General features: G+C 47.5%; 3 protein-coding genes across 3 annotated transcripts; 1 reads left to right on the top strand and 2 right to left on the bottom strand.

Moving 5' to 3' along the window:
* The first annotated feature begins 26,657 nt into the window (after positions 1-26,657).
* On the top strand, positions 26,658-39,055 carry LOC129713139 (transcription factor IIIB 50 kDa subunit-like). The gene is made up of 4 exons (XM_055661966.1): positions 26,658-26,920; positions 27,905-27,964; positions 32,719-33,040; positions 36,456-39,055. The coding sequence occupies exons 1-4, from the start codon at positions 26,767-26,769 to the stop codon at positions 37,951-37,953; spliced, it is 2,034 nt and encodes a 677-aa protein (XP_055517941.1). The 5' UTR covers positions 26,658-26,766; the 3' UTR covers positions 37,954-39,055.
* Positions 39,056-39,740: 685 nt separating this feature from the next.
* LOC129713141 (FHF complex subunit HOOK interacting protein 2A-like) lies at positions 39,741-95,907 on the bottom strand. The gene is made up of 18 exons (XM_055661967.1): positions 95,730-95,907; positions 92,272-92,350; positions 89,181-89,350; positions 88,337-88,441; positions 86,695-86,817; positions 80,815-81,039; positions 78,953-79,149; positions 78,451-78,459; positions 73,423-73,516; positions 72,256-72,332; positions 70,938-71,130; positions 69,244-69,407; positions 66,857-66,997; positions 64,711-64,801; positions 62,883-63,026; positions 58,290-58,430; positions 51,514-51,614; positions 39,741-40,373 (listed from the first exon to the last, which is right to left on the bottom strand). The coding sequence occupies exons 1-18, from the start codon at positions 95,772-95,774 to the stop codon at positions 40,271-40,273; spliced, it is 2,202 nt and encodes a 733-aa protein (XP_055517942.1). The 5' UTR covers positions 95,775-95,907; the 3' UTR covers positions 39,741-40,270.
* An 18,293-nt stretch (positions 95,908-114,200) lies between these two features.
* Positions 114,201-142,380, bottom strand: LOC129713138 (actin filament-associated protein 1-like 1). The gene is made up of 8 exons (XM_055661965.1): positions 141,908-142,380; positions 141,427-141,578; positions 139,650-139,788; positions 137,187-137,304; positions 133,903-134,028; positions 131,502-131,689; positions 117,736-117,846; positions 114,201-114,324 (listed from the first exon to the last, which is right to left on the bottom strand). The coding sequence occupies exons 1-8, from the start codon at positions 142,172-142,174 to the stop codon at positions 114,298-114,300; spliced, it is 1,128 nt and encodes a 375-aa protein (XP_055517940.1). The 5' UTR covers positions 142,175-142,380; the 3' UTR covers positions 114,201-114,297.
* Positions 142,381-144,179: the final 1,799 nt, after the last annotated feature.

The raw sequence follows: 144,179 nt of genomic DNA, 5'->3' as shown, positions 1-144,179 counted from the left end.
GTCCAACTAGCAGGGCTGTGTAGGGCCGAGTGCCGAGACACGGTGACATCTGGCTCTGATCGCCACAAAGCCAATCAAATATTGAGCAGCGCCGCAGATCAATGGGCCTTTAGTGCTTGTCCACAGACAAAGGGGAAATTGGATGTTACTCCGGATTTTTGTGTCTATCGGCGGAGAGTGGGCTGGACAACGAGTGACACAGCTGGTCGCGGCTCCCCTGATCTACGCTATTCCCACACACTTATGGGCCTGTCCTTCTCTCCAGTCACTGCCTCAAATAGGCTGGCAGTATCATCAAAGACCCACACCATCCTGGCCACACACTCATCTCCCTGCTACCTTCAGGCCTGAAGACTGCAACAGATTCAGGAATAGCTACTTCCCCACAGCCATCAGGCTATTAAACCTGGCTCGGACAAAACTCTGATTATTAATAACCACTTTCTGTTATTTGCACTTTACCAGTTTATTTATTCATGTGTGTATATATTTATATCATGGCATATGGACACATTTATCTGTTTTGTAGTAAATGCCTACTATTTTCTGTGTGCTTCAGCAAAGCAAGAATTTCATTGTCCTATACCGGGACACATGACAATAAACTCACTTGAACACTTGGATGGGATGTGTAATATTAAAATGACATGCAAGGTGACAGGCTGTCTGTCACAACATACAGCCCCGATAACCCATTATTTCCTTCAGTTAAATATTGGGAAGGTAGCACTATTGTCATTTGCCACTCAACTATTATGTTTGTTTACCTCACTGACTATTTCTAAAGCACCCCCCCCCCCCCAAATATCTTTGACAGGTTGAATAGAAATGTCCCCAATCTCGTTGTTTTATTAATTGAACATGTAGATGAACATCCTCAAGGATTGAAATCAGATGCAAACTTGTTCAGATGCGATGTTTAACAACTTGTTCAAAGAAGGGCATATTTTAAAAGATGGCAGAGATACTTGTAGGGGAATGTGTGTGGAGGTTATTATTTGTCTTTAACTTTAGCTTGAACCAGGACATCTGAAGATTCAAAGTTTAATATACTAATTGTGCTGGTACTGACTCCAACCAACCACGTAATGAATATCATCCATTCCACAGGTTTTATTATTCTGTAACCGACAAAGAGGCAGGCATAGCTAGGGCCTATGCGTGTGCCCATAGCTACGCCTTGTGTTTGGAGGAAATGGGAGGAGTCGAACGTGAAGTTATTGAGGGTAAGGACCAGCTCCGCTAGGCGGAGGAGAGTGTCAGTGGCTGGGTATAGTCTTCTATACTCAATGCTCTGATTTATAAAGGCCAGCACACCAAAAGCTTTCTTTACCACACTATCGACATGAGATTCCACCTTCAGGGAACTATGCACTGTTATTCCTAGATCCCTCTGTTCAACTGCATTCCTCAATTCGCTACCATTTACCATGTACGTCCTATTTTGATTTGTCCTGACAAGATGTAGCACCTCACACTTATCAGCATTAAAGTCCATCCTTCAGCCCACTCTTCCAAATGGCCTAAATCACTCTGTAGACTTTGAAAATCTACTTCATTATCCACAACACCCCCTATCTTAGTATCATCTGCATACTTACTAATCCAATTTACCACACCATCATCCAGATCATTGATGTATATGACAAACAACAGTGGACCCGACACAGATCCCTGAGGCACCCCACTAGTCGCTGGCCTCCAACCTGACAAACAGCCATCCACCATTATTCTCTGGCATCTCCCATTCATCCACTGTTGAATCCATCTTGCTACTCCACCATTAATACCCAACAATTGAACCTTCTTAACCAACTTTCCATGTGGAACCTTGTCAAAGGCCTTACTGAAGTCCATATAGACAAGATCCACCGCTTTACCCTCATCAATTTCCTTAGTAACCTCTTCAAAAAATTCAAGAAGATTAGTCAAACATGACCTTCCAGGCACAAATCCATGTTGACTGTTCCTAATCAGACCCTGTTTATCCAGATGCTTATATATATTAGGAGTGGCGGCACCTAACGATAGCGGCTCGACTACAGTCGTCTGTCTTTTTTAAATTTTTGTCTTGTTAAATGTATGTCTTGAGTTAGTTTTTATTATTTTTTTTAGCTGTGTATATGTGGGGGGTAGTGGTGGGGGGGCGGGGGGGGGGGAGGCTGTGGGGGAAACCGTTTAAATCGCTTCCCTGCGCGGCGACCCGGCTATTCCCTGTCGGGTCTCGGATGTCGTTGGGCCTAACATCGTGGAGCCGGCGGCAACCTCCGGCCGGGACTAACCTGAGGGCTCCAGTTGCAGAGCCTGCGGAACTGACATCATGGAGCTGGCCAACTTCGGAGCGGGAAGAGCTGTGGTGGCGTGCGGCTGCGACCCGACTTTTGGAGTTCGGAGGCACCGGCCGCAGACCCGGCGGACGGGAACATCGGGAGCTCGCAGGTCCCTGGTGGGAGACCGCTTTTCCAAGCTCCGCAATGGCGACTTCTCCCGCTGGAATCGCGGGTTTAAGGACATGGAGCCGGGGCCTAACATCACCCAGCGTGGCTTAAACGGCCTCAGGACTTACCATCGCCTGCCAGGGGCTTTAACATCAGAGCCCCAGTTCGCCTCGACACTGCAGTTGGACTGCTGGACCACGGGAGAAGGGACAAAGGGAAGAGATAAAGACTTTGCCTTCCATCACAGTGAGGAGATATTGGAGACTCACTGTGATGGATGTTTATGTAAACTATGTTAAATGTGGGTCTTGGATTGTTTTGTATGTAAAAAACTGTAGAAATTATATTTTGTTCAAACCTAGGTTTGAATGACAATAAAGCTTTCTATCAAGTCCGTGCCGAACAACTTTTTTTTTCCCCTTAGTCCCACCTGCCTGCACTCATACCATAACCCTCCATTCCCTTCTCATCCATATGCCTATCCAATTTATTTTTAAATGATACCAATGAACCTGCCTCCACCACTTCCACTGGAAGCTCATTCCACACCACTACCACTCTCTGAGTAAAGAAATTCCCCCTCATATTACCCCTAAACTTCTGTTCCTTAATTCTGAAGTCATGTCCTCTTGTTTGAATCTTCCCTATTCTCAAAGGGAAAAGCTTGTCCACATCAACTCTGTCTATCCCTCTCATCATTTTAAAGACCTCTATCAGGTCCCCCCTTAACCTTCTGCGCTCCAGAGAATAAAGACCTAACTTTTTCAACCTATCTCTGTAACTTAGTTGTTGAAACCCAGGCAACATTCTAGTAAATCTCCTCTGTACTCTCTCTATTTTGTTGACATCCTTCATATAATTGGGCGACCAAAATTGTACACCATACTCCAGATTTGGTCTCACCAATGCCTTGTACAATTTTAACATTACATCCCAGCTTCTATACTCAATGCTCGGATTTATAAAGGCTAGCATATCAAAAGCTTTCTTTACCACCCTATCTATATGAGATTCCACCTTCAAGGAACTATGCACGGTTATACCCAGATCCCTCTGTTCAACCGTATTCTTCAATTCCCTACCATTTACCATGTACGTCCTATTTTGATTTGTCCTGCCAAGGTGTAGCACCTCACATTTATCAGCATTAAACTCCATCTGCCATCTTTCAGCCCATTTTTCCAAATGGCCTAAATCACTCTGTAGACTTTGGAAATCCTCTTCATTAACCACAACATCCCCTATCTTGGTATCATCTGCATACTTACTAATCCAATTTACCACACCTTCATCCAGATCATTGATGTACATGACAAACAACAAAGGACCCAACACAGATCCCTGAGGCACCCCACTAGTCACCTGCCTCCAACCCAATAAACAGCCATCCACCATTACCCTCTGGCTTCTCCCATTCAGCCACTGTTGAATTCCTCTTGCTATTCCTGCATTTATACCCAACAGTTGAACCTTCTTAACCAACCTTCCATGAGGAACCTTGTCAAAGACCTTACTAAAGTCCATATAGACAACATCCACTGCTTTACCCTCGTCAATTTCCCTAGTAACCTCTTCAAAAAATTCAAGAAAATTAGTCAAACATGACCTTCCAGGCACAAATCCATGTTGACTGTTCCTAATCAGACCCTGTTTATCTAGATGCTTATATATATTATCTCTAAGTATCTTTTCCATTAATTTGCCCGCCACTGAAGTCAAACTAACAGGTCTATAATTGCTAGGTTTACTCTTAGAACCGTTTTTAAACAATGGAACAACATGCGCAGTACACCAATCCTCGGGGACTATTCCCGTTTCTAATGACTTTTGAAATATTTCTGTCATAGCCCCGGCTATTTCTATACTAACTTCCCTTAATGTCCTAGGGAATATCCTGTCAGGGCCTGGAGACTTATCCACTTTTATATTTTTCAAAAGTGTCAGTACTTCTTTTACTTTGAACCTCATAGTATCCATAGCTACTCTACTAGTTTCACTTACCTCACATAATTCAATATCCTTCTCCTTGGTGAATACCGAAGAAAAAAAATTGTTCAATATCTCCCCCATCTCTTTTGGCTCTGCAGATAGCTGTCCACTCTGTCTCTCCAATGGACCAATTTTATTCCTTGTTATCCTTTTGCTATTAATATAGCTGTAGAAACCCTTTGCATTTACTTTCACCTTACTTGCCAAAGCAACCTCATATCTTCTTTTAGCTTTTCTAATTTCTTTCTTAAGATTCTTTTTACATTCCTTATACTCATGTACTTCATGCTGCCTATAATTATTGTAGATCTCCCTCTTTTTCCGAACAAGATGTCCAATTTCCCTTGAAAACCAGGGCTCTTTCCAATTTTTACTGTTTCCTTTCAACCGAACAGGAACATAAAGATTCTCTACTCTTAAAATTTCCCCTTTAAATGTCCTCCATTTCTCTTCTACATCTTTCCCATAAAACAAAATGTCCCAGTTCACTCCTTTTAAATCATCTCGCATCTCATCAAAGTTAGCCTTTCTCCAATCAAAAATCTCAACCCTAGGTCCAGTTCTGACCCTCTCCATAATTATGTTGAAACTAATGATATTGTGATCACTGGACCCAAAGTGCTCCCCAACGCATACCTCCGCCACCTGGCCCGTCTCATTTCCTAACAGGAGGTCCAGCACTGCCCCTCCTCTAGTAGGTACCTCTATGTATTGCTGCAAAAAACTATCCTGCACACATTTTACAAACTCCAACCCATCCAGCCCATTTACAGAATGTGTTTCCCAGTCTATGTGTGGAAAGTTGAAATCTCCCACAATCACTACCTTGTGCTTACTACTAACATCTGCTATCTCCTTACATATTTGCTCTTCCAATTCTCGTTCCCCGTTTGGCGGTCTATAATACACCCCTATAAGTGTTGCTACACCTTTCCCACTTCTCAGTTCCACCCAAATAGCCTCCCTAGATGAGCCCTCCAATCTATCCTGCCAAAGCACTGCTGTAATATCTTCCCTGACTAGCAATGCAACACCTCCACCTCTTGCCCCTCCAATTCTATCACACCTGAAGCAACGAAATCCTGGAATATTTAGTTTCCAATCACAGCCCTCCTGCAACCACGTTTCACTGATCGCCACAACATCATACTTCCAGGTGTCTATCCTGACTCTAAGCTCATCCACCTTTCTTACAATGCTCCTAGCATTAAAATATGCACATTTAAGAAACCCCCGTCTCTTATTCTCTGTTTATTTCCTTTTTTTTCTTTCTCCTCTTGTGTCCGAGTGCTTCCCATTTCTGCTTCCTGCCTCCCATTCTGTCTACTACCTTTCGCTATTTGAGTCCCTCGCCTCGACCATTCTAGTTTAAAGTCTCCCCAGCAGCCTTTGCAAATTTCCCCGCTAGGATATTGGTCCCCCTCGGGTTCAAGTGCAACCCATCCTTTCTGTACAGGTCCCACCTTCCCCAAAAGAAGTCCCAATGATCCAGGAACTTGAATCCCTGCCCTCTGCACCAGTCTTTCAGCCACGCATTTATCCTCCACCTCGCTCCATTCCTACTCTCACTGTCGCGTGGCACAGGCAGTAATCCTGAGATTGTTACCTTTTTGGTCCTTTTTCTTAACTCTCCTCCCAACTCCCTAAATCCTCCCTTCAGGACCTCTTCCCTTTTTTTTACCTATGTCATTGGTACCTATATGTACCACGACCTCAGGCTCCTCTCCCTCTGATTTAAGGATATCTTGGATGCGTTGAGACACGTCTGAGACCTTGGCACCAGGGAGGCAGACCACCATCCTGGTCTCCCGACTGCGTCCACAGAATCGCCTATGCGACCCCCTAACAATAGAGTCCCCAATTACTATTGCCCTCTTTTTTTCCCTAGCTTTTGGAGCAACAGGGCCGGTCTCTGTGCTGGAGGCCCGTCCGCTGTCACCCCCCGGGTAGGCTGTCACCCCCATCCGTACTCAAACAGGAGTACTTATTTGCGAGGTGTACCGACATTGGAGTACTCACTCGTTCCTGCCTCAGCCCCTTGCCCTTCCTTAACGTGACCCACATGTCTCTCTCCCGTGGTTTTGGAGTGACCACCTCCCTATAACTCCCCTCTATGACCTCCTCACTCTCCCTGATCAGACAGACGTCATCGAGCTGCTGCTCCAGGATCCTAATACGGTCCCTTAGGCACTAGCACTACCTTGTGCTTACTACTAATATCTGCTATCTCCTTACATATTTGCTCTTCCAATTCTCGCTCCCCATTTCTTGGCCAGCGCTTCAATATGGTGGTCCAGCACAAACCTTGGTGATTTTCTTTAGTATAATCCAGCATCAGCAGTTCCTTCTTGCACATGTCCCCAATCACTTGCTAGACTTTGTCCTGCCCCATCTCTGCTGCTATCTCCCCTCCTACAATCAGCTTGAAGAAGGGCAGGGCTGCCCACTTTGGGTGAAAGTTGGGTGTGAGAAATTGCGAGAGACCAAGCCCGAGGATGTGTTGCGTTCGAGGTGGGGGGGGTTTGGGAGGCGGGTAGAGGTCGGGGATGGGGCACTGGTACGTATTGAACAAGGATTGCTCGACGTCGAGCAATCCTTGTTCAATACGTACCAGGGCCCCATCCCCGACCTCTACCTCCACTACATCGACGACTGCTTTGGTGCCACCTCCTGCACCCACACACAACTGACTGACTTCATCCACTTAACCATTAACTTCCATTCGGCACTCAAATACACCTGGACCATTTCCGACACTTCCCTACCATTCCTTGACCTCACTATCTCCATTGCAGGTGATAGACTTCAGACCGACATCCACTATAAACCCACTGACTCCCATGGCTATCTGGACTACACTTCTTCCCACCCTGCTTCCTGTAAGGACTCCATCCCCTACTCCCAATTCCTCCGTCTACGCCGCATCGGCTCCACGGATGAGGCGTTCCACACCAGGACATCTGAAATGTCCTCATTATTCAGGGAACGGGGGTTCCCCTCCTCCACCATAGAAGAAGCTCGCACCAGGGTCTCTTCCATACCCTGCAACAATGCTCTCTCTCCCCATTCCCCCACTCGCAACAAGGGCAGAGTCCCCCTAGTCCTCACCTTTCACCCCACCAGCCGTCACATACAAAAAGTAATCCTCCGTCAGTGTCGCCACCTCCAACGTGACCCCACCACTCGCCACATCTTCCCATCTCCCCCCATATCTGCCTTCCACAAAGACCGCTCCCTCCATAACTCCCTTGTCAATTCTTCCCTTCTCTCGTACCACCCCCTCCCCGGGCACTTTCCCTTGCAACCGCAAGAGATGCAACACTTGTCCCTTTACCTCACTCGTCGACTCCGTTCAAGGACCCAAGCAATCGTTCCAGGTGCGACAGAGGTTTATCTGCATCTCCTCCAACCTCATCTATTGCATCCGCTGCTCTAGATGTCAGCAGATCTATAACGGTGAGACCAAGCGGAGGTTGGGCGATCGTTTCGCCGAACACCTCCGCTCGGTCCGCAATAACCAAGCTGACCTCCCGGTGGCTCAGCGTTTCAACTCCCCCTCCCACTCCGTCTCCGACCTCTCTGTCCTGGGTCTCCTCCATGGCCACAGAGAGCAGCACCGGAAATTGGAGGAACAGCACCTCATATTCCGCTTGGGGAGTCCGCATCCTGGGGGCATGAACATCGAATTCTCCCAATTTTGTTAGTCCTTGCTATCTCCTCCCCTTCCTCAGCCCCCCTGCTGTCTCCTCCCATCCCCCAGCCTTCGGGCTCCACCTCCTTTTTCCTTTCTTGTCCCCGCCCCCCCCCCCCCCCCCCCCCCCCCCCCGATCAGTCTGAAGATGGGTTTTGGGCCGAAATGTTGCCTATTTCCTTCGCTCCATAGATGCTGCTGAGTTTCTCCAGCTTTTTTGTGTACCATTGAGTATAGAAGTTGGGATGTCATGTTAAAATTGTACAAGGCATTGGTGAGGCCAATTCTGGAATATGGTGTACAATTTTACATCGGAGTTACGTGAGTGTCTACGTGAAGAAGGGCCGTCCATCTGCGTGCGTGTCATTACGTCTGAAAGCAATGCGCGCAACGGACTGGAGAGGCACTGTGTCCTCCTAGCCATTGGGATTTTAAAAAGGCGGCAGGTAAAAGAAGTTGAACCACTTACCCTGCGCTTTCTGTTCGGGCTGAGGAAAAATTGTTTGTTTTTTAGAGCCCAAAAAAGTCGAAGAGAGGGTCCGCGGAGAAACCAGCTGCCGAAGACCGCAGCATTCCCGGTAGCAGGCGACGGTCATTTTCGCTGACATTGCCGCCAGCATCAGAACCTGCAGCAGCAGACTTGGTGCAGGAGGAAAACACCGTGGTGGTCCCGGCGGGGCGTAAAGCCACTCATAAGTCTGCAGACCCGTAGACTCGGACGAGTCCGGGGAAGAGGGATACACTGGCGTTCCACCAGCCCGGCGTGAGGGCCTGAACATCGGGCCACCCGGGGCGGCGACTGCGGGTGCTCGGAAGGCCCCGACCACGGATGAACATGGAGGGGAGGCTGGCTGGACTATGGTGCCATCCTCACCTTGGTGCCATTTATGTTATGTTGTGTCGTGGACTTTCTGTGTTTGTGCTTTTTTTTAATTCAATTTCAATTTTATTTTTAATATGTTTTATTATTTATTAATTATCTATTTTTATTATTTTTTTGTGATTTTTTTATGATACTGCCTGTAAGGGAAATTCATTTCGTTGTCACAAATCGAGACAATGACAATAAATTTGAATACAATACAATACAATACAATACAATACAATACACTCCCTCAATGGGAAGCGTCCGAGGACGACTCTCCCAGATGGAGCAACTTGTGGAGAAGTTGCTCCACAATGATAAGCTCCGGAGAAGGGAGTGATATCCGCACGAGTCCCTTCAACAGACCGTGCCAGCAGCCTCATACTCTGGGCAGCACTATGCCTTTCCCATGGAAGGGGGAAGTACATACGGGGATTACCCGGATTCAGAGTTTGGAAGCACTAGGGGGGAACATTCCCAGGGAAGAATGGAGGAAGTACCTCTACAGTCATCTCAGTTTGCGATTACCACATCGCTGGGAGCCCCCTTGGATGAAGACCTAGCAAGTAATATCAACTACTTGGTGTCTCATCAACTTAAAGAAACCATGAACAGGTACCCCCCACCATCTAACTGTGCTTCCCTCAAAGTTCAAGCGGTGAACCATGTAATTTGGGGGCAAATAGGCCCCATCATCAGAACTAAAGTTCCAAAAAGTATTAAACCTGCTGGGGTCTGGAATTACTTCATTTGCAGGAGGTGTGGAAGGAGGCCTCCTCACTGACCGGGAACAGGATACCGTCCACTACTATGTAACGCCCGCTTCGAAATAAACTGCATTCGGAAAGATGCAATAAAACCAGCAATAAATTCGAAGTTTGCAGCTCTTTGCAAAGCTAGCAACATCCAGCCCGCAAACCACCTGTTCGAGACAGGTACGGGACCTGGATGACGAGGCTAAAACCATGCGTTTCATAACAAAAGGTCAGACCACACCCAGGGGTCCATCCACGAGATTCCATCCTTACAGCTCTCGGCGTTTCACACCCAGAGAGCCAGGCACCAGAGGAAGATCCACAGCTGAGTCAAGGTGTTTTTTAGGGGCAGGCCCCAGCAGGCCGACAGCGAGGATGAGGAGAGAGCAACCATCAGCTCAGCTCCCCAAACCTCACGGACGAAAACCAGCGCCATACCGCCAGTAACAACAGAGGTAAGTCAAACCAGTTCCTCAGGGAACATACCAGACGAATCTCATTTACAGGTGGGTGGAAGGTTAAAATACTTCTTAAAAGAATGGTGTTGGGTTACTAAGGATCCATTCATACTGCACAGTATAGAAAGATTCAAAATTGAGTTCAAATTGAATTCATCACCACCCCCAACACATTCCAATATTCGCACATATGTCTTTTCCCAAAAAGATACAATGGATATACAAAAAGAAATTGAAACATTATCTGACAATAATGTTATTGAGAGGTCATATACAGAACCTCACCAATTTATATCCAATATATTCTCAAAAGAGAAAAAAGATGGAGGGGTCCGCATCATTTGGATCTTAGGGAACTCAATACATATAACCATATAACCATATAACAATTACAGCACGGAAACAGGCCATCTCGACCCTTCTAGTCCGTGCCGAACACGTATTCTCCCCTAGTCCCATACACCTGCGTTCAGACCATAACCCTCCATACCTTTCCCGTCCATATATATGTGCAATATAAACACTTTAAAATGGGCAATTTTGGAACAGCAACTCAGCTAATTTCCAAAAATGGTTACATGGCGTGCATCGACCTTAAGGATGCATACCACTCGGTGTCTATTCACAAAGAGTATAGGAGATATTTGAAGTTTAGCTGGATGGGTCAAATATGGCAATACAAGGCTCTGCCAAATGAGTTGACCTCAGCCCCTAGACTGTTTACCAAATTACTGAAACCAATTCTGGGGCTGCTAAGATCTCAAAATCACATAGTCATGGCATATTTGGATGACATTTTCATCTTTGGAATCACCAAACAATTGGCAAAAGCAACAGTCAAGGCAACCAAAACCCTGTTCGAAATACTTGGGTTCCTAATCCATCCAGTTAAATCAAAATTGACTCCTACCAAGGTAATTGATTACCTAGAATTTACTATCAATACAGTGACCATGCTGGTGACTTTGCTTAAAGGCAAACAACAAGACTTAAGGAAAGCCTGCAATGATCTAATAGAAAAATACAAACCAACTATCAGACAAACAGTAAGTATAATTGGCAAATTGATAGCTGCCTTTCCTGCAGTACGCTACGGACCTTTGCATTACCAGCATTTACAGCGGGCAAAGGAACGAGCATTGAAATTACATGCAGGCCAGTTTGGCAAATCTAAGCGGTTACCAGCTGAGGCCATTGTTGAACTACAATGGTGGATGGCAAACATAAGACTCAGCTCAAGAGAAATCTTACTTGAGAGCCCATCAGTGTTTCTCCAAACCGACGCAAGCGGTTTAGGATGGGGAGCCACAAACACAGTCAGGAGCTGTGGAGGCAGATGGAATGAGCAAGAGTCTGCTATACTCCAACAATATGGAATCAATTACCTAGAATTGTTGGGGGCAACACTACTGCGGTGGTATAAAATCTGTATCCTGTGACAGATTATCTAACTCATTTGGCACTGTAACAACATGCAACATGGGTGCAGTATTCTAATTCAGGTTGATAACACGGTACTGCAGATGCAAGGTCACGAATGTATAAAATCTGTATCCTGTGAATCAGATTATTTAATTCAATAACTATACCATTTGGCAGTCCAGGTGCATCGAGAGGGATATTTGATTTACCATCAGTATATCTACCAGGAAGATATAACACGGTGGCAGATGCAAGGTCATGAATGTTTAATGATAACATAGAATGGATGTTGAATCGTACGGTATTTAATTCAATAACTATACAATTTGGCAGTCCAGATTTGGCAAGACAAAGCTGCAGGCATTTTAGTAGTACCAGATTGGCCTACACAAGCCTGGTTCCTGAAAATATTGGGGATCAAGGTCCAGCCATTAATGGTTGTACCTATGAGGAGAGATCTCCTAGTAAACCCAGTTTCAGGGAGCAACCATCCACTTTCTGACCAGATTAATTTGCAGATTCTGAGGAGGCCATTTCAAGACATTGGACTATCCGAACTGTGGATGTCATCACAAAGACATGGAGGAACAGTACCAAAAAACAGTACGCCACTCATATTAAGAAGTGGGAAGCTTTCTGCCATGCCAACGATATAACATACAACACAGTTCGGATAACGGATGTCTTGAAGTTCCTATCAGCCCTGTACTATGACTATAAATTAAGTTATAGCGCAATCAACAGTGCCAGAAGTGCACTATACTCCTATCTGACGCTGCAGGCAGGGCACGGGCCGATAGGAAAGCACCCCTTCGTAATAAAATTCATGAAGGGAATTTACAATTTAATACCCCCAAGGCCCAGGTACACGGACACATGGGATGTGAGCATGGTACTGACCTTACTTTGTCAGTGGGGACCGCCAATGGCCTTATCTTTGTCAAAACTAACATTGAAAGTGGTTATGCTGATGGCGCTAATAACAGCCCAAAGAGTCCAGACACTACAAAAACTACGACTGGACGACATGACCAGCAATACGACTAACATAACATTCGTTATTAAGGACCTGATCAAACAGAACAGGCCAGGTATGGCATATCCAGAAGACCAACGATTGTGTGTGGTAACACATTTACACCACTACCTGAGAGTTACGGAGAACCTCAGAGACTCAGAACAATCGGTCCTCATCAGCCACAAGAAACCACACCGAAAGGTATCAACACAAACTATCTCCAGATGGTTAAAGGGGGTAATGGTGGTAGCGGGAGTAAATACTCATATCTTTAAATCTCACTCCACCAGGGCTACATCTACGTAGGCAGCAAGAACGATGGACGCACCCCTTGATGACATCCCAGCGGCTGCAGGATGGGCGAACGAAAGAACGTTCCAACGGTTCTATAACAAACCTATTATCGGACCAGGGGTATTTGCTCGTGCCATCTTAGGTTCTGTAACCTAGTTTCCCCCCAGGTTCGGAGGGGAAACTATTAAAATGTTTTTCTTTACTTTAAAGCATCAGTGTCTTTACTAACTACGTTATGTCTGAATGCTTTAATAATACTCTCATCCATGGTCAATCCCTTCAGTGTGTGACGCCTGGATTCGGGACTGGCGTGAAATCACAGAGCTTTGAAATCTTCGCGTAGTCACTCACGTGACTCCGAAGTAAAATAGTAAGATTAAACGAGAACTTACCAGTTTGATGTTTGATCTTGATTTTGTGAGGAGTTACGATGAGCGATTACGTGCCCTCCGCTCCCACCCTCCTATTATCAAAGTCATATGGAAGTTCTAGTTTCACAATCTTACTATTCTCAGGTCTTTTTTATCTGTGATTTAACACCGCTGCTTTGAAGATTGACGCGCACGCAGACGAACAGCCCTTCTTCACGTAACTCATTAAATCAAGATCAAACTTCAAACTGGTAAGTTCTCGTTTAATCTTACTATGTTGGTCACCAAATTATAAGAAAGATGTCAACAAAATAGAGAGAGTACAGAGGAGATTTACTAGAATGTTGCCTGGGTTTCAGCAACTAAGTTACAGAGAAAGGTTGAACTAGTTAGGTCTTTATTCTTTGGAGCGCAGAAGGTTAAGGGGGGACTTGATAAAGGTCTTTAAAATGAGGGATAGACAGAGTTGACGTGGATAAGCTTTTCCCATGAGAGTAGGGAAGATTCAAACAAGAGGACATGACTTGAGAATTAAGGGACAGAAGTTTAGGGGTAACATGAGGGGGAACTTCTTTACTCAGAGAATGGTAGCTGTGTGGAATGAACTTCCAGTGGAGGCAGATTCGATTTTATCATTTAAAAATAAATTGGATAGGTATATGGATGGGAAAGGAATGGAGGATTATGGTCTGAGTGCAGGTAGATGGGACTAGGGGAAAATAAGTGTTCGGCACGGACTAGAAGGACCGAGACGGCCTGTTTCCGTGCTGTAATTGTTATGGTTATATGAAAGCACCTAGTCAACACCTAATCAACGCCTCTACTTCTTTAGAAGACTGAAGGGCCTGTCCCACTTTGCGATTTTTTCGGCAACTGCCGGCGTCATTGACTGCTGTACCAGGTCGCCAAAAAACCCTCAAGTTGTACGACGAGCTACGACGCAGTTGCGACAATTTACGTCATCTGGTGTCACCATTTTTCAGGACCTGGGACGACAACAACATCAACAACATACGACAACCCACGACATCATGCAACCACACAGACATCAAACAATGACAGCCGAGGTCAACATACGTCCACCCGCGACTCGATACGGAAAGATATGACAAGCTACGACACAAGCCGCAACATCTGAAGACAACTGAAGACACGTGACGTTATTTTCATCCGTTTCTTGATGCAGGCACTGTCGCCGGTTGACGTAATATGACACAGGTGTTCGCAAAAGGAATTCGCCGTGGTCATGACCTTGTGACATCGTACGGCACCTGGCGTCATTCTGGCGACAACCTACGACAACCTACGCAGCACCTACAACGGGAGACATCAGGCAACGTCAGGCTCACTGTCGCTGCAAGGTCTTGAACATTTCCAGCAGTGACAAGAAAAAAATGCCGACACTTGCGGAGACAGCTCACAACAACACAGTCGTCAACCCGCGTCACGCCGCGACCATGAGGCGACAGCCTATTTTTCGGCTGTCGCAGAAAAAAGATGCCAAGTGGGACAGGGGCTTTAGGAAATCTGTTCACCTTGTTAGGTTGTTGTCCCCAACAACAGTCAACAACCTCTACAGATGTGCCGTAGAAAGCATTTTATCAGTATGCATCATAGCTAGGTTTTGGTAAAGCTCCATCCAAGACCGCAAGAAATTGCAGCGAATTGTGGGCGCAGCCCAGCCCAACATACAAACCAACCTGCGTAGGAAGGAACTGCAGATGCTGGTTTAAAGCGAAGATAGACACAAAATGCTGGAGTACGGTCTCGACCCGAAACGTCACCCATTCCTTCTCTCCAGAGATGCTGCCTGTTATACAATTTTACAAGTTATACTTCTCTCCAGAGATGCTGAGTTATACAATTTTTTTATGTCACTTAAACCAACCTCCCTTCCACTTATACCTCATGCTGCCTCGGCAAGGCCAGCAGCATAATCAAGGAAGAGTCACACCCTGGCCCACTCCCCCTTCTCTCCCATCAGGCAACCGAACCATTACCACAACCAGAGTAGTCCTGAGCTATTATCTACCTCACCGTGGGACCCCCAAAATGTCTTTGATCGGACTTTACTGGCTTTATCTTGCACTAATTGATATTCCCTTATCACGTTCTGTACCTCTGTACAAATGATAGTAAACTACACTGAACTAAGCTGGGGTAACTCAGTGGGTCAAGCAGCATCTCTGGGGTGAAAAGGATTAGGTGGCATTCGGGTTGGAAACCTTCTTCAAGTGAATACAGGTGAGGGGTTACGCAGATGGTTGGACAAAGGCCAAAGATGAAAAGGTAAGAGGCATGGATTGAAGAGTGCGAATTGTGAAGCCAGAGGAAGGAATGTAGGGAGAGGGGAGAAAGTCCAAGTAGGGCACAGGGGAGGTAGGAGGTAGAGGTGATAAAAGGAAAAGGGGGTTGTAGTTAACTAAAATTAGAGACCTCAACCTTGGGTTGTAAGCTATCCAAGAGGAATATGAGGTGCTGTTCCTGCAATTTGCATGTGGCCTCACTCTGGCAATGGAGGAGGCCCAGGACATAAAGGTCAGTGTGGGAATGGGAAGAGAAGTTAAAATGATTGGTAACCAGGTGATCCAACAGGCCGAGGCGGACCGAGCGCAAATGTTCGGCCAATTGATCGCTGAGTCTATACTTGGTCTGGCCAATGTACAGGAGGCCACATCGAGAACACCGGGTGCAGTAGATGATCTTAGAGGAGGTGCACGTGAACCTCTTTCTCAACTGCTGAGGTAGCTGGGGAGGGAGTGGTTTGCAGGGGAAGGTATTAGTGAACCAAGGAGTTATGGAGAGAGCTATCTCTGTGGACATTGGGTAGAGGTGGAGATGGGAAGATGTGATTGGTGATTTGATCACGTTGAAGGTGACGGAAATGTGTGAGAATGATGTGTTAGTTGCTGGTGGGGTGAAAGATGAGGACTAGGAAGGGTGCGGGGGGGGGGGGGGGGGGAAGGAGCAGAACTACGGGACACAGAAGAGATGCAGGCAAGGGATCCATCTATGACTTCAGGGAGGAAAACGTGTGGCCAAGTTTGCAGATGATACAAAGATAGATGGAGGGGCAGGTGGTGTAAAGAAACTAGGGACTCTGCAAAATGGACTTGGACAGGTTGGGAGAGTAGGCAGAGAAGTGGCAGATGGAATACAGTGTTGCATTTTGATAGTAGGAATAAAGGCAAGGACTATTTACTACATACCACATCTCAGATGTCCTGGAATGGAAAGCGTCATCTTGGATCCTTTGCAGACAGTGAAATTGCGATTAACGGATGGCATCGTTGCAAGAGGCAGGATGGGAGGAGGTGTAGTCCAGGTAACTGTGGAAGTTAGTGGGTTTGCAGACATCAGTGAAGGAGGGGATTTTCAGACGTCTGGAAAATTGTAAATATTACCCTGCTGTACAAGAAGGAAGCAAAGCAGAAGAGTGGAAATTATAGGCCAGTTAATCTGGCTTCAGTGGTTGGCAAGATTTTAGATGCGATTTTTCAAGGATCAGGTTACGGAATACTGAGGAATTAACTCCACGTGCAAGGATTCTACACCTTCTGATCTTTTGTCACGCCTTTTAATGGATTGGATTTCATTCCTTACCAACAGAGCTACCCCAACCCCTCTGCCCACCTTAATTGTCTTTTCAATAGGATGTGTATCTGGATATTCAGCTTCCATCCCAATCTTATCCCTCTACTTGTCTCTTACCCCTTTCTAAACTTTCTATCTTACTTCTTATTCTGGAGACTTTGGTAACCTATCGGGGGGGGGGGGGTGGGGGGGGGAGCAGGGGGGAGATTGCAACCTTCACGTGGTCCGTCCGCCCTGTTTCGACGAATGCAATCAACCCGGTGTGCACAATCAAATAAGATCGAATAGAACAAGTTATCATACAACCTTAGGCTGTGCACGCCATATGCAAAAAGAAGAAGAAGGTAACCTATCCTTCCACTATTTACATTAAAGTCATTGTCCACAGCCCTAGTTATGCAGTTCACCGAGACCCTGCCCCAGCAGATGCAGATGATAATAACTCGGATGGAGTCTGTCTAATCTTGGATGTAGGATGGAACGGACAGGACAAGGGGGAATAAGATGGAATCAAAAATACTTGGATATGAGTTCAGTGGGGCAGGAGCTGGCTTAGTTTTAATTTAGTTTAGCGATACAGCACGGAAACACACCCTTCGACCCACCGAGTCCGAGTCCCATACACCATCTTACACACTAGGGACAATTTTCAATCTTTACTAAAGCCAATTAACCGAAGCACTTGGGGAAACCCATGTGGTCATGCAAACTAAGTACACGCAGCTCCCGTAGTCAGGATCTCTGGTGCTGTAAGGATCTCTACTGCTGCACCACCGTGCCATCCGGAAACATAGAAACATAGAAATTAGGTGCAGGAGTAGGCCATTCGGCCCTTCGAGCCTGCACTGCCATTCAATATGATCATGGCTGATCATCCAACTCAGTATCTCGTACCTGCCTTCTCTCCATACCCCCTGATCCCCTTAGCCACAAGGGCCACATCTAACTCCCTCTTAAATATAGCCAATGAACTGGCCTCAACTACCCTCTGTGGCAGAGAGTTCCAGAGATTCACCATTCTCTGTGTGAAAAAAGTTCTTCTCATCTCGGTTTTAAAGGATTTCCCCCTTATCCTTAAGCTGTGACCCCTTGTCCTGGACTTCCCTAACATTGGGAACAATCTTCCTGCATCTAGCCTGTCCAACCCCTTAAGAATTTTGTAAGTTTCTATAAGATCCCCTCTCAATCTCCTAAATTCTAGAGAGTATAAACCAAGTCTATCCAGTCTTTCTTCATAAGACAGTCCTGACATCCCAGGAATCAGTCTGGTGAACCGTTTTCTGCACTCCCTCTATGGCAATAATGTCCTTCCTCAGATTTGGAGACCAAAACTGTACGCAATACTCCAGGTGTGGTCTCACCAAGACCCTGTACAACTGCAGTAGAACCTCCCTGCTCTTATACTCAAATCCTTTTGCAATGAAAGCTAACATACCATTTGCTTTCTTTACTGCCTGCTGCACCTGCATGCCTACCTTCAATGACTGGTGTACCATGACACCCAGGTCTCGCTGCATCTCCCCCTTTCCCAATCGGCCACCATTTAGATAATAGTCTGCTTTCCCGTTTTTGCCACCAAAATGGATAACCTCACATTCATCCACATTATACTGCTGCCGGCTGCCTTTCTTCCTTTGATTCCTTGCCACTCCGAATCCAGTCGCACAATCTCCGAGATCTTTTCCATTTCGGTAGAGATTTCACTTTTCTTTCTAAGTATCCACTCCTCATTACATTTCATCGTGTTTATGCACACTTTTTAAATCAAATCCTTCTCTCCCCCCCCCCCCATATTTCTAAAATAAACTGCCTTCTCACCCATAACAGCAGACCTGATTTTTTCCATTTCGGTAGAGATTTCACTTTTCATTCCAAGTATCCACTCCTCATTACATTTCGTCGTGTTTATGTACACATTTTAAATCTAATCCTTCTCCCCTCCCCATTCACTAATTTTGTCGCCTCCTGCTGGCCAGCGACCATAACGGCTGCTGGCGCCCGCATCTCGCCTCAAAGACGCCATTTAAAAACAGCCGCACTGCTGATTCCTGAGCCGCTTGAGTTGGAGGACCACGTCTCCCGTGGGGGCTACGGGTAGGGAACAGCTGCGTTGGGGGAGCAGACCCAACAGGTCTGGGTCTAGTATATACTATTACTAAGTCTCATCTTGACCACTTCCTGTCTACGTTGTAAATTAATTAAAAAAAAAACGCTATCCTGTATCGCTATGATTTTTTCGCCACTTACTCACCGCCCTCCTCTCCTCCAACCGCCCCAAGGTTTTTTCCGTTCAGTGAAATAATAAAAAAGTTATGAATGTTTAAAAAATCGTGAGATCAGCAGATTGGTCTTCTCGCCTGTCAGTCACCATGATGAAGGTTACGTCCCTTCCAGGGGGGCCAGGAGAATAAAGCCCCGGGGGCCGGACGTGAATCAGTCACCCCGGAAGACCGTGAGTGAGAGTTGAGTCCAGAACTGTGAGTCTATGCCGTGAGTGAACTGAACTGCAAGTCTGCACTGTGCTGCTTGAACTGAATTGTAGGGTTGGCCTGCACTGAGCTGCTTGAACTGAATGTTGCGCTCATTCCGGAAGTTCCGCTCACTGCGGAAGCCCCACTCATGGGAGAGGCCGCGCTCAACTGCGTGAGTAAATTCAAGAGAGTTTTACTGTCATATATATGTTGTGTGTGTGTGTGAGATGGAGGGTGTGTGTGTGTGATGGAGGGTGTGTGTGTGAGTCCACCAGCCATGTGTGAGTCAACTACCAGCCCACCAGTCATGAGTGAGTCAACTACCAGCCCACCAGCCGTGAGTGAGTCAGCTGCCAGCCCACAAGCCGTGAGTCAACAGCCAGCCCATCAGCCGTGTGTCGGCTGCCAGTCCATCAGCCGAGTGACTCGGCTGCCAGCCCACCAGGCCTGAGCTGCCAGCCCACCAGGCCTGAGCTGCCAGCCCACCAAGTCTGAGCTGCCAGCCCACCAGGCCTGAGTGACTGAGCTGCCAGCCCACCAGGCCTGAGCTGCCAGCCCACCAAGTCTGAGCTTCCAGCCCACCAGGCCTGATTGACTGAGCTGCCAGCCCACAGTGACTGAGCTGCCAACCCACCAGGCCCGAGAGACTGAGCTGCCAGCCCAAGAATCCATTCGGCCCACAATGTCCATACTAGCGCTCTTGAAACCAGTCCCTTCGGCGCACAACACCCATACTAGCGCTCCAGAAAGCCCCCCACACTGCCCACCATATTGGAATTGGTGGAGAGGTGGAATATTGCGTTGCGGGACCAGCCCTCCTGTGTGAACATGAGTCCCACTTAGTCTAGTTTGACAAATATTTCCCCCCTCTAATCACTTGGGACTATGGCAGTCTCACTCAATATTGGGAAGGTAAAATCACCAACTATCACAACTCCATTATTCACACAACTACAGTAAACCCTCGCAGTAATGAACCGAGACTCAGACAGCACCTTCCAACCCACCACCTTTCCCAGCTGGAGGTCGACACAGGCAACTGCAGGTGCTGGTTTACAAAAGAAGGCACAAAATGATGGAGTAATTCTGCGGCAATCAATGAGGGCGCCGACTGATAGATGAGGACTGACCACGTGGGAGTGAGGGAGGAGGAGCAAAGGAGTGGGGGGGACCCGCCGTGGGGGGACCACTGTGAGGGGGAGGAGCAATGGAGGACTCGGTGTGGGGGGGCCACTGTGAGGGGGAGGAGCAATGGAGGACTCGGTGTGGGGGGGCCACCACCGTGAGGGGGTGAGAACAAAGAGGGAACCGGCATGGGATATTTTGTAACTTTGTCGGTGCTCTTTATGTGGCGACTATTTGCATACCCTGCGTGTGCAAGCAAAGAGTTTCACTGTGACTTGTCACATGTGACAATAAAGCATTCATTCAGTGGGTCAGGCAGCATCTCTGGAAAAAATAGGTGGCGCTTCGGGTCGGACTGCTTCTTTACTGATTGTGGTGGGAGGGTGAGAATGCTGGGATAGAGGGGAACAGGACAAAGTACAGCGAGTGGAAATGTTAAGAAAAAAGATGCAACATATTGATATGTGTGCATTGTGAAGCCAGAGGTGGAAGGGGAAAGTGAAGGCACAAATCCCCCCCCCCCCCCCCCCCCCCACACATGTATCCACCAACAGGCTTTGTCCTGTCCCCATCTTCCCCTCAGCTAACAATGATCCATTCTACATTTTCATGATTATCGTTAAACTTTGATCAGTATTTTTCATACCTTACCCTTCCAGAAACAGGCGAATTAATCATGGGGAACAAGGACATGGCAGACAAATTGAATAACTACTTTGGTTCTGTCTTCACTAAGGAAGACATAAATAATCTGCCGGAAATAACAGTGGACCAGGGGTCAAATGAGATGGAAACTGAGTGAAATCAAGGTTAGTCGGGAAGTGGTGTCAAGTCAAGTAACGTCAAGTCAAGTTTATTCGTCACATACACATACGAGATGTGCAGTGAAATGAAAAGTGGCAATGCTCGCGGACTTTGTGCAAAAAGACAAACAAACAAACAACCAAACAAACGACAAACAGAATCACATATTATTTTACGTATTAAATATTGTGGGCGGAAGGAAAAATGTGCAGTAAAGTTAGTCCCTGGTGAAATAGGAGTTTACAGTGAGAGTGGGGTGCTCCGGTAGTTGGTTACAGTCCGTAGCCCCTGCCACAGGCGTCTGGTGTTCTGCTGCTCCATCTGTGACTCCATCTTGTCCCTGTACCTCCTTTTTGCGTCCTTCACCGCCCTTCGCAGTCGGTAGAACTCTACCTTGTAGACGTCCATGTTTCCTGATGCCAAGCCCAAGTTGTAGGCAGCGGAGCGAGCATTCAAGGCAACACGAACGGACCTGCCTACCCAGGGTTTTTGGTTCGGAAAGGTGCTTACCCTTACCGTGGGGATGATGTTGTCGTTTATTGTTGCGATGAAGTCCGTGTCTGCTTCCGCAAACTCACTGACATCACTGGAACTTGCTTGGAACATATTCCAGTCGACATCACCCAGTGCAGTGCATCTTGCAGCATGGCCTCTGACTGGTCGGACCACCACTTTACGTCCCTCGCCTCTACCGCTTCCCGAACTATCCTCTGTTTATACTCCAGCAACAGGAAATGGCAGCGTGGTCAGATTTTCCTAGGGGAGGGAGTGAAACGGCCTTGTAGCCCTTCCTGAATTAGGTAAATTGAATGGATTAAAGGCCGATAAATCCTCAGGGCCAGATAGACTGCATCCCAGAGTGCTTAAGGAAGTAGCTCCAGAAATAGTGGATGCATTAGTGATAATTTTTCAAAACTCTGGCGTAGTTCCTGAGGATTGGAGGGTAGCTAATGTAACCCCACTTTTTAAAAAGAGAGGGAGAGAGAAACGGGGAATTACAGACCAGTTAGTCTAACATCGGTGGTGGGGAAAACGGCGCGACTCACGTCGCAGCGGCCTCTTCAGACGGTCTGTCTTTTTATTATTTTCTGTCTCGTTTCAATGTAGTTTTTATTTTATTTGTTTTGACGGGGTATGTGTGTGGGGGGCGAGGAGGGTGGGGGTGGGGGTGGGGAAACTTTAAAATCTTTCCCCTGCACGGGAGACCCGACCTTTTCTTTGTCGGGTCTCCGTTGTCGTTGGGGCTGCAACGTGGAGCGGCCTCCAGCAGGAACGACCTGGGGCTCCAGTCGCGGAGCTGCGGACTTACGTACCATCACGAAGCTGGCCGAGTCCTGAGCGGGTGGAGTGGTGGTGGTGCGCTGCTGTGACCCGGCCCCCGGAGATTCGGAGGCTCCAACCGCAGGTCTGGCGGACAACGGCTTCCGCAACGGCGACTTCACCCGCCCGAGTTGCGGGGTTGAAGATTACCTGGAGCGGGGCCTTACATCATCCTCCGGCGCGGCTTGGAATGGCTGCGGGACTTTGCTAGCACCCGCCGGGGGCTCCAACAACAAGACCCGGAGCGTGGCCTTGCATCACCCGACGTGGCTTTAATGGCCGCGGGACAATTACCATCGCACGCCGGGGGCTTTGACTCTGACATCGGGGGGGGGAAGAGGGGAGTGCAGGGGAGAGATACGTTTTTTGCCTTCCATCACAGCGAGGAGGAGATGCGCTGTGATGGATGTCTGTGTAAATTGTGTTGTGTCTTGGGGCTTCTTCTTTTTGTATGTATGACTGCAGAAACAACATTTCATTTGGACCTCAACGAGGTTCAAATGACAAATAAAATTGTATTGTATTGTATTGCTAGAGTCAGTTATTAAAGATGGGATAGCAGCACATTTGGAAAGTGGTGAAATCATTGGACAAAGTCAGCATGGATTTACGAAAGGTAAATCATGTCTGACGAATCTTATAGATTTTTTCTAGGATGTAACTAGTAGAGTGGATAGGGGAGAACCAGTAGATGTGTTGTATCTGGACGTTCAGAAGGCTTTCAACAAGGTCCCACATAAGAGATTAGTATACAAACTTAAAGCACACGGTATTGGGGTTTCAGTATTGATGGGGATAGAGTACTGGCTGGCAACAGGAAGCAAAGAGTGGGAGTAAACGGTCCTTTTCACAATGGCAGGCAGTGATTAGTGGGGTACCCGCAAGGCTCAGTGCTGGGACCACAGCTATTTACAATATATATTAATGATCTGGATGAGGGAATTGAAGGCAACATCTCCAAATTTGCGGATGACTGTTGTGTCTTCGTGTTTGATATCCTGATAATAAACGACACAATTCAGGTTGTTTCAGTTGCCTTATTGTACTCCTTTATTCAGCTCCTTTGTCTGTGTGGCGTAGTAATACTAAAGTGCTTACATACCTAGTCACAGTGTGTGTGTGTGTGTGTGGTGAGTGTGCCTGATACAAAGTAGTGCAGGAGGTTGGGACTGCTACAATGAATATGTAGCATATGTAACATCCCCCCTTCTCAAAAGAAAGGAACAAAAATTAGTAAAATATCTAAGTTAGTTTGTAACACTAGCGGATTGCCAGAGCGAGGGTGGCAATCCTGTAGCAGATACCGTGGGATTATTCTGCCCACATTCGTGGCATTCTGCTTTCTAATATACTACACAACAAAATATATAATGGAATGCTTTCTAATATACTACACAACAAAATATATAATGGCAGCTTGTTTTCTTTCAGGTAGTGCGTAGCCAGTCAAGAGTCATGTCTTGGCGTGACTTGTCCCTTCCAGTGCTAGCGATAACGCGCTGGGGGTAAGATGTTGCTCCTGCATCTAGTAGATCTGGTTGTTGCCTGCAGTGTTGCACTCGATGTATTGGTAACTTGTTGAGTTGTTTCCTGGCCATTGGTTGGTGCTGGTTGACTATATGACTCACTGGTAGCAGTTTGTGAGAATGTGTTGTCATCAATGGTAGGTGTTGCTGCTGCTGTGGGTGGTGTCCTAGGAGTTGCTGGTGTTGTCTTTGAAGTTGCAGGTGTTGACAACAAAATATATAATGGAATGCTTTCTAATATACTACACAACAAAATATATAATGGCAGCTTGTTTTCTTTCAGGTAGTGCGTAGCCAGTCAAGAGTCATGTCTTGGCGTGACTTGTCCCTTCCAGTTACTAATTTTTGTTCCTTTCTTTTCCACTTTTTTCTGTAGTTGTATTATAGCATATGCTTCATCTCTGTTGCTATGTGGTTTGTTGTTTCCCATTGAGGTTATCTCCTCTTCCTGTTGGACGTGTGCGTGTATTTGTTTCCTTCTCGTATTTCTATCGTTCTTTGACTTTGGCTTGGTGCTGTATGATTTTGTTGACCTACACATTTTCTTCCAGTGGTTAGGCCTCCCACAGGAGTTGCAGGTAGTCCCGTATGCTGGGCACTCCCTGCGATCATCAAATGCATGCTCTGTACCGCAGTTCCAGCAGCTTCTTTGGCTTGCTTGTTTGTTTGCATGCCTAGAAAATTTCTGCTTTGGAGCCTTTAAGGTGGAGCCAGGGTCACGTTTTGAGAGAGCGTCTATATTCACTCTGGTGCTGCTCTGAGATGAGCCAACTTGAAGGGAGAGGGAGGACATTTGTTTCCTTGTGGCTTCGAAAGCTCTGGCAGCATCTACGGCGTCTTTTAGGTTGAGGGTGTCTTTCCCTATTAGGGACTTTTGGACCTCTTGGTGGGCGCACCCCCATATTAGCTGGTCGACAATTCTGTCATCTTCATCACCAAATCTGCATTTCTTGGCCACGTTCCTTAGTCTCGACAGGAAAGTGTCGGTTGTTTCTTGTGGGTCTTGTCTTAGCCCTTGGAACTCATACCGATGGATTCTGTGGTTTGATTTGGGCTCCATATGGTTCGCAAACCTTTCAAGGACTATTCCCGGATTATTGCAGTCGGGCTCTGTTAAGCTCCAACTGTTAAAAATGTCTAGACCCTTTTCCCCGAGCCATAGTAAAATATAACTGACCTTCTCTTCATCTGTAGTTCCTTTCAGGAAGCTTTTGAATGCCAGCTGGCTCTTTTATCCCACCGCTGCCACCATGTTGTGTCTTCGTGTTTGATATCCTGATAATAAACGACACAATTCAGGTTGTTTCAGTTGCCTTATTGTACTCCTTTATTCAGCTCCTTTGTCTGTGTGGCGTAGTAATACTAAAGTGTTTACATACCTAGTCACAGTGTGTGTGTGTGTGTGTGGTGAGTGTGCCTGATACAAAGTAGTGCAGGAGGTTGGGACTGCTACAATGAATATGTAGCATATGTAACAATGACACTAAGCTAGGGGGCAGTGTTAGCTGTGAGGAGGATGCTCGGAGACTGCAAGGTGACTTGGATAGGCTGGGTGAGTGGGCAAATGTTTGGCAGATGCAGTATAATGTGGATAAATGTGAGGTTATCCACTTTGGTGGCAAGAACAGGAAAGTAGACTATTATCTGAATGGCGGCCGATTAGGAAAGGGGGAGATGCAGCGAGACCTGGGTGTCATGGTACACCAGTCATTGAAAGTAGGCATGCAGGTACAGCAGGCAGTGTAGAAAGCGAATGGTATGTTAGCATTCATAGCAAAAGGATTTGAGTATAGGAGCAGGGAGGTTCTACTGCAGTTGTTCAGGGCCTTAGTGAGACCACACCTGGAGTATTGTGTACAGTTTTGGTCTCCTAATCTGAGGAAAGACATTCTTCCCATAGAGGGAGTACAGAGAAGGTTCACCAGACTGATTCCTGGGAAGTCAGGACTTTCATATGAAGAAAGACTGGATAGACTCGGCTTGTACTTGCTGGACTTTAGAAGATTGAGGGGGGAATCTTATAGAAACTTACAAAATTCTTGGGGGGTTGGACAGGCTAGATGCAGGAAGATTGTTCCCGATGTTGGGGAAGTCCAGAACAAGGGGCCACAGTTTAAGGATAAGGGGAAAATCGTTTAGGACTGAGATGAGAATTTTTTTTTCACATAGAGAGTGGTGAATCTCTGGAACTCTCTGCCGCAGAAGTTAGTTGAGGCCAGTTCATTGGCTATATCAGGGGGTATGGAGAGAAGGCAGGTACGGGATACTGAGTTGGATGATCAGCCATGGTCATATTGAATGGCGGTGCAGGCTTGAAAGGCCGAATGGCCTACTCCTGCACCTATATTCTACGTTTCTACATATCTCTAGTGTCCCTCTCCCCTGACTCTCAGTTTGAAGAAGGGTCTCGACCCATTCCTTGTCTCCAGTGATGCTGCGCATGTGGAGACCCGGCTCGGGAGCCGCCGCCATGTTTGATACAGGCGGGCGCCGCTGTGTGAGGGGCGGGAGTGGAGCTGGAGCTCTCCCCGGTCACAGCCGCTGTGTAAGGGGCGGGAGTGGAGCTGGAGTCCGGCCGTTTGCCGGCGACTCTCCCCGGTCACAGCCGCAGCCCCGGGTGGCGGGATGGCGAGCCCGCTGCGCTGCCCCGAATGCGGCTCTGCCGCCGTGGAGGAAGACGCTCACTACAGCCAGAGCCACCTGGTGTGCACCGACTGCGGCTGCCTGTTGTCTGAGGGCCTGCTCACCACCGCCCGCTCCGAGGAGGCTTTCCTGCAGGGTACGCGGGGGGAGTGGGATTGACTCTCGGCCCGGGGACGGCCGGGTTGAGGAACTGCTTCTTCCCAAACAACAACAAGGCCACAAACTAAACTACAGACTGTCCCGAAACTCAGCGGGCGCAGCAGCATCTATGGAGCGAAGGTAGATGCTCCATAGACGCTGCTGCACCCGCTGAGTTTCTCCAGCAATTTTGTGTACCTTCGATCTTCCAGCATCTGCAGTTCCTTCTTGAACACTACAGGCTGTCCCGGTTGACTACTGCACATATAACCATATAACAATTACTGTTTGAGACTAGACTACAAGACTATTGACAGGGCTTTTGTTTTGATTTGCACTAATATTATATATTTTTTAATTTATTGATTTGATTTTGTTTGTTTTATCATGTTATCTCTGAAGTGCTGTATTTACATCTCTGTTGTGCTGCTAAGTAGGAATTTTATTGTTCTGTTTCGGTACATATGACATTGAAACACTCTGGACTCTGGAGTCCAGAGTTCAGTCCAGCGGTCAGCAACACAGAGGGAGGGTGGGGTAAACCTCCTGCCCACACCGGGTGTTAGAGACCGGAGCGTCCACATACTCTCTCTGGTTCTTGACCGGTCATCCCAGGATCGGAACACCGATCGCAGCCGCTCCTTTATGATAGTTGGGGTTGGGGTTGGGGTTGGGGTTTGGGGGGGGGGGGGGGGGGGGGAGAGAACGAGCCAGCCTCTGGTCCCTAACAGCAGACACATACAAAATGCTGGAGTAACTCAGCGGGACAGGCAGCATCTCTGGAGAGAGGGAATGGGTGGCGTTTCGCGTTGAGACCCTTCTTTAGTCCTGAGTACTGCCCAGTGACCACGCTGTGTGCGGCAAAGATCCTATAGGATCTTGCTATAGGATCTTTGGTGTGCAGGAGTCTCTCTCTGCACCCACTGCTCTTCCCCTGTAGCCTCTGTCCCCTCTCACTGAGTTCATTTCTTTGCATCCACAGCTGTGAGATACACGGACAGCACAGCTGAAGCGAAGAAGCCCTGCCGTAATAAGTTGCAAGGTAAGGTATTGAATTAGAAAACGAGGACATCTTCAAATTATCTGCATGGCAAGGCTGGGACATGAAATAAGTATTTTGGCCCCATCGTGTTGGACATTGTTGTTGCGCCCAATGTTGTTCATATCGTCCAATCTTTAACATCTGTGTGAGCAAGTTGAGCCAAAGGGCCTGTTTCCACTTTATCATTCAATTTAATAAACAATGCAAAGGGATTCATCAACAATTAGAAGCCAGTCTGTTCAGGTGCAATCCTGTGTGGACATATCTGTGTGCAATCCTTCAGAGAACACTAGCCTTTAGTCTGGGCTCTGAGCAGAGGTTAATGCAGATGGAGGTGTCTGTTTCTGTGTGTATTCACCCGTGGTGCAGTTGAGATGGCAGATGGGAGAGTATAATGCTCTCCATGTAGGATGTTGGCTGTCAGGGGGGTTTCCAGTGCCCCTGAGGCCTGCACCTGCAGGAGATGTATTTAGCTGCAGCTCTTTCAGGGTCATGTCAGGGAACTGCAGCTCGATGAGCTCAGGATTATCCGGGGGTGTGCGAGTGTCATAGGTAGGAGTTACAGCTAGGTAGTCACATGTGAGGAACAGGCAGAGAGGAGATGAATGACCACCAGGCAGGGGGCAGAATCCCATGTGACCATTCCCCTCAAATAAATGCACCTTCCTGGTTACTGGCACGGAGACACCGGGACTGGCACGGAGGCACCGGGACTGGCACGGAGGCACCGGGACTGGCACGGAGGCACGGCGGGGATGGGTAAACAGAGATAGAGCCACAGTGGTAGAAGATTCATTAGTAAGGAGGGCAGATGGGAGATACTGTGGCAGCAGTCAGGGCTCCAGGATGGTGTGTTGCCTCCCTGATTCCAGGATGTCTCGAAGTGGCTGCATGACATTGTCAAGGGGGCGGGCGAGCAGCTGGAGGTCGTTGTGCGTGTTGGCACAAATGACACCGGAAGAAAAGGGATGAGGTCCTGCAGAGCGAATAGAGGGAGTGAAGCAGAAGATTAAAAAGCTGGACCTCATGGGTAGTAATCTATGGATTACATCCAGTATCACATGCTCGTTAGAATAGGAATAGGAAGATGGAACAGATTAATGCTTAGCATAAGAGTTGGGGTAGGATTTCAGACTTTTGGACCATTGTAATCTCTCTGGGACAGAGGTGACCAGTTCATAAGAATCAGGCCATTTGGCTCATCGAGTCTACTCTGCCATTCAATCATGGCTATTTCGGTATGGTGTGAGGAGGATGCTAGGAGACTGCAAGGTGACTTGGATAGGCTGGGTGAGTGGGCAAATGTTTGGCAGATGCAGTTTAATGTGGATAAATGTGAGGTTATCCATTTTGGTGGCAAAAACGGGAAAGCAGATTATTATCTAAACGGTGGCCGATTGGGAAAGGGGGAGATGCAGCGAGACCTGGGTGTCATGGTACACCAGTCATTGAAGGTAGGCATGCAGGTGCAGCAGGCAGTAAAGAAAGCGAATGGCATGTTGGCTTTCATAGCAAGAGGATTTGAGTATAGGAGCAGGGAGGTTCTACTGCAGTTGTATAGGGTCTTGGTGAGACCACATTGCGTGCAGTTTTGGTCTCCAAATCTGAGGAAGGACATTATTGCCATAGAGGGAGTGCAGAGAAGGTTCACCAGACTGATTCCTGGGATGTCAGGACTGTCTTATGAAGAAAGACTGGATAGACTTGGTTTATACTCTCTAGAGTTTAGGAGATTGAGAGGGGATCTTATAGAAACTTACAAAATTCTTAAGGGGTTGGACAGGCTAGATGCAGGAAGATTGTTCCCGATGTTGGGGAAGTCCAGGACAAGGGGTCACAGCTTAAGGATAAGGGGGAAATCCTTTAAAACCGGGATGAGGAGAACTTTTTTCACACAGAGAGTGGTGAATCTCTGGAACTCTCTGCCACAGAGGGTAGTTGAGGCCAGTTCATTGGCTATATTTAAGAGGGAGTTAGATGTGGCCCTTGTGGCCAAGGGGATCAGAGGGTATGGAGAGAAGGCAGGTACGGGATACTGAGTTGGATGATCAGCCATGATCATATTAAATGGCGGTGCAGGCTCGCAGGGCTGAATGGCCTACTCCTGCACCTAATTTCTATGTTTCTATGTTTCATCTTTCCCTCTTAGCCCCATTCCCCTGCCTTCTCACCATAACCTTTGACACTCTTACTAATCAAGAACCTTTCAATCTCTGGTTTAAAAATACTCACTGACCTGGTCTCCGCAGCCGTCTGTGACAATGAATTCCACTGATTCACCATCCTCTGGCTAAAGAAATTCCTCCTTATCGCCTTTCTAAAGGTACGTCCTTTTATTCTGAGGCTGTGCCCTCTGCTCCTAGACTCGCCCACTAGTGGAAACATCCCCTCCGCATCCACTCAGTCTGGGCCTTTCAGTTGCACCTGAACTGGAGGGACCAGGGGAGTGCACTAGTGCTTCCCGGGAGAGTTTAGACCAGAGGGGTGGGAACCGGAGTAATGGATCAGAAAATGGAAGGAGTGATCGGAAGGTAGAGGTCAGGAACAGTAAATCTCAGTGGAAGGGCAGATGGGATGCGTCAAGGAATATGTTGATGCTGGAGTCTTTATTTCCAAACAAGCAAGGCTATACACAACAATCCTTGATGTTTTGAGGAGCCTGGATGGGTGCTTGGGACAATGATGATGTTGCCATTGTGGAAACGTGGTTGCAGGAGGGACTCCACTGGCAGCTCAATGTTCCAGGGTTTTGTTGTTTCAGATATGGTCGGGAGGGAGGTGGAGGAGGAGGAGGTGCACTGTCAATCGGGGAGACTGTCGCGGCGGCACTCAGAGAGGACGTATTAGAGGGTTTGTTCGCTGAGGCGGTATGGGTGGAGCTGAAAAATAAGATTTGTGCAAGAAATCTAATGAGATTGTATTATAACCCCCCGCCCCCTCCCCAATAGGGACATATATAGACAGATTACCGAAAAATGCACAAGCAAAAAAGGTTGCTGGATGATTTTAACTTCCCCAATATTGACTGGGACTTGCTCAATGCCAAAGGCTTAGACGGGCAGAATTTGTGCGGTGTATCCGTGAGGGGTTCTTGAACCAGTATGTGGATAGTTCAATCCTGGAAGAGAACGTGTTGGGAAATGAGCTTGGCCATGTGACTGGTGTTTCAATGGAAGAGAATTTTGGGGATAGTGATTGCAACTCCATCGGTTTTAATATTGTGTTGAGCAACGTCTGGAGGGAACTAAATTGGGAGTCAGGCTACAACCTTATTAGGCAGGAGCTCGAGTGCAACTGGGAGCAGTTGCTTTGGGTTACTCCATATAATGTGGCACTCGCTCAAAAGCCAGTTGATCAAAGATCAGAACCAGCATGTTCCAGTGGGGAGGAGGGATAAGGACAGCAAAGTAAGGGGACCTTGGAGGACCAAAGAAGTGGCAAAAGTTGGTCAAAAACAAAAAGAGGCATATGCAAGATTAAGAAGATTAAATCAGACAGGTGGAAGATGAATCAAGGAGAAAATAACGAGTGGGTGGTTAGAAGGGCCAAAAGGGACCACAAAATGACTGGTGAGTTGGATTAAAGAATATGTGCAGGGCAAGGTTTCATTTTACACGGGGTGGTGAGTACGTGAGTGTGTGGGACGCACTGCCAGCGGTGGTTGTGGAGGCAGATACGACAGTGGCGTTTAAGAGGAGTGTGGATATGCAAGGATAGGAGGGTTATGCCCCTCACCTTTAAGCCATGCCCTCTAGACTATGACATTTCCACCCATTTCTGCAACTGTATACTTTGACAGCCTTCCTCAGCTTCTGCAACTCCACCAATGTTGGTGTCATCTGCAAGCAATGCTAACCGACCATTCGATATCATCCTACTTTGAAGAAGTTCTCCTCCTCTCTCCGAAGACAGTTTAACAACCTCATCTCTCACTGCCCCCCCTCTATGATTCCCCCTTCCCTCCAACTCTATGCTCCCACAACCCACTCCTCCTTCCTTTCTTCTTCCCGCCCCCACCACCCCCACATCAGCCTGAAGAAGGGTCTCGACCCGAAACGTCACCTATTTCTTCGCTCCATAGATGCTGCCTCACTCGCTAGTTTCTCCAGCATTTTTATCTACTTTTGATATTTCCATCCAAGTCATTTAGATATATCACAACCAACAGGTCATTTATCATTTTATGCATCACAATGACATAGCCTCGTTGTTTGATCGCTGGTACGTGGGGTTTGGACAGGTTGGAGTTGGTAACCCGGGGAGATGCTGCCCATGCACTCTGTTCACTTGGTGTGAGAGTGACGGTCAGTCTCTAGCCACTGGGCTGTCGGAATTATGCAGATCGTGTGGCGATCTCTCGGCCCTCTAGGTGACCGCGTGCGTACGTTTGTGCGTGCACCCTCGGATGGCCCTGCTGGTTTAGTTTAGTGATACAGCATGGAAACAGGCCATTCGGCCCACCGAGTCTGCACCAACTAGCAATCCCCGCACACTAACACTATCCTACACTTACACTACACGTACATTTATACCAAGCCAATTATTCTTTAAACCTGTATGGCTTTGGAGTATAGGGAAAAATGCCACATAGGTTATGTTGAGAACGTGCAAACTCTGTACAGACAGCACCCGTAGACAGGATTGAACCGTGGTCTCTGGCGATGTAAGGCAGCAACTCTACTATTGCGCCACCGTGCCGCCCCTGTTTGTGTGTGTACATCCTCTGGGTGACGGTGCGTGCCCTGTGTCTACAGGTATGAGGCGTGTGCGTGACCTGTGCCAGATCCTGCGTCTGCGGCCCGTGCTACAGGACTCGGCCAGCGAGCTGTACAGCCGTGCCTACGACCACCCCGACTTCCTGCACCTGGGCCTGGACAAGAAGGAGGCCCTAGTGGGTTGCTGCATCCAGGTGTCCTGCCGCCAACACGATTGGCCTCTGACTATGGGCACCCTCTGCTCCCTCCTCCACGTGCCACCCTCCCTCTTCTCCGCTGTCTTCCTGCAGCTCATCAAGGCTCTGCAGCTCGACATTCCCAGCCTCTGCCTGCATGACCTGGTGAAGACACACTGTGATGGGTGAGTGAATTCCCCTCCCCCCTCCTTCCTCCCTGCCCCTCTGTTCCCCCCCCTCTCTCTCTCTCATGCTTGCTGTCCTCCTGCAGCTAGTTCCATTTGTTTTATTTGACCCTAAAGCTTTCTTATCCATGCACATGTCCGAGTGTCTTGTAAACATTGTGATTGTCCCTGCATCTAGCACTTTCTTTGGCAGCTTTTTCCAGACACCTACCACCCATGATGTTTAAAACGTTGCCCCTCAGGTCCCCTTTAAATATTTCACCTCTCACCTTAAATGTGAGCCTTTCTAGTTTTAAACTACCTACCCTGGAGGAAGAAAACGGTGCCCATCCACCTTCGCTCTGCTCCTCGTGATTGTGTTAATCCCCATACGGTCACCCCTCTGCCTCTTTCACTTCAGGACAAACAATCCCTAGCCTGCCCAGCCTCTCCTTATGTCAAACGCTCCAGTCGTGGCAACATCCTGCCCGCAGGTTGCTAACGTTGGCTGTTACTGGGCAGTGCGGTGACCATGATGCTTGTTGGTTAAATGATCATTTGGAATCCCACAGTATCTCAATCCTATCCAGACGTTGCTGGCAGGGGCCCTGGGAATCGAGGTGAAGCCCACACTGGGGACGGGAGAAGTTTCTCTTCACCGCACGATTCCCCATTGCCCAGCTATGGACAGCACTGGGCAAGAATTCCTCACAGGATGCAAAGGGCTTTGGGAGAGTGAAGGAACAAGCATAGGGAACAGATGACATGTAGAGGCCGAGGGCAAAAGTCACTGAGAGGTACAGTCATGAAACAGGCCATTCAGCTCGCCAAATTCATGCTAACCATTTGCTACCAATTCTTCACACCTTATCCTGCCTCAATTTGTGTTGAGGTCTGCAGAAGGTTCTTGACCCGAAACGTCACCAGAGATGCTGCCTGTCCCGCTGAGTTACTCCAGCATTTTGTGTCTACCTTCAATTTGTTTTAGATTTGTTTGGAGATACAATGTGGAAACAGGCTCTTCGGCCGACCGAGTCATTGCCGACCAGCGATCCCCGGACACTAACACTATCCTACACACACACTAGGGACAATTTACAATTTTACCAAGTCAATCAACCTACAAACCTGTACGTCTTTGGAGTGTGGGAGGAAACTGACAATCTCTGAGAAAACCCATGCGATCACGGAGAATGTACAAACTCCGTAAAGGCAGCACTTGTAGTCAGCATTGAAGCTGGGTCTCTGGCTCTCTACCACTGCACCATTGTGCTGCCCATAGTGCACAACCACTACCCATTCTTTACACCTTATCCCACCTCAACTTGTCCCACCGCCCCACATTCCCATCATCTCTCACCTACACCCTTGGGGCAATTTGTAGCAGCCATCTAACCCAACTGAAGGCAGCCCATGCAGTCTCAGGGAGAATGTGTAAAGCCCACACAGACAGCACTGGAGGTCAGGACTGAACCCGGGCCACTAGGCTGAGGCAGCCGCTGCACTAACTGGGTCACTGCTGTCCTGAATATCACATGGTGGTCTGTACAAAAGGGGCAGAGGATGTCAGAGCTGTACAGTGCGCCACTGATTGGGGTAATCTAAACATAGGGGGAAAAAATGGAGTTGGCATTTTTGAAAGCGAACAAATATATTACCAGCACCCGATAAATATCTCTCGGTTGAATGAAGGAAACATGGAGCTGAACTGCAAAGGCTCAATACTTTTGTGGCATTTATTGTGAGCATAAAACCAGTTGTTTGCAGCTGGGTTTAAGGATTGGCAGAGTGATCGACAGGAAGTGCAGCAGAACACAGTAAATGAGAGGATACTGGGCAGAAGTCATAGACCTGTACAGCATGGAAACAGGCTCTTCAGCCCATCATATCCCTGCCAACCAAGTTGGCATAATAGGCTAATGCCATTTGTCTGATTTTTGCCCCAATCCCTCTAATCCCGATCCATATAATATCTATCCAAATACCTTTTAAAAGGCATTACAATTGTATCCGGTTATATACAGCCTTCTGGCAGCTTGTTCCAGTACTGAGTGAAAAAGTTGCCCGAGGTTCCTCTTAAATCTGCACTCTCACCGTAAGCCGATGGCCTCTAGTTTTAGAATCCGCACCCTGGGGAAAAAGATTATGAGCATTAATTTGATGTTGAACACCTTGGTAAGGTCACCCCTCAGCTCCCTATGCTCCAAAGACCTTCATTGAATGCTCTTGTATTGTACACTACGGGCTGTGAAATGAAAGCATACAGGCCGATTCTCCTTGTTGGCCAAAGACAGTATGTAAGAAGGAAGTTGTTGGAATCCCACTCTATTTGGAATCTCTTCTGCTCCCAACTACATTAAAAAGTACAGGGTCTTGGTGAGACCACACCTGGAGTATTGCGTACAGTTTTGGTCTCCAAATCTGAGGAAGGACATTATTGCCATAGAGGGAGTGCAGAGACGGTTCACCAGACTGATTCCTGGGATGTCAGGACTGTCTTATGAAGAAAGACTGGATAGACTTGGTTTATACTCTCTAGAATTTAGGAGATTGAGAGGGGATCTTATAGAAACTTACAAAATTCTTAAGGGGTTGGACAGGCTAGATGCAGGAAGATTGTTCCCTATGTTGGGGAAGTCCAGGACAAGGGGTCACAGCTTAAGGATAAGGGGGAAATCCTTTAAAACCGAGATGAGAAGAACTTTTTTCACACAGAGAGTGGTGAATCTCTGGAACTCTCTGCCGCAGAGGGTAGTCGAGGCCAGTTCATTGGCTATATTTAAGAGGGAGTTAGATGTGGCCCTTGTGGCTAAGGGGATCGGGGGTATGGAGAGAAGGCAGGTATGGGATACTGAGTTGGATGATCAGCCATGATCATATTGAATGGCGGTGCAGGCTCGAAGGGCCGAATGGCCTACTGTTGCACCTAATTTCTATGTTTCTATGTTTCTATACCTTCTCTGCACAGCGTGGCCCAGAGGTTTCCAGCAGATACTAGGAATGTCGCATCTCTGCAGGGAAGCTTCGAGAACATGCTTGAATCATGATTCTCAGAGGCTGAAGGGAGATTTCATATAAAAATGTATTTGGACAGGTTTGGAGGGATATGGACCAAGTGCAGGTAGGTGGGACTAGTGTAGCTGGGACATGTTGGGCCGAAGGGCCTATTTCCATACTGTATCACTCTACGGCTCTTATTCAGTGGCCTGGAAGGAAATGAGGAACATTGTTTCATGCAATGACTGGGCTCTGGCTGAGAGGTTGTCAGGGGGAAAAATCTGCCCCCCTAACCACCTGTGGACCTGAGACTGAGGTGCAGAGGGCTGACAGGGTAGCATGGAGACGATAGGAAGAATGGCCAGGAGTTCACAGCCAAGTGGTTTGCACTGGCGATGGTGTGTGCTGCTCGCTGACTCTGATTCTGATCTGCCACCAGGTTGCAGCTGTTCCAGAATTCGGGTCGGGTGCCTGCTGTGTACGTGGAGGACAAGGACAAGGTGGTGCAGCGGGCACTGCAGCTGGTGGAGTTGGCGGCAGAGACATGGTTGGTGACAGGCAGACACCCGGTGCCCATCCTCACGGCCGCGGCATATCTGTCGTGGCAGTCGCTGCAGCCGGTGCAGCGCCTGAGCTGTAGCCTGGGCCGCTTCTGCCGGATGGCAGGGATCGGCCTGCCACCCCCTGCCCCCCAGCGGGTGCGGGAGATGACCGGTGTGCTGGCCACACTGGCCGCACAGCTGCCCTGGCTGCCAACTCAGACAGTCGACGCCAGGACCGCCGTGAAGTACGCCGGCGATGTTCTCCGCCACCGCGACCTGCTCCTTCACCAGTCACTGGACAAGTGTGGGGAGGGGGGCAGAGAGGGCAACGGTGGCGAGGGCAGCAGCAACATCCAACAGCAACTATGCCAGGCACAGGGAGACAAGAGCGGCAGTGGGCACCAGTCCCAACCTTGCCGGGCACAGGGAGACAAGAGTGGCAGTGGGCACCAGTCCCAACCTTGCCGGGCACAGGGAGATGAGGGCACCAGTGGGCACCAGTCCCAACCTTGCCAGGCACAGGGAGACAAGAGTGGCAGTGGGCACCAGTCCCAACCTTGCCGGGCACAGGGAGACAAGAGTGGCAGTGGGCACCAGTCCCAACCTTGCCGGGCACAGGGAGATGAGGGCATCAGTGGGCACCAGTCCCAACTGTGCCGGGCACAGGGAGATGAGGGCATCAGTGGGCACCAGTCCCAACTGTGCCAGGCACAGGGAGATGAGGGCATGAGTGGGCACCAGTCCCAACTGTGCCAGGCACAGGGAGATGAGGGCATCAGTGGGCACCAGTCCCAAATGTGCCGGGCACAGGGAGATGAGGGCATCAGTGGGCACCAGTCCCAACTGTGCCAGGTACACAGTGAGGGCAACAGTGAGGTTATGCATGTCAGTTATGAACAGGACGGGGGCAACAATAGCCACCAACAGGAGCCGTGCCGGGTACAGGGTGACGATGGCAACAGTGGGGTTAAGCAATGGGTCAGTCAAGCACAGGGCAAGGGCAGCAGCAAGCTCCAACCACAGCCATGCCAGGCACAGGGAGACAAGGGCAACAATGGCCACCAACTGCAGCCGTGCTGGGCACAGGGAGATGAGGGCAGCAGTGAAGTTCAGCAGTGGGTGAACCAGGCAAACCCAGCGTCCAGCAGCGGGCACCAGCAGCAGAGCCAGGCCCGGGAACCAGGCGCCAGCCAGAAACACTCAGCTCCGGTGTTCCTGCCTCCGTGCCTCACACAAACCAAGAGACGGCGTTTCAGGCGGGAATCGGAGGGGAGCTGCAGCGGTCCCATAGTCACGGGAGATGAAGAGATATCGGACAGTGAGATTGAGCAATACCTGCGGACACCGGACGAAGTTGCAGCCTTCCAGGCAGCAAATGCCATCCTTACCCAGTGACCTGCTGCCCGGCCCGACCCGTCCTGGGTCCCTGCGCTGGCACATGCCCACTGCTCCTTCCTGGGCAGGTGGCGCCTCGACTCACGGGGAACAATGTGCTCTGCCTGTGCTTTCACTGACTGGCTAGTTGACACTTTGACTGATATCTCACTGGGACGGGCTGGTGCAGAGGGCATCTGTACCCAGGAGCTGGCTCTCAGTGCCCCGTCCACGGGTCTGTGACTTCCATTGCCCTGTGCTGCAATGTCCACTAGAACTGCATCTCCATCCGTCTCAAGAATGGCCCCGACCCAAAATATTGTGTATTTCCTTCAACAGATGCTGCTGGACCCAGTGAGTTCCTCCAGCAAGTGGTCTCTTGAGCAACACCTCATTGTTCAACAGTTCTGCCCCAGGGTTTACTGCACACCCTGACTGACAACATTAAACCAGACACATTAGTGCTCATTTCGCCTGTGCTTATTCTGTCTGATGCTATTCAGAGATAGACATAAAATGCTGGAGTAACTCAGCAGGACAGGCAGCATCTCAGGAGAGAAGGAATGGGTGAATTTTCGGGCTGCATGTCAGGGTCTCGACCCGAAACATCATCCATTCCTTCTCTCCAGAGATGCTGCCTGTCCTGCTGAGTTACTCCAGTATTTTGTGCTTATCTTTGATTTAAACCAGCATCTGCAGTTCCTTCCATCACATTTTGTCTGGTGCTAAACTCGGAACCACATTGACATTGTAACCAGAAGATTTGTCTGCCCCAGCTTGCTGGAGTGGTGAATGTTGTCTGCAGAGAAAAATCCAATGTGAAGTGGCTGTTGGCTGTTTCACATTCACCAGGTGGACAGATGGGACTGTCAATTATTGTCACTACAAACAGCAGTATTTGCCGGTGTGGCACTCCACACGGGAATACACTGTGTCCCACACTCATCACTGAGTGGGACAGAGAGCTCTGCACTGCCACAAGGCATTCAAGTCAGAATGAGTAGTGATCAAATGTAAATTAAAAAAATTGTCAGCAGCTAATGTTTCATTTCACTGACATAAAATGTTGGGATGGATACTCTGAACAAATCTATTTGTTTAATAAAAATATTTTTTACCAGAGGCTTTAGAATGTGCTCCAGGGTTGATACACAGTCAACACCTTTACACTGGGTATGTGTCTTTGATGAATAAATCCAACTGCTGCTGTTATGAATATGTTGCTGCTCTCTGTCTTGGGAGACGGTGTGACGACAATCCACAAACAATGCGTGCAGTTCCACCTGATGAAACATGTTTCCAACACGCATCCCTCTGGTCCCCTGGGGACATGCTATGGACCCCTGGGACCGGCAGCCTGCCCCAGGGCGCGGCTGTGTACCCCGACTCTCAAACATCGCAACCTGGGTCCACAATGGATATGCATCAGGACCACCCACCAACCTCTAACTCCAAATGAGCAGCTGGAGTTGGAGAAAATTCATTCTCCAACCTGCAGTTTACTGGACTTGCTGAGTAATTCAGTGAGCTGGTGCTCAGCAATGGGGATAGACCTCAGAACACCCAACCCCCACCCCCACAGATCCAAGACCATCTCATTGACTCGAGGCATGTGGGAAGCTCAAACCCTGAGCTAAGGGGAGTGACAATCCCTGGACTGAGAGCTGGGCGGAACGCCAGAGAATGTTGATGGTTTGGAGTTTCACTTTTCCATTGCTGCTGGTCGCAAGACTCTAGATTCTAGTTAAACCGCGCCACCGATCCCTCCCGCCTCCGCTCAACATGTACAAAGTAACACAGACTCTGCATTGAAAGGCTGCTTGCATCTAGAAACAACCTGGCATCCTTATAATTAAATCATCTTTACAGACAAATAAATAAAACATGCATTTACATCCTGACAATTTAGAAATGCTGAAACATTTCACTGAAATTACTTAACATAATCTTACACCTTGTGTACCCAGAGGCAGGGAGAATTGTCAGCGGATAATAGTGCAAGATTGCATTTCAGAAAAGGAGGCTATTGTGGAAAGGACGGAGGATGGATTGCAGGCAGGAGATCAGAGTCCATGGATGGACAAGGAGTCACAAGTCTCCCCAGCGCTGTACACCTTACCCACACACACCCATGACTGCAGATTTATTTCATCATTAAAGTCAGGATGTTAATCTTTCAAGGAAGCAAGAATAGTCTTAAAAACACAATGATGTGAAGTCACTGCTGACTAAGAGCAGGTGGATGGACTGTCAAGGCTCCAGGGAAGTGGGAGCTGATGTACACATTCAGTAGTACAGTTCAGTAGTCTGTCAACGCTCTGATCTCCCAGCCTGGGCATTAGTCAGGCTCTGGCGAGTATTTGACAAATGATATCGCAGCCAGCTCCTTGCAGAACTCCTCTAAGACGATCACTCCTTTCAGCATGGTAGCGTGATCCACCCTGCAAACAGTTACACAATTCAATTACAATCACAATCTTAATATTACTTTATTAGCCAAGTCTGTTTTGCAACATATGAAGAATTTCATTTGCCAAGTCAGTCTAACAAATAAAAAGCAACAGAACACACAAAACACATTTTAACATAAACATCCAGCATAGACTCCTCCACATTCCTCTCTGTGATGGAAGGCGGAGAAAAGTTCAATCTCTTCCCTTAGCTCTCCCGCGGTCGGGGGCCTCCAGCCCTCCGTAGACGGGATGATCTTGACTCTTGATTCCCGTAGCCGCCGGTGGACCCTCCGCGTCGAGGCGATCAGCTCCTGCATCGAGGGGATGTCAGCTCACCCGTGTCGGACGATCCAACCCCTTATCGGGGCTGGTCGAACCTTCCGTGACGTTGGAGCTCCCGACATCCACGGCCTCTCCCGAGATTATGAGCTCTCGATGTAGAGTCCGCAAGCCGAGGTTAGAGTGATCCCATGCAAGGGATCGACTCCGACGTAAGTCCACACCCCGCGGTGGGGCCCAAGGTCAGTCCAAGGTGGCCTCCAGCTCCATCGATGGTTGGCTGCAGAGTGACCGGATAATGCGATCCGAAAATTAATCGCATCTCCGGCAAGGTAAGAAACTGAAAACATTTCCCCCGACTCCCACCCCCACATAAAACAAACCAGAAAACATTTACACAAACTTTAAAACACAAAAAATTGAAAAAAAAGACAAAAAACAGACTGTTGGCGGGGCTGCGGCGCCCCCTGGTGGTCTTTCAACATGGAATTCCAACACAGATATGGAGACAATCTGATCTAGGGTTCATCCAGTTTCAATCCTGCATCTCATTTTACTCCCATTTGTAATGGTATTACTGTCCGACTCATAAATCTGTCTATCAAACTATAATATTACAAAGAAAGCTCCCTTTTCTCCCCCACCCACCCCTCCAGTGCCCTCTCCTGGACGTAGCCATTTCTCCTCTTCCACCTTCATTCCATCCTCTAGCTTCACAATTCACGTCGACAATCCTATTGCCTCACACCTTCTGTCTTTTCATCTCTGCTCCTTGTCTAACTATCTGCCTGTCAAAAATCCTCCTCATCTGTATCCGCCTATCACTCTGACCTGGCCCCTCCTCTCTTCCACTTTCTTCTACCCCTCTATTAGTCCAATCCATCTGAAAAAGGGTCCTGACCTGAAACATTGCCTATCCATGCTGCTTGACCCGCTGAGTTACGCCAGTACTATGTATCTTATTTTGTAAACCAGCACCTGCAGTTCCTGAGTCCACGATCACTTAACTTAAACTAAAGAGCAATGAACTGCAGAAGATGACGGGATGGCCTGATCATTGATTTATAAGGAGATTCCTCAGGTGGAAATGGAGAAGAGGGAAGAAATTAAACCTGGAAGTTTATCCTGGAAGACACAGGAAATACTCAGGCAACAGTTTACCATATATATTAATGATTTGGAAGAAGGAATTAGGAGCAACACTAGCAAGTTTGCGGATGACTCAAAGCTGGGTGAACTGTGAAGAGGATGTTAGAAGGTTGCAGGGTGACCTGGACAGGTTGAGTTAGTGGGCAGATGCGTGGCAGATGCAGTATAATATAGATAAATGAGAGGCTATCCACTTTGGCGGCAAAAACAAGGGGGCAGATTATTATCTCAATGGGGTTAGGTTAGGTAAGGGGGAGGTGCAGCGAGACCTGGGTTTCCTTGTACACCGGTCACTGAAAGTTGGCGTGCAGGTACAGCAGGCAGTGAAGAAAGCTAATGGAATGTTGGCCTTCATAACAAGAGGATATCAGTATAGGAGTAAAGAGGTTCTTCTGCAGTTGTATAGGGCTCTGATAAGACCACATCTGGAGTATTGTGTCCAGTTTTGGTCTCCTAATTTGAGGAAGGACATCCTTGTGATTGAGGCAGTGCAGCGTAGGTTCACGAGATTGATCCCTGGGATGGCGGGACTGTCGTATGAGGAGAGATTGAAAAGACTGGGCTTGTATTCAATGGAGTTTAGAAGGATGAGGGGTTATCTGATAGAAACTCTTAAAATTACAAAAGGACTTTCAAGGTAGGACGTGCATGGTAAATGGTAGGGAATTGAAGAGTGCAGTTGAACAGAGGGATCTGGGTATAACCGTGCATAGTTCCTTGAAGGTGGAATCTCATATAGATAGGGTGGTGAAGAGAGCTTTTGGTGTGCTGGCCTTTATAAATCAGAGCATTGAGTATAGAAGCTGGGATGTAGTGTTGGAATTGTACAGGGCATTGGTGGGACCAAGTCTGGAGTGTGGGGTACAATTTTGGTCGCCAGATTGTAGGAGGGATGTCGGCAGAGTGGAGAGAGTACAGAGGAGATTTACTAGAATGTTGCCTGGGTTTCAACGACTGGGTTGCAGAGATGGGTTGAATAAGTTGGGTCTTTATTCTCTGGAGCGCAGAAGGTTAAGGGGGGACCTGATAGAGGTCTTTAAAATGATGGGAGGGATAGACAGAGTTGATGTGGACAAGCTTTTCCCTTTGAGAATAGGGAAGATTCAAACAAGAGGACATGACTTCAGAATTAAGGGACAGAAGTTTAGGGGTAATATGAGGGGGAACTTCTTTACGCAGAGAGTGGTGGCGGTGTGGAATGAGCTCCCAGTGGAAGTGGTGGAGGCAGGTTCATTGGTATCATTTAAAAATAAATTGGATAGGCATATGGATGAGAAGGGAATGGAGGGTTATGGTACGAGTGCAGGCAGGTGGGACTAAGGGGAAAAAAATTTGTTCGGCATGGACTTGTAGGGCCGAGATGGCCTGTTTCCGTGCTGTAATTGTTATATGGTTATATGGTTATATGACTGAACAAGCTAAATGCAGGAAAACATTTCCCAATGTTGTGCGAGTCCAGTACCAGGGGCCACAGTCTTAGAATAAAGGGGAGGTCATTTAAGGTTGAGGTGAGAAAAAAAACGTTTTCACCCATGTGGAATTCCCTGCCACAGAGGGCAGTGGAGGCCAAATCACTGGATGGATTTAAGAGAGAGTTAGATAGAGATCTAGGGGCTAGTGGTATCAAGGGATATGGCAGGAGAAGGCAGGCACGGGTTATTGATTGGGCACGATTAGCCATGATCACAATGAATGGCGGGTGCTGGCTCGAAGGGCCGAATGGCCTCCTCCTGCACCTATTTTCTATGTCTATGTCATTTTGCATTTAAGTAGGAATTTGGTTCAGCTGTATTTGGAGTATTGCATGCAGTTTTGGCCGCCCCATTACAGAGAGGGTGTGGAAGCTCTTGAAGAGGTGCAGAGGAGGTTCATCAGAATTACAGTGCCCTCCATAATGTTTGGGACAAAGACCCATCAATTATTTATTGCCGGTACACAAAAAAGCTGGAGAAACTCAGCGGGTGCAGCAGCATCTATGGAGCGAAGGAAATAGGCAACGTTTCGGGCCGAAACCCTTCTTCAGACAAATTATTTATTGCCTCTGTACTCCACAATTTGAGATATTTAATAGGAAAAAAAATCACATGTGGTTAAAGTGCACATTGTTAGATTTCATTAAAGGGTATTTTTATACATTTTGGTTTCACCATGTAGAAATTACAGCTGTGTTTATACATAGTCCCCCCATTTCAGGGCGCCATAATGTTTGGGACACATGGCTTCACAGGCGTTTGAAATTTCTCAGGTGTGTTTAAATACCTCCTAATGCAGGTATAAGAGAGCTATCAGCACCTAGTCCTTCCTCCAGTCTTTCCATCACCTTTGGAAACTTTTATTGCTGTTTATCAACATGAGGACCAAAGTTGTGCCAATGAAAGTCAAAGAAGCCATTATGAGACTGAGAAACAAGAATAAAACTGTCAATCAGCCAAACTTACCAAAATCAACCGTTTGGAACATCATTAAGAAGAAAGAGATGAGCTTCCTAATCGCAAAGGGACTGGCAGACCAAGGAGGACCTCCACAGCTGATGAAATCAAAAATTGCCACTTTTCAACATAATTGTATAAGGGGTAAGAGTGTTGTAAAAACCTGAAGACTTTGTGTCTCAATGCAAGGAGCATTTGTAATAAGGTGGATGAGTTGAATGTGCAGAAAGACATGAATGACTATGATATAGTTGGGATCACGGAGACATGGCTCCAGGGTGACCAAGGCTGGGAGCTGAACATCCAGGTATATTCAATATTCAGGAGGGATAGACAAAGCAAAAGTAGGTGGGGTAGCATTGCTCGTTAGAGATGAGATTAACGCAATAGAAAGGAAGGAGCTTGGAGGATGTGGAATCGATATGGGTAGAGCTGCGAAACACTAAGGGGCAGAAAACCCTAGTGGGAGTTGTGTACAGGCCACCTAACAGTAGTAGTGGAATTGGGAAAGGCATCAAACAGGAAATTAGAAAAGCGTGCAACAAAGGTAAAACAATTATAATGGGTGACTTCAATCTACATATAGATTGGCTGAATCAAATTGGCCGGGGTGCTGAGGAAGATGATTTCTTGGAATGTATGCGGGATAGTTTTCTAAACCAACATGTAGAGGAACCAACAAGAGAGCAGGCTATTCTAGATTGGGTATTGAATAATGAGGAAGGGTTAGTTAGCAGTCTTGTTGTGCTTGGGCAAGATTGACCATAATATGGTTGAGTTCTTCATTAGGATGGAGAGTGACATAAATAATTCAGAAACAAGGGTCCTGAACTTAAAGAAAGGCAACTTTGAGGGTATGAGACGTGAATTGGCCAAGATTGACTGGCAAATGATTCTTAAAGGGTTGATGGCGGATATGCAATGGAAGGCATTTAAAGACTGCATGGATGAACTACAACAATTGTTCATCCCAGTTTGGCAAAATAATAAATCAGGGAAGGTATGCATCCGTGGATAACAAAGGAAATCAGGGATAGTATTAAAATAAAAGATGAAGCATACAAATTAGCCAGACAAAGCAGCCTACCAGAAGACTGGGAGAAATTCAATGTCCAGCAGAGGAGGACAAAGGGCTTAATTAGGAAAGGGAAAATCGATTATGAAAGAAAACTGACAGGGAACATAAAAACTGACTGCAAAAGTGTTTATAGATATGTGAAGAGAAAAAGATTAGTTAAAACAAATGTTGATCCCTTGCAGTCAGAAACAGGTGAATTTATCATGGGGAACAAGGCCATGGCAGACCAATTGAATAACTACTTTGGTTCCGTCTTCACTAAGGAAGACATAAATAATCTGCCGGAAACAGCAGGGGACCGCGGGTCAAAGGAGATGGAGGAATTGAGTGAAATCCAGGTTAGCCGGGAAGTGATGTTGGGTAAATTGAATGGATTTAAAGCCGATAAATCCCCGGGGCCAGATAGGCTCCATCCCAGAGTACTTAAGGAAGTAGCCCCAGAAATAGTGGGTGCATTAGTGATAATTTTTCAAAACTCTTTAGATTCTGGAGTAGTTCCTGAGGTTTGGAGGGTAGCTAATGTAACCCCACTGTTTAAAAAGGGAGGGAGAGAAAAAGGAGAATTAAAGACCAGTTAGTCTAACATCGGAAGTGGGGAAACTGCTAGAGTCAGTTATTAATGATGGGATAGCAGCACATTTGGAAAGTGGTGAAATCATTGGATAAAGTCAGCATGGATTTATGAAAGGTAAATCATGTTTGACGAATCTTGTAGAATTTTGCGAGGATGTAACTAGTAGAGTGGATAAGGGAGAACCAGTGGATGTGTTATATCTGGACTTTCAGAAGGCTTTCGACAAGGTCCCACATAAGAGATTAGTATACAAACTTAAAGCACACGATATTGGAGGTTCAGTATTGATGTGGATAGAGAACTGGCTGGCAGACAGGAAGCAAATAGTAGGAGTAACTAGGTCCTTTACACAATGGCAGGCAGTGACTAGTGGGGTACCGCAAGGCTCAGTGCTGGGACCCCAGCTATTTACAATATATATTAATGATTGGGACGAGGGAATTGAATGCAACATCTCCAAGTTTGCGGATGACACGAAGCTGGGGGGCAGTGTTAGTTGTGAAGAGGATGCTAGGAGGCTGCAAGGTGACTTGGATAGGCTGGGTGAGTGGGCAAATGCATGGCAAATGCAATATAATGTGGATAAATGTGAGGTTGTCCACTTTGGTGGCAAAAACAGGAAAGTAGACTATTATCTGAATGGTGACCGATTAGGAAAAGGGGAGATGCAATGAGACCTGGGTGTCATGGTACACCAGTCATTGAAAGTAGGCATGCAGGTGCAGCAGGCAGTGAAGAAAGCGAATGGTATGTTAGCATTCATAGCAAAAGGATTTGAGTATAGGAGCAGGGAGGTTCTACTGCAGTTGTATAGGGTCTTGGTAAGACCACATCTGGAGTATTGCGTACAGTTTTGCTCTCCTAATCTGAGGAAGGACATTCTTGCCATAGAGGGAGTACAGAGAAGGTTCACCAGCCTGATTCCTGGGATGTCAGGACTTTCATATGAAGAAAGACTGGATAGACTCGCTTGTACTCGCTAGAATTTAGAAGATTGAGGGGGATCTTATAAAAACTTACAACATTCTTAAGGGGTTGGACAGGCTACATGCAGGAAGATTGTTCCCGATGTTGGGGAAGTCCAGAACAAGGGGTCACAGTTTAAGGATAAGGGGGAAATCTTTTAGGACCGAGATGAGAAAAACATTTTTCATACAGAGAGTGGTGAATCTGTGGAATTCTCTGCCGCAGAAGGTAGTTGAGGCCAGTTCATTGGCTATATTTAAGTGGGAGTTAGATGTGGCCCTTGTGGCTAAGGGGATCAGGGGGTATGGAGAGAAGGCAGGTACAAGATACCGAGTTGGATGATCAGCCATGATCATATTGAATTGCGGTGCAGGCTCGAGGGGCCGAATGGCCTACTCCTGCACCTATTTTCTATGTTTCTATGACAGAAGAATTTTCTCTATAATTAAAAAAACTCTCCAAACACCTGTCCGGCAGATCAGAAACACTCTTCAGGAATCAGGTGTGGATTTGTCAATGTCTGCTGAAGACTTCATGAGGCTACACTGCAAGATGCAAACCACTGGCTAGCTGCAAAAATAGGATGGCCAGAATACAGTTTGCCAAGAAGTAGTTAAAAGAGCAACCACAGTTTTGGAAAAAGATCTTGTGGACAAATGAGACGAAGATTAACTTATATCAGAGTGATGGCAAGAGCAAAGTATGGACGAGAGAAGGAACTGCCCAAGATCAAAAGAATTCCACCTCATCTATGAAACACGGTGGTGGGGGTGTTATGGCCTGGGCATGTATGGCTGCTGAAGGTACTGGCTCACTTATCTTCATTGATGATACAACTGCTGATGGTAGTAGCATAATGAATTCTTAAGTGTATAGACACATCCTATCGGCTCAAGTTAAAACAAATGCCTTAAAACTCATTGGCTGGTGGTTCATTCTACAGCAAGACAATGATCCCAAACATACAGCTAAAGCAACAAAGGAGTTTTTCAAAGCTATAAAATGGTCAATTCTTGAGTGGCCAAGTCAATCACCCGATCCAAACCCAATTGAGCATGCCTTTTATATGTTGAAGAGAAAACTGAAGGGGACTAGCCCCCAAAACAAGCATAAGCTAAAGATGGCTGCAATACAGGCCTGGCAGAGCATCACCAGAGAAGACACCCAGCAACTGGTGATGTCCATGAATCACAGACTTCAAGCAGTCATTGCATGCACAGGATATGAAACAAAATACTAGACATGACTACTTTCATTTACATGACATTGCTGTCCCAAACATTATGGTGCCCGGAAATGGGGGAACTATGTATAAACACAGCTGTAATTTCTACATGGTGAAACCAAAATGTATAAAAATGGCCTTTATTAAAATCTGACAATCTGCACTTTAACCACATGTGATATTTTTCTATTACAAATCTCAAATTGTGGAGTACAGAGGCAAATAAATAAATGACGGGTCCCAAACATTATGGAGGGTACTGTGTGTCAGGATTAGAGGGTTTTAGTTACAGGGAGAGGTTGGACAGACTTGGATTGTTTTCTCTGGAATACCAGACGCTGAGGTGAGACCTGATAGATGTATATAAAATGATGAGAGGCATAGATGGGGTCGACAGTATCTTTGCCCCAGGGTGGAAATGTCAAAAGACCAGAGGGCAGAGCTTTAAGGTAAGGTAAATACATAAGGGGAAAAGGGGTAATTAGAGAGAGAGTGGAACTCTCAGGAATTGAAGGAATCCCCACTGTGTGGAACCACAGGAGATGGAAAGGTCCTCATTGAGTTACTCCTCTGTATTTACCGAGGAGAAAGACAGGAGGACAGAGGAACTTGGGACAGTCAATGGAAGTGTCTTGAGAGCAGTCAGTGTTACAGTTGAAGAGGTGCTGAAGATACTATTGTGTATGAAGGTAGACAAATCTCCAGGACCTGATCAGATATATCCAAGGACATTGTGGGAGCCCTGGTAGAAATTTATGAGTTGTCTTTGAATACAGGAGAGGGGCCAGAAAACTGGAGGGTGGCAAATGTTGTGCCTCTATTCAAGAAGGGCTGTAGGGAAAATGCTGGGAACTATAGGCCGGTGAGCTTCACATCTGTTGTTGGAAAGTTACTAGAGTATTCTGAGGGATAGGATATACAGGCATTTAGATGGACAAGGGCTGATTAGCATGGTTTTGTACGTGGGCGGTCGTGTCCCACAATTCTGATTAAGTTTTTTGAAGAAATGGCCAAACAAGTTGATGAGGGCAGAGCTGTAGATGTTGTGTACATGGATTTCAGCAAAGTATTCGACAAGGTTCCGCATGGTCGGCTGCTCTGGAAGGTTAGATTGCATGTGGTCCAAGGAGAGATTGGATAGAACATTGGCTCCATGGAAGGAAGCAGAGAGGAATGGTGTAAGGTTGCTTCTCAGACTGGGGGCCTGTGACTAGTGGTGTGCCTCAGGGTTTGGTGCTGAGCCCGTTATCTTTGTCATCTATATCAATGATTTGGATGAGAACATACAAGGCAAGATCAGCAAGTTTGCAGATGGTACAAAAGTGGGTAGTTTTGCAGATAGTGAAGATGGTTGTGAAAAATTGCGGCAGGTTCTTGATCGATTGTCCAACTGGGCTGAGAAATGGTGATGGAATTTAATACAGAGAAATGTGAGGTGTCACATTCTGGGAAATCTAACAAGGGCAGGACCTACACAGTGAATGGTAGGGCTCTGGGTAGTGTTGTAGAGCAGAGGGATCTAGCAGTGCAGGCTTATCTCTTTAAGGTGGAGTCACAGGTAGATATGGTGGTCAAAAAGGCTTTTGGCACATTGACCTTCATCAGTTATAGTATTGAGTATAGAAGTTGGGAGGTCATGTAGCAGGTGTATAAGACGTTGGTGAGACCGCATTTAGAGTATTGTGTTCAATTCTGGGCATCATGGTATAGGAATGATGTTGTCAAACTGGAAAGGTGCATTTAGAAGATACAGAGAAGATTTACGAGGATGTTGACAGGACTAGAGGGTCTGAAATATTGGGAGAGGTTGAGTAGACTGGGACTCCATTCCTTGAAGCGCAGCAGGATGAGGGGTGATCTTATAGAGGTGTATAAAATCATGAGAGGAATAGATCGAGTAGATGCAGAGTCTCGTGCCCAGAGTAGGGGAATCGAGGACCAGAGGTCATAGGTGTAAGGTGAGGGGAAAAAGATTTAATGGGAATCTGAGGGGTAATATTGTCACACAAGCTACCAGAGGAGGTATTTGAGGCTGGGACTATCCCAACGTTTAAGAAACAGTTAGACAGGTACATGGATAGGACAGGTACACAAAAATGCTGGAGAAACTCAGCGGGTGCAGCAGCATCTATGGAGCGAAGGAAATAGGTGACGTTTCGGGCCGAAACGTTGCCTATTTCCTTCGCTCCATAGATGCTGCTGCACCCGCTGAGTTTCTCCAGCATTTTTGTGTACCTTCGATCTTCCAGCATCTGCAGTTCCTTCTTGAACACATGGATAGGACAGGTTTGGAGGGACATGGACGCGGGCAGGTGGGACTAGTGTAGCTGGGACATGTTGGCTGGTGTGGGCAAGTTGGGAAGGGTCTGTTTTCACACTGTATCACTCTATGACTAAGAGGGGTACAGTTCAAAGGAGATGAGCGAGATAATATATTTTACACAGAGGGTGGGGAGTGAATGGAATACATTGCCAGGTGAGTTGGTCAGACTGATACAGGGTCATGACCCCAAACGCCACCTGTCCATGTCCCCCATGCTGTTAGACCCGCTGAGTTCATCCAGCAGTTTGTGTTTTACTATAGATCAGTTTAGTTTATTGTCATGTATCAAGGTACAGCAAAAAGCTTTTGTTGCGGGCTACCCAGTCAGTGGAAATGACAATGCATGATTCCAATCCAGATACATGATCAGGGAATAACGTTTTGTGCCAGTGAAGTACGATCAAGGTGCGACTCGTCCTTGATTATGCTGCTGGCCTTGCCGGGGCAGCAAGAGGTACAATTGAGTTAAAGAAGGGGGATTCCAACGTCTGCAGTCTCTTGTGTCTCTAGGAAGAAAAAGGAGAAGGTGGGGAGTGGGAGGGTGGAGAGAGGGTGGGTGGAGGTGAGGGCTGGGAGGGGATCACCAGGAAGCCCAGTACTGGAGTCTGATCAGTGAGGAAGATGACAATGCAGCCATCAGGAGAGCAGTAAGGGCAGCAGACCAGTGATGACTTCATTGTTTCATTATTGATACTGAATTTAATTCTCGAACTATAGACACAAAATGCTAGAGTAACTCGGCGGGACCGGCAGCATCTTTGGAGAGAAGGAATGGGTGACATTACGGGTCAAGACTTCTTCAGACTGAAGACTTGGGTCTGAATAAGTTTCTCGATCTGAAACGCCATCCAATCCTTCTCTCCAGAGATGCTGCCTGACCCGCTGAGTTACTCCAGCATTTTGTGTCGTCTATCCTCAGTGTAAACCGGCATCTACAGTTCCTGCCTACCTAATTAATTCTCCAATTTATGCATTAGAATTTGATCTCATCTCTTTGAGTTGTTAGTCCAGTAACTTATTCATTATGTCACAGTTCCACAAATATTGAACATTACAGCCACTCTCGGGTGGGACACAATTCGTGTCATGATTCTCCTCAACTTACATGTCTTCAGGTTCCAATCCCATCAGCTGCTTTCGGACCAACAGTAACTTGGCTTCAAACTGTGGGATTCTCTGTATCCTCTGCATCAGGTCACCAATTACCTGAGGAGTAAAGAAAGCAGTTCCCAAAAAGTCCCAGTCAATGAGCAATGAGATTGATGGTGATAGAGTGATACAGTGTGGAAACAGGCCCTTCAGCCCAAGTTGCCCACACTGACCAAAGTGTCCAACTACACGTGACCCACCTGCCGTCATTTGGGCCATATCCCACAACACCTGTCCTGTCCATGAACCTGTTTAAATGTTTCTTATATGTTGGGATAGTCCTTGCCTTAACTACCTCCTCCGGCAGCTCGTTCCATACACCCTCTGTATGAAAAAGTTACCCACGAGACAAAAAAAGCTGGAGTAACTCAGCGGGACAGTAAATCATCCCTTCAAACCTTTCCATCTCTGGAGAGAAGGAATGTGTGAAGTTTCGGGTCGAGACTCTTCTGACTGATGAAGGGCAATGTGCTAAAAGCCTTTTTGACCACCCTATCTACCTGTGGTGCCTCATTCAACAAATTATGTACCTGCACTCCTAGATCCCTCTGCTCTACAACACTCCTCATTCCCACCATTCACTGTGTAGGTCCTGCTCATGTTAGACTTCCCAAAATGCAACACCTCACGTTTCTCTATTAAATTGCATCCACCATTAATCAGCGCAGCTGGCAAACCGATCAAGATCCTGCTACAATTTGTGATCTGATGAGCTGTTGTAGTGTGAACCTTTCAGCAGATCATTCACCCTCAGGCCACGGACATCCCTTACACTGACAGTCAGGCCACTCCATAGGGCAGGACGAAGCAACAGTGGGGGTACGGCAGGAATGACGCAGTGATGGTATCTCGTTGGATTTAGTCATACAGTGGGAAACAGGCCCTTCGGCCCAACTAGCCCATACCAGCCAACATGTCCCACCTACACTAGTCCCACCTGCCTGTGCTTGGTCCATATCCCTCCAAACCTGTCCAATCCTTTTATATAGTAAACTCCCTTCAGCCTCTGAGAATCGTAAACCAATACAGCACGCAAACAGGCTCTTCAGCCTGACTTGGCCGTTCTAACCTCGTCCAAAGAAAACAACCTCAGCTCATCCAAGAGTTTCTCAAAACCTGTATTTTCCATTGACAACAGCCTTGTTAATCTTCCCTCTGCCTCTGCAGAGTAGTCAGACCGCTCCTGTAATGTGGTGACTGGAGCTTTTTCTGCAATCGTGCACAATTGTTTGGTTTGCACAAGAAATGAGCAAGTTCTGACTTTGTTCTCAGTTTGTTTACATTGCATCTGGTACCACAGGCCACAGTTCCATAGGCCACAGGCCGTCTGTTCCCACAATGCAGGCATCCCAGGTTATTCCAACCACACATTGACTGGAGCCCATTTCAGAAGATAACTAGTTGGAGGAACACCAGTCAACACATCGTCCCATCTCCACCCCTTTCCACCTTCTGCAGGGACTGCTCCCTCCGCAACTCCCTGGTCCACTCATCCCTTTCCACCCAAACCAGCCGCTCCCCAGGTACCTTCCCCTGCAACCGCAGAAGATGCAACACCTACCACTATACCTCCTCCCTCGACTCTATGCAGGGAACCTAACAGTCTTTTCAGGTGAGGCAGAGGTTCACGTATTCCTTCTCTAATCTCATCTACTGCATCCGGTGTTCCTGATATAGGCTCCTGTACAAGACCAAATGTAGACTTGGTGACCATTTTACTGAACGCTTGCACTCGGTCCATCTAGGCCGCTGGGATCTCCAGGCTGCTAACCATTTCAACTTTCCTTCCCATTCCCACACTGACCTTTCTGTCCTGGGCCTCCTCCATTGCCGGAGTAAGGCCATATGCAAATTGGAGGAACAGCACCTCATATTTTGCTCGAGCAGCTTCCAACCCAGCGATATGAATGTTGAATTTAGTTTAATTTAGAGATACAGCGTGGAAACCGGCTCTTCAGCCCACTGAGCCCATGCCAATCAGCGATCTCCGCACACTAACATTATCCTACACACGCTAGGAATAATTTACATTTTATACTTCCATCAATCCCCCTCCCTACAGCACGTTCCAGACACCCGGCAACCTCTGTGTAAAAACACTTCCAGAGAAGGATTCTGATTCTGGTGGAAGCCTCTGATTGGTGGAAGAGGACCAGCGGAAGCAGCTGATTGGCTTGTATTGTATTTGTATTGTAATTGTAAGGCTTTATTGTATTTGGATAAGGGGGAGAATGAGGGCCAGGGCAGTTTACTGTTCTGGATGTCAGATGTGGGAGGTCATGGAGTCGGACGTCCACATCTGCGCCAGGTGCGTCGAGATGGGGCTCCTAAGGGACCGTGTCAGGAACCTGGAACAGCAACTCGATGACCTCTGTCTGCTCAGGGAGAGCGAGGAGGTCATAGAAAGGAGTTACAGGGAGGTGGTCACTCCAAGACCACGGGAGGCAGACAACTGGGTCACAGTTAGGAAGGGCAATGGGCAGAGGCAGGGACTGGTGAGTACCCCGGTGGCTGTACACCTTGAAAATAAGTACTCATGTTTGAGTAAGGGTGGGGGGGACAGCCTACCTGGGGGCAGCGACAGCGGCCGGGCCTCTGGCACAAAGACCGGTCCGGTTGCTCAGAAGGGTAAGGAAAAGAAGGGGAAGGCAATTGTAATAGGGGACTCTATAGTCAGGGGGTCGGATAGACGATTCTGTGGACGCAGACAGGAGACCCGGATGGTAGTTTGCCTCCCTGGTGCCAGGGTCAGGGATGTGTCTGAACGTGTCCAAGAAATCCTGAAATGGGAGGGAGAGGAGCCTGAGGTTGTGGTGCATATAGGTACCAACGACATAGGTAAAAAAAGAGAAGAGGTCCTGAAAGAAGAATTTAGGGAGTTAGGTAGAGAGTTAAGGAGAAGGACTGGAAAGGTAACAATCTCAGGATTACTGCCTGTGCCACGTGACAGTGAGAGTAGGAATGGAGCGAGGTGGAGGATAAATGCGTGGATGAGGGACTGGTGCAGTGGGTATGGATTCAAGTTTCTGGATCATTGGGACCTCTTTTGGGGAAGGTGTGACCTGTACAGAAAGGACGGGTTGCACTTGAACTCAAGGGGGACCAATATCCTGGCGGGGAGATTTGCAAAGGCTACTGGGGAGACTTTAAACTAGTATGGTTGGGGGGAGGGACTCAAATTGGGAAAGCTAGCAGTCAGTGTGTGAAGCAGGGGGCAGAGAATGGTAGCACTCTGACCCAAAATGTAGGGGAGAGAGAAGAAAAAGACAATAAACAGAGAATAAGAGAGGGTGGGTTTCTTAAATGTGTATATTTTAATGCTAGGAACATTGTAAGAAAGGTGGATGAGCTTAGAGTCTGGATAGACTCCTGGAAGTATGATGTTGTGGCGATCAGTGAAACATGGTTGCAGGAGGGCTGTGATTGGAAACTAAATATTCCAGGATTTCGTTGCTTCAGGTGTGATAGAATTGGAGGGGCAAGAGGTGGAGGTGTTGCATTGCTTATCAGGGAAGATATTACAGCAGTGCTTTGGCAGGATAGATTAGAGGGCTCGTCTAGGGAGGCTATTTGGGTGGAACTGAGAAATGGGAAAGGGGTATCAACACTTATAGGGGTGTATTATAGACCGCCAAATGGGGAGCGAGAATTGGAAGAGCAAATATGTAAGGAGATTGCAGATATTAGTAGTAAGCACAAGGTAGTGATTGTGGGAGATTTCAATTTTCCACACATAGACTGGGAAACACATTCTGTAAATGGGCTGGATGGGTTGGAGTTTGTAAAATGTGTGCAGGATAGTTTTTTTGCAACAATACATAGAAGTACCTACCTACTAGAGAAGGGGCGGTACTGGACCTCCTGTTAGGAAATGAGATGGGTCAGGTGGCAGAGGTATGCGTTGGGGAACAGTTCGGGTCCAGTGATCACAATACCATTAGTTTCAATATAATTATGGAGAGGGACAAAACTGGACCTAGGGTTGAGATTTTTGATTGGAGAAAGGCTAACTTTGAGGAGATGCGAAAGGATTTAAAAGGAGTAAATTGGGACAGTTTGTTTTATGGGAAAGATGTGGAAGAGAAATGGAGTACATTTAAAGGTGAAATTTTAAGAGTACAGAATCTTTATGTCCCTGTTCGGTTGAAAGGAAATCGTAAAAATTGTAAAGAGCCAAGGTTTTCAAGGGAAATTGGACACTTGGTTCGGAAAAAGAGGGAGATATAACCATATAACCATATAACAATTACAGCACGGAAACAGGCCATCTCGACCCTTCTAGTCCGTGCCGAACACATAATCTCCCCTAGTCCCATATACCTGCGCTCAGACCATAACCCTCCATTCCCTTCCCATCCATATAACTATCCAATTTATTTTTAAATGATAAAAACGAACCTGCCTCCACCACCTTCACTGGAAGCTCATTCCACACAGCTACCACTCTCTGAGTAAAGAAGTTCCCCCTCATGTTACCCCTAAACTTCAGTCCCTTAATTCTCATGTCATGTCCCCTTGTTTGAATCTTCCCTACTCTCAGTGGGAAAAGCTTTTCCACGATCTACAATAATTATAGGCAGCATGGAGTAAATGAGGTGCTTGAGGAGTATAAAGAATGTAAAAAGAATCTTAAGAAAGAAATTAGAAAAGCTAAAAGAAGATATGAGGTTGCTTTGGCAAGTAAGGTAAAAGTAAATCCGAAGGGTTTCTACCGCTATATTAATAGCAAAAGGATAACGAGGGATAAAATTGGTCCATTAGAGAGTCAGAGTGGACAACTATCTGCAGAGCCAAAAGAGATGGGGGAGATATTGAACAGTTTCTTTTCTTCGGTATTCACCAAGGAGAAGGATATTGAATTATGTGAGGTAAGGGAAACAAGTAGAGTAGCTATGGAAACTATGAGGATCAAAGAAGAGGAAGTACTGGCACTTTTGAGAAATATAAAAGTGGATAAGTCTCCAGGTCCGGACAGGATATTCCCTAGGACATTGAGGGAAGTTAGTGTAGAAATAGCAGGGCCTATGGCAGAAATATTTCAAATGTCATTAGAAACGGGAATAGTGCCGGAGGATTGGCGTACTGCGCATGTTGTTCCATTGTTTAAAAACGGGTCTAAGAGTAAACCTAGAAATTATAGACCTGTTAGTTTGACGTCAGTGGTGGGCAAATTAATGGAAAGAATACTTAGAGATAATATATATAAGCATCTGGATAAACAGGGTCTGATTAGGAACAGTCAACATGGATTTGTGCCTGGAAGGTCATGTTTAACTAATCTTCTTGAATTTTTTGAAGATGTTACTCGGGAAATTGATGAGGGTAAAGCAGTGGATGTTGTGTATATGGACTTCAGTAAGGCCTTTGACAAGGTTCCTCATGGAAGGTTGGTTAAGAAGGTTCAATGGTTGGGTATTAATGATGGAGTAGCAAGATGGATTCAACAGTGGCTGAATGGGAGATGCCAGAGAGTAATGGTGGATGGTTGTTTGTCAGGTTGGAGGCCAGTGACGAGTGGGGTGCCACAGGGATCTGTGTTGGGTCCACTGTTGTTTGTCATGTACATCAATGATCTGGATGATGGTGTGGTAAATTGGATTAGTAAGTATGCAGATGATACTAAGATAGGTGGGGTTGCGGGTAATGAAGTAGAGTTTCAAAGTCTACAGAGAGATTTATGCCAGTTGGAAGAGTGGGCTGAAAGATGGCAGATGGAGTTTAATGCTGATAAGTGTGAGGTGCTACATCTTGGCAGGACAAATCAAAATAGGACGTACATGGTAAATGGTAGGGAATTGAAGAATGTAGGTGAACAGAGGGATCTGGGAATAACTGTGCACAGTTCCCTGAAAGTGGAATCTCATGTAGATAGGGTGGTAAAGAAAGCTTTTGGTGTGCTGGCCTTTATAAATCAGAGCATTGAGTATAGAAGTTGGGATATAATGTTAAAATTGTACAAGGCATTGGTGAGGCCAATTCTGGAGTATGGTGTACAATTTTGGTCGCCTAATTATAGGAAGGATGTCAACAAAATAGAGAGAGTACAGAGGAGATTTACTAGAATGTTGCCTGGGTTTCAGCAACTAAGTTACAGAGAAAGGTTGAACAAGTTAGGGCTTTATTCTTTGGAGCGCAGAAGGTTAAGGGGGGACTTGATAGAGGTTTTTAAAATGATGAGAGGGATAGACAGAGTTGACGTGGAAAAGCTTTTCCCACTGAGAGTAGGGAAGATTCAAACAAGGGGACATGACTTGAGAATTAAGGGACTGAAGTTTAGGGGTAACATGAGGGGGAACTTCTTTACTCAGAGAGTGGTAGCTGTGTGGAATGAGCTTCCAGTGAAGGTGGTGGAGGCAGGTTCGTTTTTATCATTTAAAAATAAATTGGATAGTTATATGGATGGGAAGGGAATGGAGGGTTATGGTCTGAGCGCAGGTATATAGGACTAGGGGAGATTATGTGTTCGGCACGGACTAGAAGGGTCGAGATGGCCTGTTTCCATGCTGTAATTGTTATATGTTATATGGTTACATGGTTATTTTCCCCGCACGTCTCCTTTAAACTTTGCCCTCACCTTAAAGTTAGTGTTTGACATTTCCACCCTGGGGAAAGGTTCTGACTGTCTACCCTATTTATGCCCCAGGCCAGCTGCAGCCACCCCTGTATGTCCAGTCACGCCAGCACTTCCCGAGAATCGACCTCTCAGCTGAGTGGTGCCAGATGAATACTCACCCGTACAATGACGGAGAAGAGGGACCTGCAGCCAGGGCCCAGGCTCACGTATGGATCCAGCACATACTCATCCAGCTGAGGGTGAGGGAAGAGCGCCACTTCTGAAATCACCGATGTTATCTGAAGATTCAAGTCGTAGGGCTGAAAGGTAAACAACAATATGGCTGTAATCTGCAATATAATCAGGAATTCCTGTTTAAATAGAATAACTAGTGGCACTGAGCATTTGGTCACTCACTGAGTGTACACTGACTGAGCATTTGGTCACTCACTGAGAGTACACTCAGCATTTGGTCAGTGATTCACAATCACTTCATTACAGTGGAGAATTCTGTGCCACACTAAAACAGAGTTCATCACCATCAGGGCTCCAGACTCTACGATGCTTTCCATGATCTCTTTGCCTTCCTCTATCCAACTCTTTGACTCTTCTTCGAATACACCTTCTTAATCAATAAATCTCAACCACTATCCCCGTCCCAAATACCCACAGCCTGAGCGTTTAGTTTAGAGATACAGTGTTGGCCCACCAAGTCCCCGCCACCCACTGATCCCCGCACACTAACACCATCGTACACACACTAGGGACAATTTACAATTATACCACAAGCCAATTCGCCAACAAGCCTGTATGTCTTTGGAGTGTGAGAGGAAACTGGAGCTCCCGGAGAAAACCCATGCAGGACACGGGGAGAAGGTACAAACTCTGTACAGACAAGCACCCGTAGTCAGGATTGAACCCGGGTCTCTGGTGCTGTAAGACAACAACTCTACCACAAGGTACACAAAAAAGCTGGAGAAACTCAGCGGGTGCAGAGTTTCTCCAGCTTTTTTGTGTACCTTCAATTCTCCAGCATCTGCAGTTCCTTCTTAAACTCTACCACAATGCTACCTAGAGGGAGAACTCCAAAGATTCATAACTCTGTGTAAAGATAAGTTCACCGTCCCCCAGTCCTAAACTGGTTAATGGTGTTAGATTATGCAGCCATGGGGAAAAGCTGCAGCCCATACTCTCAGTGCCATGAAGGATTCGATACTTCCCAATGTGATTATGAAATAGTACGCCGGCTTGGGTGCAAAATCGTTTGACAAATAGAACAATTGGTATAAACCGGACACAAAATGCTGGAGTGACTCAGCGGGACAGGCAGCATCTCTGGAGAGAAGGAATAGGTGACGTTTCGGGTGGAGACCCATCTTCAGGGTTCTTCTCCAGGTGCTACAAGCCGTAGCCCTTCACAACCATCAATGATTTGGATGGAGAAATTAAAGATTGTACAGAACAGAGGGTGGTGAGTATACGGAATGAGTTGCGAGAAGAGGTAGTTGATCAGGTACAGTAACAACATTTAGAAGACATTTGGACTGTACATGGATAGGAAGGATTTAGAGGGATATGGGCCCAATGCGAACAAGTGGGCTATTTTGGGGCATCTTTGTCGGTGTGGGCTGGTTGGTGTGAAGTCCCTGTCTCCGTGCTGCATGATCCTGTGCCCTGAGTGAGTTGTACATGTTGTGGATTCTCGTAGATCAGCATGGCCAGTCTCAGATTCTTCGAACAGCTCCTGCAGAAATCTCACGAGGACATCATTTATAACCTGGTGCTGCGGAACCTCAGTGCGCACAACAGCGTTACGTCGCGCACAACAGCGGACCCGAGGAGGCGGCTGCACAGTGAACTACTGGACGAGGCAGAGTAAGGAACTGGGGGAGTTGTCATTAGTGACAGTGATGGTGGGAGCGCTCGGCTGGGCATGAGAGGAGCTGCTTCTGTGAGGATAGGGGACAAATCATCCTTAACACTGGGGCTCCACAAGGCTGCCTTTCCAGCCCCTTCTTTACTTGTACACCCACGACTGTGCAGCCATGTACAAATCTAATTCCATTTTCAAATTCGAGTACAACACCTCCATTGTGGGCCGGATATCCAATGAGCAGAGTTCAGGAAGGAGATGTAGAACCTCGTGTCCTGGTGTCGAGACAACAACCTTTCTCTCAATCTCAGCTGGATGGTCTTCAGGAAGTGAAGTGGTTCACATACCCCAGTTTGCATTGACGGTGCCGAAGTAGAAATGGTTAAAAACTTCAAATTCCTAGTAATAAAATATCATTAATAACTTTTCCTGCACCACCCATAGTGTAGCAACGACCAAGAAATTGACTCTTGACTCTTGAAAGCTCACCAATGCTTCTACTTACATAGAAAGCTTCGGAGGTTCAGCATGTCCCCATCAGACAAAAGGTATAGAATGTGAAAACGCACACCTCCAGATTCAGGGAAGGCAACTGCACCATCCTACCAACAACTAGAGAGCAGTCCCAAACTACTATCTACCTCTTTCAAGACCGTCGGACTATCTTTGATTGGACTTTACTGGCTTTATCTAGTACTAATCGATATTCACGTTATTCCCTTGATCGTGTATCTGTACATTGTGAATGGCTGATTGTATTGTCTTTCCGCTGACTGGTTAGCGCGCAACAAAAGCTGTTCACTGTAGGTTGGTACATGTGACAATAAACTCAACTCAATGAAGTAAACTCCACTTTGTCTCAGTACGCGTACAGCATCTCAGGGCATGGTGAGTGCTACAGGGTTTCTCCACCCATGGAAGGACTAGAGTTAACATTCAATCCAAACCATGGGCACTCCAATATGCGGCACTCACTAACACAGCTCCCGGGACACTGTCAGTCAGTTGCACAGCACTGCCTCAATACCAGAGTGCCACCCCGGCACTCCAGCACCATCTCCGTGTACACACAGCCCTGGGCAGGATCCTTTTGCTCAGGGTCGAAATGGAGCCAGGTCCTGACTGTGAGCTGATTGAGCCCCCCCCACATTGAGCTGGGTCTGTGAGTGCACTGCGTCAGGCAGCACCACCACTCCCTCACTCCGACCGTCCAAAGAGAAAGGACAAACAACGATGTAAGAATCTGTCCTGTCCCCTCACCCATTACCTGCTGTGGGTCCTGTCCTGTTCACGTTACCTGGCGCAGGTACTGTCCTGTCCGTGTTACCTGGTACAATAGACAATAGGTGCAGGAGTAGGCCGTTCGGCCCTTCGAGCCAGCACCACCATTCAATGAGATCATGCCTGATCATCCCCAATCAGTACCCCGTTCCTGCCTTTTCCCCATATCCCCTGACTCCACTATTTTTAAGAGCCCAATCTAGCTCTCTCTTAAAAGCATCCAGAGAACCTGCCTCCACCGCCCACTGAGGCAGAGAATTCCACACTCACCACTCTCTGTGAGAAAAAGTGTTTCCTCGTCTCCATTCTAAATGGCTTACTCCTATTCTTAAACAGTGACCCCTGGTGCTGCACTCCCCCCAACATCGGGAACATGTTTCCTGCCTCTAGTGTGCCCAAGCCCTTAACACTCTTAATGTTTCAATATATCCTCTCATCCTTCTAAATTCCAGTGTACAAGCCCAGCTGCTCCATTCTCTCAGCATATGACAGTCCTGCCATCCCGGGAATTAACCTTGTAAACCTACGCTGCACTCCCTCAATAGCAAGAATGTCCTTCCTCAAATTAGGGGACCAAAACTGCACACAATAATCCAGGTGTAGTCTCACTAGGGCCTAGTACAACTGCAGAAGGACCACTTTGCTCCTATATTCAATTCCTCTTGTTATAAAGGCCAATATGCCATTCGCTTTCTTCACTTCCTGCTGTACTACCCTTTTTCCCATCTTGACGCCATTTATATAGTAATCTGCCTTCCTGTTTTTGCTACCAAAGTGGATAACCTCACATTTATCCGCATTAAACTTCATCTGCCATGCATCTGCCCACTCCCCCAACCTGTCCAAGTCACCCTGCATTTTCATGGCATCCTCCTCAGTTCACACTGCCACCCAACTTTATGTCATCTGCAAATTTGCTAATGTTACTTTGAATCCCTTCATCCAAATCATTGATGTGTATTGTAAATAGCTACGGTCCCAGCACCAAGCCTTGCAGTACCCCACTCGTCACTGCCTGCCATTCTGAACGGGACCCGTTAATCCCTACTGTTTGTTTCCTGTCTGCCAACCACTTCTCTATCCATGTCAGCACTCTATCCCCAATACCATGTGCCCTAATTTTGCCCACTAATCTCCTATGTGGGGCCTTATCAAATGCTTTCTGAAAGTCCAGGTACACTACATCCACTGGCTCCCCCTTGTCCATTTTCCTAGTTACATCTTCAAAAGATTCCAGAAGATTAGTCAAGCATGATTTCCCCTTCATAAATCCATGCTGACTCGGACCGATCCTGCTACTGCTATTCAAATGTTCGGCTATCTCATCTTTTATAATTGACTCCAGCATCTTCCCCACCACCGATGTCAGGCTAACTGGTCTATAATTCCTTTTCAGACCATCAGGCCCTGGGGATTTATCAGCCTTCAGTCCCATCAGTCTATCCCATCAGTTTCCTTCAGTCACCCCAGATCCTCTGGCCACTACTATATCAGGAAGATTGTTGGTGTCCTCCTTAGTGAAGACAGATCCAAAGTACCTGTTCAACCCATCTGCCAGGTCCTGTCCTGTCCCCATTACCTGGTGCAGGTCCTGTCCTGTCCCTTCCCGTCCTGTTACCTGGTGCAGGATCTGTGACATTCGGTCCAGCAGCATTCTCAGGAAGTCTCCTTCGTAAAAGTCCACAACTGGACGGCAGCGTTCCTGAGCACCAGGACGTTGAGGCCGACTCCACGTTGCTGCCCTGGCGCAGCATCCCTGGAACTGCAGGCACGAGACAGGTGGGATACGGGCAACGGCACCCGACCACCCGCGCAACGTGTGTGTGGGACACTGGGCAGAGAGGGCACGTGTGTGTGGGACACTGGGCAAAGGGGACACAGGTGTGTGGGACACTGGGCAGAGAGGGCAAAGGTGTGTGGGCCACGGAATAGAGAGGGCACGTGTGTGTGGGACACTGGGCAGAGAGGGCAAAGGTGTATTGGACACTGGGCAAAGGGGACACAGGTGTGTGGGACACTGGGCAGAGAGGGCAAAGGTGTGTGGGACACGGAATAGAGAGGGCACGTGTGTGTGGGACACTGGGCAGAGAGGGCAAAGGTGTATTGGACACTGGGCAAAGGGGACACAGGTGTGTGGGACACTGGACAAAGGGGACACAGGTGTGTGGGACACTGGGCAGAGAAGATAAAGGCGTGTGGGACACGGAATCCATTTGTTAGGATGACCCACAACAATACTGATGTACAGAGGTATCTCGGGTCTGTCTATAACTCCCTGAAAGTGGCAACACAGGCAGAGAAGACAAAGGGTGGTGGGTGAATGGAACAAGCTGACAGAGGAGGTAGTTGAGGCAGGGACTATCCCAACATTTATGAAACAGTTAGACAGGTACATGGATAAGACAAGTTTGGAGGGATGTGGACCAAATGCAGGCAGGTGGGACTAATGCAGCTGGGACATGTTGGGTGGTGTGGGCAAGTTGGGCCGAAGGGCCTGTTCACACGATGTATCACTCAATTACTCTAAGAGGTGTATGGTATGCTCACCTTCATTGGTTGGGACATTGAGCATAAGAGCCAGGAAGTGACAGTACAGCTTGGTTAGGCTGCATTGGGAGAATTGTGTGCACTTCTGGTCGTCCCATTACAGGGAGGATGAGGAGGCTTTGGAACGGCGCAGAAGAGGTTAAGCCGAATGCTCCCTGGATTAGAGGGCATTATCTACAAGAAGTGGTTGGACACACTTAGATTGTTTTCTATGGATTACTGGAGGTTGAGGGGAGACCTGATAGAAATATATAAAGACGTAGATAGGGTGGACAGGATCTTTTTCCCCAGGGTGGAAATATCAAAGACTAGACATAGGATGATGGTGGAGGTAGATATGAAAGTTGCTTTCAAACACATGGATATGCAGGTGTATTGAGGGATTATGGATCACCTGCTGGTAGTTGAGGAGTTTATCTGGCATGTTCGGCACAGACACTGTGGGCTGAATGGCCTGTTCCTGTGCTGTACTGTTCTATGTTCTGTTGCAACATAATTTCTACAGACTGCACAGCAGTAATACAGCAGGGAATCAAACATTTTTGCGGTGGCCCATTTTTTAAAGTGCAGGAGCAAAGCAAGGATGGATGTGTAAAAATGTCAGAAAGACAGGAATGTTTGTCCCAGCTGTGGTTGGAGGGAAAGACTCCCACAGTATTCCATAAGCGAGGCACAGAAGGCTTTGGACCAAGAGCTGGTACACGGCCGGTATAGGTGGGTAGGTGATTTCGCTGGCATGGGTGTGCTAGTTCACAGAGCCATAGTCTGGGTGGTGTGACACAATCAGCCAAGAGAAGGCATTAGTCACCCAGCGCCCTGCTTGGTCACATCCAATGTTTCATTCTTTGGATCAGGGTTTCAGGAAACAGCGGTCACTCGGTCTGTGCTGTTTTTCTTACCGATCGATGGGCGTCCACGAGATAGGTGTCGTATCCAGAGCCTGCCACCAGGTGCGAGGTCTTCACTGCATCAGGAACCAGACACAGAAAGCTGCAACACAACGCACACCAGCTAAGGCTTTTGAAATGGAGAAGAGACTGTTGGTGCCCTGCAATTTCCCTGCACCCTTCAGGCCGGCCACAGTCAATGAAGTGCTTTTGAAGTGTAGTCATTATTAGAATTTCAGAAACACAACATCTAATTTAGGGTTAGAGCTATAGAGCATGGAAACAGGCCCTTTGGCCCACCTTGTCCATGCCAACAAGGTCGTCTTTCTGAGCTACTTTCTCTGGCAGCTCGTTCCATACAGTGACAAAGCGTTCTCTCACATCCTCTAATTGAAATTTGAGATAATCCTCTTCACTGTCCACTACACCATCAACTTCGGTGCTGCAAACTTACCATGTCATCCAAATCGTTAATATAAATGACAAACAACAGCGGAACTGGCACCCACCCCTGCAGACTCAGGAAAACAACCCTCCACTACCACCCTCTGACCCTTCCACCAAGCCATTGTTGTATGGAAATGGCTAACATGTGATCTATTCTTCCAGACTGGTGTAACATGCAGGACTTTGTCAAAGGCCTTGCTGAAGTCCACATAGACAACATCTACAGCCGGCCCTGGTCAATCCTCAGGATCCTTGGTAAAAAGCTGAGTCAAAGTAGTGACACATAATTCCTCGCACACAAAGTCTTGCTGTCTATCACTATGGAGTAGAATGGAGATGAAGAGGAATTTCTTTATTCAGAGGGTGGTGAATCTGTGGAATTAATTGCCACAGACAGCTGTGGAGGTGGTCAATGGATATTTGTAAGGCAGAGATAGATTAGTTCTTGATTAGTAAGGGAATCAAAGATTAGGGCGGTCAAGGTGGCGCAGCTGTAGAGTTGCTGCCTGACAGCGAATGCAGTACCGGAGACCCGGGTACGATCCCGGTTACGAATGCTGTCTGTACAGAATGTGTACGTTCTCCCCGTGACCTGCGTGGGTTTTCTCCGAGATCTTCGGTTTCGTCGCACACTCCAAAGTCGTACAGGTTTGCAGGTTAATTGGCAAATGTAAAAATTGCCCCTAGTGTGTGCAGGATAGTGTCAATGTGCCAGGATAGCTGGTCGGCACGGACCCGGGGGGCCGAAGGGCCTGTTTCCCCACTGTATCTCTAAACTAGGCTAAACTAAATCATGGGGAGATGGCAGGAGAATGGAGTTGAGCGGGAAATATCGATCAGCTATGATTGAATGGCAGAGCAATGGGCTGAATGGGTTAATTCTGCTCTTATGCCTTATCAACTTATGAGTAGTTCTTGCTCATAACATCTGAGAGTGTGGAGTCCTTTGCTGAGGGCGGAATAGTCAAATATTAGAGTACAGCTTTCACACTCACACACGCGTACAGGTTGTACAAAAGTCGGGGGTTTGTAAGGCGAGGAGCATCTTATGTAGAAATGTTTAGAAATATAAGCATCCCATCGTTAATCTTATCAATCTATCTAAAAACATACCCACAAAGTTCCTTAAGTTTAATGTACAGATGGGTTAGTGCAACAGTTCAATAGGAATTTATTAAGCAACCAAATACAAAAAAAAAGACAGAAAGTGCTGGAGTAAGTCAGCGAGTCTGGTGAACATGGATGGATAGGTGACTTTTTGGGTCGGGGCGTTTTTTACTCAGAAGAAGGGTCCTGATCTGAAACATCAGCTAACCATGTTCTCCGGTGATGTTGCCTGACCTGCTGAGTTACACCAGCACTATGTGTGCTTTAAAAAACCCCCAGCATCTACACTTCCTTGATGGCTGTGGAAGAGGTGATAACAAAGGGATAAATGGAAGTGGACACTGGAACTTGGAGGACGGCTGGGGTGGTGGAGGGGTGGAGAGAGGGGGAATGCACGGGTTACTTGAAATTGGAGAAATCAAGGTTCATATGACTCTGTTGTAAGCTGCCCAAGCGAATTCTTGGAGAACATGGATAGAGGTGAAGTTTTGGGGTGGGATCCTTGACAAGGTGTGCCTACTTTGAAGAAGTTCTCCTCCTGTCTCCGACCTCCATTTTGACTGACTGGTGGCAGGAAGCTGAGAGAGGCCACTCATTCACTGACCTGTGGACTATTCTGTTCACCTCTGGTTTTCCATTGGTTTTGGCTGCTGCTTGCGTTGTTGCTGGTGCAACCAGCCAATCCGCGGCTGGGAATCTGCTCCCGACGTAGATATCCGTAAAGAAAGGATCATCTTCCAGTTCCCTAGGAGTACAATAGGAGGAGAGCCAAGTCAGTCCGTCATTGGGTACATGCCCACCTATGGACAGCAGAGCAATCTGTGGCTCAGAGTCATCAATTTAATGGGATCACAGCAGTTAAATAAAAACTGTCCACTCCAATACTATTTTCCAGCTTTGATTTTATTTGTTAATGTGTGGCTTTGTCATTGAGCCATTTATTGCCAATCTCTTGTAAAGAAGGCAATGAAACCATACTGAACAGTGGCACGGTGGTGCAGGGATGGAGTTGCTCCTTACAGCGCAAGAGACCCGGGTTCAATCCTGACTACGGATGCTTGTCTGTACCGCTACAGTTCCACACTGTATCTGTAAAACTAAAACTAGAACTGCAGTTAGGCCTCAGTAGGAGCAAACTGAAGTTCTGATTGCACCATTGGACAAGGGAGATAGCCCAAGCCCATTTCCCATAGTAGAACTGTAGTGTACCTGGACTTTCAGAAAGCATTTGATAAGGTCCCACATAGGAGATTAGTGGGCAATATTAGGGCACATGGTATTGGGAGTAGAGCGCTGACATGGATAGAAAATTGGTTGGCAGACAGGAAACAAAGAGTAAGGATTAACAAGTCCCTTTCAGAATGGCAGGCAGTGATTAGTGAGGTACCCCAAGGTTAATTTCCGGGATGGCAGGACTGTCATATGCTGAGAGAATGGAGCGGCTGGGCTTGTACACGCTAGAGTTTAGAAGGATGAGAGGGAATCTTATTGAAAGATAAAAGATTATTAAGGGTTTGGACACACTAGAGGCAGGAAACATGTTCCCGATGTTGGCGGAGTCCAGAACCAGGGGCCACAGTTTAAGAATAAGGGGTAAGCCATTTAGAACGGAGATGCTTCACACAGAGAGTTGTGAGTCTGCCTCAGAGGGCGGTGGAGGCCAGTTCTCTGGATACTTTCAAGAGAGAGCTAGATAGGGCTCTTGAAGATAGTGCAGTCAGGGGATATGGGGAGAAGGCAGGAACAGGATACTGATTGTGGATAATCAGCCATGATCACATTGAATGGCCGAAGGGCCGAATGGCCTACTCCTGCACCTTTTGTCAATTGTCTATTACAGGAGGGATGTGGTGATTCTGGAGACAGGTGCAGAAGAGGTTTACACGGATTATAGAGTTATTAGTTATAAAGAGGGGTAGACACAAAATGGTGGGGTAACTCAGCGGGTGAGACAGCATCTCTGGAGAAAAGGAATGGGAGACCAAACTAATAAAGTTATAAAGAGAGGTTGGACAAACTTGGATTCTGTAATCATTAATCTGAGGGAAGCCCTGATAAAAGTATACAATATTATGGGAGGCAGAGGTAGGGTAGATAGCCTGAGCAGTTTCCACATAGTAGAAATGTCATACTCTAGAGGGCACGGGTTTAAGGAGAGAGGGGGACAGTTTTAAAACGATGCACATGGTAAGTTATTTTACACAGAGATGACTGAAACATGCTGCCAAGGGGAATGGTGGAAGCAGACAGTATATTGATGTTTCAGAGGCATTTAGACAGACACATGAACAGGAAGGGAATGGAGGGACACAAAATGCTGGAGTAACTCAGCGGGGAGATTGCGGGACAATCAGCATCTCTGGAGAGAAGGAATAGGTGACGTTTTGGGCCGAGACCTTTCTTCAGACTGATTCAGAATAGAGGGATATGGATCATGTGTGGGTAGAGAAGGTTAGTTTAATCTGACATCATGGTTGGCTTTGTGGGCTGAAGGGCCTGGGCTATACTGTCTTGTTCTTGCACCTTCACCTCACTAGATGAACGCACCACAGACCACTTCCACTGTGTTGTACTGCAGCTCTTCACAAACCTTGGTCTGAGTTTCAAACAAAGCAGCAGGTGGAAGTAGAGGACACAGCCGCCTCTTGGTAGAAAGAACTGAAGCCGCTGGTTTATAAAAAGGTACAAAGTGCTTGAGTAACTGAGTGGGTCAGGCAACATCCCTGGAGACCATGGTTGGAATCCTTGTTCAGATTGAAGAAGGGTCGCGACCTGAAATGTCCCAATCTATCTGTTTCCGAGATGCTGCCTGACCCACTGAATCACTCCAGCACTTTGTGCGTCTTGGTAAATTGGCTGAGGATTGAGCCTCTGAGACCCAGGAAGAGGTGCTAGACAAAGAGGACTGCCAGCACAGAAGCAGCTCCTCTCATGCCCAGCCGAGCGCTCCCACCATCACTGTCACTAATGACAACTCTCCCAGTTCCTTACTCTGCCTCGTCCAGTAGTTCACTGTCTGCAGCCGCTTCCTCGGGTCCGCTGTTGTGCGTGACGTAACGACGGTCACTGAGGTTCCGCAGCACCAGGTTATAAATGATGTGCTCGTGAGATTTCTGCAGGAGCTGTTCGAAGAATCTGAGACTGGCCATGCTGATCTGCAAGAATCCACAACATGTACAACTCACTCAGGGCACAGGGTCATGCAGCACGGAGACAGAGACTTCACACCAACCAGCCCACACCGACAAAGATGCCCCATCTACACTAACCCACCTGTTTGCGTTGGGCCCATATCCCTCTAAATCCTTCCTATCCATGGACCTGTTCAAATGTCTTTTGAATGTTGTTATAGTACCTACCTCAACTACCTCCTCTGGCAACTTGTTCCAAACACCCACCACTTTCAGTGTGAAAACATTGCCTCTCAGGTTCCTATTAAATATTTCCCCTCTCACCTTAAATCTATATGTTCTGGTTCTTGATTCCCGTAGTCTGCGTAAAAGACTCACGCTATCTATCCCCCTCGTGATCTTATACACCTCATAAGATCACCTCTCATCCTCCGGCGCTCTAAGGAATAAAGTCCTAGCCTGTTCAAATTGTCCCGATAGCTCAGTCCCTTTAGTCCTGGTAACATCCGCGTGAATCTTCTCTGATCCTTTCCAGCCTGACAACATCTTTCTATATCTGTTCCCATCATGAGCTGATACTGTGAGATCATGCCATGTGATAGCAAGAAAGGTGAGGTTTGCAACATCAAGATGGTCATTTTAGTTTAGTTTAGAGATTCAACGTGGAAACAGGCCTTCGGCCCATCGAGTCCGCGCTGACCAGCGATCCCTGCACACCAGTACAAGCCTACAAACACGGGACAATTTACACTCATACAAAGTATACAAACACAAGCCAATTAACCTACAAACCTGTACATCTTTGGAGTGTGGGAGGAAACCAAAACCTCGGAGAAAACCCACACATGGTCACGGGAAGAAGGTACAACCCCCATACAGACAGCACCCATAGTCGGGATCAAACTCGGGTCTCAAAGGCAGCGCTATGAGGCAGCAACTCTACCACTGCGCCATCATTCACCAGTATCAACCTCGGTTGCAAATATAAACTCAGAGATGGGCACAAACTTACTTCCTTCCAGCCTATGGGGTGGAGTGCAGCCAAATTATCCTGGCTCACCTGTATTTCTCAATCATTGCATCCACAGAAGCTTGCGATTCAGTTAACAAACCAGATTGCAACAAGACTGAATGAAGGGCAGCACGGTGGCGCAGCGGTAGAGTTGCTGCCACAGCGCCAGAGACACGGGTTCGATCCTGACTATCGGTGCTGTCTGTACGGAGTTTGTACGTTTTCCCCGTGACCTGTAAGGGATTTCTCCGGGAGCTCCGGACGAAGATGTTTGTAGGCTAATTGGCTCCCTAGTGTGTATAGGAAATTGTTAGTGTGCGGGGATCGCTGGTCGTCACGGACTGGTTGGGCTGAAGGGCCTGTTTCTGCTCTGTATCTCTAAACTAAAAGTGGCTGGAACTGGAATGTTAACGCATGACAAGTTTGCACTGACCTGTAACGTCAGTGTGCCCTCCCCCAGTTATACACCATGCTGGCATGACACCATTACAATGACCACACTGCCCTGACCTGTGACCCCGGCGTGCTGGGCTGGAGCTCACCTCGTCAGACAGATGATTGCAACGCTCTATTAGCTGGCAGCGCAGTGTGGGACGGCCTGAGTCCACTGGCACCTCCGCCTGTCGCCCATCGCCCAGCAAAAAGCAAACCAGTTCATCCAGCAGCTGGGGGGATGTGGTGTGTGCCAGGACCCCCGTCAGCAGTGCGGTGGAGGACAGGATGCCCATCTCCGACCTAGACATCGTGAACATGGTGGTAGTCAGTCACGTGCAGAGAAACGTGGGCAATAGCAGCACGAGAAGGCCATTCGGCCCTTCACATCTGCTAGGCTAGTCAACATGATCACAAAACTTTCAACAACCCCCCCCCATCCCTGCCCCCTCTCTTCCATCTGGCCCCAAGAATGAGTCAAGAGTATTTGTTTGTCATATGTCCCAAAATGGAACAGTGACATTCTTACCTCCTTCCTGAATATATTCATGAATAACTCTTCCCTGAATATAGTCAATGATTTGGCTTCAACTGCTTTCTCTAAAGCAGCATTCCACAAGTTCACCACTCTCCCATTGACAGAGTTATATGACATGCTAATCCACGCGGACCAAGTGCGTGGATTATACACTATCTAAATGTATTCAATTTTCCTGTATTTGGTCCAAATCCCGCTAAAACAGGGGTGTCAAAGTCATTTTAACTAATTTAGGTCACGGACAAAATGTGACTTCATGCGTGCTGGATCATGGCACACACACGCAAACGCAGTCTGATCCGGCACCGTGGACAGCTGCAGCCCACTCTGGCATTGGGGAAATCATCCTGATCGGACCCCTTCGCGGGCCACGGGTTTGACACCCCTGCTCTAAAACATTCCTATCCATTCGCAATTCAAAATGATTTTTCAAATGTTGTAATTGTATCTGCCTCCACCACCTCCTGGGCAGATCATTCCACAGACACACTGTGTGAAAAACTTGTCCCATAACTTAAATCCATAACCTCTATTTTCAGACTTTCCTACCCTGGGGAAAAGACAGTCAGTGAGCATCCTCTTTATCTCTGCCTCTCATGATCTTACATCTCTATCAGGTCGTCCCGTAGCCTTTTCACTCCAGAACATTGTCCCAGCCTGTCCAATCTCTCCTTATAACTCAAGTCAGCTGGAACCGAGGTCGACTGAGCCTTTGTGGTGACATTTCGGGTTAAGACTCTTCTTCAAAATTGACAGCGCCAGCCACAGGCATCGATCACAAAACCAACCCGCCACCATCACCCTCTGAATGCCATCTCATGGAAAGTTAAAATGGCCGCTCAATTCACACGCGTTTCATGACACCCCATTAAAGGAGACAATTAACTTACACCTGTAGTAGTTGTGGCTCTAAGACCTTGTGGAAGAAGCGAGTCCTGATCTCACGGGCCAGAGCGGCAGCCGTTGTCTGCATGAGGAAAGAGAAACGTAGGTGTTACTGGCAGCAGCTGCAAATGCAGGGTCAGCCAGTGAGAGCACAGACCAAACAGCTTCCACCCGCAACTGGTGAATGCTGCTCAAGTGGGAAAAGGCACCTGGCCGTTAGCTGGTACTTGGTGAGACGACTGGCACCCTCCTGTAACCAGGTGGCAGGGTCACTGAGCAGCAACACAGGCTTTCACAGCACAACGGTAGAGTTGCAGGTTTGAACGCGTTCTGTCTGTATGGAGTTTGTACGTTCTCCCCATGACCTGCGTGGGTTTTCTCTGAGATCTTCAGTTTACTCCCACACCCCAAAGGCGTACAGATATGTAAGTAAATTGGCTTGGTAAATATAAAATAAATTGTCGCTAGTGTGTGTAGGATAGTGTTAATATGCAGGGGTCGCTGGTCGGAGCAGACCCGGTGGGCCAAAGAGCCTGTTTCCGCACTGTATCTCTAAACTAAACTTATTCCCAAGCAAGACCAATGTAAGGATCGGCTCTCCGAGCAGTCTCTGGTTCGAACTGTTATAAGTCAGGATTTCAGCACAGCCTCGCTGAGGATTAACTTGGCAAGAAAGGCCACCTGTCTGAAAAGTTCCAGATCAACCAGTTGCACTTCAAACTTGATTTTTATTCAAATTTTCAATGTTTGCTTAGGTCATAGTCACAGAGCATAAAAACTAGCCCTTCAGTCCAACTTGTCTATGCCAAAGATGCTAGACCCATGTGTCCGTGTTTAGCCCATATCCCTCGAAACATTTCCTATTCATGTACCTGTCCAAGTGTCTTGTAAATGCTTTTATTGTATACTTATGTTGCCAATTTGTTTGCAAGATGAGCCCAGGATATCAACCATAGTTCTGATCTGAAACTGAAATCTTGTCCAGATATTCTGGCTCTGTAATGCATTGCCCTGCACCTGTTATACCAGTAGCTGTGTGCAGCAATACAGTCATTGGTTCCTGTGACACTGAACGCTTCAGCCAACCCTCCAACACCCCGTGGAGCCCACACACGCCCTCAAGAGGACGGAGTAGGTGAAACATTCCAGCGTGCACCGTGAGTGCTACATACCTTGTGGGCTTCTCCCACCAGCTGATCACAATAGTGCAGCCACGAGAGGAAGGACACCACAAATCCCGCATCTGCCCCATCAGGAAATGTGTGACTCCACAGAGCAGAGGCATCTCAGCCCCCATTAGGCTCAGAAATCAGCAGCATATGTGTTCAGACCTTGAGCAGCAGATGCAGGGGAGATGCAATATGTCAGTTCCAGGCAACACCATTAGGGACTCACTGAAAATCAGATTCTCACTGTTGCCACAGGATACTGAGGGGCTAAGCTTCTGAGAACACGGATTACAAAGGGATCAGAGGGAAATGGGCCACATGCGGGCAAAGGTACGTACACATCTCGGCCAGCATGGATGAGTTGGGCCAAAGGGCCTGTTTCCATGCAATACGACTATGTATGTTGCACTGTTTTTGCACTGTTGGCCCAAACAGTAATATCTGTGGGATATGCCTATGAATCATGTTTATAGGCAGTCTTTTCATTACCGTCCATTGAGTTTCATTAAGTTACATTCTTTTCAACCCTACAGCAGCTGGCATTGTAACATGTTTAAATCATCCTTGAGAAATAAACTTCTTTTCTAATATTTCCTCAAAATTTTAAAATATAGATCTTGTGTATTATACATTCGCAATCACACCAATGCCTCAACTTCCTTAGAAGGCTTAGGAAGTTTGGCATGTCCTTCACAACTCTCACCAACTTCTACAGATGCACAATAGAAAGCATTTCATCAGGATGCATCTCAGCTCCATTCAAGACAACAAGAAAGTGCAGGGAATTGTGGACGCAGCCCAGACCATCACACAAACCAAACTCCCTTCCATTGACTACATTTATACCTCACGCTGCCTCGGCAAGGTCGGCAGCATAATCAAGGACGTGTTGCACCCTGGTCACTCCCTCCTCCCCTCTCCCACCAGGCAAGTTGTTTAGAAGTGTGAAAACACACACCTCCAGATTCCGGGACAGTTTCTTCCCAGCTGTTATCAGGTAACGGAATCATCCTACCACAAGCAGAGAGCAGTGCTGAACTACTATCTACCTCAGTGGTGACCCTCGGACTATCCTTGATCGGATTTTGCTGGCTTTACCTTGCACTAAATGTTATTCCCTTAGCATGTAAATGGCCCGATTGTAATCATGTATTGACTTTCTGCTGACTGGTTAGCACGCAACAAAAGCTTTTCACTGTACCTCGGTACACGTGACAATAAGCTAGACTAAACCGACTGAACCTTCTTCAGTGGGAATTCCAGCAAACGTCGCAGTATCTGAGCAAGTCTACGTCACACATCCCAGCTGTGGCGGGTTTGTGCAGAGGCACGGCTGTGCAGTGCCAGAGGCTCTGCAAGAGAACATGGGGTCCCTGCTCATCACACGGAGATTGGTGGTGGTGGTGGTGTGGAAGGCGATCTGAGGCTGCAGCAGGAACGTCGGGTGGGGCAACGGCAGGCGGAATGTCATCCTGACAAGTGATGGCATCTATGCACTGTGGAACTCAAATGGGGGTAGGACGTGCACAGTGGGTGGCAGAGCACCAAGGAATGCTGACAAACTTAGGGGACTCTTGGTCCAAGTCTGCATTGTCCTGAAAGTAGCAGCACAGGCTGATAGGATGGGGAAGAATGCACTTGGAAACATAGAAACATAGAACATAGACTTGGCACGTTTGCCTTCATAAATCAGGGCATGGAATATAAGAGGTAGAACTTCACCTTGCAACTTTTCAAAAGACCAGCTCGGTCACATGTGTGTGTGTAGTTCTGGTTGCCAGACTATAGGCAGGATGAGGTTGCAATGGAGAAAATGCATTGGATAAATGACACCAGGAAGAAGTATAGAGATTCACACCGGATGTTGCCTGGATTGGAGGACCTCAGTTGTTGGGAGAGATCGAGTAGGCTGGGCTTGTTTGCCCTGGAGTGACTAAAGCAAAGAGGTGATCCTGATGGAAGTATATAAGACTATGAGAGGCATCGAGTCAAAATCACGTTTCCATCAACAACAGAAGGAATTGTTACCCCTTCCTTTTAGCCATGGAAGGGGTAACAAGAGGACATAGGTTTAAAGTAAGAGGAAAGTTTGAAAGAGGATCTGAGGGCTATTTTTTCCCCGTGGTTGATATCTGGAACAGCCTGACAGAGGGGCGGTGGAGTCAGATACAATCATTACATTTAAGAAGTGTTTAGACTGACTGCAATGCAGAAGGATATGAAGCTAATGCTTGCAGTTGGGTTAGAGTAGGTGGACAACAAAGTTGGTGTGGAGGTGGGAGGAAAGGAGCTGTGCTGTACAACTCAATGTTCTGTACAACTCAATGTGCTGTACAACTGAATAACAGCTGTTGTTTATCCAACCATACATGATGGAAACATGCGTTTTAGTCCCACAAGTCCTCGTTGATCATCAAGCACACATCTACACTGAATGTGTAGGAAGGAACTGCAGATGCTGGTTTAAACCAAAGATAGACACAAAATGCTGGAGTAACTCAGCGGGACAGGCATCATCTCTAGAGAGAAGGAATGGGTGAAGTTTCGGGTCAAGATTCTGCTTCAGTCTGCCTGTCCCGCTGAGTTACTCCAGCATTTTGTGTCTATCTCCCATCTACACTGATCTTATTTTAATCTCACCACATTCCCATCAATTCCCCCAGAAACTACCATTGCACTCACATACAAAGTTATAACAGCTAATTAACCCGTATGGCTTTGAGATAGAGCAGGATGTTGGAGCACCCAGAAGAGACCGGCGCAGTCATAGTGAGAACAAGCACAATCCACACAGACAAGTCATAGAGCACAGAACAGACTCTTCGGCCCAAATGGTCCATGCCAACCAAGATGCCCCACCATGCTAGTTCCACGCCTGCGTTTGACTAATATCCCTTCAAACCTCTCCTTTCCTTGTACCCGTCTCAATATTTGTTAAATGTTGTTTTTCTTACTTGTTTCAGACACTTCCTCCAGCATTTCATTTCACATTCCCACCGCCCCTCAAGTTGCTATTATATCTGTCCCTTCTCATTTAAATCTATGCCTTTTAGTTTTGATTCCCAGCCCTGGGCGAAACAGACTGTGCATTTATTTTATTGATCCCCCTTATGATTATATACACCTCTATGAGATCACCCCTCAGCCTTCTATTCTCCAAGGAATCTATTCCTAGCCTATCCAACCTCTCCCTATAGCTCAGTCCCTCAAGTCCTGGCAACATCCTCATCAATCATTTCTGCACTCTTTCCAGCTTAATGGCATATTCACTAGCAGGATGACCAGTGGCTGGGTGGCACAGTGGTAAGGTTTCTGTCTCACAGTGCCAGAGACCAGGTGGGTATTCTCCAGATGCTCCGGTTTCCTCCCACACTCCAAGGGCAGCACGGTAGCACAGTGGTGGAGTTGCTGCCTTACAGCGCCAGAGATCTGGGTTTCATCCTGTCTACGGGTGCGTATAGAAACATAAAATTGCACAGGATAGGCCATTCGGCCCTTCGAGCCTCACCGCCATTCAATATGATCATGGCTGATCATCCAAAGTATTCCCCCTTCTCTCCATACCCCCTGATCCCTTTAGCCACAAGGGCCACATCTAACTCCCTCTTAAATATAGCCAATGAACTGGCCTCAACTACCTTCTGCGGGAGAGAATTCCAGAGATTCACCACTCTCTGTGTGAAAAAAGTTTTCCTCATCTCGGTTCTAAAAGATTTCCCCCTTATCCTTAAACTGTGACCCCTTGTTCTGGACTTCCCCAACATCGGGGACAATCTTCCTGCATCTAGCCTGTCCAACCCCTTAAGAATTTTGTAAGTTTCTATAAGATACCCCCTCAATCTTCTAAATCCAGTCTTTCTTCATATCTATCCAGTCTTTCTTCATATGAAAGTCCTGACATCCCAGGAATCAGTCTGGTGAACCTTCTCTATGGTAAGAATGTTGATAGAATGGAGTGACTGGGCTTGAATACACTGGAGTTTAGAAGGATGAGTGGATCTTATTGACATATAAGATTATTAAGGGATTAGACATGCTAGAGGCAGGAAACATGTTTCCGATGTTGGGGGAATCCAGAACCAAGGGCCACAGTTTAAGAATATGGGGTAGGCCATTTAGAACGGAGATGAGGAAAAAAACGTTTTCACCCAGAGAGTTGTGAATCTGTGGAATTCTCTGCCTCAGAAGGGATGGGGGGGGGGGGGGGGGGGAAGAAGGGGGGATGGAAGGGGGGGAAGGGAGGGGGGGGGAAGGGTGGGGAGAAGGGTGGGAAGAAGGGTGGGGGAGAAGGGGGGGAGAAGAAGAAGGGGGGGGAGAAGGGTGGGGGAGAAGGGGGGAGGGAGGGAAGGGAGGGGGGGGGAAGAAGGGGGGGGAGAAGGGGGGAGCCTACGATCTCTGTCTCTTCCTTTCTTTTTCCCGCCCCCCCGACATCAGTCTGAAGAAGGGTCTCGACCGGAAACGTCACCTATTCCTTCGCTCCATAGATGTTGCCTCACCCGCTGAATTTTTTCCAGCTTTTTTGTCTCCCTACAATATTTGCACAGTTAACTACTCCTGAATGAAGAAAGGTCCTAACCCAAAATATTGCCTATTTCCAAAGACGCTACCTGACCCTCTGAGTTACTCCAGCGCTTTGTGTTTTTTGCTTAGAATTCTGGTAACCTCTTCTGCACCAAAGCCTCTACATACTTCCTGTAATGGGACGACCAGAACTGCACACTACATTACATTTGCGGCATCATCAAATAATTATAAAGCTGCAACATGACTTCCTAACTCTTATACTCAAATTTAAAAAATGCCTTTGAGAGATTCACAACTGTGAGAGAAAGATTTCTTGATTGGAACGGGAGTCAAGGGGAGAAGGCAGGACATTGGGATTAGGAGGCAGAGATCAGCCATGATTGAATGGTGGAGTGGACTCAATGGTCTATTTCTACTCCAATAACTTGTGAACTTGTGGAAGAAAAGATTTACCTCAACTGTCTTTTGCTGAGGTGGAAACCCTGTTCTGTGAGAGGAAGTGCCCACCTGTCAGAACTCTCCATTGATAGACACAAAGTGCTGGAGTAACTTAGTGGGTCGGGCAGTATCTCTGGAGAAAAAGGATGGGTCGGGACTGACTATCTGTTTATTATCTTAATTTAAGATAATTTAAGATAATAATATTTTATTATCTTAATTTAAGATAATAAAATATAATACGATTCTTCTTCTTCAGATACCTTTGTTAAGGTATTTTTAAATGTCTGCATTTTTATTCACCGTGACATTGAATTCCAGAATGCAACTAGGAGTAAAACCTATTGGGAATGGCCTTTCTGATTCATGGATTATCACTTGGTGAAAGCATCTCCTTCATAAGTTTGTGTTGAGTTTGTGGTCACGTGTACTGAGGTAGTGAAAAAAAAGCCTTTGTTGCCTGCAGAAGTCAGGGATCATGTGGAATTCATCACTTAAGCAATACGAAACATTGCAACAATGCAAACATCTCTTCATTTTCTGATTCTTAAACTTGAATAGTTTTATGTACCGCCAGTTCACTCTCCCCAGCAACTCAACTTGTCCCGGGTCAGTGGCTTCGGGTATTAGCCTGTAGAGGTCAGCCAGTCGGTCAGCCAGTGTTCGACATAATGCTGTGCCTTCGACCAGGTACTGTGCTGTCACGTCCTCCGGTAACGTGACTAACAGGAGCAAGCTTTCGCAGGCCTTCAATGCAAATCGCTTTTCCTACACGGGGAGAATATAGATATGATGAGAGCTGTAAGCCAACATTGTATTTGTATCACTTATTATCATCTTCTCCACAGCCAACATTGGACCAGTGTGGGCTCCATCTTTCCTTGATCATAGTTGCTGGCTTTCATTTGTCCTTTTGCATACCTTTCATTCATTTGGTTCTTTGTACCTTTTCATATTTCTCGTTTCCCTCTCTGCTGACTCTCGGACTGATGAAGCATCTCAACTCGAAACCTATTTCTTTTCTCCAGAGATGTTGCCTGACCTACAGAGTTACTCCAGCTTTTTGTGTCTATTGACAATTCTACGTCCCTCGTCTAGATTTCCAGCAGAATCCACATTTATAAAATCACAGAACTACTGTGGAGTTGGGTGAGGCCATTCAGCCCATCACGTTAGTGCCAGCTCCAGGCACAGTCCCACTCCCCAACTTTTCAGCCGTGGGCTGCAAACCATTTCCTTCAAGTGCCCATGCAATTCCCACGCAAGCCATTCTGTTCCCAACTGTTGGGTTGTGGTGCTGGCTGGACGGCACTGTACACTGGCACAGACATGGTGAGCAGAATGGCCTTTTCTGTGATAAGTTTGGATTATCCTGTAACTGCACTCATAGCACCCTGTTGGCATACACCCATCCCCTTAGATTGTGTCCCAAATGTTCAATCTTTGTCATTGAGCCATGTTCTATTAATTAGAGTTGTTCCCTCCTTACCTGTCATGATCTTGTATACCTCGACCAAATCAGGCTTGGCATGGAAACTAGCCCTTTGGCCCATCTAGTCCACATCAACCAATGATCACCCAGTCATACTAGTTCTATATTATCCCAATTTCTCTTCCACTCCCTACACACTAGGGGCAATTTACAGAGGCCAATTAACCTACAAACCTGCGTGTATTTTGGATGCGAGAGGAAACCGGAGCACCCGGAGGAAACCCACGTGGTCATAGGGAGAATCTGCAAACTCTGAGGTCAGGATTGAACCCATGTTCTCTGGCACTGTGAGGCAGTGGCTCCACCAACTGCGCTATTGCTGCCTGAAACCCCAAACATCAGGAGCCATTGGAGCATAATTTCACCATCTCCTACAATAGATACAAAAATCAGCGGAACAGGCGGCATCTTTGGACAGAAGCAATGGGTGACGTTTCCGGTCGAGGCCCTTCTTCAGACTGAGCGTCAGGGGAGAGGGAGTTACAGAGATAAGGAAGTGTAAGAGATCAAAAGTGATGCAGATCAAGGAAAATGTAGAATAAACCATTGTTAGCTATGAGATGGTGACAACAAAACCAACAGAGATAAAATCCAGAACCAGGGGCCACAGTCATGGAATAAAGGGGAGGACATTTAAGACTGAGGTGAGAAAAAACTTTTTCACCCAGAGTTGTGAATTTGTGGAATTCCCTGCCACAGAGGGCAGTGGAGGCCAAATCACTGGATGGATTTAAGAGAGAGTTAGATAGAGCTCTAGGGGCTAGTGGAATCAAAGGATATGGGGAGAAGGCAGGCACGGGTTATTGATTGGGGACGATCAGCCATGATCACAATGAATGGCAGTGCTGGCTTGAAGGGCCGAATGGCCTCCTCCTGCACCTATTTTCTATATTTCTAATTTTGCTCCTATCACTGATAACACCACATAACTTTGGACATACCTGACTTGAGGTGAGGGTGAGGACAGCATGAAGCAGGTTCTTCTCCAGCTGAGTGCCTTTGGCCTTGGGACTTGTACCTGCCACAGGTTGGTCAGTGTGCGATGGGCTGGCCCCTGCTGCCAAACTCAATCTTGATGCGTGTGTTGAATCAGCTTCTTGCTGCTCTACTTCACTCTTTTCAGAGGAACATGACAATGATCTTTGGGACTCAGCAAAATTCTTCTTCTGCAAGAGCAATTCATTAGAAAAAAGCATCAGCATAACTAAATAAAAAGAGCTAGTGGTCACATTGACAAATATCTTCATTTCAATAAACTCAACACGACAATAGTCTCAATCCTTCAAGAGGGAGGCACAGTGGCGCAGAGTTGCTGCCTGACAATGCCAGAGACCCGGGTTCGATACTGACCTTGGGTGCTGTCTGTATGGGAATTGTACCTTCTCCGTGTGATCGAGTGGATTTTCTCCGGGTGTTCCGGTTTCCTCCCACACTCCAAAGATGTGCAGGTTTGAAGGCTTTGGTAAAAATTGTACATTGTCCTTAGTCTGTAGGATAGTGCTAGTGCATAGGGTGCTCGCTGGTCTGTGCAGACTGGGTGGGCAAAGGGCCTGGTTCTGTACTTCATCTCTAAATTCTAAAGTAAAGTCTAAAGTTGAAAGAGCCTTTCCTGGTCTACAGCAGTCATTGGTCACAATGTGGTTTACCTCACAAATGCAGATTGGGTGATTGCTTTCCAGAGCTCCTAGTTCAGACCACAGGAGTGACCTAAAGCTTAGCTGCCTCTCAATAGACAATAGACAATAGGTGGATTAGGCCATTCGGCCCTTCGAGCCAGCACCACCATTCAATGTGATAAGGGCTAATCATCCCCAATCAGTACCCCATTCCTGCCTTCTCCACATATCCCCTGACTCCGCTACCTTTAAGAGCCCTATCTAGCTTTCTCTTGAAAGTATCCAGAGTACCGGCCTCCACCGCCCTCTGAGGCAGAGAATTCCACAGACTCACCACTCTCTGTGTGAAAAGGTATTTCCTCATCTCCATTCTAAATGGCTTACCCCTTATTCTTCAACTGTAGCCCCTGGTTCTGGACTCCCCCAACATCGGGAACATGTTTCCTGCCTCTAGCGTGTCCAAACCCTTAATAATCTTATATGTTTCAATAAGATTCCCTCATTCTTCTAAATTCCAGAGTATACAAGCCCAGCCGCTCCATTCTCTCAGCATATCACAGTCCCGCCATCCCGGGAATTAACCTTGTAAACCTACGCTGCACTCCCTCAATAGCAAGAATGTCCTTCCTCAAATTAGGGGACAAAAACTGCACACTATACTCCAGGTGTGGTCTCACTAGGGCCCTGTGCAACTGTAGAAGGACCTCTTTGCTCCTATGCTCAACTCCTCTTGTTATGACGGCCATATTAGCTTTCTTCACTGCCTGCTGTACCTGCACGCCAACTTTCATAGATGGGAGCGAGAGAGGGAAAGCAAGTGCTACTTGTAGTTAGAGAAGTCAATGTTCATACCGCTGGGTTGTAAGCTACCCAAGCGAAATATGAGGTGCTGTTCCTCCAATTTGCAATGGGCCTCCCTCTGCATATGGAGGAGGCCCAGGACAGAAAGGTCAGTGTGGGAATGGGCGGGGGAGTGTTGAGCAACCAAGAGATCAAGCAGGTTTAGGCGGACCGAATGGAGGTGTTCAGCAAAACGATCAGCGAGCCGGCGCTTGGTCTCCGTCAGCAGTCCACATCTGGAACAGTGGATACAGTTAATGAGGTTGGAGGAGGTGCAAGTAAATCTCTGCTTCACCTGAAAAGACTGTTGTCCTTGGACAGAGTTGATGGGGGAGGTAAAGGGACAGCTGTTGCATCTCCTGCGGTTGCAGGGGAAAGTACCTGGGGAGGGGGTGGTTTGGGTGGGAAGGGACAAGTTGACCAGGGAGTTCAGATTCAGATTCAAACTTTATTGTCATTGTGCAGTGTACAGTACAGAGACAACGAAATGCAGTTAGCATCTACCCAGAAGAGCGAACATAGAATAATGAGCACTAAATATATATACGTACATACAGTGGTAGTAGTGCAATTTATCTGGGGGGAGGAGTGTCCGGGGGGGGGGTGACTGGCAATCACTGAGGTACAGAGTTAAGTAATGTAACAGCCGCAGGTAAGAAGCTGTTCCTGGACCTGCTGGTCCGGCAACGGAGAAACCTGTAGCGCCTCCCTGATGGGAGGAGGGTAAACAGACTGTGGCTGGGGTGGGAACGGTCTCTGCGGAAAGCAGAAAGGGGTGGAAAAGGGAAGATGTTTCCAGTATTGGGATCCCGTTGGGAGGTGGCGAAAGCGTTGGAGGATAATATGCTGTATGCGATGGCTGATGGGGTGGAAGGTGAGGACAAGGGGGACTCTGCCCTTGTTAAGAATGGGGGGAGGGAGAGCAAGAGCGAGGCTGCAGGATATCGAAGCAACCCTAGTGAGGGCCTCATCTATAATGGAAGAGGAGAACCCCCGTTCCCAAAAGAATGAGGACATCTCCGATGACCTAGTATTGAACACCTCATCCTGGGCGCAGTTGCGGCATAGACGGAGGAATTGGGAGTAGGGGATAGAGTCTTTACAGGAAGCAGGGTGGGAAGGTGACTACACTTCTTTTACTTAGAACCTGATGGATTCATTTGTCTTTATCTTTCTACATCACTCTCTTATTCTCACGTTTCCCTTTTCCCTGACTAGTCTGAAGAATGATCTCGACCCGGAACGTCACCCAATCCTTCTCTCCAGAGATACTGCCTGTCCCGCTGAATTTCTCCAGCATTTTGTGTCTATCTTTGAAGAATTGTACCTCGTCTTCCTTCTCGGCAAGTTGAAGCCCTCAGGACTCAATATAAACTTCTCCAACTTTAAGTTTAGATACAGTGAGGAAACAGGCCATTTGGCCCAGAGTCCATGCTGACCAGCGATCCCCATTACACTAGCACACACTACACACTAGGGACAATTCACAATTTTTACTAAAGCCAGTTAACCTACAATCTTGTATGTCTTTGGAGTCTGGGAGGAAACCGGAGCTCCTGGGGAAGCCCCACGCAGGTCACGGGGAGAACGTAAAACCAGGATCAAACCCGGGTCTCTGATGATGTAAGGCAGCAACTCTGGCACTGCACCACGTGTGTGTGTGTGTGTGTGTGTGTGTGTGTGTGTGTGTGTGTGTGTGTGTGTGTGTGTGTGTGTGTGTGTGTGTGTGTGTGTGTGTGTGTGTGTGTGTGTGTGTGTGTGCCGTGTGTGTGTGTGCCGTGTGTGTGTGTGCCGTGTGTGTGTGTGCGCGTGTGTGTGTGCGTGTGTGTGTGCCGTGTGTGTGTGCCGTGTGTGTGTGTGCCGTGTGTGTGTGTGTGCCGTGTGTGTGTGTGTGTGCCGTGTGTGTGCCGTGTGTGTGTGTGTGTGTGTGTGTGTGTGTGAAACATAGAAACATAGAAATTAGGTGCAGGAGTAGGCCATTCGGCCCTTCGAGCCTGCACCGCCATTTAATATGATCATGGCTGATCATCCAACTCAGTATCCCGTACCTGCCTTTTCTCCATACCCTCTGATCCCCTTGGCCATAAGGGCCACATCTAACTCCCTCTTAAATATAGCCAATGAACTGGCCTCAACTACCCGCTGTGGCAGAGAGTTCCAGAGATTCACCACTCTCTGTGTGAATTGTGTGTTTGTGTGTGCGCCATGTGTGTGTGGACAAACAACAGTTAAAATACTCAAACCTAGTCCCCACTGCTATAAATGTTGCAGTCGAGTATCTTGCATTTGGGGACATCTCAGGCATCAGCACACCTCGAGCATTGGGAACACCTTGCCTGGGACAGCGGCTGTAGTGATCAGCAACACTCCGTTGCCAGGTTAGTATGCTCACTCTTTCATGCCGCTTCAACCACAACTGGCCACTTCTACCCGTCATCAACCTGACTCAAGTTGTCTATTTCTATCTGTCGTCTGGCCTGCTGGGCAGGTGCTGCCTCCCTCGCATGAACAACACGTCACACCGAGAGGCATCATCTGAACCTAGCCGCTACGTTCCTGCTACAAACTTACCTGCTACCTTCATTTATTCTCATCCTGTCAGAGATATTCCATTTGTCCTACCCTTCCTCCCCGACTTGCTGCTCAACACTGACTTGTTCTCTCTTGTTCCCCTTATCACTAAACAGTTTGAAGAAGGGTCTCGACCCCAAACATCCCTCCAGAGATGCTGCCTGTACCACTGAGTTATTGCAGCTTTCTGTGTCTATCTTCTTGTTCTCTCGCTGACAGTTATGATGAAGGGTCCTATCACCGAATACCCTCTTGAATTTTATGAAAATCCTTGGGATTTTCTGATGCATTTTACTGTTTCTATCCACAGTGGCTGTTTCCAATATTGATGTTTTAGTTCATATTTCTAGCTCCTACAGTGTTGTCTATTGTGTCAGGTTCTTAACCCAATGGAAACATAGAGAGACTGCAGTCATTGATGGACTGAAATCTCACATCTGTGCATAAAATCATGAGAGGAATAGATCGCATAGATGCAGAGAGTCTCTTGCCCAGAGTAGGTGGATCGAGGACCAGAGCACATAGGTTTAAGGTGAAGGGGAAAAGATTTAATAGGAATCTGAGGGGTAACCTTTTCACACAAAGGGTGGTGGGTGCATGGAACAAGATGCCAGAGAGAGGTAGTTGAGGCAGGGTGTCTCCCAACGTTTAAGAAACAGTTGGACAGGCACATAGATCAGACAGGTTTAGAGGGATATGGATCAAACGCAGGCAGGTGGTACTAGTGCAGTTGGGCGGAATTGCTGTTTCCACACTGTATCATTCTATGACTTCACAGCCCCTGTAATGTTATATAGGAGAGACTCACAGGCATTTTCATACTGACTCAAGTGGAAGGTGAAAGCAGGGCAGGGAAGGTGAGGGTAGGTTCCTCTGCCAAAGCATGTGATGGGTTGATGGAAGATTTATTAGAGGGAATAGGAGAATGCAAAGAAATGTAGAGAATCCCGGAAGGTTACAGTCCCCAAGCATCTTATTCAGTTCGAAGATAGACACAAAATGCCGGAGTAACAGCGGGCCAGGCAGCATCTCTGGGGAGAAGGAATGGGTAATGTTTCGGGCGGGGACCTTCTTCAGTCCTTCTCTCCAGAGATGTTGCCTGTCCCGCTGAGTTCCTCCAACATTTTGTGTCTATCTTCCATGCATTCATCCTATCCATGCTCCTCCCAATTTTATACACCACTATAAGATCACCCCTTCATCCTGTGCTCCAAGGACTGCAAACAGCATCCTAACTACAAAAGGTGGCCTTCCTGGTTTCAGCCCCAGGCCATGTCTGCAATACCAAAAGCAATGTCAATGTCAAACTTCAACATAATTCTAGTTAAGTAACCAACAGCCCCCCCCCCCCTTTTTATATCCCACCTCGGCCTTGGTTGAGGAATTATCTGGATGTGCACCTATTTGTCCCATTATCCTGCCTCCCTTCCTCCTATATCGCTTCCTCTGGCTTTACATTTTGCATCACTTTTCTCCTTAGCTCACAGCCACTTGTCTATTCCCATCTCTGACCTTAACTGCCATTCAAACTCACCCACCTGTCACTTGCCTGCATTTGTCCCGACCCCACCTCTCTTCCAGCTTTCTCCCCATTACCACAATCATTCTGAAGAAGTATCTTGACCTATTCATGTTCTCCAGAGATGCTGCTTGACCTGCTGAGTTACTGCAGTGTTTTTTTTCCATGTCGTAATTTCAGCCCAACATACACAAACTGTAAGATGTATTGGATGCAGATAGACAGTGATGTGACAGTGTAACAGATGATACATTGGCTGCAGCAACTCAACCTACCTCTATGAAGAAGTTCATCAGGTAAGGATCCTGCTTTATTTTCACACAGACTGTGGTTAGAAACTGCGCTTCTTCTTTTTCCGTATTGGATGCCGGGTCCCCGCCACACAAACAGATCAACTTCTAGCGGATCCAACGGAGAGCAAACAGGAAGATTAGCCACGTGACGGAGTCTCCACTTTAAAACTTTACACCAACGTAAATTATAACTAGATTGTGTAACGTTCAGAAATGACAACGTAAAGAGGAAACTGGAAAGCAGTAGGAGTCAAGGCACTCCTGCTGGTTTAAACCCAAGATAGACACAAAATGCTGGAGTAACTCAGCGGGACAGGCAGTAACTCTTTAGAGAAGGAATGCGTGAAATTCTCGACATGAAACGTCACCCACTTCTCTCCAGCATTTTGTGACTATCTTCGAGTTAAGGTACCTGTTCACTGAGACTGCTGTCAGCTCGCGTTTTCTACGGGGTTACGTGCTTGAACAGCAGTGCATAATTCAAAAACACATAAATTAAACACATACGCGACTACGATGTCAGCAGTAAATATGTGCGCTTTATTACAAATATACGAGCACATAAATCGAGCTTTGGCATTAAAGGAACAAGTGCGGTATTTTATAAAGATATAAATCAAACACATGTAAAGTGTGAGGGGCCTGTAACTGGGTCAATTATGCTGCGGATGGAAATCACTAAACTCCGCACTGTACATGGGAAGCAACCAGTTGATGTTCTGTCGTAGAACATGGTCAATACATCCTCTGGACCATCCTCTTGTTTCACCCATTATCTCTTGTACATGAGGTGCTGAGCAGCTTCCCAACAACCATCACGCCATTGAACAATGACTGCCATGGTTACACTGGCCTTTCGTTTTGTTTTGCACTAACATTGGGTTTTTTTATGATTGTTATCAGCTGAGTACTGCGTTTACAGATCTATTACGCGGCTGCAAGAAAGAACTTTATTATTCCACTTTGGTCCATATGAGAATAAAACACTCTTGACTCTTGAGTCTGACATGGCTGGGCACGATGGAAATGCCAGGAGCCATTCCAAGTACACGCTTAGACAGTGCAGTCAAACACGTCGTAGACACCCCTTGCTCAAATGGGGTAGAACAGCACCTCATATTTGGATGGGTAGCTTGCACCGTAGTGGTATGAACAGTGACTTCTCTAACTTTAAGTAGCCCTTGTTTTCCCCCTCTCTCTCCATCCCCTCCCCCTTCTCAGTTCTCCTACCAGTCTTACTGTCTCCGACTACATTTTATCTATGTACCGCCCACTCCCCTGAGAACAAGGGTCTCAATTTAAAATGTCACCTATTCCTTCTCTCCAGAGATGGTGCCTGTCCTGGTGAGATACCCCAGCATCTTGCAGACACCTCGTTTCTTGATTAGAGCGGGCGTCAAGGATTATAGGATTAGGAGACAGAGATCAGCTATGATTGAATTGCGGAGTAGATTTGGTGGGCCGAATGGCCTAATTCTACTACTATAACACGTGAGGCTGTGACACCCACTGCCCAAAGCCTCACAGAGCAGTGATGGAGAATGCAAGCTGCATGTCAGGGCGAGTGAGAAAATGGGTAAGACGGTGAAAGTGTTTGGCTAGTGGGAGAATGCACGATACTCACCTGCACTGGGCGGTGCACGTTGACATGAGGCAGCAGCGGCTGCTGAATCTGCCCAAGGAGTTTGGTGACCAGGACCAGTACCTGCTGTTTCATACCGGGGGGATACTGTGAACAAGGAGACAGACAGCAGAGATCAGCTCGGCCTCACCTGAACCAACTCCCAATGTTCCCTGGCAACCCAACCTCTGCCCAATAACCCACTCACACTCCGTACCACACTGTAGACAGCCCAGTCCAACCCATCTCCATCTCTCCCTTCCCTTCACACCAGTGGTGCAGCTGGTAGAGCCACTGCCTCACAGCACCAGAGACCCATGTTCAAGCCTGACCTCAGGTGCTGTCTGTGTGGAGTTTGATGTTTTCCCTGTGACCACGTGGATTTACTCTGGGTACTCAGGTTTCCTCCCACCTCCCAAAGATGTGCGTGTTTGCTGTTTAAATGGCCTCTGTAAATTACCCCCAGTGTTTCAGGAGTGGATATGAAAGTGGGATAACATAGAACTAGTGTGAACAGGTGATCGATGGTCGGCGTACACTCAGTGGCCCAATGGGCCGGTTTCCATGTTGTATCTCAAAAGTAAACATTTCCACGTCAATCCTCACTTACCACTGAGCATTTATACCATTGCCCCTTTGCTCATCTCACCTCCCAGCTCCACATACTTACTGCCAAAATTCACCCATTCCATACATTCCCAGCGACACCTCTCATCAGCACTACCCCTCCACACCAGTTGCTTCCTCTTATCCTCCATGCCAGCGTGTTCTCACATATCTCACCATTAATTTCCACCCTCCTGCCCTTTGTAGTGTGTATCCCTCCCTCCCTATTAACTTTGCTTACCCCCGCCTTGGCCAGTGTGCAGAGGGTCTCCAGTATTTTGTGCTGCAAGAAGTATTCCATACATGGTCCCGTCTCTCCCGATTCACTCTGCTTCTCCTCGTAAACAAGTATATCCACCATCTGTCTCAGGCGCCATGGGATGTCCGTCTGTTTCACCGGAAGATTTTCATCTGGAAAACAGCATCTTTGACCATCACGAGGGCACATTTGTCTTCATATTTCCAGCCACCAGGGACTGCCCATTCACTTCCAAGAGGAAAAACTGATCTTGCCATGACAATGACACATGGTAGACCCTGAAGCAGTCAGCACATGTACTGAAACAACACAGCGCACTGATCCAAACCTGGTGAAACCAGTTACTGATTCACAATATCTGTTCCTTAACCCAATGGTATCAACATAACTCTAATTTCAGGTAACACTCCTCGGGTAATATTGGCAATTTGTCCAATCCTCTGGCTTCCCACTAATCTTTACTATGTTATACGCCTTCTCTAGTTTTATAATGTCCTGCCTTCCCTTGACAGCCGCTGTTGCATCTTTCTCCCCCTAGAATCTTTCTTCCTCTTTGGAATGAAAAGATCCTGCATCTTCCGGATAATTCTTTCCTTATTCCTGCCTCTATTCCCTGTGTCCCACCTGGGTGTGTATCTGTTTCACTCGCTAGCTTGCTCCCCTCTTTCCCCTTCCCCCTACATCCCTTCCTCTAACTTCACATTTCACTCTGCTCTTATCTTACACCTTGTCTCCTTTTCATCTCTGGCTTTTGTCCAACCATCTGCCTATCAAACCACCTCCCGCCTCCACATCTATATCCACACCCACCACTTATCATGCCCCATCTCTTTTTGAGCCTTCTCCCCCTACTTTAACCAGTCTAAAAAAGGGTCCTATCCTGAAACATTGCCTGTCCATGTTCACCAGAGATGCTTCTTGACCCGCTGAGTTACTCCAGCATTTTGTGTTTTTTTTCTGTAAAGTGCATGCGAGGGTTTTGTGAAACAGTTTGTAGAGAGCTCTACTTGGTCAAGGGCTGGACATGGCTCTAACTTGGGGAATGAAGTTGTGCAAGTGATAGGAGTGTCTGCAGAGGGACCCTTTGTCTATAGTGACCATAGTTTGGTGAGCTTCGAAGTAGTCATGAATGATAAAGCTAGTCCTCGAGATAATGCACCAAACTGAATTAAGGCAGATTTCATTAGCGTAAGGCAGGACCTGGAGGAAGTAGATAAGGGATTGTTAAATAATGTAGATAAGTAATTGCTAAAGAGAGATCAACGTCCATTAAGTGGGCGGTGTTTAAAAGCGAGATAGTAAACATTTCGTCAGTATATCCCTGAAAGAGCAAGATGCAAAGATGGTAGGTTTAGGGAACCTAGGCTCATACAGGATATTGAAGATTTCTAGTCAAGAGTGTTTTATTGTCATATGTCCAGATAGAACAATGAAATACTTACTTGCAGCAGCACAACAGAATACTATGTATATCTCTAATAAAGCTGTATAAAATCATGAGAGGAATAGATCAGGTAGATGCACAGTCTCTTGAACAAACTATATTTCAAAGGAGGAGGAGCCATCTTGGGGAACGGCTGCTAACCAGCAGCCGTCCGTTTAATTCACTTTTTTTTGTAGTTTTTAGTAAGTCCTGTGCTTCGTCCGTTGGAGAAATTGACTTTTTAATATAGGGTGTAGGGGGTAACTATATTTCTAGGTCCCTACCTGGTCAGTGAGGCAGCTTTTTCTCCGGGCTGCCCCGTCGACCCGTCCTCGTAGCCTACCAGCGGGCGTGGAGCGCCGTTTCCTGGAGGGGACTGCCCAGCACCTCGGCTTCAGTGGCGGCACAGCGCTGGAGCGGGCGATGCCTTGCCTGGATCTACGCGCTGGAGCTCCGGTGAGCTGTGACCGGCGAGTTCAACACCGGGCTGCGGATCTGCGGAGTGGGGCGGGCGGCGCTGACTCTAACATCGGGAGCCTGGGAGCTCCAACCCGGCGCGGCCTTGCCTTGTCGGCTTCGGAAGCCGCAGTCCCCAGCTAGGAAACGGCCAGGAACATCAGGCCTCCGTAGAGGCAATAGCGGAGGTCTAAATAGGCCTGACTTTGGGTGAACTGGGGATGGGGACTGGACATTGTGCCTTGGATGATTTTTTCCTGCGTGTAAGTTAATATGTTAGTCTGTGTCCAAGATGGCTATCGGAAGGGAGAGTGGACGTTGGCGCGCTTTAGCTGCCGCTGCTCTCTCTTTCACATTGTGTTTTTTGATTTTTTTGTCTTTGGAGCGATTTCTGTCTTTAATTTGTGTACTGGTGATGTCCTTATTATTTATTTTACTCCGACTATATGTTTTTTCTCTTCTGTTAATTTCTGTAAGGTGTCCTTGAGATTTTCAAAGGCGCCCGAAAATAAAATTTATTATTATTATTATTAGGTGAATTGAGGACCAGAGGACATAGGTTTGAGTTGAAGGGGAAAGGATTTAATAGGAATCTGAGGGGTAACTTTTTCACTCAAAGGGTGGTGGGTGCATGGAACAAGCTGACAGAGGAAGTAGTTGAGGCTGGGACTATACCAACATTTAAGAAACAGTTAGACAGGTACATGGATAGGACAGGTTTGGGGGATTTGGACCAAATGCGGGCAGGTGAGACTAGTGTAGCTAGGTCATGTTCGCTGATGTGGCTAGGTTGGGCCGAATGGCCTGTTTCCGCGCTGTATCAGTCTATGACTCGATAACACAAAAAATGGTGGGATTATAGATAGCAAAGAAGATGATACAGCAGGATACATCTTGGAGAAAACTCACGCGGTCACAGGGAGAACGTCCAAACTCCGTACAGACATTATCCGATGTCAGGATCGAACCCGTGTCTACTGGTGCTGTGAGGCAGCGACTCTACTGCTGTACCACCGTGCCGCTCTTGAATATCAGACCTGCCAACTCCTGTGTCCACTGAGTCTCCCACTGAAGCCCACCCGTCTATCAGCCAGCAGATCAGTGCAGCATTGCTTCCATACCGGACAGCCCCTCGCCACACATTTCATATCTAAAACTCCACAAAGACTATTGAACACAACCCTGCGCCCAAACCTGTGGTCACAATGTAATAATTGGTGATTCCTTTCCAATGACCTCTGAAGGACTCCAGCAGCTGAACCGGCTCTTCCTCCTTTAGAAAAGAAACAAAATACAATATTGCATGTGGAATTATACTGGAAAGACACTGTTGAGCAACACTTTGGAAGGAACAGAGGGAGCGTGTGTATAATGACGATGGGACAGAACTATCAGAGCCTTTAAAATCTGTGGCAGGGCAGTGACTGAGGGATCCCCTCTCCTCTCTAATCCAATCTGGCCAAACCCCCAGGCTATCAAAAGCCAAAGCCAACCCCTTTTCAGTTGAGTCAGGTGCTAGGAGTGTGAGCAGCAAAGTACGCCAAACTTGCCCAACCAGTCTTCCCATATAGAGTCATAGAGCTTGGAAATAGGCCCTTCGGCCAAACCTGAGTAGAGTCCCAGCCTACCCAGCCTTTTCCTATAGCTCACATCCACTAGTCCTGGCAACATCCTCGTAAATCTTCTCTGTACCCTTTCCAGCTTAACAACATCTTTCCTATAACACGGTGCCCAGAACTGAACACAATACTCTAAATGTGGCCTCACCAACGTCTTATACAACCAAGGAACAAACCAACTGAACCTTCTCTGCACTGCCTCCGATGCAAAATATCCTCTCTTGAATGTCTCAACAAAACCACACAGAGCAATCTGGGTACTGCACATTATTTAAATGATAATTCACTATTTTATTCTTCCCAAAGTGAAAGATCTCATATTTCCCCGCATTATATTCCATCTGCCAACTTCTCACCCACACACGTAACCTGTTACTTTGACCAATCCTGATTCCTGGACCCTGACGTCTGGTTTCCCAAAGATAGAGATTACTGCTATACAAGTTCAAGCTTTGAATCTTTTCTGCAACCTTTCCAGTTTAATCACAGCCTTCCTATACAACCGCAAAAGGAGCTGCACTCAATATTCCTGTTGCAGTAACCCCAATGTCCTCCACAGGTATAACTGGTTTCCGATATCTGTACTCAATGCTCCATGCCCTACGCCTTCTCCACCACTCTATCTATCTGCGTTTCCACTTTCATGGAACTATGTACTTATACAATCTCAGTTCTATAACACTCCCCACCCACAATGACATGAGGCACGCTGCAGCCCACCCCACATTATTTGAATGTTCTATTGCCCACCTGGCCAACTCTTCCATGGCAAACAAAGTGTCTTTTTGAGATAGTTGGCTGCATACCTCTCCAAACATTTCCTATCTATGTACCTTTCCAAATATCTTTTAAACACTGTAATTAACCATATAACAATTACAGCACGGAAACAGGCCACCTCGGCAGAGTCCGTGCCGAACACTTATTCTCCCCTTTTTGTACCTGCCTTCACCACCTTCTCTGACAGCTCATTCCATATACCCACCATCCTCTGTGTGAATAACCTCCCCTCACATCTCCTTTAAATCTTTTCCTTCTCACCCTAAATATATACCTTCTAGTTTTAGAATCCCCCTCCCACCCCAGAGGAAAGAACTGTGACAATTCACTTATCTTTGTCCCTCATCTATACTATTTATTATTATATTACTAAAACTCTCATCTTGTTTGTTTGTGAGTCTGCCTGTCTGATTATTCATGCCTGGAACTACACGATAGCGCTATAATTGTTGGAGCACCTTACTCACAGTTGTCATGTGGTGTGTTTTTATCAAGTTGTCTTCAGATTGATGTTATATTTTACAAGTTATTCACATTTTTAACTTTACAAGATCCCACTTTGAGAAAGATCTTTCATCTGCACTGGCAGTTAGCAGCTATATTGTCACAATGGGATCTAGTTTACATAAACTGCCTGTCAAGTGTTCCGCCCAGTGCAATGAGAGATTTGATACATTGTTGTCAGGAGAGGGAGGGAGAGGCGGAGGAAAAATATTATTTAAACGCTGTGTTTAGTGGGGGAGTGGGATAGGGGAGAGGTGAGTGTTGAGTGGGGGAGCAGGGAGTTAGAGGGGGGTAGAGGTTGAGTTGGAGGGGGTAGGGGTTGTGGGGTAGGGGTTTGGGAAGGGAGAGGGGCTAGGGGGGGGGAGTGACTGAGTGTAGGGGAGAGGGAGGGAGAGGGGTGGAGGAGGAGCGGGGAGAGAAGAGGGAGGGTGAAGAGGAGGGGAGAGAAGAAGTTGGATGACGAGGAGGGGAGAGAAGAGGGAGGGGGGAGGGTGAAGGGGAGAGAAGAGGGAGGGTGAAGGGGAGGGGAGGGAGTGTGGGGATGAGGAGAAATAAGCCATGACTGCGTAGCTGGGGGCTATGGGTGAGTGGTGGAATATTGCATTGGGGGAACGGGTGAGTGGTGGAATATTGCGTTGGGGGAACGGGGAAAAACGGGTCCCACTTGGTCTAGTTATTTTATAATTCTCTACAAAGTCACCTCTCAACCTCCTAAGCTACAGGGGAAACAGTCCCAGTCTTTCCTCAAAACTCAAGCCCTCCAGTCCCGGAAACATCCTTGTGATTCTTTTCTGCACCATCTCCAACCGTATATCAACCAAAAGTATCATGTCCTGCAGTGACAAATGTTACTCACTATATACCAGATGTGTTCTCACCAATACAACTGTAACATTATGTCCCTATATGTACTCAATGCCCATATTAAGTACATATCAATACTTGATTCAGTATAATATAATTGTTTTTATATTATAAATATTTCATGCCATAAGCCTTCTTCACCACCCTGATTGCAGGCATCTCCCCTTCCTCAGCACTACCCCCAAGATATCTCTGTTCTACAATACTCTCTCAAGCCCTACGTTTCACTGTGTAAGTTTTGCCAGGTTTAACTTGCACTAAAATGCACTAGTTTGCACTTTGTGATCTTGGCAAATGGTCCTTCTGAAATTTCTACCCTCTCATCCTAATCCTATGCCCTCTAGTTTTAGACCTATCCATGTTCTCCGGAGATGCTGCCTTACCCCCTGAGTTACTCCAGCACTTTGTGTCTTTTTTGTAAAGCAGCATCTGCAGTTCCTAGTATCTATTCTCGAGTTTCAGAATCGTCTCCCTGGGGAAGGGACTGAGCATTCACTTTATCCGCGCCCCTTATGATCTTGTACCCCCCGTGATCTTGTACCCTTCATGATGTTGTACCCCACAATAAAGTCACCCCTCAGCCTCAGCCTACAACTCAAGCCCAGGTAACTCCTCAGCGCACCCTGACCAACAGTTGTCACCGTGACCACCTCTCGGGCTCCCTGTCTTCACACTTCACCCCGGTCCGCTGCTCACTTCCCTCTGCTCCCTCCCTGCCTGCCTGCCGTGGGTTCCCGGCCGCCTCCACCTCCGGCCGGGCCCGCCTCTCCCGGGAGTCCGCGGCCTCACCTCACCCTCCGTCGCCGGCCCGGCCCGGCTCACTCAGGGGGAGCGGCTGAGGACCGGGCCGACACCGGCCCCATCCCCGCCCCGACCCCGGCTTACCGTCTCCACGGCCTGCTGCAGCAACGCGCTCAGCCTGCTCAACATGGCGCCGTGCCGGCGGCCACCCGGCCGCTCACTGCTGGAGGACGAGGCGGCGGCGGCGGCGGCGGCGAGCCCGAGGACTGGGCCCGACCTCGGCACCTGCCGTTACCCTGGAAACGGGCAGGAGGCCCATGGGGGAAGGGAGGAGAGGAGGAGTGAGGGAGGGAGGGAGGTAGAGGGAGGGGTGAGGGGTCGAGTGAGGGGGGGGGGTAGAGGGAGGGGGGTGGGAGGGAGTAGGGGGTGGAGGGACGGGGGGGGGGGGGGGCAGGGAGTGGGGCGAGGGGTAGGGGGCGGTGTAGGGGGTGGAGAAAGGGAAGGGGTAAAAGGTGGGGGAAGAGAGAAGGGATGGGGTAAAAGGGGGGGATAGAGGGGGTAGGGTGGGATAGTTGGAAGGGTGGGGGGGTTGAAGGAGGGGGTAGTGGCGGCTAGAGGCAAGGAGTAGGTGGGTGTGAAGGGGGGAGTAGAGCGTAGGTGGGGGTGGAGGGGGGTGTAGAAAGAGGGGTCGTGGAGGGAGGGAGGGCGGTAGAGGAAGGTGAGATGGAGGGGGAGTGGAAGGGGAGGAAGTTGGGTGGGGGGGGGGGGGGGACTGGGTGGGGAGGGTGGGACGCAATGTTTCCACTTTGAAGGAAATAACCTGAGATTCGGGAATTCTGGTTGTCTTAGGGTAATTTTAGGGAAATGAAATAATAATTTCTAGCAATGTTACAAAATTTTTAGATTTTAAAAATCAAGTCTGCAATTTATCCCATCAGATAAAGCATAACAACAAGTTTAATTTGACACCAAATTCACTTTCATATCTCAAGTATTAAAAAAGTTATGGCCATTTTCATACTCGGAAATTAGCATCTTGTTCCCTATTGATTTTCAATGGACATTACAAAAAAGCTGTGATCTTGGATCGTCAAAAACCCGTAACTTTCTTAAGAATTAAGAGAACTGAATGAAATTTTCACCTATCATAGATTGAAGCATTCTGAAAAAATATAAAACAATCTTACTTGGATGACATGAAATTAAAGCATATAATTAGCTAATTACCTAATTGTAGCTAATTACAAAATTGACCGATGTGACAGAAATGGTAATAAACAACCAGACTGCCTTGAAAATTCAAAAATGTGATATTCTCAAGATCAGAACTTTGATATTATTGTATAATATGCTGTAAGTCAGTTATGGATAGGTAAATACATTACAATTTCTAGCAAAAGACCAAGTCTTTATGGAGAAGATCAGCTGCTAGCTGGTACATTGGCATATCATAATCAGTAGCATCATCATACTCCTCAGACTGCAACCAATAAGCAACTCTGTACACGTTGTTTTTCCTCAATTTTTCAATTTTAGAAAAAAAGGTAGAGATTATAAAGTTAAACGCTAAAACAAATAGTAAATACTAAAAAAGAAAATCATGTTTAATCAAAATTCAATTACTAGATATAAACATCTATCCATTTCTTAAATAACCTAAGTGTCCAAAGATTATTCACCAATAATTCACAATATAACATGATTTTTATATCTAATTTACATTAATTTATAGGCCAAATGGAAGGAATTTAGTGTTCAATTGCTGTAAATAAATGCCCATTTAAATCGGCTTTCTAGTGGGTTCCTGTGAACGTGCTGGTTTAGAACGTTCACATCGCGCTGGATTAGTGCCCTCAAATGCCGAGAAAAATACTGCGGGATATAAAAAGCCCAAAATGAGCTACTCCCTATAGAAAACTTTATAAACAGGGTTATATACACGCCCCATTTAATGTAAAAATAAGGTACATACCTTTAATTGTTTGCTTTATAAAACCCTGGGGCTGCGAGAGGTTGTGAAGTGAGAGAGTGATTTTAAAATTATTATAACTCTTATTCGAGGCCTATAAAACTAATAATACCTTTTGCGACCGGGTCTTGCAGCGATTTTTCGTTAATGATTTACTAGGCTGAACATCTGCGATTAGAACAGCCTAGTAAAAATCGCGTTTTAAACCCGCCCCCTCCAAACAGCGCCAAAATCGCGGACATGGCTTTGGGCAGATTCCCAATGACGATTCAGGTAGGTTTTGTAACATACCTATAATTTCGGGAAATTTCCGCATATGGCCTGCTTTTGGCCACAGCGCTATGGGTCACAGACTGTTCGGGAAAATTTTCGTATGACAATGAGTCTTTGGAATTCTCTTTCTCAGTGGAAGTTGAGCCTTTGATTATTTTTCAGGCAGTGGTAGAATTCTGGATAAGCCTAGTGGTGAAAGTTTACCAGTGGGATTGCAGGTACATTGGGATTGGCCTTGATTTTATAGAACGGTGGGCCAGCACCGCCATACAATGTGATCATGGCTGATCATCCCCAATCAGTACCCCGTTCCTGCCTTCTCCCCATATCCCCTGACTCCACTATCTTCAAGAACCCTATCTAGCTCTCTCTTGAAAGTATCCAGGGAACCAGCCTTCACCGCCCTCTGAGGCAGAGAATTCCACAGACTCAGAACTCTCTGGGTCAAAAGGTGTTTCCTCATCTCCATTCTAAATGGCTTACCCCTTATTCTTAAACAGTGGCCCCTGGTTCTGGACTCCGTCAACATCGGGAACATGTTTCCTGCCTCTAGTGTGTCCAAACCCTTAATAATCTTTTATCTTTCAATAAGATTCACTCTCATCCTTCTAAACTCTATATACAAGCCCAACCGCTCCATTCTCTCAGCATATGACAGTCCTGCCATCCCGGGAATTAACCTTGTAAACCTACGCTGCACTCCCTCAATAGCAAGAATATCCTTCCTCAAATTAGGGGACCAAAACTGCACACAATACTCCAGGTGTGGTCTCACTTGGGCCTTACACAACTGCAGAAGGACCTCTTTGCTCCTATACTCAACTCCCCTTGTTATGAAGGCCAACATGCCATTCGCTTTCTTCACTGCCTGCTGTACCTGCATGCTTACTTTCAGTGACTGATGAACATGATCACATTGAATGGCGGTGTTGGCTCGAAGGACCGAATGGCCTACTCCTGCACCTATTGTCTATTGCCTATTTATGTTTAAATGTATTTTGTGTGTTCTGGTACTTTTTATTGGTATGACTGTATGGCAAATCAAATTCCTCGTATGTGGCAAAACATACTTGGCTAATAAAGTATGATTATGATTGTTATGATTATGATCTGCCCACTCACCCATTCTATCCAATTCACCCTGCAGCCTCAAAGCATCCTTGTCGCAGCCCACACTGCCACCCAGCTTTGCGTCATCCGCAAACTTGGAGATGTCACATTTAATTCCCTCGTCTAAATTGTTAATATATATTATAAATAACTCGGGTCCCAGCACTGAGCCTTGCGGCACCCCATTAGTCACTGCCTGCCATTCTGAAAAGGACCCATTAACTCCTACTCTTTGCTTTCTGTCTGCCAACCAGTTCTCTATCCATGTCAATACCCTATCCCCAATATCTTGTGCGCTAATTTTGCACACTAATCTCTTGTCAAAAGCATTTTAAAAGTCCAGATACACCAGATCCACTGGCTCTCCCTTATCCATTGTACTTGTTACATCCTCAAAAAATTCCAGAAGATTAGTCAAGCATGATTTCCCTTTCATAAATCCATGCTCACTTCTTTCCAAATGCGCTGCCATAACATCTATAATAATCCCCACTTCCGATGTAAGGCTAACTGGTCTATAACTCCCTGTTTTCTCTCTTCCTCCTTTCTTAAAAAGTGGATACCCTCCAGTCCACAGAGTCAAGAGGACATTGGAAAATGATCACCAAGGCATCCCACGATATCCAGGGCCACCTCCTTGAGTACTCTGGGGTGCAGACCATCAGGCCCTGGGGATTTATGCGCCTTCAATCCCAACAGGTTACCTAACACAATTTCCTGACTAATGTGGATTCCCTTCAGTTCTTCCCACCCACTATATCCTCGGTCCCATGGTATTTCCGGGAGATTGTGTCTTCATTAGTGAAGACCAAAACCAAAATACTCGTTCAACTGTTCCCCATTATAAATTCACCTGTCTCTGATTTTAAGGGATCTACTTTTGGCTTTACTAATCTTTTCCTTTTTACATATCTAAAGAAGCTTTTACAGTTAGGTTTTATATTCCCCGCAAACTTCCTTTTGTGCTCTTTTTTCCCCTCTTAATTAACCCCTTTGTCCTCCTCTGTTGAGTTCTAAATTTCTCCCATGGTATTTCTGTATAGTAACTCAAATATCACTGTACCTTAATTGGTTAGCTGACAATAAACGCGAACCTGAACTTCAACTTAACCTCCATTTGCCAGGTTTGCTGCTTCCGCTGGCCTATTTATATGCCTCTTCCTTTGATTTAAGGGCTGATTAAGAGCAGGAGTGGACCACCAGTCTCGATAGTTACTGTAATCACGACTGACCTCTCGTCTCCTCAACTCATCGTCAATGCCAGTTCCCCATTACCTTTAACTCTTCAATCTTCCTCCACCTTAAACATATTTATAATCTGGCCTCCACCACTCTCCAGAGATTCACTGCCCTACCTCTGCACCTCTGTTTTAAATAACCAGTCACTATTATTGTATCTGTTTCCCCTTGTAGGGGACAGAGGGCGGGGGTAGGGGGGATTCTCCAATGGGTATAAATACTCCATCATCAATCCTGGGATCATGTATTTGAATAAGGTCACCTCTCATTCTTCTAAACTGTATTGAATAAAGAACTAAACTGTCTACTTTTTCTTGATAGGACAACCCTGGGATCAGGAAACATGGACGTCTACAAGGCAGAGTCCTACCGACTGCGAAGGGATGTGAAGGACGCAAAGAGAAGGTACAGGGACAAGATGGAGTTACAGATGGAGCAGCAGGACACCAGAAGCCTGTGGCAGGGGCCACGGATTGTAACCAACTACCGAAGCACCCCTCCCTCATCCGCATGTGTCGGCACCTCCCTAGCTGACGACCTGAACTCCTTTTACGTTCGTTTCTAGATGGGCAACACCACCCCAGGTCTGCCGACTATCGACAATACCGACAGCTAGGCTACCGAAGCTGAAGGGAGGAATGTGCACACATTCTCGCTGTCCGAGCATGACGTGAGGAGGGCACTGACACGGGTGAACACGAGAAAAGCTGCAGGCCCCGATGGCATCTCGGGGTGAGTACTCAAGTCCTGTGCTACGCAGCTAGCTCCAGTGCTCACTACATTATTCAACCTCTCCCTGGACAAGTCCGTGGTCCCTGCCTGCTTCAAAAAATCCATCATTGTACCGGTACCAAAAAATGCCTCCCCAGCCTGTCTGAATGACTACCGTCCGGTGGCCCTTACCTTGGTAGTCATGAAATGCTTTGAGAGGCTGGTGAAGAATCACATCTGCGCCTTCCTCCCTCGGAACATGGACCCGTTGCGGTTTGCATACCGTCCGAACAGGTCCACGGACGATGCGGCCTCCCAGGTCTTGCACACCGCTCTCTCCCATCTGGACAGCCAGAAGGGGGGCTACGTGAGGATGCTGTTCATAGACTACAGTTCAGCCTTCAACACGATAGTCCCCACCAGACTGGCCGGGAAGCTAACGGAATTGGGGCTCAACACCTCCCTGTGTGCCTGGGTCCTGGACTTTCTCACCGCCAGGCCCCAGGTAGTCAAGATGGGAGGGAATACATCGGAGTCCCTCACCCTGAGCACAGGATCGCCCCAGGGTTGCGTCCTCAGCCCCCTATTGTACTCCCTGTACACACATGACTGTGTGGCTAGGTTCAGCTCCAATTCAATAATTAAGTTTGCTGATGACACTGTGGTGGTGGGCCTGATCTCAGACAACGATGAGAGGGCCTACCGGGAGGAGATGGCTGATCTAACACTCTGGTGCCAGGATAACAGCCTCCTCTTGAACATCAAAAAAACGAAGGAGCTGATCATGGACTTTAGGAGGGCACATCATCCGAGGACGTACACTCCATTGAGGATAAATAGGGATCCTGTGGATAGGGTGAACTGTTTTAAATATCTGGGAGTCCACATCTCTGAGGATATGACATGGGCATCACACGCCTCAGCACTCGTGAGTAAGGCAAGGCAGCGCCTTTACCACCTCAGGCAATTGAGGAAATTCAGAGTGTCTCCGAGGATCCTCCAGTGCTTCTACGCAGCGGCGGTGGAAAGCATCTTGTCCGGGAACATTTCCATCTGGTTTGGGAATTGCTCTGCCAAAGACAAGAAGGCTCTGCAGAGAGTACTGCGTTCGGCCGAACGCACTATGGGAACTTCACTCACCCCCCTGCAGGAACTATACAACAGGAGGTGCAACTCCAGAGCAAACAAAATCATGGGAGACCCCTTCCACCCCTGCAACGGACTGTTCCAGCTGCTACGGTCAGGCAAACGCCTCCGTTGCCATGCGGTGAGAACGGAGAGGTTGAGAAGGAGTTTCTTCCCAGAGGCAATTCGGACTGTAAACACCTATCTCACCAGGGACTAACTCGACAGAACGTTTTTCCTTCCATTATTTATTATGTAAAAGAATATGTGTGTTATGATTGTGTTTATAATTTGTTTGGTTGTTTTGTTGTTTGTCTTTTGCACAAAGGTCCGCGAGTATTGCCACTTTCATTTCACTGCACATCTCGTATGTGTATGTGACAAATAAACTTGACTTGACTTGACGACTTGACTATCATCGCAGGTGTTATCCTGTAGGATCTGCTTTGGACTGACTGCCTCCAACGCTATTCCTTTTTCGGTAAGGAGAGCAAACCTGTAGGTAATATTCCAGCCATGGCCTCACCAACACTCGGTACACTGTAACATAACCTCCTTGTTAAAATCCATCCCCTTTTCAACAAAGGCCAAGATGTTCGTCATCTTCTTAACTACCCGCTGAACCTGTCTGCCAACTTTCTGTGATGCATGCGCTAGATTACTGAGATCACTCTGAACTTCAACCATTTGCATATAAGAAGTGTAGAAGTTGGGATGATATGTTACAGATATAGTAAGACATTGGTGAGACCATATTTAGAATAATGTGTTCAGTTTTGGTCACCTTGTAATAGGAAAGATGTTGTCAAGCGGGAAAGCTGTGCGAAGTAGATTTACGAGGATGTTGCCCGGACTCGAGGGTCTGAGCTACAGGAGAGGTTGAGCAGGTTAGGACTCTATTCCTTGGAGCACATGAGGATGAGAGGGTGATCTTATGGAGATGTACCAAATAATGAGCGGAATGGATCAGGTAAATGCAGTCTTTTTCCCAGTGTAGGAGAATCGGGAACCAGAGGACATAGATTTTAGGTGGGGGAAAGATTTAATAGAATGGTGAGGGGTAACTTTACACAAGCTTTTTACACAAAGGGTGGTGAATATATTAAAGAAACTGCAGGAGGAGGTCGATGAGATGGGTAATTTCGCAATGTTTAAGAAACATTTAGGCAGGTACATGGATAGGATAAGTTTAGAGGGATATGGGCCAAATGCAGGCAGTTAGGACAAGAGTTGATGGACATGTTGGTCAGTGTGGGCCAAAGAGCCGGTTTCCACACTGTATGATTATAGAGTGAAAGTGTGGAAACAGGCCCTTCGGCCCAACTTGCCCACACCAGCCAACATGTCCCAGCTACACTAGTCCCACCTGCCCGCATTTGGTCCATATCCCTCCAAACCTGTCCTAACCATGTACCTACTTGACTGTTTCTTAAATGTTGGGATAGTCCCTCCCTCAACTACCTCCTCTGGCAGCTTGTTCCATACACCCACCACATTATGTGTGAAAAGGTTACCCCTCAAATTCCTATTAAATCTTTCCCCCTTCACCTTAAACCTGTGTCCTCTGGTCCTCAATTCACCTACCCTGGGCGAGAGACTGTGCATCTGCCCGATCTATTCCTCTCATGATTCTATGACTCTATTTGTACTCTCTCTCCAATAAGATAGGAATCTGCCTTTTGCTTCCTCTTCTCAAATTGTATGATCTCACACTTGCCCACGTTTAGGCCCACTTACCATCTCGGAGCCTGCAATCCTTTGCCGAGGATCGCCAGCGAAAATGCTCCGACCGCAAGGCCTGTGGACCTTTAACACCGTGAAGTCGCGGTAAGAAATGGCCAACTCGGGAGCTCAATGCCACGGAGTGTTCCGATCCGTCCCGACGCCGGAGTTTCGATCATCCCCACTCGAGGGTCTGAACATCGGACCGGCAGCGACAAGTGCGGAGGGTTCGGCCCCGACCACGGGGGAACAATGGAGGAAGATGGCCGAACTTTATTGCCTTCCATCACAGTGAGGAATGTTGATTCCACTATGGTGGATGTTTATGTTACATTTTATTTTATGTGACTGTGTGCATTGTTGCTTTTCACTTAGTATGGCCGTATGGTAACTCAAATATCACTGTACCTTAACTGGTGCATGTGACAATAAATACAAACTTCAACTTGAACAAACTCCATTTGCCAGGTTTTCACCCAATCACTCCATCTATCTATGTCCCATTGCAGAATCTCCTTGTCCTCATCACAACAGGCGCCCTCATCTAATTTCATATCATCAGCAAACTTGGAAACCTTCCATTTCATTCACTCATTCACCTCATTAATGTGAGTAATTGTTCAAAGGTTAGTCTATTGTCATGTGTACCAATGAAGGGACGGTGAAACTCGGATTCATTAATCATCATTAATGTAAATAATAATCAGTTAAGAACTGATCCTTGGAGTACTTCACTAGTTACATCCCTCTGGCACCAAATGGACCCATTAATTACAACTCCAACAGCTATCTATCCCACTGGCTCTCTGCACTGGACCATCTGAACAGGAGCATATGCCAGGCTGCTGTCATCCACGACAGCGTGGTGTTCAACACTATTAGTTTAGTCTATTGTCATGCATACCGTGATACAGTGAAAAGCTTTTTGTTGCATGCTAGCTAGTTAGCATGATTACAATTGAGCCGTCCACAGTGTACAGATACCCGAGAAATGGAATGACCAGTAAAGTCCCACTAAAGATAGTCCGACGGTCTCCAATGAGGTAGATAGTAGCTCAGGGCAGCTCTCTGGTTTTGGATAGGATGGGTCAGTTGCCTGATAACAGCTGGGAAGAAACTATCCCCAAATTCCGAAGTACTTTTTCGCACTTTTCTACTTCTTACCTGATGGGTGAGGGGAGACGAGGGAATGAGAGGTGTAAGACTCGTCCGTGATTATGCTGGTGACCTTGCCGAGGTAGTGTGAAGTGTAGATGGAGTCAATGGAAGGGAGGGGAATGGAAAGGAGGTTGGTTTGTGTGATGGTCTCGGCTGCGTACACAATTCTCTGCTGTCATCCCCTCCAACCTCCTCACCAAGCTCAAAGACCTGAGCCTCGGTGCCTTGCAAACGGATCCTTGACTTCCTCATTGGCAGACCTCAATCAGTGATGATCAGTAACAACATCTCAGTGGAAGACACTTGCAATTGTCTGCAATTTAAGAGAGTTGGGGGTGGTGGTTAGCAGAATGGCTATTACTAGGGAGAAGGTGCTTGGGAAGCTGAAAGGGCTGAAGGTGGATGTTACCTGGACCAAACTGCACCCTAGGGCTCTGATAGAGATGGCTTTCAGAGATTGTGGAGGCATTGACAGTGATATTTCAAAAATCACTAGAGACAGGAGCGGTTTCAGATGATTGGAAACTTGCCAATATTACTCCAGCAGCACAAGAAGGGAGCGAAGCAGAATTGTGATCACTATCGGCCGGATTGTATGACTTTGGTGGTTGGTAAGATTTTAGAATCCATTATCAAGGATGAGGTTTCAAGGTCTGTTTATTGTCACATGTACCAATTAAGGTAGAGTGAAATTTGAGTTACCATACAGCCAGACTAAGTGAAAAGCAACAAGACACACAGCCACATAAAATAAAACGGTTGGAGCTGTCGAACCATCCGCAGTCAGGGCGATCAAATCTCCTAAACCCTCCCGTCGGGGAGATTGAAACACCCACGTCGGAATGGTTGAAACTCTCCGTTGTGTACTACACGTCAGCCCATTGCATTTAGCAGACGTGGCCTATCTTGGTTCATACAGCTGGGGTGTAAACTACCCATTAAGAAACTCAGCGGGTCAGGCAGCATCTATGGAGCGGAGGAATAGGTGACGTTTCGGTTCAAGACCCTTCTTCAGACTGATGTGGGGGGGCGGGGGGTTTCTCCAGCATTTTTGTCTACCTTCGATTTTTCCAGCATCTGCAGTTCTTTCTTAAACATCTCCTCTCCGGCCATCAATGCAGATGAATCTCATGCCTGGGTGCTTAGCTCCCTGGTGTATAACAGTGTGGCTGAACACAGCGTAGATTCACCGACGACAACACTGTTGTTGGCCAAATCACAGGTGGTGAGGACTCAGCATATAGGAGACGGGACACATGGATGTGTGGTAGCTCAGCAACAACCACTCGCTCAATGGCAACATTGCCAAGGAACTAATAGTTCACTTCAGAAAGGGGAAGTTGGGAGCGCACGTGCCAGTATTTGTTGGTGGGTCTGTGGTGGAGAGAGTCACCTTCACTTTTATCCTGGGCGTGTAATCATGTGTGACTTGTCCTGGGCCCAGCACCCAGTTACAATCCTGAAAATGGTGAAAACAGTGGCAGTGCCTCAAGTTTTTTTGAAAATTTAAAGAGATTCAACGTCACTGAATACTCTACAGGACAAACCTCTACAGATGCAGTACAGGGCGGCATGGTGGCGCAGCGGTAGAGTTGCTGCCTTACAGCGAATACAGTGGTGGAGACCCGAGTTCGATCCTGACTACAGGTGCTGTCTAAATGGAGTATTACGCTCTCCTCGTGGCCTGCATAGGTTTTCTCCAAGATCTTCGGATCTTCGGTTTCCTCCCACACTCCAAAGACATACAGGTATGTAGGTTAACCAATTAACCAAAACCCACGCAGGTCATGGGGAGAATGTACAATCTACGTTCAGACAGCACCCATAGCCAGGATCGAACCCTGATCTCCGGCGCTGTATCGCTGTAAGGCAGCAACTCTACCATTGTGCCACCGTTCTTGAGCCGACCAACTGGTCTTTTTCTTTACATTGCCTTGTAGAATTTGTGTTTAGTGTAGGATAGAACTCGTGTATGGGGTGCAGACGGTGAGCCAAAGGGCCTGTTTCCACTCTGTATCTCTAAAGTCTAAAGTGTATTATCTGAGTCTATGTACCTATGATGCTGCAGCTAACAAGACTTGACTTTCTAAAGGGCCATTCTTCAGTCCATGCTAACTCACTTCCTTTGATAGCATATCTTTTAATGTAAGCACCTGTCTCTTCTGTGGCACCTTGTATTTTGTAAATCTAGCAACTTCGCTTCACTAGATCCCTCCATCAATTCTTCCCGTCTCATAGAAACATAGAAAATAGGTGCAGGAGTAGGCCATTCAGGCTGATCATCCAACAGTATCCTGTACCTGCCTTCTCTCCATACCCCCTGATCCCCTTAGCCACAAGGGCCACATCTAACTCCCTCTTAAATACAGCCAATGAACTGGCCTCAACTACCTTCTGTGGCAGAGAATTCCAGAGATTCACCACTCTCTGTGTGAAAAATGTTTTTCTCATCTCGGTCCTAAAGGATTTCCCCTCTATCCTCAAAATGTGACCCCTTGTCCTGGACTTCCCCAACTTCGGGAACAATCGTCCTGCATCTAGCCTGTCCAACCCCTTAAGAATTTTGTAAGTTTCTACAAGATCCCCCCTCAATCTCCTAAATTCTAGCGAGTACCAGCTGAGTCTATCCAGTCTTTCTTCATATGAAAGTCCTGACATCCCAGGAATCAGTCTGGTGAACCTTCTCTGGGATGTCAGGACTTTCATATGAAGAAAGACTGGATAGACTCGGCTTGTACTGGCTAGAATTTAGGAGATTGAGGGGGGATCTTATAGAAACTCACAAAATTCTAGAAGAAATCAAGCAAATTTGTCAAACATGATTTACCTTTCATATAACCATGTTTGACTAGGTTTGATTATATTCACTTTCCTAAATGATTAGTTACTTCTCTTTGTTTGTGGACTGGCATCTTGCCAACCCCAGCTGTGACCTGGTCTATAGCTCCTTGTCATGTGCATCCCTCCCTCTTTCAACAATCACAGTGGTTGCTTTTCAATCTTCTTGCAACTCCTGGAATTGCGCCAGTTTTGAAAGACGGGCAGGTCCCAGCAACGTGCCTGCCTTTAGCTTGGTGAATTTCTCCTTCTTTATCCTTTGCCAACAGCCTTCCCTTTCTTCCTTTGTTGTTTTTAGTCTGTTTTATTGGTGTTTTAGTGTGTCTGTAGTTTTTGTATTTTGTAGGGGGGCGGGGTTTGGGGGAAACTTTTTTATCTCCTCCCCCGACGGAGTTGCAACTTTTTCCGTATCGCATCTCCGTCCGCTCTGCGGCCTAACATCATGGAGCTGCCGGTCCCTTTGCTAGGAAACAAATTCGGGAGATCCAACCACAGGAGTTTTGATCGCCCCAATCTCGGGAGCCTCGATCGCCCTGCTGTGGGAGCTTCGATCGCCCCGACTGCGGATGATTCGATCGCCCTGACTGCGGGAGAAAAGGAGGAAAGAAGGTAACATTTATTCGCCTTCCATCACAATGAGGAATGTGAGGTCACTGAAAAACAAGATGGACGTGCTGCCTGCGCTAGTGAGGACTCGGAGGGAGTGCCGTGAGTGCAGTGATCTTGGTGTCTGTGGGCACATGGTGCCATGACGACATCCCAGAGTCTAGTGCGAGGGTGGGCGGCTTTCTGATTTTTCGGGCAGGCGGGGACTGCATAGAAAGTGACAGCGGTCGGTGCAATTCTGGTCACATCACGGTGTGTGGCCCGGACATTGAACTGATGGCTGTGGGTCTCTGCTTATGCTGTATGCCCTGGGGATTCTCACAAGCCGTTATGGTTGCTGTTTATGTTTAATCTCTATGGAATTTCGTATCTTGTTGCTTTTTTTTGGTATGACTGTATGGTAAATCAAATTTTAGTGTACCTCGGTACACGTGACAATAAGGGACCATTGGAGCTTGTGATTGGGATGTTCAAGTTTAGTTTAGAGATACAGCATGGAAACAGGCCCTTCGGCCCACCGAATCCATGTTGATTATCAATCACTGTTCACACTAGTTCAGTATTATCCTACTTTCTCATCCATTTCCTACACATACCAGGCAATTTAAAGAGGCCAATTAACCTTCAAACTCACACATCTTTGGAATGTGAGTGGAAACCGGAGCACCTGGAGGAAACCCACATGGACACAGATGGAGTTTTCAAATTCCACACAGATAGCATCCAAGATCAGAATTGAACCTGGGTCTCTGGCGCTGTGAGGCAGTAACTCTACCAGCTGTGCCACTGTGCTGCCCTGTTATTTAAGATTTGCTCACCTGTTTTAGGGATACGTGCATTATCCTCCACAGTGAAGGAAGATACAACACATATCTGCCCTTTCTATATTTCCTGTTGTTAATTCACCAGGCTCGTTCACTGGATCTCTCACACTTGCTTTAAATTCATGTGATAGGAGCAGGATTAGGCCATTCGGCCCATCAAGTCTACGCCATTCAATATTGGCTGATCTATCTCTCTCTCCTAACCCCATTCTCCTGCCTTCTCCCCATAACCCCTGACACCTGTACTAATCAAGAATCTATCTCTGCCTTAAAAATATCCACTGACCTGGCCTCCACAGCCTTCTGTGGCAAAGAATTCCACAGATGCACCACCTGCGTAAAGAAATTCTTCCTCATCACCTTCCTAAAGGAACGTCCTCTAATACTGAGTCCTAGGCTCTCTCATTAGTGGAAACATCCTCTCCACATCCACTCTGTCCAAGTGTTTCACTATTCTGTACATTTCAATGAGGTCCCCCCTTATTCTTCTAAACTCCAGCGAGTGCAGGCCCAGTGCCGTCAAACACTCATCACATGTTAACCCACTCAATCCTGGGATCATTCTTGTAAACCTCTCCATAGCCAGCGCTTCCTTCCTCGGATATGGTGCCCAAAATTGCTCACAATATTCCAAATGCGACCTGAGGCTTTCTGAAAATCTAGGTAAACAACATCCACTGACTCTCCTTTGTCTGTCCTACTATTTATTTCTTCAAAGGATTCCAGCAGATTTGTAAGGCAAGATCTCCTTTACACAAAGCCATACTGACTTTGACCTGTTTATCATGAACCTCTAAGTACTTTGTGACCTCATCTTTTATAATGGACTCTAAAATCTTACCAACCATTGAAGTCTGACTACGGCCAATAGTTCCCACTAATCTGGTTTGCTCCCTTACATAGATATATACATAGACGATAGGTGCAGGAGTCGGCCATTCAGTCCTTCGAGCCAGCACCACCAATCAATGTGATCATGGCTGATCGTCCCCAATCAGTACCCCATTGCTGCCTTCTCCATATGAGCTAAACCTAACTCTCTTTTGAATGCATCCAGTGAATCGGCCTCCACTGCCTTCTGAGGCAGAGAATTCCACAAATTCACAACTCTCTGTGTGAAAACGTTTTTCCTCATCTCAGTTCTAAAAGGCCTTCCCCTTATTCTTATACTGTGGTCCCTAGTTCTGGACTCCCCCAAATTCGGGAACATGTTTTCTGCATCTAGCGTGTCCAATCCCTTAATAATCTTCTATGTTTTCTAGGTAATATTGGCAATTTTCCAATCTTCTGAAACCACTCCTGACTCTTAATGATTCTTGAAGAATCACAACCAATACCTCCACAATCTCTAAAGCCACCTCTTGCAGAAGCCTAAGTTGCAGTCCATCTGGTCCAGGTGACATGCACCTTCCCAAGCACCTTCTCCTTAGTACTCGCCACTCCACTAACTTCCACCCCCTCGCTCTTGAATTTCAGGTGCCTTGCTGTTGTCTTCCACTGTGAAGACTGATGCAAAAATACTATAAAACTCCTCCGCCATTTCTTTATTCCCCATTATCACCTGCATCATTTTCCAGCAGTGCAACGTCCACTCTTACCTCTTTCTTACTCTTTATATAACTGAAGAAACTCTTGCTATCCTCTTTTATATTATTAACTAGCTTACCTTTGTATTTCATCTTTTTTCCCCATATTGCCTGTTTAGTTACTTTCTGTTGTTCTTTAAAAGCTTCCCAATCATCTGGCTTCCCACTAATCTTTGCAATGTTATATGCCTTCTCTTTCAGTTTCATCCTGTCCTTGACCTCCCTTGTCAGCCACGGTCACCTCATTTTCCCCCTGCAGCTTTGGCTGTTTTCTTCGTATTTATATGTAACTTTTGTTCCATTCAAAACTATTTTATGTTGAAACAGTTCGATTTGACGTTAAATGGAACCATGAGTGGAAGTGTATAAAATGGTGATCGAGTGAATGCACAGAGTCATTTACCAGAGTATGGGAACACTCTCATCCCCAAACCATGGATTTCTCCAACTCACCATGAGGTACAAATCATTTTATGAAAAAAAACAGACATTTACAATTTATAAACATACAGTGAAATCCAGAGATAAGATGTATAAAATTGGCTACTGATCTCTGATATTCAATGTGATTCGCGGTGCTATCAGTGATATTTACAGGCAGTGCTACTTTGCTCCAGTGTGATTAATAAGTGCTTTAGAAAGTTTGTGATTCCCTTTTTAAACGTTCTTTATCTCCCTCTTCCTGCCCAGGAGAAGGGCATGAATAATGAGACGAGAGGTGGGGGGGGGGCAGCCATGTTGAGACCAAGGAGGTGGAGGTGTTGAGTGTGTTGAAGAACATGGTTCCAAGGTGGATATGTTCCCAGAGCCTGAGGGGATCTTTCCCAAGAGAGGCCTCGATGGACATCTCTGTATCCCTTCCACCCACAGGCAAGGTGTGTAGGCTGTGTTGTTCCTTTGTTTAAGAAAGGCGATATGGATAATCCAGGAAATGATAGACCAGTGAGCCTTACATAAATTGGAGGGAAGCTATTGACAATAGACAATAGATGCAGGAGTAGGTCATTCGGCCCTTCAAGCCAGCACCGCCATTCAATGTGATCAATGGATAGTATTCTTAGTGATAGGTAGACAAAAGTGCTGGAGAAACTCAGGGCGTGCAGCAGCATATATGGAGCGAAGGAAATAGGCAACGTTGCCTATTTCATTCGCTCTTTTGTCTACCTTTGATTTTCCAGCATCCGCAGTTCCTTCTTAAATAAATTCTTAGTGATAGGATTGACTTACATCTGCAAGAAGCATGGGCTTAGACAATAGACAATATGCTGGGAATGGCCTTCTCTTACAAAGGTCATTGAGTTTTTGAGGAGGTTGTGAGGATGATTGATAAAGGTAGGGCTGTGGGTGTTGTCTGTATGGCCTTTAGTAACGCTTTAGTAAGACAGGGTCCCTCACGGTGTCAGGTTAGCAAGCAACAAAAGCTTTTCACTACCTTGGTACACGTGGCAATAAACTAACGGTTGGCTGATCCACAAGATTAAGGCACATGGGACCCACAGTGACCTGCTAGTTTGGATTCAATATCAGCTTGGTCAGAGTGTAGTGGTGGATGAGTGTACTTCTGAGTGGAGGTCAGTGGTGTACTGCAGTGATCAGCACTGGCACCTGTGTGGTGTGTGATACATATAAGTAACTTGGATGAAAATGGAGATGGGCTGATTGAGAGGTTTGTTGACAAGGACTGGTGGTGTGTGGGTCGTGAGAAAGGCAGCCAAAAGGCTCAGCTGGATATACACCCATTAGAAATGTGGAGCAATCAATGGCAGGTTGTGCTTTATCTGGACAAGTGTGAGGTGCTGCACTGCGGAAGGTCAAATGTAAGAACATTCTTGTAAGATTGGGGAGATTCAGTATGCAGCCGAATACCATGTTTTACCTCTACAGGTGTACAGTAGAGATCACATTGACAGGTCTCATCACGGGCTGGTGCAGCAACTTGAATGCCCAAGTTTGCAAAAAGTGGTGAACACTGCCTGGTCCATCACGGGTACTGACCTCCCCACCATCAAAGGGATCTATAGGAGGCACTGCCTCAAAAAGGCAGCCAGCTTCATCACAGACCCACCATGGCCACTCTCATCCCTGCCATCGGGAAGAAGGCACAGTGGCCAGAAAAATGTGATCTCCAGGTTCAAGATTAACTGCCTCACCACAACCATCAGGCTAGTGAATACTGCAAACATCAACTAAATGTTGAACTACAAACTGGGACTTTGGCCTTTTGTTTATCGTGTTACAGTATATAACACTACTGTGTTTAAACAACTGTTATGCTGTTGCAAGTAAGAATGTCATTGTTCCGTTTTCGGTACATACCACTCTTGGTTCTCTTGGAATGTAGGTGGGAGGACCCTGGGTAGCACTGAGGTGCAGGGGGGTGCACGAGTACACCTTCCCTAATGTGGTACCAGTAGGGGATAGGGTGGTATAGAAGGGGTATGGTACCTTGCTTTTTATCACTGCCTACACATCAAATACAAGAGTCAGGGAAGACCTGACAGAAGTATATAAAATGATGAGAGGCATAGATAGGGTAGACAGTCAGAAACTTTTCCCATGGAGGAAATGTCATAGACTAGAGGATGTGGGTTTAACATAATGGGGGGAAAGTTTCAATGAACTGTGTGGGGCAATTTTTTTTTAAACACAGGTGGGTGTCTCAAACACGCTGCCAGGGGGTGGTGGAGGAGGCAGATACGATCGTGGTGATTAAGAGGCTTTAAGACAGACACAAGTACAGTAGGAAGGAACTGCAGATGCTAGTTTAAAGTGAAGATAGATACAAAGTGCTGGAGTAACTCAGCGGGACAGGCAACGTCTCTGGAGAGAAGGAATGGGTGACGTTTCGGGTCAAGAAAGTAAACCCTTGCAATAACGGACTCCTTCCCCCCCAGTACCGGGTTGTTCTTCTTCCCCCAACAACCCCATCCCCACCCCCAACCCCCTCCCCTCCCCAACTCCTCTGATGGCAGGTCAGTGGTGGGATGAGCCGCGCCAATGGACATTGTTCAGTTGGGCCAAGTCACTGGATATCTTTAAGGTGGAGAATAACAGATTCTTCATTAGTAACGGTGTCAGGGGTTATGGGGAGAAGGCAGGAGAATGGGGTTGACAGAGATAGATCAGCTATGATTGAATGGAGGAGTAGACCTGATGGGATGAATGCACTAATTCTGCTCGTACAGCTTATGAGTTGTGTGGGGTGGTGGATCAGTGGTGGGATGTGTTGTGTGGGGTGGTGGGTCTGCAGTGTAACGAGCTGTGTGGGATTGTGTGGCCCCCCCCTCTCCCGTGCTGAGATTACAGTAAGCCCCGGGCCGCTGCATTCGAGCCACTGCACGTGAGGTTCAGGTCACAGATTCCAACAGGAAACCCAGGCGAGCCATGGGATTGGCCCTGTTGGCGGGACGGGCAGGCAGGAGAGAGTCGGTGTTGATGCAGGATCCACGTGGCGATTGCACCACTGAGAGCGCAGAGTCTCACGGAGCAGCGTGTCCACACTCCACGAGATCACTCCTGGCTGAAGACTCGGACATCCCTTTCCATGTCCTTTACACTGAGGACTTCATCTCCCATTCCTGTAAAATAACACGGCTATGTCAGGTGTTTAAGAAAGAACTGCAGAATTCCCGCATCCCCCCCATCTCCACATCAGTCTGAAGAAGGGTCTCGACCCAAAATGTCACCTATTCCTTCGCTCCATAGTTGCTGCCTCATCCGCTGAGTTTCTCCAGCATTTTTGTCTACCTTTGGCTATGTCAGGTGATCATTAGGCTTGGCATGACTGGACATTTGGGCAACACACCTGCGGGTGAGCTGATGGGCACATCCTGAAACCGTGGGAGACGCGCACCTGTATACAATTATGAGAGGCCCAGGTAGAGTTAGATTTAGCTCCTAGGGCTAACGGAATCGAGGGATATCGGGGTACTGATTTTGGATGATCATACTGAACGGCGATGCTGGCTCGAAGGGCCGAATGGCCTACTCCTGCACCTATGTTCTATGTTTTTTATAGTAGAAAGTCAGAACCTTTCCCCCCCACGATGGAAACATCAAATATCAGAGGGCATAGCTTTAAGATGAGAGGGGCAGGTAACTTCACACAAAGGTGGGTGTGTGAAAGCGTTGCCAGGTGTGGTGGTGGAGGCAGATACAACAGTGGCATTTGAGAGATTTTTGCATAGGCACATTGATATGTAAGGAATGATATGGATTATACAGAGGCAGATAATAAAATGGTGTTAGCATCATGTTCAGCACAGACATTGTGGGCCGAAAGGCCTGTTTTTTTGTACTGTACTGTTCTGTGTTCTATATAAATATATTGCATATTCAATATTTTCCAAATTCTGTTCCGACTTGTGAATGACTGGCAGTCACTGTTTAATGCATGGATGAATATAGAATATAGACCAGTACAGCACAGGGACAGGCCCTTCAGTCCACAATGTCTGTGTTGACCATGATGTCAATGTCATCCTATCTGCCTCCATTCCCTCCCTGTGCATGTGCCTGTGTGAATACAGGTGCATCACTATCACTGATGTATCTGCTACCAGCTCCACTGGCAGCGAGTGTGTCCACTCCCCGTGTCATAGACACTTGCCTCAGAAATCCCCTCTCTGTGAATCATTGTCCCCTGGTATTTGACATTTCCACCATGGGGTAAAGACTCTGACTGCCCACCCCGTCTAAGTGGGGGGGGGGGGGGGGGGGGGGGGGGGGGGGGGGGGGGTTCACTGGCACAGTTGTGAAAATGTGTGAAAATGTGAACATGCAAGGGGAGGAAGCGACATTGGGCGGGATGCTGGGGTGTACGCTGTGCATCATTCGCAGGGCAGATCCAAATATCCATACCTTGACTGTACGCAGCCACAATACTGCCCACCCTCCCCCCACTGACACGGGACAGGATCCTTACTAATAGCCCCCTGACAGGGAGAGGACCCTTAGTCCTGCCGCTGACAGTACAACACTCCCTCAGCACCATTCCCTGACCATGCACCATTCTGTAACCATGCAGCCCTGACCATGCATCATTCCCTGACCATGCAGCCCTGACCATGCACCTTTCTGCAACCATGCAGCCCTGACCATGCACCATTCTGTAACCATGCAGCCCTGACCATGCACCTTTCTGTAACCATGCAGCCCTGACCATGCATCATTCCCTGACCATGCAGCCCTGACCATGCATCATTCCCTGACCATGCAGCCCTGACCATGCACCTTTCTGTAACCATGCAGCCCTGACCATGCACCATTCCCTGGCCACGTAGCCTCTCTGGGAGCAGCTGCATCCAGCATTGCCCCTTGAACAATACCTCACGTTTGCTGATGCCATCTGACAGCCAAGCTTGTGCCTGCTGCCCTTTGCCATGCAGACGTGTCTCACTACTGCCCTCTGGTGCCAGTGGCCCCACACTGTGGCCATACCTTGAGTTGAAGTGTCAGCCAGATTATGTTCTTTGACGGTTGACGATCGCACAGCCTTGTAAACAAAAGCTGGTAGAGAAGGTATATGGTATGCTTGCCTTTAGGCTTTAGATACAGCATGGAAACAGGCCCTTCAGGCCACCGAGTCTATGCTGACCATACACTTGCACCCACTAGGGACAATTTACAATTTATAGAAGTCAATTAACCTACAAACCTGTGCATCTTTGGAGTGTGGGAGGGAACCGGAGCACCCGGAGACAACCCACATGGTCATCAGGAGAAGGTACAAACTCCGTACAGACAGCATCGGTAGAAAGGATTGAACCTGGGTCTCTGACGTTGTAAGGAGCAACTCTACGGCTGTTCCACCGTGCCTTCATTACACAGGGCATTGAGTGCAAGAATCAGGAAGTCATGATGCAGCTTTATTGAACTTTGCTCCTGCTGCATCTAGTATTGTGGGCAGATATGGTCGCCCATTACATGAAGGGAGTGGAGGCTTTGATAGGCTGCAGCGATGGTTTATGAATGATGATTGGATTAGAGGGTATTAGATTCAGGGAGAGGTTGAACAAACTTGGATTATTTTCTCTGCAGCGTCAACGGTTGAGGGAAGCCCTTATAGAAATATATAGCAAATTGTGAGAGGCGTAGATAGGGTAGTTAGAACCTTTTCCCAGCGTGTGAATGTCAAACACTAAAGGGCATAGGTTTAAGGTGAGAGGGGCAATGTTTAAAGGAGATGAGCGGGGCAATTTTATGGTCGCACAGAGGGTGGTGGATGCCTGGAATGCACTGCCAGGAGTGTGGTGGAGGCTGATTCAATAGTGATATTGAAGATAGATAGGCACATGGATATGCAGGGAATGGAGGCATATGGATCGCAAGCATGTAGATGAGGTTAGTTTAAATTGGCGTCATGTTTGACATGGGCATTGTGAGCTGAAGGGCCTGTTCCTGTGCTGTCCTGTTCTCAGAACAGAAGACAAAATGCTAACAAATGAGACTCGGCTTAGTCTTGTAGAGGCAAAGATCAGCTCGCAGAAGCTAATGTTTACATTCTCAAATTGATCAAAATCTCACCACAATTATCTCGGAAGAATCTGAAAGTAGTTTGCGTGACAACTCGGAAAAGCTAGACTTCTCGGATCATTTACTGATAAAATCTCATTGATCGAAAACTTCAAGAGAAACAGAAATTCTGGAAACAATCAACAGGTCAGGCAGCTCCAGAGGGAAGAGAAACATGGGTGGCTCAGCGGTAGAGTTGTTGCCTTACAGCGCCAGGGTTCAGTCCTGACTACGGGCAAACTCCATACAGACAGCACCCATAGTCGGGATGGAACCCAGGTCTCTGGTGCCGTTAGGCAGCAACTGCACTGCCCTGCCGCCCACCATTGTTCTGTATACCATCGCCTAGTGTTTGATTTGCTTCTGTTTCCCCCCCCATCGATGCGTCCCCACCCACTGTCTTCCTCCTGAATTTTCTCTCTGTGTGCCCATGGTAGGTAGAGTAGTCGAGGGAGAGTTTGGGTGGTGAAGCTTACCTTTGTTTTCTGAAGCACTCTGCCCCTCTCAACGCCCAGAACCGAGGGTGCCCGTCTCAGGCTGCATTTGGCAGATGCCGTGCGCCTCAGGATCGGACTCACGATCGCAACCTGTCAAAGGATCAGAAATAATCAAATTTCAGCTGGTTTGGCTGACATTCAATGACATCTTGTACCCAAAGAATTAAAGGCCGTTACTTTAGGAAGGAGATGAGGAGGAATTTCTTCAGTCAAAGGGTGGAATTCAATGCCACAGAAGGTTATGGAGATGGTAAATGGATATTATTAAGGCAGAGATACTGTAGATAGATTCTTGATTAGTACGGGTGTCAGGGGTTATGGGGAGAAGGCAGGAGAATGGGGTTGAGATGGTGAGGTTGATCAGCCATGATTGAATGGTGGACTAGACTTGATGGGCCGAAAGACCTAATTCTGCTTCTATTATTTATGAACATGTAGACACAAAATGCTTGAGTAGTTCAGCGGCTCAGGCAGCATCTGTGGAGAAAAGTAATTGGTGACGTTTCAGATCGAGAACCTTCTTCAGACCTAGTCTGATACAAAATGTCACTTATTCCTTTTCTCTGCTGAGACTAGCTGAGTGACACCAGCACTTGGTGTTTATCTGTGGTGTGAACCAGCGTCTACAGTTCCTTCCCACACAGCTCGCAGCCCAGTCGTTAGTGAAATGACACATCTCTCAGACGTGACTTAGGTTACGATAGAACTTTATTTATCCCAGGAGTGAAATTGATCTGCCAACAGTCATAAAACACATGAAACCATATAACCATATAACAATTACAGCACGGAAACAGGCCATCTCGGCCCTACAAGTCCGTGCCGAACAACTTTTTTTCCCTTAGTCCCACCTGCCTGCACTCATACCATAACTCTCCATTCCCTTCTCATCCATATGCCTGTCCAATTTATTTTTAAATGATACCAACGAACCTGCCTCCACCACTTCCACTGGAAGCTCATTCCACACCGCTACCACTCTCTGAGTAAAGAAGTTCCCCCTCATGTTTCCCCTAAACTTCTGTCCCTTAATTCTGAAGTCATGTCCTCTTGTTTGAATCTTCCCTATTCTCAAAGGGAAAAGCTTGTCCACATCAACTCTGTCTATACCTCTCATCATTTTAAAGATCTCTACCAAGTCCCCCCTTAACCTTCTGCGCTCCAGAGAATAAAGACCTAACTTATTCAACCTTTCTCTGTAACTTAGTTGTTGAAACCCAGGCAACATTCTAGTAAATCTCCTCTGTACTCTCTCTATTTTGTTGACATCCTTCCTATAATTAGGCGACCAAAATTGTACACCATACTCCAGATTTGGTCTCACCAATGCCTTGTACAATTTTAACATTACATCCCAGCTTCTATACTCAATGCTCTGATTTATAAAGGCTAGCATACCAAAAGCTTTCTTTACCACCCTATCTATATGAGATTCCACCTTCAAGGAACTATGCACGGTTATTCCCAGATCCCTCTGTTCAACTGTATCCTTCAATTCCCTACCATTTACCATGTACGTCCTATTTTAATTTGTCCTGCCAAGGTGTAGCACCTCATATTTATCAGCATTAAACTCCATCTGCCATCTTTCAGCCCATTTTTCCAAATGGCCTAAATCACTCTGTAGACTTTGGAAATCCTCTTCATTATCCACAACACCCCCTATCTTGGTATCATCTGCATATTTACTAATCCAATTTACCACACCTTCATCCAGATCATTGATGTACATGACAAACAACAAAGGACCCAACACAGATCCCTGAGGCACCCCACTAGTCACCTGCCTCCAACCCGATAAACAGCCATCCACCATTACCCTCTGGCTTCTCCCATTCAGCCACTGTTGAATCCATCTTGCTATTCCTGCATTTATACCCAACCCGATAAACAGCCATCCACCATTACCCTCTGGCTTCTCCCATTCAGCCACTGTTGAATCCATCTTGCTATTCCTGCATTTATACCCAACAGTTGAACCTTCTCAACCAACCTTCCATGAGGAACCTTGTCAAAGGCCTTTAGTAAGTCCATATAGACAACATCCACTGCTTTACCCTTGTCAATTTCCCTAGTAACCTCTTCAAAAAATTCAGGAAGATTAGTCAAACATGACCTTCCAGGCACAAATCCATGTTGACTGTTCCTAATCAGACCCTGTTTATCCAGATGCTTATATATATTATCTCTAAGTATCTTTTCCATTAATTTGCCCACCACTGAAGTCAAACTAACAGGTCTATAATTGCTAGATTTACTCTTAGAACCCTTTTTAAACAATGGAACGGCATGCGCAGTACGCCAATCCTCGGGGACTCTTCCCATTTCTAATGACATTTGAAATATTTCTGTCATAGCTCCGGCTATTTCTACACTAACTTCCCTCAATGTCCTAGGGAATATCCTGTCAGGACATGGAGACTTATCCACTTTTATATTTTTCAAAAGTGTCAGTACTTCTTTTACTTTGAACCTCATAGTATCCATAGCTACTCTACTAGTTTCCCTTACCTCACATAATTCAATATCCTTCTCCTGGGTGAAAACCGAAGAAAAGAAATTGTTCAATATCTCCCCCGTCTCTTTTGGCTCTGCAGATAGCTGTCCACTCTGTCTCTCCAATGGACCAATTTTATCTCTTGTTATCCTTTTGCTATTAATATAGCTGTAGAAACCCTTTGGATTGACTTTCACCTTACTTGCCAAAGCAGCCTCATATCTTCTTTTAGCTTTTCTAATTTCTTTCTTAAGATTCTTTTTACATTCCTTATACTCCTCAAGCACCTCATTTACTTCATGCTGCCTATAATTATTGTAGATCTCCTTCTTTTTCCGAACAAGATGTCCAATTTCCCTCGAAAAGCAGGGATCTTTCCAATTTTTACTGTTTCCTTTCAACCGAACAGGAACATAAAGATTCTGTACTCTTAAAATTTCCCCTTTAAATGTCCTCCATTTCTCTTCCACATCTTTCCCATAAAACAAATTGTCCCAGTTCACTCCTTTTAAATCATCTCGCATCTTATCAAAGTTAGCCTTTCTCCAATCAAAAATCTCAACCCTAGGTCCAGTTCTGACCGTCTCCATAATTATATTGAAACTAATGGTATTGTGATCACTGGACCCGAAGTGCTCCCCAATGCATACCTCCGCCACCTGTCCCGTTTCATTTCCTAACAGGAGGTCCAGCACTGCCCCTCCTCTAGTAGGTACCTCTCTATGTATTGCTGCAAAAAACTATCTTGCACACATTTTACAAACTCTAAACCATCCAGCCCATTTACAGTGTTTAAGCCGAACACCTCCGCTCGGTCCGCAATAACCAAGCTGACCTCCCGGTGGCTCAGCACTTCAACTCCCCCTCCCACTCCGCCTCCGACCTCTCTGTCCTGGGTCTCCTCCATGGCCACAGCGAGCAGCACCGGAAATTGGAGGAACAGCACCTCATATTCCGTTTGGGGAGTCTGCACCCCGGGGGCATGAACATCGAATTCTCCCAATTTTGTTAGTCCTTGCTGTCTCCTCCCCTTCCTCAGCGCCCCTGCTGTCTCCTCCCATCCCCCAGCCTTCTGGCTACTCCTCCTTTTCCCTTTCTTGTCCCCACCCACCCCCGCCCCCGATCAGTCTGAAGAAGGGTTTCGGCCCGAAACGTTGCCTATTTCCTTCGCTCCATAGATGCTGCTGCACCCGCTGAGTTTCTCCAGCTTTTTTGTGTAACCACAGCCCATTTACAGAATGTGTTTCCCAGTCTATGTGTGGAAAGTTGAAATCTCCCACAATCACTACCTTGTGCTTACTACTAATATCTGCTATCTCCTTACATATTTGCTCTTTCAATTCTGGTTCCCCATTTGGCGGTCTATAATACACCCCTATAAGTGTTGCTACACCTTTCCCACTTCTCAGTTCCACCCAAATAGCCTCCCTAGATGAGCCCTCCAATCTATCCTTCCAAAGCACTGCTGTAATATCTTAATTGACTAGCAATGCAACACCTCCACCTCTTGCCCCTCCAATTCTATCACACCTGAAGCAACAAAATCCTGGAATATTTAGTTTCCAATCACAGCGCTCCTGCAACCATGTTTCACTGATCGCCAGAACATCAAACTTCCAGGTGTCTATCCAGACTCGAAGCTCATCCACCTTTCTTACAATGCTCCTAGCATTAAACATGAAATTAAAGTGATGAGTGGAAAGGGTTGGGGGGGGGGGGGTGGGGGAAATGTTCATTGTTTACATTGCCCAAATGAGCGACCATTTCTTTCAGAACGAGGTTCCATTTAGTAATATGATATTCAGGTCTGAAGAGAGAAAGGACTGGAGAATATTGGTGGTGTGAGCGAGTATATAGAATTATGAGAGGCTTGGATAGTGTAGACAATCAAACATTTTCTCCAGGATCGAAAAATCAAAGACTAGAGGGCATAGTTTTAAGGTGAGAGGGAATTGTTTCATTTTTTACAGAGTGTGGTGAGACCCTGGATATCCTGCCAGGGTGGTGTTGAAGCAGATATGAAAAAGGCAAGTAAGGATTTTACAAAAAAGGCAAGTAAGGATTTGTATACATTGGGTCCGCAAGCGAAGAATTTCACTGCCTCATCACATGTGACAATAAAATGTTCCTATTCCTAAGACTTGGATAAACATATGGATATGCAGGGAATGGAAGGATATTGATCATATGCAGGTAGATAAGGAATGGTCCTGGCATCATGTTCAGCACAGTATTGTGGGCTGAAGGGCCTGTTTCTGTGCTGTAATGTTCCATGTTTGATTATGGTTTAAAGTTTATCCATAGTAGTCAGAGCCAGAAGGAACGTCTCCTGTTGATATTTTGTGCATCAAGAGATCTCCTTTCATACGTTTAAACTCGGGTGAATACAGATTTGCCTGACCCATTCTCACCTCTGCTCATTCTAGGAATCAATGTGAATACGATTTTGCACTGTGGTCGTTTTTTTTACAGTCCTTTTTCTTTTTACAGAGAAATGGGAGGTGTTGTATTTTGGGAAGTCTAACATGGGCAAGACCTACACAGTGAATGGTCTGGGTGTAGAGCAGAGGGATCGAGGTGTGCAGTTGCATGGTTTCTTAAAGGTGAAGTCACAGGTAGATAAGGTGGTCAAAAAGGCTTTTGGCACATTGGCCTTCATCAGTCAGCATATTGAGTATAGAAGTTGGGAGGTTATGTTGCAGTTGTATAAGACGTTGGTGAGACCGCATTTAGAGTATTGTGTTGAGTTCTGGGCACCGTGTTATAGGAAATATGTTCTCAAACTGGAATGGGTACAGAGAAAGTTTACGAGGATGTTGCCAGGACTAGAGGGTCTGAGCTATCAGGAGATGTTGGGCAGGGCGGGACTATTCCCTGGAGCGCAGGAGGATGAGTGGTGATCTTATAGAGGTGTATAAAATCATGAGAGAAATAGATCGGGTAGATGCAGGTGTAGGGGAAATGATTTATTAGGAATCTGAGGGGTAATTTGCTGCCAGAGGCTGGGGCTACCCCAACGTTTAAGAAACAGTTAGACAGGTGCATGGATAAGACAGGTTTAGAGGGATATGGACCAAATCCAGGCAGGTGGGACTAGTGTAGCTGGGACATGTTGGCCGGTGTGGGCAAGTTGGGCCGAAGGACCTTTTCATTGTTTCTGTATCTCACTGTACTGGTGGACAGAGAACTTAGTTACACAGTCCAGACAACAGCCTCTCCCTCAATGTCAGCAAGTTGAAGGAGCTAGTTATGGAATTCAGGAAGAGTGGTGGAGTACTTGCCCCAAAGAGCATCACTGGTGCCGGTGGAAATGGGTGACAGCTTCAAGTTCCATGGTGTTAATATCATCAATTATCTGTTGTGGATCAACAACATTGTCGCCACAGCCAAGAAGACACATTGATGCCTCTACTCAACGATGCCTCTACTTCCTCAGGATGTCTAGGAACCCCTGGATGTCTCCAATCACTTACAAACATCCACAGAAACCAGACTGTCGGCTTGCATCACAGCTTGGTTTGGCAACAGCTCTGCAGAAGACTCGAAAATTTGCAGAAAGTTGTGGATGTAGCCCAGTCCATCAGGCAGACCAGACTTCCCACCATTGTCTCCATCTACACTTCACCCTGCCTCGGGAAAGCAGCCAACATTAGCAAAGATTATGGTGTCGCAGCTGTAGTGTTGCTGCTTTCCAGCGCCAGAGACCCGGGTTTGATCCTGCCTACCCGGTGCTGTCTGTTCAGTTTGTATGTTCTCCCCGTGACCTGAATGGGTTTTCTCCAAGAAGTTCGGTTTCCTCCCACACTCCAAAGGCGTACATGTTTGTAGGTTAAATGGTTTGGAATAGTGTAAAAATTGTCCCTAGTGTGTGTAGGATAGTGTTAGTATGTGGGGTTGGTTGGTGTGGACTCGATGGGCCGAAGGGCCTGTTTCCACGCTGTATCTCTAAATTAAACTAAAAAAGACATCCCACTCCTGGTCATTCTTTGTCCCCCCCCCGCTCTCATCTGGCAGAAGGTACAGAAGCTTGAAAGCGCGCACCACCAGACTCAGGAACAGCTTCTTCCCCTCTGTTATCAGGCCTGAACGGTCCTTCCATAAGCTGGGGGTACTGTCTGATTCACCTCTACCCCATTGCAGACATTGGACTTTGTCTGTGGACCTGGTGAGCTACAATGCTGAGAACTATATTCTGCACTCTGTATCTGCCACTTTGCTCCACATATTGTACTGGAGTTTGGATTGATTATGTTTATATTATCTGATTAGATTGGATACATGCAGAATGAAACTTTTCACTGCACCGTGACTATAGTAAACTCAAACCTAAACCACATGACAATGAACGCCACTCGAACAGGAACTTTAGTTGCATTTCCTGTCTGCAAAACACATCCAACACTCCAGGGTGTCCTGGCCAAGGTCATGTTTAAATGCAGTTTGACAAAGCTTGTTTTTTGTTAACGGCAGACAGGCCTGAAGACCGGCACCATGGACAGGGTCTGGCTACCAGTACACACCCAGCACCATGGACAGGGTCCAGCTGAACACACCCAGCCCCATGGACAGCGCTCGGCATTGAGCCGAGGCCACAGCCAAAGGAGCAAAGGTCGTGGCCAATATGTGGGGATTAGATTTACCGACCTGCACCTCTTCAGCCCACTCCATAAACACCAAGGCAGTTCCAACCAGAGACAAGGAAGGGGAGAGAAAGTGGGAAAAAGAGAGAGCGAGAAGAGATTCCTTCTCGTTACTATTGTCCTTCACTATATATAGATTACATCACGTGTTCACCTGCCACGAGGGTTTGGGTGAAGTGATTGTCATCCCTGACACCACTAGACTCACACATCTTTGCTCCTGTATTTGAAATCTCCTGCAGCAATAGCCGACAGGTTATCACTGCCTACCCACACGTTACTTTGCCTACCCATGCGGACAACTTCACATTCATCCAGCATGCTGCATCTGCCATTTTTGTCCAAATTGCCTCGAAGTCCCAGCATCGTCCACACCACTCATCATTCCAGCTAGCTTTGTTTTGGCGGCCAAGGTAGAAACACCTCTGCTTCCCTTATCTGAATCTTTGACACATCATGAATCACTGGGCCATGGGCACAGATACATCTAATTTATTTATATTTAAATACACTCCTTGTGGTTAGACACAAAATGTTGGAGTAACTCAGCAGGACTGAAGTCTGAAGAAGGGTTGAGACCCGAATCGTCACTCATTCCTTCTCTCCAGAGATGCTGCCTGTCCCACTGAGTTACTCCAGCGTTTAAACCAGCATCTGCAGTTCCTTCCCACACTGTTCCCCGTGGTTACTGTTCACCAACCAATTTTCAAGCACACATGCTATAATTTTGTGCACACATCTTTTATGTAGCTGTATACATTTGAACTCCAAAAGTGCAGTACCTCAGAAAATTAATGCATATGGGTGTATTTAGACTGTCCTAAGGTCCCACATAATGGCAAGACCCTATCAGACCCCAACCATTGAAGATAGGGGGCATCCTCTACGATAATCCTCAACACTGGTGCTCCACAGATACGTGTCCTCACCCACTTTACTCCCTGTACGCCCACGACTCTGTAGCCAAGTACAAATCCAATCCAATTTACAAATTTGCAGACAACACCACCGTTATGGGCAGGATATCAAATAACGGGATTTCAGCTGCAGGGGATGGTGGCAATGTCGAAGATTGAGAGGAGACCTGATCGAAGTATATAAAATTATGAGAAGCATAAATAAGGTAGTCAATGAGAACCTTTTCCCTAGGGCAGAAATATCAACGATTAGAGGGCCTAGCCTTCCAATGAATGGGACAAAGTTTAAAAAAGATGAATGGGGCGATTTTTTTACACAGTGGTGTGTGGTGGTGTATATCTGTAATGTGCTGCCAGGGATGGTAGTGGAGGGAGAAACGATAGAGGCATTTACGTAGATTTAATAGGCCCATGGATATGCAGGGAATGGAGGGATATGGATCACGTGCAGGCAGAGGCGATTAATTTAATTTGTGATTCTGTCGGGTACAGACATTGTGGGCCGAAGGGTCTGTTGATGGGCTGTACTGTTCTATGGTCTATGACTGGTGTCTTGTTTAGCACAGACATTGTGTATCGAAGGGCCTGCTCCTGTACTGTACCGTTCTATGTCCTATTTATTTTAGCAGCTAAAACCTCAAAAACCCCACGGGTTTGTCAAATATTAATTTCCCTTTTATAAACCAATGATGAGTTTGTTGACATGAGGTAAACAGGTCCGTGGTACCGACATTCTCCTTCCTTCTCATCGTGGGATTACATTGCCAGGCCTCCAGTAGGTATGTTACAAAACCTACCTGAATCGTCATTGGGAATCTGCCCACAGCCAGGTCCGCGATTTTGGCGCTGTTTGGAGGGGGCGGGTTTAAAACGCGATTTTTACTAGGCTGTACTAATCGCAGATGTTCAGCCTAGTAAATCATTAACGAAAAATCGCTGCAAGACCCGGTCGCAAAAGGTATTATTAGTTTTATAGGCCTCGATAATATAGTTATAATAGTTTTAAAATTACTGTCTCATTCCGCAACCTCTCGCAGCCCCAGGGTTTTATAGAGCAAACAATTAAAGGTATGTACCTTATTTTTACATTAAATGGGGCATATATATAACCCTATATATCAAGTTATCTATAGCGAGTAGTTCATTTTGGGCTTTTTATATCCCGCAGTATTTTTCTCGGCATTTGAGGGCACTAATCCAGCGCGATGTCAACGTTCTAAACCAGCGCGTTCACATGAACCCACTAGAAAGCCGATTTAAATGGGTATTTATTTACAGCAATTGAACACTAAATTCTTTCCATTTGGCCTATAAATTAATGTAAATTAGATATAAAAATCATGTTATATTGTGAATTATTTGTGAATAATCTTTGGACACTTAGGCTATTTAAAAATGTTAATCTTTCCTTAAGAAATGGGCTTTTGACTATCCAAGATCACAGCTTTTTTGTTATGTCCATTGAAAATCAATAGGGAACAAGATGCTAATTTCCGAGTATGAAAATGGCCATAACTTTTTTAATACTTGAGATATGAAAGTGAATTTGGTGTCAAATTAAACTTATTGTTATGCTTTATCTGATGGGATAAATTGCAGACTTGATTTATAAAATCTCAAAATTTTGTAACATTGCTACCTCCAGTCTGTAGGAACTGTTCCGCCACCCGGAGAGTCCTAGGACATGACATCAGTGCACCCACTGATGTCCTTCACTATCAGGCACTGAAAATAAACTGGCTTCCAGTCCATCATTGGTTTATTTTTTACCAATACTAATTACCTCCATCCAAGACCGCAAGAAATTGCAGAGAATTATGAACACAGCCCAGACCATCACACAAACCAACCTCCCTTCCATTGACTCCACTTATATCTCATGCTGCCTCGGCAAGGCCAGCAGCATAATCAAGGAAGAGTCGCACCCTGGCCACTCCCTCTTCTCCCCTCTCCCATCGGGCAAAAGGTGTCAAAGTGTGAAAACACACTCCTCCTGATTCAGAGACAGTTTCTTCCCAGCTGTTATCAGGCAACTGAATCATCCCACCACAACCAGAGAGCAGTGCTGAACTACTATCTACCTCTTTGGTGACCCTCGCAGTTTCCCTGAACAGTATTTGGTGGCGTTACCTGGCACGAAACATTATTCCCTTCTACTAGTCTAAATGGACACAGTACGGCTCGATTATAATCATGTATTGTCTTTCTGCTAACTGGTTAGCACACAACAAAAGCATTTCACTGTATCTCGGTACACGTGACAATAAACTGAACTGAAACTTCCCTTTAATTGAACTCTGGTTGCCGATCATTTCTGGGAACATACTTGTTTCCGCTTACATGAAGTCAGAAGCGACGTATTGGTTTAATTTAATTATCCTGCTACATCTTTGTCCCATTACATTATAGAATTATAGAATTTTTCGAGGATGTAACTGGTAGAGTAGATAGGGGAGAACCAGTGGGTGTGTTATATCTGGACTTTCAGAAGGCTTTCGACAAGGTCCCACATAAGAGATTAGTATACAAACTTAAAGCACACGGTATTGGGGGTTCAGTATTGATGTGGATAGAGATCTGGCTGGCAAACAGGAAGCAAAGAGTAGGAGTAAACGGGTCCTTTTCACAATGGCAGGCAGTGACTAGTGGGGTACCACAAGGCTCAGTGCTGGGACCCCAGCTATTTACAATATATATTAATGATTTGGACGAGGGAATTGAATGCAACATCTCCAAGTTTGTGGATGACACGAAGCTGGGGGGCAGTGTTAGCTGTGAGGAGGATGCTAGGAGGCTGCAATGTGACTTGGATAGGCTGGGTGAGTGGGCAAATGCATGGCAAATGCAGTATAATGTGGATAAATGTGAGGTTATCCACTTTGGTGGCAAAAACAGGAGAGTAGACTATGATCTGAATGGTGGCCAATTAGGAAAAGGGGAGATGCAACGAGACCTGGGTGTCATGGTACACCAGTCATTGAAAGTAGGCATGCAGGTGCAGCAGGCAGTGAAGAAAGTGAATGGTATGTTAGCATTCATAGCAAAAGGATTTGAGTATAGGAGCAGGGAGGTTCTACTGCAGTTGGACAGGGTCTTGGTGAGACCACACCTGGAGTATTGCGTACAGTTTTGGTCTCCAAATCTGAGGAAAGATATTCTTGCCATAGTGTACAGAGAAGGTTCACCAGACTGATTCCTGGGATGTCAGGACTTTCATATGAAGAAAGACTGGATAGACTAGGCTTGTACTCACTAGAATTTAGAAGATTGAGAGGGGATCGTATAGAAACTTACAAAATTCTTAAGGGGTTGGACAGGCTAGATGCAGAAAGATTGTTCCCGATGTTTTGGAGGTCCAAAACAAGGGGTCACAGTTTAAGGATAAGGGGGAATTCCTTTAGGACTGAGATGAGAAAAACATTTTTCACACAGAGAGTGGTGAATCTCTGGAATTCTCTGCCACAGAAGGTAGTTGAGGCCAGTTCATTGACTGTATTTAAGAGGGAGTTAGATGTGGCCCTTGTGGCGAAAGGGATCATGGGGTATGGAGAGAAGACAGGTACAGGATACTGAGTTGGATGATCAGCCATGATCATATTGAATGGCGGTGCAGGGCCGAATGGCCTACTCCTGCACCTATTCGAAGGGCACGAATGGCCTCCTCCTGCACCTACTTTCTATGTTTCTATGTTAGCTGGGAGAAGGTAACAACAACACAGCAAACAGAGATAAAATATAGTCATAAGACTGGTAGGAGAACTGAGAAGGGGGAGGGATGGAGAGGGAGAGGGAAAGCAAAGGCTACTTGAAGTTAGAGAAGTCAATGTTCATACCGCTGGGGTGTAAAGTGCCCAAGCAAAATATGAGGTGCTGTTCCTACAATTTGCACTGGGCCTCACTCTGACAATGGAGGAGGCCCAGGACAGAAAGGTCAGATTAGGAATGGGAGGGGCAGTTAAAGTGTTTAGGATGGAAGTACGCTGTTATAAACCTTTGGCTAGAACATAGCTGAAATATGATGTTCAGGCCTGGTCCATGGTGCAGGAGGGAGGGTGCAGGGGAGATTCACCAGGATGGTGACACAAGGAACTGCAGATGCTGGTTTGCTAAGAAACAAATGACACCTAGTCCTGGAGTAACTGGTCAGGCAGCATCTGTGGAGAACATGGATAGGCAGTGTTTCAGTTTGGGACCCTACTTTGGACTGATTGCAGTAGAGGGGAGAAAGCTGGATGAGGGGGTGGGCAGGACAAAGCCTGGCAAGTGATAGGTGGATGAAGGTGATGGGGAAGGAGGTGGGGTTGATAGGCAGAGATGAAAAGACAAAAGGTGTGAGGTCAGGGTGGAAGAGGTGGGAATTGTGGCCAGATGAAGTCATATCGGTGGAGGGGGGAGGCGGGAGGAAGGGAGGGGGGGGTTAATAGGGAAGAGAGCGGGAGAAGGACTGGACAGTTTTATCCTTTTTCATCCACATTCCTTCCTCTGGCTTCACAATCCACTCTTTCATCCTTACCTCACACGTTTTATCTTTCCATCTGTGCCCTTTGTCCAAACGTCTGCCAATCAATATCCCCCCTCACCTGTATCCACCTATCACTCACCAGGTGCTGTCACACCTTCACCCCACATCCAGTTTTCTTCCTCCAGCACAATCAGTGTGAAGAATGGTCCCAACCTGAAACGTCACCTCTCAATGTTCTCCAGCGATGTGGCCTGGCTCGCTGAGTTCCCCCAGCACTCCGTGTCCTGTTTTCACCAGGATGTTGACAGGGATGGGACTTCCCTAATGAGAGATTGGCTGGGTCTGTGCTCCGAGGAGCGGTGGGGCCTGACAGAGAGTACAAAACTATATAAAGCACCGTGGAGTAGATAGTAAGGCTCCTTGCTCGTGAAAGAGGCGTTATAATCAGAGGGTGGGCAATGGGAAAGGTTTCGAGGGGATCCAAGGAAGATTATTTTAGGACGGAGGGTGGTTGTAATGTTCAGTCTGGGTGGAGGCAGAGACTCTCACAATGTTTAATCGGGGTGTGGACAGCAGCAACTCACTGAGGCAGAGCAGGCCACCGACCACATGTTGGTAAAAAGGTTCAGCGTAGATGTACTGATGGTCAGCATGGGCAGGGTGGGCCGAAGGGCCTGCATCTGTGATGTATGACCTTTACGCTCTGCGCCTCCGTGCCTCGAGGCTGACACTGATCACACTAGGGGGCATTTTACAGAAGCCGCTGAACCTACAGGGATGTGGGAGGAAACCGGGGCACCCGGAGGAAACCCACGCGGTCACGGGGAGAACGTGCAAACTCCACACAGATGATCCCAGGTTTCTGGAGCCTCCGCTCACCATGTATACCACCCACAACACCCTCCGATGCCAGACACCCCACGTTGGTCCAGCACAGCTCCCCCAGTGCAAGGGGTCCTGCAGGGGAGCGGCACAAGGGAGTGATGCAGGGCAGTGGTGCAGGGGAAGGGTGCAGGGCAGTGGTGCAGGGGGGCGATGCAAGGCATTGGCACTGAGGTAAAGGATCAGTGAGTGACATGGACCAGTGAGTGAGTGGTGCGGTGCAGACTTGTATCGACACGGGCACCGTGTGGCACTCTCCACACTGGGCACATCCTCACCACACTGGCACCTCACTTGGTACCTCACCACACCGGGGATGACCAAACTTCACCTCACCGGGCACCAACCTCTGGGTCGGCCGTCTCAGAGCTGGAGGAGAACAGCGCCAGGCTGTGCCCACAGGAGGCGCGTTTGAAGGTCTTGCTGAGCGAGAGCAGGTTGAGCTCGGAGCCGGACTTCACCCTCTCCTTGGCCCGGAGCACCGCCTGCTCCAGGCGACGCATCTTCTCCTCCAGACGTGGCAACGCCTTCCGTTCTGCACACACACACACACACACACACACACACACAGTCAGTGGGGCATGACATACGCGCGCACACACATGGTCGCTGGGTCATGGGGTGAGAGAGGGGATGTGAGGGGGCGAGGGAAGGGGGAGGGGGGAGAGGGAGGGGGAGGGGGAGAGAAGGGGAGAGGGAAGGGGGAGGGGAGAGAGGATGGAGAGGGGAGGAGAGGGAAGGAGGGAGGGAGGGGATGGGGAGGGGAGGGGGATGGGGAATGAAGGGGAGAGGGAAGGGGAAGTGGAAGGGGATGGGGAGGGGGTGGGAGAGGGGGGTGACTGCGCTGGGACTATAGTCGTCGGGGAGCAGGGCTGTTGGCCAAGAGTGAGGACTGGAGCAAGGGGTCACAGTAACTCTTGCTGAAGTCAACACACGGGAACGCAGCAGCAAGTGGAGGGACGGGGGTCACGTGCAGGCAGAGGTGATCAGTTTAACAGCCTCATGTTGGGCATAAGCATTGTGGGCCGAAGGGCCTGTTCCTGTGCTGTACTGTTTTTCTCCTCCTTCTCCCCACTACCAACCCACCCTCCCCCCCCCCCCCCACTCCCTCGCCCACCTCATCCCTCTCTCCCTCCCCCACACTCCCCTTCCCTACCCCACCCCCTTCCTCCCTCCCCTCTGGACATTCAAAACTCTGCCTCCCTATTTACATTTGTATATTGCCGTTTACAGGCCACCTTTGCTTTTAAATCCTTCAAGTTCTCGCTCCACCTGCCTCTACAATCCCCTTCACCGCGACCCCACTCCGAGTCATGGACATTCACACCCCTGTCCTCCCTTGTCTATTCCTCCGCTCTGGGACTCCCTCCTTGAACTTCCCCACCTCTGCATCTTTCTTTCCTCCTCTGATTAACATCCCGCTTAGACCAAACCTCCGTGTGTCCTCTCTCACACCTTATTTCATCTGGTCATACAGTGTGGAAACAGGCCCTTCGGCCCAACTTGCCAATACTGACCAGCATATCCCATCTACACTACTCGCACCTGCTTGCGTTTGGCCCATAGCCTCTAAACCTGTCCCATCCACGATCCTGTCCAAATGTTACTTCAACGTACCTGCTTCAATGACCCCCTCTGACAGCTTGCTCCATACGCCTACCACTCATTGTGTAAAAAAGTTACCCCTCAAGTTCCCATTAAATCTTTCACCCCTCGTCTTAAACCTAGAGTATGTCCTCTGGTTCCCGATTCACCTACTCTGGGCAGAGACTCTGTGCATCTACCCGATCTATTCCTCTCATGATTTTATACGCCTCTATAACATCACCCCTCATCCTCCAGGGTTACAGGGTTCGAGCCTATCTAACATAGAAACATAGAAAATAGGTGCAGGAGTAGGCCATTCGGCCCTTCAAGCCTGCGCCGCCATTCAACATGATCATGGCTGATCATCCAACTCAGTATCCCGTACCTGCCTTCTCTCCATACCCCCTGATCCCTTTATCCACAAGGGCCACATCTAACTCCCTCTTAAATATAGCCAATGAACTGGCCTCAACTACCCTCTGTGGCAGAGAGTTCCAGAGATTCACTACTCTCTGTGTGAAAAATGTTTTCCTCCTCTCGGTCCTAAAGGATTTCCCCTCTATCCTTAAGCTGTGACCCCTTGTCCTGGACTTCCCCAACATCGGGAACAATCTTCCTGCATCTAGCCTGTCCAACCGCTTAAGAATTTTGTAAGTTTCCATAAGATCCCCCCTCAATCTTCTAAATTCTACTGCGTACAAGCCGAGTCTATCCAGTCTTTCTTCATATGAAAGTCCTGACATCCCAGGAATCGGTCTGGTGAACCTTCTCTGTACTCCCTCTATGGCAAGAATGTATTTCCTCAGATTAGGAGACCAAAACTGTACGCAATACTCCAGGTATGGTCTCACCAAGACCCTGTACAACTGCAGTAGAACCTCCCTGCTCCTATACTCAAATCCTTTTACTATGAATGCTAACATACCATTCGCTTTCTTCACTGCCTGCTGCATCTGCATGCCTACTTTCAATGACTGGTGTACCATGACACCCAGGTCTCGTTGCATCTCCCCATTTCCTAATTGGCTGCCATTTAGATAATAGTCATCCTACAGCTCAGGCCATCGAGTCCTGGCAACATCCTGGTCAATAATCTCCACACCCTTTCCAGCTTGGTGTTAAATGTTGTTTGACGATGTTCCTGGTGAACACCCCACTTACCAGGCAATGGATCCATCGCTGCTTTGAAGTCTTTCTTGTCTGTCTGTGTGGATTGGTCCCGGGCAGCTGCTCTTTCATCTTCAGGTGCTTTCCTTTCCAATTCACCCCAAGATGTTAGAAATCTGGCTTCAGGAAATGCAGTTTGGAAAGTAATGCATGAATGAAAACAGCACACCTAGCTGATGCTCAGAGCAAACGTGCCGAACAAGTCTGTGGAATTCTTTGCCACAGAAGGCTGTGGAGGCCAAGTCAATGGATATTTTTTAAGGCAGAGATAGATAGATTATTGATTAGTACGGGTGTCAGGGGTTATGGGGAGAAAGCAGGAGAATGGGGTTAGGAGGGAGAGATAGATTAGCCATGATTTGAATGGTGGAATAGACCATGGTGGAATTCATGACCTTATGAAGAGGCACATGGATATACAGGGAGTGGAGGGATATGGATCCCGTGCAGACAGATTAGAGCTGGTCCTGACATCATATTCGGCACAGACATTGTGGGCCGAAGGGCCTTCTCCTGTGCTGTACTGTTCTATGTTTTATGTTTGAAAAGTAAGTAAGTAGGTTTATTGACCAAGTATTCACATACAAGGAATTTGCCTTGGTGCTCTGCCCGCAAGTAACAACATGACATACAGTGACTGGAACGAATGACTCAGAAAACACTAAACATTCATAATAATAAAACATTAATGATAAAACACCATTGATCAAGCATGTGAACCAACAAAATACCAGATCAAAGGAAGGTTACAGATTTTTGGCTGTTGAGTAGAGCAACTACTCATGGATAAAAACTGTTTTTATGACTGGCTGTGGCAGCTTTGACAGTCCGGAGTCGCCTTCCAGAGGGAAGTGATTCAAAGAGTTTGTGGCCAGGGTGAGAGGGGTCAGAGATGATCTTGCCCGCTCGCTTCCTGGCCCTTGCAGTGTACAGTTCATCAATGGAGGGAAGGTTGCAGCCAATAACCTTCTCTGGTTAAAACACAACCACTCAAGCAGCAGCTGCAAGACTGTGGCATGTTATTGCGGCACAGTGTCTCAGCGGGTAGAGCCGCTGCCTCACAGCGCCAGTGTCCCGGGCTCGATCCCAACCACAACTGCTGTCTGTGTGGAGTATGCACGTCCTCCCTGCGTTAACGTAGGTTTCCTCCGGATGCTCCAGTTTCCTTCCACATCTCAAAGACGTGCAGGTTTGTAAGTTGATTGGCCCTCTGTAAACTGCCCCTTGTGGATGTGAAAGTTGGATAACATAGGCCTAATGTGAAGGGGTGATGGATGGTCAGCGTGCACTCAGTGGGTCCCTGCTGTATCTCTCTAAACATTTACAGGACAAGGCCAAGACCACCACTGTATATCCATGCCTCTCCATTCCCTGCATATTCATGCTCCTATCTAAAAGTCTCTTTAAATGCTCCTATTTTATGGGCCGAACATGGGCAAATCCACAGTGTCTTTTACCTATAGTAGGGGCATCAAAAACCACACCAGCCAACTGTATATGTATAAAGACCACAAAAACCTATGTGGAACGGACTGCTAGAGGAGGTAGTTGAGGCAGGTACTATAACAGCATTTAAAATACATTTGAACAGGTAGATGAATGGGAAAGGTCTAGACAGATATGGGCCAAATATGGTACTAGCATAGTTGGGGCATCTTGGTTGGCTTGGGAAAGTTGGGCCGAAGGGCCTGTTTCCGTGCTGTACAACTCTATGACTGTGACTGTAAATGGCACATGTCTGTTTGCATGGAGGAGTTGAGCTGTAGGTCCTGTTTCTGTGTTGTATGATTCTATTTCTATAAGCGGACCTTCAGACTATAGGTCGAGTCCCTGCATCAACTTTTCCCTTGATAACACTTTAGACTTTAGAGATGCAGCGTGGAAACAGGCCCTTCGGCCCTCTGAGCCCACGCTGACCAACGATCACCCCGTACATCAGCACTACCCTACACACTGGGGACAATTTTCAATTTACAGAAGCCAATTCATCATGTGTGATCATCTGAGGGTTGGAACCATCTGCATGGTGTTGACCAAGGCACTGGTGTCCTGAACATCCCTCCCCATGGTCCACGTGAAAGGCCGCATGGTGTATAAAGACCACCACTGTATATAGAGACCACTGTATATGGAGACCACCACTGTATATGGAGACCACTGTATATGGAGACCACCACTGTATATAGAGACCACTGTATATATAGACCACCACTGTATATAGACCACCACTGTATACATAGACCACCACTGTATATAGACCACCACTGTATATAGAGACCACTGTATATATAGACCACCACTGTATATAGAGACCACCACTGTATATATAGACCACTACTGTATATAATGTCCACCACTGTATATAATGTCCACCACTTTATATAATGACCACCATGGGACAGATCACAGTTGGCCCAAACTGGATCATCGATCGATCACCCGTTCACACTAGTTCCATGTTTTCCCACTTTCTCATCCACTCCCTGCACACTTGGGGCAATTTACAGAGGGATAGTCAACCGACAAACCCACACGTCTTTGGGATGTGGGAGGAATCCGGAGCAGCCGGAGGAAGCCCACGCGGTCACAGGAAGAACGTGCAAACTCCACACAGACAGCAGCCGAGGTCAGGATTGAACTCGGGATCTGGCGCAGTCCATCTCTGTATATAGAGACCACCACTGTATATGGAGACCACTGTATGTCCCTGGAGAGGGAAGATGTGGTGTCCACGGGGACTCTGGAGGTCTGCCGAGAACGCTGGTCACCGCGGGGACGATGTGGATGATGGTTCAGTTCAGTTTAGTTTAGAGATACCGCACGGAAACAGGCCCCCCCCCCCCCCCCCCCCCCCCCCCCCCCCCCCCCCCCCCACTGACCAGCGATCCCACACACTAACACTATCCTACACACTAGGGACAATTTACACATACACCAAGCCAATTTACCTACAAACCTGTACGTCTTTGGAGTGTGGGAGGAAACCGAAAATCTGGGAGAAAACCCAAGGGGGGAATGTACAAACTGCGTACAGGCAGCAACCTGTAGTCGGGATCAAACCCGGGTCTCGGGCGCTGCAGCTCTGTAAGGCAGCAACTCTACTGCTCGTCACCCTGCTGCACCGTTTAGTTTATTGTCACGTGTAGCGAGGTTATAGTTTGATGCTTGATGTTTGCAAACTGTGCACGCAGTACTTTAAATGTGATTATGCAATAAAAGCTTCTTGTTATGGAAAAAAAAAGAGGGGGGTAAAAGTGCCGGTGCCTGGATAGACTTACCACTGGGCAGGGTGTTGTACCTCGCCCCCTGGCTGCTGTTGGTGTTGCGCTGGTAATTCTCCGCAAATCTGGTGCCTTCTTGGTCTCCCAGCTGCTGGTTGGGCAGAGCCAGCCTCTGCTGCAAGCAAACGAGAGATAACGTTACTCAGTGAGGGTGGGTGGGGGAGCTCGCTGGAAATATGGACCCCGCCCGTCAGCCATTGACAAGGGGAACTCACAGGAGTTAAACTGGAAAGGGTGCAGAGATGAATTACGAGGATGTTGCCAGGACTCGAGGGGCTGAGCTATAGGGAGAGGGTGGGCATGCTAGCACTTTATTCCTGGCAGTGCAATAGGATGAGGGATAATCTTATAGAAGATAGACACAAAAATCTGGAATAACTCAGCGGGAAAAGCAGCATCACCCATCACCCATCTTCAGTCACCCATTCCTTCTCTACAGAGATGCTGCCTGTCCCGCTGAGTTACTCTAGCTTTTTGTGTCTATCTTCGGTTTAAACCAGCATCTGCAGTTCCTTCATACACACAGTGATCTTATAGAGGTGTCGTTTACCCAGAGTAGGCAAATCCAAAATCAGAGGTTTAAGGTGGGTGGGAAAAGATTTAATAGGAACCTGACGGACAGCTTTTTCACACAGAATTGCATTGGCTACATGGAACGAGCTGCCAAAGGAGGTAGTTGAGGCAGGTACTATAACAACATTCAAGACACACACAGGTACATGGGCAGGTGGGACTAGCGTTGATGGTCAGCATGGACAAGACGGGCTGAAGGGCCTGTGTCCGTGCTGCATGATTCTATGACGATCTACTGTGAGACTCAGTGATTGGCCCTTTGTAACTCTGGCTGGGATTCTACTTCTCAATAGCAGGACCAAGGTTATTCATTGATACAGCAGGGACAATGTACAGCCCTGACTGCCCACTGCAGTAGACAGGGACAATGCTGGCGTGGGTGCTCATGGCATTTGGCCCTGAGAAAGGGAATGGCATGGATGGCTTCCTGATGCACCAGGTGATGGGCAGGGTCCATGGGATCACTGTGGCACTGACACAGCTTTCCTAACGTAGCCCAGACCATCACACAAACCAACCTCCCTTCTACCGACTCCATTTACACCTCACGCTGCCTTGGCAAGGCCAGCAGCATAATCAAGGACCAGTCGCACCCTGGCCACTCCCTCTTCCATCGCGGGGGGGGGGGGGGTATAGGTATGAAAACACACACCTGTTCAGAAACTACTTATTTACCTCATTGGTCATCCTCCCACAACCACCCTCAGGCTATCCTTGACCCTCGGCTATCCTTGACTTTGCTGGCTTTACCTTGCACTAAACATTATTCCCTTATCATGAATCTGTACACTGTAAACAGATTGATTGTAATCATGTATTGTCTTTCTGCTGACTGGTTAGCACGCAACAAAAGCTTTTCACAGTACCTTGTTACACATGACAATAAACTCAACTCAAGCTCCAAACACCCTTCCTGACACATGTCGGGTATCTCACAGACCAACGACAGGAACATTGAAACCTCCAGATTGAGATGGTACAACCCCCCCCCCCCCCCCCCCCCCCCCCCCCCACCCACCATGCCCTCTCCTGTGCCCCACCCTTGTATGTGCCTATCTTTCCCACTATCCTGCCCCCCTCACCTCGCCCCTCCCCCTTCTGGCTTTACACCTTTCCCCTCTTCCTCCTTTTCATCTGCAGCCTTTATCCACCCATCTGACAAACACCCCCCTCCCTACCTGCACCCACCTATCACTCGCCAAGCTTTGTCCCACCCATTCATCACTCTTTGTCTAGCTTTGTCTCCCCTGCTATAACGAGTCTAATCTAACGTCACCTCTCTATGATCCCCAGAGCTGCTGCCTGACACCAGCACTGTATGTTCAGTGTTTTAGTAAACCAGCATGCGTGTTCTTCAGTAAACCAACACGCGTGTTCTTGAATCTCCCTATTCATATGTTCATAGGTTCTAGGTACAGAATTAGGCCATTCGGCCCATCAAGTCTACTCTGCCATCCAACCATTGCTGCTCTGCCTTTCCCTCTCAACCTCATTCTCGTGCCTTCTCCCCATATCCCCTGACACCCGAACTATTCAAGAACCTGTCAATCTCCACCATAAAAATATCCACTGACGTGGCCTCCACAGCCTTCTGTGGCAAATAATTCCACAGATTCCCCACCTTCTGATTAAATAACTGCTCCCTCATCTGCTTTCTAAAAGTAAGTCCTTTAATTCTGGGGCTGTGACCTCAGGTTCGAGACTCTGCCACGAGTGGAACCATCCTCTCCACATCCACTCTATCCAAGTCTTTCACTATATGCCTTTCAATGAAGTTCCCCCTCATCCTTCTAAACTCCAGCGAGTACAGGCCCAGTGCGGTCACATTCCTGGGATCATTCTCGGAGATAAAAGTGTCATGGTTTTTCCGCAGGTGCTGTGACATACCTGTTGGGGTGAAGGGCTGCCGTCACCGTCTCTGTCACTGTCTCTGTCTCCGTCCCCTGGGGTAGGCTGGACGGACACTTGGCCAAACGGGTCATCCATGTAGGCGTTGGGTGTTGTGACTCTCCGCTGCAGCAACCCACTGGAGACAAGCAAGGGATCGGTCATCACCAGAGAACACAGCAACCTCGGGCACGGCAGCCCAGCGGGGGCTGGAGAGAGGGCGAGGGAGGGAGGGCAGGTCGAGCCGTGCTCCCCTCCCCTCCCCCCCGATCAAAGGAAGTCTTTGCACCGTAGCCATGTCCCAGCTTGAGCAGTGGCTACTCTACTGTGCAAACCCCATCTCCCTGCACCAGGCTTATGACCCTCTCCACCCGAACAATCCAAGTCTTCTTCTCCACACTCCGTCAGTGGATCCCACCACTCTCCCCCCCCCCCCCCACCCCCCCCACCAGCACTGTAATCCAGGGGTGATGAAGGTTCCCCTCTGAATATCAACCTCTCTCCCCCTCCACCCCCCTCCCCCAACCTAAGCCCATGTCCCGTAGTTTTATCTGAATCTGCTGTGATGATACTTTACCTACAGTTCTGTGTGGAGGAAGGAACTGCAGATGCTGGATTACATGGATGACAGACACAAAGTGCTGGAGTAACTCAGCGGGTAAGGCAGCATCTCTGGAGAAAAGGGATGGGTGATGTTTCGGGTCGGTGTATAACACCCATCCTTTTTCTCCAGAGATGCTGCCTGAGCTGCTGAGTTACTCCAGCACTCTGTGTCCATCTACTTGCAGCTCTATCCTAACTACACCCAAATTATTATCCATACCTCAATCATATTTGCTCTTAACCTCCTCAGCCCTTCCTAGAGTCATAGAGTGTGGAATCAGGCCCTTCGGCCCAACTTGCCCACTCCGGCCAACATGTCCCAGCTACACTAGTCCCACCTGCCAGTGTTTGGTCCATATCCCTCCAAACCTGTCCTATCCATGTGCCTGTCTAACTGTTTCTTAAATGTTGGGATAGTCCCAGCCTCACTACCTCCTCTGGCAGCTTGTTCCATACACCCACCACCCTTTGTGTGAAAATGTTACCCCTCAGATTCCTATTAAATCTTTTCCCCTTCACCTTAAACCTGTGTCCTCTGGTCCTCAATTCCCCTACTCTGGGCAAGAGATTCTGTGCATCTACCCGATCTATTCCTCTCATGATATTTTGCACCTCTATAAGATCACCTCTCAACCTCCTGCGCTCCAATGAATAGAGACCCAGCCAACTCAACCTCTCCCTGTAGCTCACACCTTCAAGTCCTGGCAATGGTGGAACTGTGTCTCTGTGCTGCAGTGGGGGCTGCGGTGGTGAGATGAATGAATGCGATGGTGGAACGGCGACGGTGGTGGACCTCAGACGGCCATGGTGGGTGGTGGACTGCAATGGTGTAGCTGCAGCAGCGGTGGAGCTACAGAGGTGGAGCTGCAATGGTGGGGCCGCGGCGGTGAGGATGCAATGGTGGTGCTGCAGAGGTGGAGCTGTGGCGGTGGTGCTGCAGCGGTGGTGCTACAGAGGTGGAGCTGTGGCGGTGGTGGAGTGATGCAGTGGTGGTGCTGCAGCGATGGGGCTACAGAGGTGGAGCTGCAACAGTGGTGGAGTGCTGCAGTGGTGGTGCTGCAGCGGTGGGGCTACAGAGGTGGAGCTGCAGCAGTGGTGGAGTGCTGCAGTGGTGTAGCTGCAGCAACATTGGGGCTGCAGCGACGGTGGGGCTGCGGTGGTGGTGCTGCCTGACCTGACGGGTCCATTGCCGGCACCATTCCACGCTCCGGTTGCAAGGGACGGGTCCTCGTAGGCATGGTCCGGGTCCGGGTCGGGGTCTGCATCAGCTCCACCCGCTGCCGAGAGCAGCCGCAGCCAGCGCCCCCTCTCCTCCAGCGAGACGGCCTGTGGGTGGGGACAGGCGGCCCTGTGACCTCGTCCTGAACACACACCCCAAAACCAGCCCCCCACTGACACTCCCCCTAAACCCCCCCAGTCCATCTCTCTCCTCCCAGGCCCATCTCCCCCTAAACCCCCCCAGTCCATCTCTTCCCCCCCCCCCCCCCCCCCCCCCCTCACCCGGTCCCTCCCCCAGCCACCTCCGGCACGTGTGGATGGCCCCGTGAGGGGAGTGAGTCTCGGGAGACCATATGGTCTGTTCACACACATGCACTCCCCCCCCCCCCCCACACACACACACACTCTCGCGTGCCCCCTACAGTGGGGGCCCTTACCTGCAGCAATGCCAGTTCCCTGTCCTGACGGGCGATGCTCAGGCTGCATGTGTGTGCCCGCAGCGTGCAGCCTCGCAGGTCGATGGAGTGTTGCAGCGCGCCGCTGCCTCTGGGTGCCCCGTACATCAGCAGCAGCGGACCGTCGAGCCGGCACCACAACATCTGCCAGCTGCCCCTCACCAGAACCCGCAGCGAGCCTGCAGAGCAGAGGCAGCAACGTGGAACACAGTCCCCGCAGTGAGAGGGAGCAACGTGCAAACTCCACATAGGCAGCGAGCCTGGAGAGCAGAGGCAGCAACGTGGAGGGGGAGAACGCACAAACTCCACACAGACAGCAGCCGAGGTCAAGATGGAACCCGGGTCCCTGGTGCAGCTCTACCCGCTGGGCCAACGTGCCGCCCTCAAGAGCTGTCATGTTGAGAACCTGCAGCATCACAAGGCCACCCTGGAGACCACCATGTCTGTGCAGCTGAGGCAGGGTGGGCCTGGGTCTGTTGCTGCCCCCCCACCCCACCCCAACGCTGACATCACAACATCCCCTCACCCTGTTCTCTGGGCAGTTTTTTTTAAACGCAAAAATAAATTGAATCAATTATTGCAATAATATAAACAACACAAAATACAAAATCACCCAGCTATCTAAACAAATATTCTTAAATGCTACCCTCTTACGATATTACAATCTATATTACAATCATACATTCTACCCCCCAGGGTGCCCGCGGACATTGTCTGGGCCCGTGGGAATCAGACGGCGGTGGAGGCAGGTTCTCTGGATACTTTCAAGAGAGAGCTAGATAGGGCTCTTGAAGATAGCGGAGTCAGGGGATATGGGGAGAAGGCAGGAACGGGGTACTGATTGGGGATGATCAGCCATGATCACATTGAATGGCGGTGCTGGCTCGAAGGGCCGAATGGCCTACTCCACCACCTATTGTCTATTGAGAGTGTAGTCCCTCTCTAGTTCCACGCGGGCGCAGACGTAACCCAGGAAACGGGGCAGGCAGCCGACTCGAGCAGAGCCCTGTCCTCCCTGGCGCCATGACTGGCGGATTTCCGGCTTGGCCAGATGCTCTGAACACTGTGTGTCTCCATAGCTCAGAGGTGCATTAACTAACACAGGAGATAGAGTTGTGCCCCCCCCCCACCCCTCCCCAGGCGGAAGAGAGCTCTGCCTGAGCCGGCTGCCTGCCCCTTCTCTGGGGCTACGCCCACGCCCGGGTGGTACTGGAGAGTGACTATGCGCTGTCCACGGGCACCCTGGGGGGTTTCTGGGACCACCGGGCACCGCGGGGGGTGGATTACATCCTTAATAAGGGCGGGGATATCGTTGTTTAAGGGTGTAACTTAAGAATATTTGTTTAGATAATTGGGTGATTTTGTATTATGGGGCTGGGTTTGTTTAGTATTGTTTCATATTGTGTAAATTAATGCAATCATTGATTACATTTATTTTGTTATAAAATAGGAGATAGCACAGAAATGAGCCCTGCAGCCCCCAATGTCCAATGCAGAGCATGGTGACAATTAATCTGCTTATGCAGTTCCCGTGTGTGTGTGTGTGTCCATGTGCGTGTGCGTGTGCCCGTGTGTGTATCCTTGCTTGTGTGTGTGCGCCCCTGTATGTGCGTCTGTGCGCGTATGGCCGTTTGTGTGCGTGTGTGTATGTGCATGTGTCCGTGTATCTGTGTGTGCGGCTGTGCATGTGTCCATGTGTGTGTCCATGCGTGTATGTCCGTGTGCGAGTGCGTGTGCCCCTGTATGTATCCATGTGTGTGTGTATGTGTCTGTGCGGTGCATGTATATCCGTGCGTGTGCATATGTGTGCGTGTGTCCATGTGCGTGTGCCTGTGCGCACGTGTGGCACGGACTCACTTGCACTGTGGGTGTCTGAGCTACGTGACATCTCTCCCAGGGACCGGTGTGACTCCAGGCTCCGTGTGGCCCTCAGTGCCACCTGCAATGAAGCAAACACACAGTAGCTCAGTAACTGGCCGGTGGGCAAGGTGGTCTAGTGGTGGGTGGGGAGGCAGCTTCATTACAGCAAGCACGAAGCTTAGAATCAGGGAGGTACTGGTCAGAGTCACACAGCACTGAAACAGGCCCTTCGGCCCAAACTGCCCGTACCAACCAACATTACCCATCTACACTGACCTCCTCACCACTGAAGGGGTCAACAGGAGACGCTGTCGCAAGAAGGCAGCTGATATCACTGTGACCACATCTCATCTCATAGAAACACACAAAATAGGTGCAGGAGTAGGCCATTTGG

Source organism: Leucoraja erinacea, chromosome 35, assembly GCF_028641065.1.
Source record: "Leucoraja erinacea ecotype New England chromosome 35, Leri_hhj_1, whole genome shotgun sequence".
NCBI classification, from domain to species: Eukaryota; Metazoa; Chordata; class Chondrichthyes; order Rajiformes; family Rajidae; genus Leucoraja; species Leucoraja erinaceus.
This window is presented reverse-complemented; position numbering and strand designations above follow the sequence as displayed.

Excerpts from the sequence above, each read along its gene's own strand:
- LOC129713138 (XM_055661965.1), bottom strand. The coding sequence starts at position 142,174 with ATGTGGAGTTTGCACGTTGCTCCCTCTCACTGCGGGGACTGTGTTCCA. Across the intron at positions 141,579-141,907 it reads GGGAACTGGCATTGCTGCAG|GCCGTCTCGCTGGAGGAGAG; the intron begins GTAAGGGCCCCC and ends CCCCACCCACAG. Across the intron at positions 134,029-137,186 it reads GTACAACACCCTGCCCAGTG|CCAGATTTCTAACATCTTGG; the intron begins GTAAGTCTATCC and ends CATTTCCTGAAG.
- LOC129713139 (XM_055661966.1), top strand. The coding sequence starts at position 26,767 with ATGGCGAGCCCGCTGCGCTGCCCCGAATGCGGCTCTGCCGCCGTGGAG. Across the intron at positions 27,965-32,718 it reads CTGCCGTAATAAGTTGCAAG|GTATGAGGCGTGTGCGTGAC; the intron begins GTAAGGTATTGA and ends CTGTGTCTACAG. Across the intron at positions 33,041-36,455 it reads GTGAAGACACACTGTGATGG|GTTGCAGCTGTTCCAGAATT; the intron begins GTGAGTGAATTC and ends ATCTGCCACCAG.
- LOC129713141 (XM_055661967.1), bottom strand. The coding sequence starts at position 95,774 with ATGTTGAGCAGGCTGAGCGCGTTGCTGCAGCAGGCCGTGGAGACG. Across the intron at positions 63,027-64,710 it reads TCGTGGACGCCCATCGATCG|TTCCAGGGATGCTGCGCCAG; the intron begins GTAAGAAAAACA and ends TCGTGCCTGCAG. Across the intron at positions 51,615-58,289 it reads TCTTCTCCGTCATTGTACGG|GTAATTGGTGACCTGATGCA; the intron begins GTGAGTATTCAT and ends TTTACTCCTCAG.